Source organism: Toxotes jaculatrix, chromosome 2 (genome assembly GCF_017976425.1).
Source record: "Toxotes jaculatrix isolate fToxJac2 chromosome 2, fToxJac2.pri, whole genome shotgun sequence".
NCBI lineage: Eukaryota > Metazoa > Chordata > Actinopteri > Toxotidae > Toxotes > Toxotes jaculatrix.
In genome coordinates this window covers 14499896-14616431 of record NC_054395.1, presented here as the reverse complement: position 1 = coordinate 14616431, position 116536 = coordinate 14499896, and the positions used below count along the sequence as shown (strand labels likewise).

The 116536-nt window shown below is 39.8% G+C and overlaps 2 protein-coding genes across 2 annotated transcripts; one reads left to right on the top strand and one right to left on the bottom strand.

The window, feature by feature from the left end:
• The first annotated feature begins 2418 nt into the window (after window positions 1–2418).
• On the top strand, window positions 2419–78605 carry cntn3a.1 (contactin 3a, tandem duplicate 1). The gene is made up of 23 exons (XM_041053254.1): window positions 2419–2452; window positions 10378–10521; window positions 18344–18476; window positions 22410–22585; window positions 30766–30861; window positions 39710–39913; window positions 40768–40870; window positions 41221–41405; window positions 45362–45501; window positions 50454–50586; window positions 55145–55295; window positions 63884–64011; window positions 66644–66819; window positions 69516–69633; window positions 71414–71572; window positions 71780–71929; window positions 72698–72768; window positions 73306–73540; window positions 74795–74910; window positions 75148–75334; window positions 76364–76476; window positions 77449–77617; window positions 78514–78605. Exons 2-23 carry the CDS (start codon window positions 10467–10469, stop codon window positions 78603–78605), a joined length of 3090 nt encoding a protein of 1029 aa, XP_040909188.1. The 5' UTR covers window positions 2419–2452; window positions 10378–10466.
• A 6161-nt stretch (window positions 78606–84766) lies between these two features.
• Window positions 84767–109038, bottom strand: si:dkey-178k16.1 (band 4.1-like protein 1). The gene is made up of 22 exons (XM_041052386.1): window positions 108967–109038; window positions 108486–108635; window positions 101480–101584; window positions 100685–100727; window positions 100495–100570; window positions 98051–98269; window positions 97840–97927; window positions 97605–97757; window positions 96363–96460; window positions 95446–95621; window positions 94796–95052; window positions 94172–94210; window positions 92196–92225; window positions 91371–91526; window positions 89969–91102; window positions 88711–88761; window positions 87791–88195; window positions 86475–86696; window positions 86227–86340; window positions 85907–85996; window positions 85376–85456; window positions 84767–84901 (listed from the first exon to the last, which is right to left on the bottom strand). The coding sequence occupies exons 1-22, from the start codon at window positions 109036–109038 to the stop codon at window positions 84767–84769; spliced, it is 3894 nt and encodes a 1297-aa protein (XP_040908320.1).
• Between the last annotated feature and the right edge of the window lie 7498 nt (window positions 109039–116536).

Genomic DNA, 116536 nt, shown 5'->3' with positions numbered 1-116536 from the left:
CACTCTCCCATTGGCTCAAACAGAAGTAGATTCTCTTAAATCCCACTCAACATTATGAGTGGATTATGAGCCAGAGGCATAGTGCATATAACAAGTTCTGACTGTTTAAACGTCATCAGCTGGCAATCTCTCCTGTTTTGTGTAGATGATGAGAAACAAGTCCATGATCTTACATTCATAACTCATATCAACTGACAAGGATGTGTTACTCTGGACAGAGCTCTGATTGTTTTGTTTCTCGATTTAATTTGGTGGTAATTTGCAATGCCACATGCAGGGGTTGGGTAGGGAGGGGGGGCAAGTAATGTTAAAACCTCATTAAAAATCGCTGCCACTATGAATAATTTTATCACAGTTACAAGTGCTGCTACAGCGTTAGGTTATTGAAGGTGGAATACCTTAATCATCATTTTTTTGTGTTTTTTTTTTTTTTTTTTTTTTTTTTTTTTTTTTTAACTTTTAACTTTTTAAAGCAAACGGAGACAAAGAGCTCCAAAGAGGCAACATCATCTTTACCAAACTCCAGTTGTGTTTGGGAATAATTTAAATACACAAAAACAGTAAAATATCTTGCACAGTCTGGCTGCAACATGGCCACACGTTAAACCCCACTAACTGGGATACAATGAACCAGTTGTGGAAGAAGCACTCACATCCTTTACTTAAGAGGTAGTAGTACCATAATTTAGAATATACATTTCTAAGTAATAGTTCTGTGTTTGAAAATGTTCTTAAGGAAAAGTACAGATGCATTAAAAGCAAAATATACTAAAATTCATCATGTCATTAAATAATTATGCAAAATTATACCTTACATTTCTGGTGTTTATATTGTGATATTTTACATTATTACAATATTAATACTTAAAAATTATTAAATTGAACATTAAATTGAAATTCTATAATAATAAGTAAGGTACAAGTACCTCATACAGTTCTTGAGTAAATGTACTTAGTTACTTTCCATCACTGTAATGAACATACAGGACCCAGCACACAGGTTTGACATGACTGTACTGTACACAGGCTACTGCTGATTCTGTAACAATGATATAGTTACTTCAAAGTGTTCATCCTGCATTATTTTTCCCCACTCTGTGTACGTTGACAGCAGCCCCACCCTAACAGGTACAACAAAACAACAAAATCAACAGAAGGGTGAGGGAGATGTCAGTCAGGCACAGTTTTTTCATTCCAGCACTCTACAGAGAAGAGCTCTCCTTAGGCAACATAAGAGAAAACACCTGTGTTTGTGGAGTGGGTGTGGAGGGGGCTTTACGAATTTAAGTGTGTACTATGTGATCATTTATGAAATATGATGCATCATTATTGATTAAACCATCAAACATTACAATAAGTAGTTAGAATTTGCTCTGCCATAACCCCCCATTAAAATGCTGCACTTTAATGCATCAGTAGTAATAAATCAATAATACACAAGGCCCAGTGCATAATGAATACTTTTGATACTGCCAATAGATCTTCCTGATAATAGTCTTAATAGCCTACTTCACTTTTTTCTTTCTTTCTTTTCTTTTTTCTTCGTTCTTTTCTGAAGTTGATTCTGTGGTATTACCACTTTGACATAAATTAAAGCATCCAAATACCTACAATTCTTCCAAAGAAGGTGAAACGTGTTTAATTTTTGGTTTTATTCCTTAGTACCCGGAAGCAACTAAATATATGAATAAACAAACAAATAAAAAAATAAATAAATAAACAGCATCTTCAGATAAGCAAGATCATTTACAGGCTCGTGAGTCCTCGTGTCATTTTGAGGACAGGACGACGACGAGGAGGCGGTGTGAACCTGGAGCGTGTAAATAAATAAATAAATAAATAAATAAATAAAACTACTGTATATCCACCTCTGATGTCCCATGTGCCACTGCCGCCGCGCGCGCAGGCTACAGTGCTCATCCTGTGGACGTGCCGGACGCTCACACTGAACACGGACGTCCACCAGAGCGTGAACACTTTCTGCTCCCAGAATGAATTTCACACAGTGAAAAAAAAAAAAAGAAAAAAAAGAACACCGCTCAACTCCGGGTTAGAAGCCGCCGTCGCGGGTTCGGTTCGTATCAGCCCGGCAGCGGTGCTAGCCGGACGGCCAGGGTACCCTGAATGAAGACCGGAGTGTGTGGGGAGCGGAGCACCGGGCTGCTAGCGACTACCCCGACTCTGAAAACAGCGAACGGACTGAGGGTGGAAAAAGTGAACGCTAGCCGGTCAGGGTAGCCAGCGCTAAGAGGGGGTTTAGAGGCGAGAGGAGAGTTTGGGTCCATTTCTACGGGAACGTATATCCGCAGTTGGGGAGGGGGGGCCGAACTTAACTGTCGCCGTCGACTCGATGCTGGGAGCTACTGGGCTGAAGGAGTGAGGAGATGCGCGGTGTAACATGGATATCCGAGAAGGGATAAACACCAACAAACACCGCAGGGGACCTACTCAGGTAACTAATTACAACTATTTTCTTTATCTTTATTCGGTGTAAGTCAAACATATTATTATTCCTAGCCTATTATTGCTTATGTTTGGTCAGAGCGACCACCGGGCTGTCAGTCAACACAAACTTAAAAAAAAAAACCCCCACTAAAATCCAATATTTTAAACGTTCGCTGAAAAATACAAGCACGTAGGCTGTCATGTTCTGGGTTTTTAGACTATGCTTATGTTTTTTTTCTCTCATAGGCAACTGTAGACAGCACACAGATATTAAATGCCCAGCGTGTTATTGCACATGTCAAGGCACACATTTGTGTTCATGCCTTTCTGGCGATACATCAATTAGAAAAATTGAAATCACACTTGCCCAGTTCCCACTTGAGTTGTTCAGTCTCTACATTCGAGATAATAACATTCTCTATGTCCTCTAATTACCATGGCCATCACTTGTCCCATGCATTCTTTCTGTAAGAGAACCCAAATCCACATATCAATTCTTTGCTCATTTAAAACCTCTGGCGGAACTCATTTGTCCTCAGTGATCAACAGGGGATTGGACGCAGTCCAGTCACATCATCACTCACTGTCTTTGATTGCACCGAGCTCCCCGCCTGATTGCCGTTCAGATTGTCCAAAGTCCTTTAGCGTGCGACTCCATTGGAAGCAGTTATTCTCATGAAATCAAGTGTCCATATGTGTGAGAGGGAGCTGCCCTGCACACACTGATTCTGCCATTAAGTAAATTAGATGTGGCTCAGGAATTAGATGTGGTTCTTTTGACAGTTAATTCTTCCCTGTGGAAAAGTGTTTACATTTTGCCTCATTTGCCCCCCTTCTATTTGCAGGGAAATCTCAGTGTTGTAAGCACTTGTCTTTAGTTTCATGTTGACAGTGTGCCAGCTGGATGTTCTTTGGGCATAACTGTTACTAACCAAAGCTAAGGTTTAATTCCCTCCACTAAACACTGCTCTGGAGTGCAGTTACTCCTCTTACCTTTTGCGTTCAAGTGGCTGGAATAGTAGAGCTACTACACATCTCCTTTGGGAAGTGTGTTTATGGCTGGACACGTTTCTGGTGATGTCACTGGCACAGAAAGAGGAGGAGGGTGGAACATGAAGTTCATAGTACCCCACTGAGTGGAGCCTGGTCTGCATGAGAACTGGGAAAACAGCACATACACTGAAGAAGGGTAGATGCAGGCAGAATTATGTGCGTAAAGATGAGTACAAGACCTTGCGTTTGAGCGTTTTAACACATCAGATGAGTGTTGGGTAGTAGGCTGATCCACGTGATTTCTTTAGGAATCTGTTCCAGTTTTATGTCTCTGCGTGTTCGTCTTTCTCTTTATGTTCAAAAACAGGGATGTAGCTGACCGCCAACATTTTACCTACAAGATTAAGCTATTTAATGTTTATCTTTTATTCAAATTGACGTACAGCTGGACATAGTTTGAAGGAGCCTACTATATTCTACAATATGTCTATGTGACTTTTCCCAGTAATTCTACACAGTATGTTAGCCGAACAGCAGCAATGCAAAACCATGTGGATCATATGTTTACCTGTTGCTCTAAAGTGTTTAAAGTTGACATCCCTGATTTGTACTAATCAGAATGCAGATAATTTCCTCTGCCTCAAAAAAATTACAGTATTTTGCTTCTTGAGCTGTTTTTGCATTTTGTCATGCACACCGACAGCGCTCAGTGGGGAACTCTAAAGTTCATGTTCCAACCTCCTCCTCTTTTTGAGTCAGTGGCGTCCTCAGAGACGTGTCCATCCATAAACACAATTTTCTGTTGGCAACAGAGAAATATCATGTAAAATGACTCCCTCTCCTCACAAAATGTCTGTGATATATATTTGTAATACGCTACTGTGCACATTATTTTACATATTTTATGTTTCTTGTGAAATGTTGAAATTTTAAATGACAAAGTACCACGGAATCGTTACTGTCTACATCTCTGTTTTGACTTGCACATTATGTACTGATTCTCAGTGTGTATTGAGTATTCAGTGCATATACATTGGGGAAAAAAATGACAAAATGAGGTTTGTTATACAAAAAAATGCAGTTTTGGAATGTGGTGTTGGTGGACATCACAGCTGCATGTCTCTGGGGACAGCTCAGAAAACGCAGAAGTAAAAGTAATAAACATATTTCATTATACTTGCTATTCCAAAAGCTGAATTTTGATTATCACTGCAGATCAGGACAATACGTTAACTTCTTGTGTAATAACTGCCAAAACAATGTAGTATAATGTTGCACCATAAACTGTATATATTATACACTTTTGAACTGGGCCAGAATTAATCTGTTTTTACCATACAGTACAGTCCTTCAGATTTTTTATCACCTTGCTTTCAGTTTATGTAGATGCCTTAAGCCTTGGTGCTCACAGTCACTTAGGCTTTTTTTTTCTTGTCTGTAAGAGGATCTTTCATTCCTTACAGTAATAACAGTTTGCATAAAATTACCTCCCATGTTAACGACTGAGTTCAACCAGTTCTCCACAAAACCCCTAAATCTATGTATTTAAGGAAGTATTAACTGGCAGGCTCTTAAATCCTAATGGAATCCTTAATTACTACCTCAGTAAAGGCAGGTGCACTGGCATCGTCAACCATTTTTGCCTGAAAAAATAAAAAATAAAAAGGGAATTAGTCAGAGCTAGCATCGGTTCTAAGACAAATACACAGTGTGCTTGCTGCAGGTGCCCAATTAGAGTGATTAAAATCTAGGCCACTCCAATCACATTTAGGTTATTTCTAATAATAATAAAAAATAAATAAATAAAAAAAACCTTCACAACCATTTATCAGTTCACCTTTAGCTCTCAGTTATTTTAGGGTACGTACAATGAGTGCATTGCTTGAGGTTTAACCATTCAGTCATTAATGGATAAATAATGAATGTACAGAAACTTTCTAGCTGAATTTTGATGCATGGATCTATAATGGTGCGTAAATTATTGCCATATACCATATACCATGCTCGTTATATTAAAACTTGGAGCATGCGCGTAAGCAGGAAGAACCTTTCAGCACTCTCAGTTGGTCTTGTCACAGGGGAGAATGGGATGAGTGTTTCGATGAGTGCCCCTGGTGCGGTCTGGAGAAATGAAGAAGCTGGCATGTGTTATGTCATGCCTGCGGCTTGTGTGCTTAGATCAAAACACCATTAGTCTCTTTGTCTTGTGCCACTATTTGAAGTAGAATCTTGGCTGGGGAATACGTTGGCACTTCCGTAACTCCCGCGGTGTGCCATTTGTGAGGAAAGGAAAAAAAAAATGGGTTGGCACGTATAAAAGCACTAGCTCAAAAGTTTTGAGCTTATTGGTTATAGCCGCATAGATTCTTGAAGAGCAAGGTTGGCTGGGGAAGTTAAGTTTTTTTTTTTTTTTTTGACTTTTTCATCTCTGTGGAACTTGAAAAGTACCCTTGACTTCAATGTTTACAGTCGTTACAAGCAAAAGTAAGCACCTTCAAAATACCTTTGAAAGTACAGTCAACCTTTTCATCTTAAAATTGTGCAGGAGGCTACAAATATGTTTTATGGATCCAACAGATATGACACCTACTCAACTCATAGGAACAACCATGTCACTTCTGTGATGAAAAGGAAGAATATTTGCAAAATTTGTAAACCTTCAAAGACAGTATAGTCTTGGCTACAGTATAACTATTCACCACCATCCAGAAAACAACATAAGAAAATTTTATTGCTGTCTTACAACTGTGTAGAGTATATATGGTTTAATAGTTGAATATTAAAAAAAAAACCTATAGCTATAAAATAAAATCATCTGATAAGAACCTGATCATTATCAGTGCCACTCTTCTGCTTGGTAAAACTTTGATTCATGTGTGCGGGGAATCAAAGTATGTGGGATAAGGAAGAAATTTCACGTTCCCTACTACTACTAGTCTCAACTCGAGCACCACCAGAAAATGAATTTTAGATGACTGGAGGCACTCAGAGCCGTGAGATGAGCCTCACATGCAGGAAAACACTGATCGAGCTGGTGTCTGCAGATCAAGTGAAGTCACAGCTCAGGTGATTAAAGATGCAGCATTGTATGCCATTTTTCCTGGTCTCGCCTCGTTCCTGCGGAGTGTGGGAGTCTGGTCTCATTCATGATTCAGAGCTCGGGTTGGGGGTGGGGGGGGGGGTGGGGGTGTGTGTGTGTGAGTGTGTGTGGGCTGCTCATGCATTTTAGTGTGAATTTTATCTTCATCTGGACTCTTCAACCAGAGGGACCAGGAGTACCCTTCTATTAATACATTTTTGAGCCCTGAAAAATTGATGGCAGCGGAGAGATCGGGTGTAGCGGAGAGGGTTGAATCAACTGCCATCACTGTCAGCTTTTGTGGCTGACTGAACTAAAATCCGCGGTGTATCAACTCCAGCTGGCGCTGTCAGAGAAGAAGAGGAACAGAAGTGTCACTTTGACGACGCTGAAATTTGGAGGAGCGCTTTGTCACCATAAATCTGAAGCCTCCCTCAAAGCAGCTGCATTTCCTCAAAAGTCAAATAAAATGAAGTGCTCAGTTTCACGTCCAAGCGTTCTGCTGTTGCAATACATGGCACTGATTCCATGTGATTAGACGACGTTCTAGGACTACTACACTAGGGAATGAACTAGAGCTGCAACGATCTGTCGATTAATCAATTAGTTCAACTCAGCAACTATTTTGATTAATCGTTTAAGTTTTTTTTTTTTTTCCCAAACACAAATGCCAAACATTTGTTGTTTTCAGCTTGTTACACGTGTTGATTTTCCGCTACATGACAGTAAATTGAATATGTTTGGCTTTTATATTGTTGGTCAGCGATATAGATATTTGATGGCATCACCTTTTTGCTGTTTTCTGATGTTTTATAGACCAAGTGATTACATGAAAAAATAACTGCAGCTGTAGATTACTGTACATCTCTGACATACAGTGCCCACCATAAGGAAAAAAGGATAAAATGTTAGAAAATCATGAAAAATTCACATCACGATTTCCTGAGGCGCAAGTAACCTTGCTTGTTTTGTCTGACCAGCAGTCGAAGACATAAAGATATTCAGTTTAGAATTAAATAAAACAGAGAAAAGTAGCAAAGCCTGAGTCAGCAGATGCTTGGTATTTTGGCTGCTGTTTATATCATTTTAATTTATAATCAAAATATTTGTTGATTAAGCCTCAAAGGAATAAAAGTGCTGTAATATTGATGTCTTTACTTAAGACTAGACATCTGAGATGTTGGTTATTATGATAATGTGACATTTTGAGCATTTTACACATTATTCTTTCAAACTGGAAATATTTATGGAAAATTCTACCCACAGATCATGAAGTCAGAAACACCATCTCTGAGCTGCACCTGACATTTTGCAGAGCTCCTCTCCTCATCATGACTTGCTTCTAATTAAAATATTTTGATCTCCCAACATCAATCACCCAGCTTGTAGAAGTACTTGAGCTGAAATGCCAGTTTCGTAGTTAGGAATATGAGCCACTTGACAGGGATAATGCTGTATGCAACATGGCCATCACAAGGTCAGCAGTGGTTAAATCATTACCCAGACAGAGGGAAAGACAGGGAAAGTTTGTAAATCTGTGCAACTTAGTGCACTAAATCATCTGTATTTGTGAAATGAGAGGCTGAATTCATCAGTGAGGTGTTACATTTAAATGCAGAGGGGTTTACACAAATTGGGTCAGGATATTCAGTTTAGTTTAGACCGGGACTGTCGCTCCAGCCTCGGTCATATTCCATTTTTCAACCGCTGGCTTTTTCCAGAGACATGAAAGAGGGTAGAAACTTGAAAGGGAAAGTTTTTGAAAGCCTTCCCTATCATTAACTTTCACCTCATACAGCAAACAAATGAGGGAATCAATTTGGGATGAAAGTCCGTCTTTGGCCTTGTCACTACCACTTAAGGTCACAGGGGTAATGAATTTGTACTGAAGAGGAAGTCAAATACTGCATGGGCACTCCCCTAGCCATCATCTTAGTGCTGAGCTTCTTTGGATCAAAAGGCTGTCTTTTATCCCTCACCCACTAACCCCGCTGTCTGATGTCTCGTGTCTCAGGGCTTGTGAGTAATAGAGATCAATAGATTGCTGTTAGAGGCCAACAGATACCTGCTTTTATGAATGAGATCTCTCGGTAGTTCACACGTTCTGGTTATGTGGGCATGTGGTGCTGTAAAGACAGGATAACTTAATTTTAGATGACATGAGTGTCAAACATTTACATGGCTGACAAAACAATTACTTGAACGGGTTTTGAAAACAGTAATCATTTGTCACAAGTGTAAGGGTGCTAAATTGCAACGACAGTTCAATCTGCAGCGTGAGGTGACACGTATTTACGTTGATGGCCAAAATAAAACTTGGTAGTTTGTCTATTTAATTCAGCATATACATGTTAGAGGTTGTCCAAACATTTAAATAACATGGCATAGGTGTGGATTATAAGTTGGAGTATAAAGTTTTGCTGAATTCCTAGGCTCTTCTTTTGTCTTTTAAAGGCATTGTGTGAAGTAATTTATTCAGCGCATCTCTCACAATTATTCCCTCAAAGGAGGAGCACTCCAAAAATATCCAGGAGCACAAGAAGGGATTTGAAGTCTCTCTGTTTTATTATTAAAAGCCAACATTTACTCATGACATTTGCATCCTAATAACTGCAAGATAAGTTGGAACTAAGATGACACTCTAAACCCAATCTCCATAATGAGATTTATAGGGAAAAAGTGTTGCCTTTAATGGTTTAGTACACGCAGAAGGAAGAGTAGTGTAGGCGAATGTGTCAGGGACGCAGCTGATGTATTCACATAAGCATCAGTATGCTCTGTCATGCCTTTCAGTAGTGCAAAGATAAGAGGCATACAGATAACTGGGAAAGTGTGAAACTGTAATCATTCAGTTGTCTCCGCTTTTTTGGCACTTGCCTCTTGATAGACTATACTGTATGTTCTTATTAATTTTTCCTCTCATTTATTTCAGCATGCTGGTGGTGTATAGTCAGAGGAAACTGTGCCATCAGTCAGTTAAAAGTACCAGTTAGAGGCAGTTTGAGCAAAGACAATGGTTAATTTCCTCCCCTCACCCTTTTTCACTCCATAACCAGCCAATCGTACTCCAACATTTATCTGCTGCTTTATCAGAAAATGTCTTTAGCTATCAACATGTTGGCGGCGTTTGAGTATTTAGACAAATAAATACATCACCGTTTATCAGTGACACGAATACGTCTCATTATGATGTCACAACTTTTTTTGAGACCTCATTTGAGTCTAAGCGGGGATAAATTACGGTTTAGTCCTTGAGAAAATCAATTGTGTGAGTCTCCTGGGGGACTGAAAATGGTTTTGTGCTGCGTACAGTCAGCTCTTTATGTCAGAAATACATAATCCCCCCAGCTCAGACGAATTCGAGGAGCCAGGACAGTGCTTTATTACATGCGAGGGATGTGTCTGACAACCAGCTTGCTTTTTGTTTTGTCTCAGCAGGTTTGAGTACAAGCAAGCAATCCTTTTATGTATCTCTTGCAGACATGATCCCTATTATATAATGTTAAGAACACCGAATCACACTGTACAGCATGAGTGTTTTGTAAGTGCTTTGGTTGGGCAAATCAAGACGGAGCAGTTCCTTGATTATTCTCACAGATACATTAGACCCATGCTATAACAGTATCTGCAATTCAAAATAGACCTGCTATTAAATGTCACTCAGACCTGTAAACTGTTTACAGAGACTAAATGTTATTAACTAAGGTTTTGGTTTTTTTTTTTGGTTTTCAGGATATGATTGATATTTGTTTTACCATGCTCTTGTGTTATATCCTAAAAGTCACTGCCCAGCAAACATGGACAGTTACTGTGTGTGGATGTTTAATGGCTTCCCCCCTCATTTTCTTTCCATTTGACAGATGAACATTGAAAGTGCTGGAAAGGACAAAGCCAGGATTCCACACACCTGTGATTGGATGTGAGCTTGTATTGACCTGAGACCATTAAAATGGAGTTGCTATGGAAACTTGTACTGCTGCTGTCATTGGTGGAGTGTCTGACAGGTAAGCCTCCAAAACATGCACTTTTTTATGTGGTTAGCATAGGGGCTATGAATTGTTATTTATAGATTTTCTGTTATGGCGCCTTGGCGTACAGAACAGATGGCGCTTAAAAGTCAAATGGAAAAGTAAAAGGTTTTTATGGCAAAGAGCACCCACCAGTTTTACAAATGGTAGGAAAGATTCATGTTGTTGTCTTTTCATTGGCAGCTCAAGGCAGCAAATCAAAATTCTTTCAGCTGAGCATTGTAGCTATCTCTTTATTTCCAGGCAGTGAATTCTGTTGGAAAAGAATAAGCCAGGTTTCTATCTCTGAAAGACAGGCCCTATCTAGCAATTGAATGTGTAGTCATTCATTTTAAAGAGCACCTCAATTGTTACCCTAATTGAGATTGCACTGGTAGTAGTACAGACATCTTGTCATTGATCTTGCCTTTAATGAGAGACCTAATTGTCCTCTCTTATAAAATGTTCGGGGTCAAATGCTAGTTCTCTTCAGAATGTCAGAGTCTGGAGCTGAGAACAAGATGAATAAGGGCTTTGTTGCATGAGCGCAGTATCTTGAGGAATGAGTAATCTTTCATGTTGCCTTGCTCCAAATCAGCAGCCCCTCCTCGCAGCTGGGACCTGAAATAATTAGTGTGCGTGCGTGTTTGTGACTGTGTGTACTCTTTTGTGCATGCGCGTCTCTTTTCAAAAGCACAACAGCATGCCGGCACCTATATTTGCCTACATGGCAATTAGCACCACTTATCACTAAATCCAATACACATCGGTGGATGTCTAATGAGGCTTTCCTCAGGGAACTGTGACTCACTATGGGATTAGGATCTACACCCCGAGTCTGGATCACTTATTATGTCCTACTTAGGCATTCTGTTAAATATACAGACAAGTGAGCGTCTTCGACATTGGTAGAAATTCTGCCATGAACCTGACAGGGTTTTGATCTCAGAAAAACTGTTTCAGGGAGTCAGTTCAAGTCTGCGGTCTGTGCCACGCACTAGATCCCAGCCACAAAATTTACTCTTGCAATCATGAGGTGCAGAAACCACATTCAGAGTTTTTTATTCAAAGCAAATTAGTGCTTAACAAAGGAGCAGAGGGCAAATCGTTTCTGAAAAGCATTGTGTTGCACAGCCCTTGCCTCACTCTTGAGGCTCACACTCACAGTTGGTAACACAGAGTAACTGAGCATTAATATTCAGTAAGGGCTTACATTACATATGCTCTGCTTGCAAGACAAGTATGGCGCAATATAACGATAGACCTCCAAAGCCTCTGTGTTCTGAGAAAGACATGATAAGCATGTTAGTATGCAGACGTACAATACTGAGTAGAAGAAGCACAGTGTGAGGGTGTTTCATAGGTGCTGCTTGGTAGGTTATTTATCCAGACTTGGAAGTATTTTTCTTAAGACAGTAGGCATCGGCTTTGTGGGAGAGCAATGGGGCCAAGGGGAAGTCATTCCCATAGCGAGTTCATCTGGAGTTAAACAGCAACCCCCCCCCCCCCGCCCATTCTTCCCCAAGGGTCTGACTGGCCTGAGGCAGGTCCATATACTGTACAGTTATTTGTGTGCATGAGTGAGAGAGTGCAAGGGAGCAAAAGGGAGATGCTGAAGTAGGGTTAGATGTGGTTTGCCCAACACAGATACAGCTAACCTTCACACTGCAAGCCCCTTACAGCTCAGGATCAACAGTTTTCATCAGGCACAGGGGGTTTTATCATTGGTAGAGCATGTTCATAAAGATGTGTTTTAACATTTTTTTTCTTCTGAAGTCACTCATTATCTGTAATGACTGGATAGAGGAGGTGAAATTTCTATCCATATTCTATTCAACACACTATAATATTAAAAAACACTGAAATATATCAAAGAGATTATGTACAGCGTTCCGATTCTTAGGAAAAAATAAGCATGGGGAACGAAAATAAAGACCCAGCTGTGAAACCTGCTGGTGCATATTCCCTCTTACTACACAGCCACTTGCCACAAACATAAATTATTTGATGCAAAATATTAATTTTCCAACATTTCACTACAAGCGCAAAAATAGTTGGCAGTAGTGCAATCATAGAAACATCTGTAGCTGGCATTGAAGGGCTACAATTTAGCAGCACTGGAAACAGAAATGTAAACACATCCAGTAAGATTGCTGTTGAGGCTCTAACCAGCAATCAAATGTTTTTTGCTTAGAGAATCATTCATAATAGACATCAGAATAATCTCCCTTAGTGAGTGGGTGTCTACAGTTTTAAAGCAGTAATGCAATTTTGGCACAAGGTGTTGATGTTTAATTTGATGAAAAATTAAAAAAAAAAATATCCGGGACTTGTTTAAAGTGAAGTGATATGATTAAATTTCTAGTGTTGAGAAATCACTCACCTCAGACTGTGTTTACTGGCCAATCAGAACTAAGTATTCAACAAAGCTGAAATGAGTTTTCATTTAGCCACTGGAGTGGCTTGGCACAGCAGTCATACAAGAACTGTGCCAATGTGTGACAGTTACGATAAATAACAATACAGGATTTGGTTAAAGCCAACAAAGTCTATCTTAATGAGATCCTGACATGTTCATATACAGATTACCAGCATTTCAGTGTAAGTGATTGAAAATTGTCATTCTGAGGAAAAATGCATTTTGAGTTTTGATGCTAGGTTACGGCTTCAGTAGTATGAATTGATCAGATCAAGTCTGAGTCTTCCCAAGCTTTGGAAGTTTTAGGGCAAAGTTCCCTTTTTTTGTTACTGAAAAGACTAACAAGGAAGATACTGGTTGTTATACAGAAAGAGTGCTGTGCATGTGCCCACATAAATATGGAAACAGTATTTGGAGGTATTCTCTTCACAGCCAGTTTGAATATGATGAATGATTATAGTAACCAAAAAAAAAAAAAAAGCATACACACACGCATACACACACACACACACACAAATGTAGAAGTATTGGTTTAGGACACACTTAATATAGACAATGTGAGCCTATCCTTTAATATGACACAGCCAGCGGTCAACCCAAATAAAACCTTACAAGACAAAATGTACAATTTTATGCCCACCCCTGTTCATGCAAAGCAGGTTCATAGTGATCATAGTGAGTGAAAATGAAGGGCTGCTTCTGGCCAGCATTATAATCTCCTAGAACTACTTTTACTTTGCTTTGTATCCCCATGTGTGCTTCCCAGGGATGACTGGAGTTTCAAATATTGACTTACTTCATTGATTCATCAGAACATGGCAAAGCCTTTTAGGAATCCTTAAGCAAGGATTTTATTGCATCTTTGAAGTTCTGTATATGTGAAGATGTGGAATATTCCCCAGTGATTCTTCCTCCCTTGGCTGGCTCTATTTTCACTTCATCTAGGAATGAAAAATCATCCAATTTAAATGTGTTTGCAGTGTAGGGTTAATTATAGACTCATAATAATTAATCTGCACTGTGTATTATTTCTTGTAAATGCATCACTATCAATTCAACAGCAATATATATTTTGACAGGATACATCCAGTGGCCTGGAGCACTGCACTGTGCCTGCTGCTTTCACTGGAATATTTCACTATCACTGTCTTCTGATGAGTCTGATAACATTACTTTACATTAACCTGAAGATTTTACCTGTATTATCTTACGTAGTAGCATAAATGCGACAGTAATTATATCCTTAACAGTCACCATCAGATTTTTATTTCTAAGAAAAGACTGAAACAACAAGTGTGCATCATGGTAAACAAAATAAACATGACATTTTAGATTTAAAAAAAAGTCTTATTAACAGTATTTATGTGGTTTATGTTACATTTACATTTACATTATTTGCACTGTACAAGAAGCCACTCTTGTTCGCTGCTTTGTCAGAAAATGAAAACCACTAATGGTCAAATTAGGCATTCTGCAAGTTACTATGGTTGGAAACATTATGGTACAGTTTTATACCATGATGAATGCTTCCATTAGTGTGTACCACAGCAGCTGGTAAGTGACAAATAACCTTCTAACCAATCTTGAGGAGGAAAAGAAAGGGATATTACTACAATTAGATGACAAATGGCATTCTCAGAAGCAGTATGTTCCTGGGTTTATGTAGACATTCAATAGAGAGAGCAGCAACAAAAAATAGCTTTAATTTGCCTTTCCCACATATGGAGTTGGACCTAATCAATTTCTGTGTTTCCCCAGTGAACATGGCATTGGATACCCTCAATACAAGGAGTATTATTGAATTTCAGTTGTGCTGGCTTTGATTAGCAAGAAAATGGTGTGACATAGCTAGATATTGTTTGGAAATGTGTTGGCCGCATTCCTCCCCTGACAGACTGTGTCACTGAAATTGTAATTAACTTAATTAACAAGAGTCTTCTGTACAGTACAATACACACAAGCTTATCGCCACAGTATTGTATAAGATTGACGCTATTTTTTTATGGGTTTCTAATATGTCTTCTTTCTACATCTATAGTATTCGTATCACGAGAATGTGGCCACCCCCATTCACAATTCTTGCTTTTTCATGAGTTTAAAGGTGAAATCTTAAATTATTAATAGTTGTATTATTTACAGTTCCATGTTTTTCAAAGACCTTGAGAAAGAAGTCCCACAGATATTTTAAACATTTAGACGAGATGTGATCCAATCTATATGTTGCTCGAAACAACCCAAAGCTTCCTCATGCTCTGGAGTAACATTTGCTGCCCCTGAATGAGAGACCTTAAAGGTGTACCTTATCGGCCTGAACAGAGGGGAAAGATGCTTTAAAAAGCAAGATTGGCTTTTTTTATTTGATGCATAAAACCCTGAGCTGAAACGAATGGATTTGGGACCTCACAAACGACCGATACCTCCCCCACAGCTGACTCCCCATGTGCCTGTTTATTCATGCTGAGGTAAGCTGGAGGAATTCATTTGCTGTCAGCTAGTATTGAATTTGAGATTAGTTTTTATTTCAGCCTCCAAAACAGCTCCCTCTGCCTTCCACTTGTGCTTCGATGCTGAGTCTTGTGTTGTCTGAGGAGCCTTCGAAAATGGCTGCACATATCGCCATCTGGCAGCAGGTGACAGATATGAGTGGAAGCGGCCTTTTTTTTTTAAAAATATCCTTCCATAATGACCTCCATCTCTGTCCTGCGGCATTGTGCAGTCAACTTCCTGTTAGGATTCTGGATCAGTGCACTTCTCTGATAGAGCACTTTTTCATCATTTTACTTTCTGTGCTTTGGGGTGCTCGAGGTCGGACCTGCAATCTGATTTTGACATCCTGGTTTCAACATGATTTCTTGACTCCTTTTTAGATCTTAAAAGGGGTAACAATCTGTCAACTGTTATTGTCAGTGTTGATTTTAAATTGTAAACTTTCATCACTTGGCCAGACGTATTTCTAGTGTGCATTCATGGTCTGGTCAGGCCAATAAGTATAGAACCAAAATTAGATTTTTCTGGGAAAAAATAATAAATCCTTCAGTGTATCCAAGAAGAGTTGAATCCAGTTGCCCTCAGTTCAACTCTTCTTGGATTACCATGACATGGATGACTGAGAATCTTAACAGACAAATCCCTCAATGTCTTTGGCTTGTGCCTCTCGGTCTGAGCTGCACTGCTGTTGTGTTTAGCACCTCAATGTTTGATTACCAGAAAGCAAGCCGGAAAATTATTCAGCTTTCCCTACCGCATCTTACATTCATTCCCGTTAGGGCAACGAAAGAGTTTCAGAGAGTTTGCATCAGTTTGAACTGAGCCCCCAGGCGCAGCCCCTGGAGCTCAATCCCTTCTCATTATTCTGACACTTATTCACCATTATAATAACAGTTGCCATGGTGCTGCCAAAGATCAGGTCAGTTCAGCACTGCCATAGCTGAGAGTACGGGCTGCAACCAAATATCTATGTTGATGTATTTCCCGTTAATTAAATATTGAGTTAGGTTTGTGTGATGCAGTCCACTTAGGGATTGATTAAGAGTGCAATACACCACACCAAGGCTATTCAAAAATGTACTGACAGACATGGTTCAGTTCGTTTAGGGTGTTTGCCTGTGGTGGCAGTTGTCGAGAAAATGCAAGTTGTTCTGTTGCTGTAGTTTGTGCTTTAAGCGTAGCAACAACACGATAAGTGAGAGGACAAATTACACAAGTAAATCACTCATATATCTATATCAGGCATAATTATGCATAATTAATGAATTATACACAATTTTACACTTTTTCTGTATTATGTTCACAGTAATACACAAACACTGATGCAAGCTTACCAGTAGCATAAGGTTTTTTACTAGTTTTATAATGTTATGTTTGTGGAAAATTACAACAGGTTAACTGGACTGGATAAGGTTTTGGGTTGCCTTTTGAATAGCCCCAGTTTATGCCTTTTTCAAAAAATATGCTGAATATAAATGTTTGTGACTTGATAACTGAAATCATTTATCAATTTAAGAAGGAAATGTGATTGCTCTCATGTTCACTGCAGGCTTCATCATCCTGGAAAGTTGTCTATACAACAAGTGTGAGGATTTGTGTTTGAATATGTTTGTATAAGAAGTGTCTTCTGGTAATCAATCATCTCTCAACGCTGCTTTGAAGGACACGCTTCATCTAACAAAGATTATAATTAGGTGCCCTTTTATTCTGTGTAACTTTCTGAGAGCTTTATCCTTGTGGAGAGGAACAATCAGTGTACAAGGTCCCTTGTCAAACATTCCCACCCTCTCAGAGAGTTATTTTTGAGTCTTGAGGATAAACCTGTACTCCCTGGGCTTCAGGGACTTGAAAAGACTACCTGCCTGTCATACAAATTAGTTACCCTACCTAGAATCTTCCCACTTCTGTACCATTACAGAAATGCAAATGTGTTCTGTCAAATCCAAATGAATTCCCCTTCCATTACAGAAAGAAATGTTTAATTCCAGTGAAATGTTTACTACCCCATGGGTCACTGTGGGCTTTGACTGCACAACACGCTGCTGTCTATATCTTTCTTCTTACAAAGACAATGAATCAACAATGTTACATCGTGCAGGGAGTTTAGAATTATTATACGCTGTATGTGCTGTGCTGTATATATTGTATATTTACACATTTTTTCTTTGCAGAACACCACTTGATGAATAATTATGATAATAGTCAGTGACCACACTGCATATATGCACAGTGAATTGCACTGTAAAAGGGTAATTCAAAGCAATTTGCAAGCAGCACTGGTGATTTGTTGTATCATTGCAAGATTGCATTATAAATAATAATGGGTAGTTTGGGTGAAATTTGAAATAAAAGCAATTTGTGTTCCACTTCCTCGGAACAAAAACCAAACTATGCTGAAAGAGCACAAGACACAAAAACACAAAACAACCCCACTCTCAAGTATTTTGAAAATTACTTTGAAAATGATAGTCTTTTTTCTTTGTCTGATTCGCAAAGGGCACCATTTTGTAGGTTCAAATGAGGGGCCGATTTAAAATGAGCCCATACTGCTCCAGTGTTTGTTGTTTCAGATTTTGTATGGGATGACATCCCTTGGGAAGGTGGCGATAACTTTGAAGGGTTTTGAAGGGTTTGCCACTGTGCTGAAGCACAGTGGCAAACCACTGTACATTCAGATGTTTGCATTAAAATTTTATGAAGGTTACCAGCTGATGATGCAGTACCTCAGGGATCTCACAAGTTTTTTTTTTTTTCTTTTTACAACTAATATGAAAAATGTGGATCCATGCCAAACAAAGATATGGTGATTCAGCCTTTTCTTGTGCAGCACTGTTTCCCACTTGCCCGTTAAAAGTGGTTTTCAGGCTCACCAGGGCATCAAAGCTAATATAGTTTTGTTGGTTCCCCACACAGGAAGCGGAGTCCTGCTGCGACCCGTGTTCACCAAACAACCCGGCAGCGTGGTGTTTCCCCTTCAACCTGGCGAGAATCGCAGAGAGGTGGTGTTTAGCTGTGAAGCCCAGGGACATCCACCGCCCTTCTACAGGTAACACTTGCAGGCATAGCTTTACACACACAATTTTTGTTTGGTTTTTGTTGTGCAGAACCTTCAGGTTATACCACAGAGAGAGTTCAAGTGCAACATTTGTACTCAAAACCAAGTGAGACTGGATCTGTTGCCCTTGGAAAACTGGGGATTTGTGAAACCCACGGCTCACTGCTGCTCACTGCCTGCAGTGCTTAGCTCAGCTGCCAGTCATGGTTAATTTGAGAATGATGAATTAATTTGGTTTAGTTGCTGGTCTCTCATATATTTGCACTGTTAGATGGGCATTGATCTGCTGTAGAATTCACTTTGAGAGCTTCCTGTCATCATCAGTATCAGTGACTATTGAAAAGATCAAGTTACTCAAGAGGATCATGCACCGATACTGGGCTGTTGTCCTGACAGAGATTGAGAGAGCATCTTGTGACAGGATCAAACCAGCCACGACACCCATCAACATGACGCCCTGACCCATGAGTACTAAGTAGTCAATACTACATTATTATATAAGTACTCTGTGCTCATGGGTTGGACCGTACCCACCTTTAAACATGGCCCTCATTCTGATCTTTGTAGTGTTTCAGTGTTGCAGTTTTATGATTGACTCTTGCACAGTTTGCACAGTGTGACAAAATCTGTCCACAGACAGACAGACAGTCATATAAACACCTGCCAAAGTACTCAAATTAATATACTCTACATACATAAAAGTGGCAAAAATATACATAATCAGAAATAACAACAGCAGAGAATAATAATATAACATAAAAACTATATAATATAACAAAAATATAATTGTATTACTTTAGAATAATAAAGAAAATAAAAGAATAATATACCAATAAAATATAGAATAAATATTCTGAATAGCACAAATCCATCACACAAATGAAAACACACTAAAGGAAATCTAAGTACAACACTATTAAAAAAAAAACTAACAAACAAAAACTAAAACCTGACCTTTCTGGCCTTCCTTGATGGAAAATCATCAATAATGTCATCATATGAAACCTGCTCCCATATTGAGTGATTGATACTGATGACAGCGAGGCCAGTGAGCCATTCCTGACACATGGTTGACCTCAGGTACGACTTGATCAACTGTAGCTTTGAAAAGCTCCTCTCTGCTTGAGCCACAGTGTCTGCCAGAGTAAGTGTGATCCTGGGACCAGGATTATCAGAAAAACAAAACCGTGCAGGAATTATAGGCCTGTATTTATAATATGAATGACATATGCGTTATTTGGAAGAAAGTTGAGGTGACTTTAGCCCACTAATTCCATGAGAGTACGTGTTTACATAACCTTGGTAAAAATCTTTTGAAAGTGTTGGCATCATGGCATATAAATGTAGACACTTTGTCATACGTTTTCTGGCCCAGTTGGCGCTTGGCCTGGTCTTGCTTTATACAGACAGCTCATGAGCGAATTACCCACAATGCCCGCCGCCCGTCCCTTCTGTCGCGGTCTTGCTTTATACAGAAGCTGTTCGTTGTCCTTGTTCAGTACACTGACCCTGTGTGGTTGAGGGGCCCCTCGGGCATTGTCTTAGAATCAAATTGATGCCCAGCTCCTCAGCTGCTAAAATGATGACAAATGAAAACAAATGACAAACGATGATTTGCTTTAAAGTGCATCAAGCACATATGCTATTAATTCATAATCTATCAAATGGGGCCACATAGCTGTTGTACTCCTGTCAGTGTAATTAAATGCAAATTGCAAAGCCAAGCATTTAATGTGTAATAGGTTGAAACGATCTCTCATAACATCAGCATATTCAGCTGTTAATGTAGCTTGAAGATCCTTGGTGTTATGCCTAATGGGCACAAATTGAAATGAATGTACAAGATCTTATCACTTGGATCGGCTGGAATACTTAACCAATCAGTTGCTATTCCACTGTCTGGATAGTCCTATTTTTTAAAATGAAAAACAATTCACGAGTTCAAAACTATACGTTTTTTTGCCCTTCTCAGTTCATGTTCCGAGAGTGTGCCCAGCTCCATGTCAAATCAAATTTGGCTTTAATTAACTCTTTAATTACAGCAAGTGTCACCAAGTGTGGCAGTTTATATATCACATTAAGAAGTGATTTTCAGATTGATCACAAGCTGTTATGATATGATTTTTTTTTTATCCCCTTAAACGATGGGACTGATATTCAGATGAACATATTGCTGTGTTGTTGGTTCAGTCAGCACCCATCATAGTGTTGTCATTGTCTTGACAATTTTCTTTTTCAACAAAGGTCACTTGTGCCAGCTTTAGAAATGAGTTTTGAAAGGGTTTTTTGAGGTTCAGCAGCAGGACACCATATGTTGAGTGGCTCTTCACTGCTGTGAATGTAGGCAGGTCTATTTCAGGGGCGCCAAGGACAAATTAATTTGTCTAAGACTACCCAACGACCGCTGCCATGCAGAGCTCCCACTCCAAGTTGTCACCATGGCCCCTTGATTTGTCTCATCTGGAGCTCTTGGACCAGTTCCAGCTGCAACACCAAATCACTAAATCAATCTAATCAGCCAATCTGCCGTTGAGAACCACTCGGCCGCATATGTCTCCTCATTCCCTTCCATCTTCAACCCTGCCTCCCACTCTCTTTGTCTAAATCTTTCCTATGGAAAAAGGAAGAAAGGTGAAATAGAAAATCTCAAGCTCCCTTTTTCTCAGAGAGCTGTGAAAATCTAATGAAGACCAAGGAGCTAACATTCAAACTAATTGTCCCTTATTCCTTCTATGAAAAGCTATTTCTCCTGAGCCTCCTTTTGCTAGTGTCACTTTTCTTGTTAGTCTGTGTTTATGCTCTTTTTTTTCTCATTTTATTTCACTTTGACTGTGATTTGGTTTGAGAATGAAAGTGCTATTTGCACACTAACTTTGCCTGAGTGTAATGCAGACAATTTCAAGAACCTACTGAACTGATTAAATGTATCTGAATAGATTTAGAAAGTTTTCTTCTGAACAAATGAAAATGAAAATGAAAATGAAAATCCTTTTCGTGTGTTGTTGTAAACACTTTACTCTTCACAGTTAATAGAAACTGAACCTTTTAGTCTACGCAATTATTTAGGGGGTTACGGGTCACATGCTGAATTTGGTTGAACTGACATCATCAACTCAGCAGGTTTTCTTGGAACACAAGCCTTAATTATGCAAAGTGAACAACAACAAGCCTCCCAAATCAAGCCACAAAGACATCCTCTACAGTTAAAAGTTGATTGCTGGCAATTGCATCTTGCTGGTCTCTCTCTCTCTCACACACACACACACACACACACACACACACACACACACACACACACACACACACACACACACACAAACACACACACACACACTTGTCGTACTGCTGTATTGCTCAAAACAAGACGTTTAATCAGAAAGCAGCATTATCCTGTGCTTTGCATGTATCCATTTTGTTTGAGCAGTCCTAGTTTTTGGTCCTCCCATGTGATAATCACTGTGATTGGGGGGGAGGGTTTGATTCATGGTGAAAGGGCCGCCCTCGCGGGGTTGTGGCTGACGGACAAACAGACTGAAAAGAAAAAAAAAGGAAATGTCAGAGGAATGCACAGAATTTGATTTGTGAGTAAGACTTGTGTTTGAAGTGAATAAAAGCCTGAATAGAAATGAATAGTGTTTTGAAATGACTGTTGCTGACTGCCTTTCATTCATTGTCGTTTTTGCTGCAGCACACATCAGACTGTGTCATCTCTTTTAGTGCATGCTTTTGCCAGAGTAAGGTCTGGTACATCATAGTTTAGGCTACTGGGCATTTTACATTATTTGAAGTCCATGTCATGCAGTTGATTCTTTTTGCACCCGTATCCATCTGTCTAATACAGTTGATCTGAGCTCATTGTGTGAGGGCAGCCAAACTTTCTGTAATAAAGGTTTTTTGTTGTGTGTCATGTGCTTGCATTCACAGGTGGAAGCTAAATGACTCTTTCATCCTGCCCAGACCAGGGTCACGTTACTCTCTCATGGGAGGAAACTTACACATCAGCAATCTGAATAAAGAGGAAGATGTTGGCATCTATCAGTGCCTGGCATCCAACTCTTTTGGCACCATCGTCAGCAGAGAGGCCAGTCTGCACATTGCATGTAAGTTCCTGTGTTGTTTCTTTTCTCGAAGTCTGTTTACAGATTACCTCAACTAATGTCACTCGAGTCAGCGTTAGCAGGGACTGAAGGCTGCAAGTTTGAAAATAAAAAAAACCTGATGGTGTAGAGTTAGAAGTGAGTGTATCAGACCTGTGTACCCAACTCCTTATCTCTGCTTGAAGCTAGACGCTTTAGGCTACATTGGCTGCTACATGCATAACACACCAGAACCTCCAACCCAGCATTCAGCAGTTAAGTTGCACTTACATTTGGCATTGATTAGTGTTATTGTCTTTAACAATTTTTCTTTTCAGTTTTATTATTTCACCTCAGTGAAGTGTAATTCACCTCAATCCAAGTTCAGTCTTATTGAGTTCAGTTCAGTTTTTGTTTGTCTTAGAAAGTAAAAGTTTCATTAAGCATCAGATGTTGTGGTTCACTGAGAGTATAATGACCCAGTCAGACTTGATCCTCTCTAACAAAAAAAAAAACAACTAGTGTCACTCTTGTAGGCTGATACAGTTAAAGTTATTAATGAGAAAACACAAATTAACCTGCAATATTAATATCATGGTATCCTTTTATCCTTTAACCCTGATTAAAGATCTACTGCTGGTGTTTACCCTGCCTGGTGGCTCTAAATTTCTCACACCCCTGTGATGAAGACTGCGTGATTGTGTGGTAGGCCTTGACAGACCCCCGTGTAGTTGATGCTTTACAGCCTTCATCCATCACATTTTATAAGACCAGAGTCTAAGGCATCTCTGATGGCAAGGTGAACTTGAGGCCTCCACTCTTGATGGGCAGACCATATCAAATGACAGGTCTTATATCTGTGAACAGATGGTGCAGCTAGATTGAATTCTGATGTCTGTTTCTCTGCCATAGAAGACGCAGAGGTGATCCTTGGCAGGAAGAGCACCAGAGGTATCCATCTCGCTACTGTTTGGTGCTTTATTGTCACAAAACGGCAACAAATCTTCCATATATAGGGCAAATCGGTGTCCTGAGTTGCTAGCAGGCTGTTGATCATATTCACATTTCCTATCAGTTTTCGGGTCCTGACCGGAACTGTATGTCACAGTGATCGGTGTCATCTGTCGTCTGGGCCTGACCTGGAACCTGCTGCTTTTGTCAACGGCTGAGGAGAAGCATCAGTGCTGATGTGTCATACATCTTATTTATTGCTCTTGGTTTAACTTAATTAAGAGTGCTCTGTGATTGAGCGGGTCCCAGGTCAAGGGAATAATTCATTGGAGGAGCAGCCTGTTATGAGTCAGTATTGTGTCATTTGTAACAGACTCTGACTCAGAGTAGCTTAATATGCTCTTTCAGACACCAAGGGGCTCTCACCTCTCTCCATCTTGTAATAACTCCGTGAGACAAAAACCAAGGTAAAGGCCAATAATGAAGAGAAAAGAAGGGTCTGCAATGATGTCCAGCTCGTAATCGTCTGGAAGCCTACAACCAAAGCTTTTAGGCACCGCTGCAGAAAACAAATGTAGAACAGTGCTTACAGCATTCTCATTACTGAAAACACTATGGTAAGCTCTTTAACAATGTAATCTATATTTGGCAGTTTATTCATGAAAGTCCATGCTGATGAAGGACTGAAGATCGATGTCTCAGATTTGTGCCAACTGATGATGTCCCGTAACATCAAATTTGAATCGCATGAATGTGTAGTGCATACATAACAGTTAAGAAAGCCTACATTTGTTAATCCTCTGAAAGACGAGTGATATAACAGTTTTTGTTACCATCTGGTGGGGCTTAAACCTCTAAAAGTATAAAGGTTCTTGATCCTGTCGACAATACACACTTAAATGTTTAAAAGGTTCTGCTCGCCTGCTGGGAGTGCTGGAAGCAATAATCTAGTTGGTTATCAAGCCAGATTGAGTTTCTTAATCTCCTCGGGATATTTTTGGTGTAAGTGAAAGGATTTTCACTGAGGCAAGATGCAACATTATACAACAGATTGCAAGGCCTGCAACAGTGTATTGGGTGCCTGTCCTAGAGAAGAAACATGCTACAGCGTAGATGCTGCGCTGCTTATAGAGCCACTAGGGTGACACAGTGTTTAATGAAGGGTGAAATCACTGTATTTATGAAAGAAATGCAAGATGCGACTCCCTTGTATCTTGTTGCTCGTGATTTCTCCTATCAAATTCAGTCCTGTAATTGCAAGCCATTTGCATTTTTTTCTTACTGGCTCCAGTCTAACCTATCTGCCTTATCTGGATAATTACTTTGCAAGATTTCTATCTCATGTCTTTTTTTTTCCTTTTCGTATTTCCATTAGCTCTATATTTTTTATTTATTGCTGTTGCCTCAGGTGAAAATTAAGTCCATTCTGAGCTAGAGAGCATCTGAGGAAGGGACAATAACATTTCTCATCTGCACCATGAGGCCAAGTGCTCAATCTCGGTTTCAAATCATCTTTGAGGGAGGGGGGTAGCGGGCATTTTCTGAATGCTGCACTTTGCAACGGTGTTGTAATTGTCAGCAGACACCAGCAGTAGCGCTCTGTAAGAAATGGGTCCCTTTGATGTTTATCACTCCTCAAATGTCATGTGTCACTCACTGTTAGGGGTTCACTGCATGATGCTTCTCTGAGAACAGAGGAGAGGAGAGGGGGAGGGAAGATGAGAAGCAGACAAAAATTGAGAGGAGATGATGGTTTCTCATCATCTTGCAGTAATGTTCATTGCAGTTATTAGTTTATATTTTTACCTTCATGGTAACAACATATGGCAACTTGTTGTTTGTAACTTTTTGGTGACTTGCACTTTACTTGTACCTTTTTGAATACTTAGTATTTATCTGGTAGTTACTTTTACATGGCTTTACTTAGCAATGCGTTGTCCTTCTGTCTACATTCGCAGTCAGTTTCTCCAAGTAAAGAAGAGATACTGCGTGGTAAGAATATTGACACAAGTATTGCATGAAAAAATGGCTAGCTGTAAATTCCAGCTGTGAAAGCAGATTAATACTTTCAGAAATAGCCATACATCATAAATTCTCACAGCATACAGGCTGCAGGCTACACTTGAGAAATGTCTGCTCTGTTACTAATCAGTTCCACAAACTATCATGTCGCTTCTGAGACTTCAATGCGACATCCTATAGATACCGTGTACTTTATAGGAATTAGGAGAGTTATTTTAGTTAGTTTTTCTCACACTTTTGCAGGTTTACCCCTACCCCATGTTTGTGTAGGTTTCCTCTAGATGTTTCACGGTTCCTCCCATGCAAAGCACATACATGTAAGGTATTACTGATAATAATAATAATAATAATAATAATAATAATAATAATAATAATAATACAATTTCTAAAATCAGCTGCATTATAAGATACTGTATAAGATAAATATGGTGGTGACACAAAAAAACTGTATTATGCAAATTAATGAGCCTAGTGGTAAGACAAGAAGGCAAGAAGTGGTCTTGAGCACAAGTATAAGTCATTTCAGAGAAGTGTTAAGAAAATACAATAAAACATTAAAACTACATAACACTGAATTTTAGATGGATTAAAATACACTTTTTAAGTAATTCAGAAACAGTAAATAATTAGGTGAAAAGGCTTCACAGAAAGATGGTATTAAGTGGGTGAAAATACACAGGACTACAGGTCAAAACCAACTATAAGTGTGAAATTGAGAACACAGTTGATAACTGTTGTGGAACCACTGTAAACAACAGCTTTCAGAGGAAAGTAGTGCAAATCTGCTTGAAGTGAAGTCACTAAAGGTTTCTAGATGATGTAATGTGCTAATTAGCATATTAAAATACATTGCGTTTTATTTTATATTCTGCCTAATGTCAGCCAGTTTCAGCCCTTTATCTATTTCCTCCTTTCCTGCTGTCTGTCCTCACATATACAGTAATGTAATACAGATGAATTCCCAACAAAGCTGTTCTCATTTACATGTTTTATGTTTATGTTGCCAGACAATAGAATAAGTATAAAATAGTGACTGAAATACAGCCCATTAAGACTACATGTTAACCAGCAGTCACGTTCAAGCCATTTTTAGGCTATTGCTCTGCTAAAATCCTAATTTTATAACCGTGATGTCCTCTGACAAAGATCACCATACACATAAGTTAAAGACATTGACTGTGGTTTCACCTATATTTGGAAGCGCATAGAGAGTTGTACCTGCAGAGGTAAAGCCCGACCTTGCTTTCGTGGAGAAATACTGTTGAGTCTCTTCCACGAAAAATACCTCAGGTTTGTCCAAAAAGTCACTAGATTTGGCACTGGGGCATTTTTGAATAAAAGTTGCTTAAGGGGTCTGAGATGTCTGTAAGTCTAGAGACAAAGGCCCTGAATTGACAGCACTGCCTGTAAATGCCCCTATGCCATGTTAGAAACTGCTCAAGCCGTTCGGTTTGAAAGCACAATGGTCAGTGGGGAAACTCCAACACACAGCCGGGTAACCAAGAATGTAATTTCATCACTCAGTCAATTAGTGACAGACATTCATGCTGCTGCAATCCTGCCAAAAATCAGTGAATATCATCCCATTAAAACTGATTCCAAGGCTCTTCCCATTTGCTGTTTGACTGGGAGGTGGGAGGTGACTAACTCAACAACAACTCATTAACAGCCTTGGCTGTTTCAACTTTGCAGCTCTAAAAAAATACAAGATGTTGGTAAAGAAAAGAGTATGGAGAAAGATTTTTTTGAAACCTCCACTAACACATTTATGACCTTTCAGTCTATTTTTTGTTTAGTTTCTTTTTATTCATTACTCGAGGGATGGTGTTGTTAGTCGGCCAGTCAGTTCAACACTTTCTTCCAGAGTAAAATAGCTCTACAACTCCTGAATGGGTTGGCTAAACATTTAGTGCAGACGTTCATGACCCCAAGAGGTTGAATCCTAATGAGTTCGGAGTGATTTTATAATACCCAGGCATTTCAGCTGGTTAAAATTTATACCTCTCAAACACTTAATTTTATCACAAATTGCATTAAAAACTAATGACTAAATTCCTGCCAGCCTCAGCTGAGTTTATACTAAGTTTACAGACCATTGGACATTTATCAGATGTTAATTACAATTTATACCAATGTAATGTTTTCTATCAGAACTAATATTATTTTTTTATCATTATTTTTTTATTATTAGTATTTATTTTTGGCAATAAATGCTTAAAGTGTCTTTTTTTTTTATTTCAAAGAATATATTCTATCCAAACCTGCTGTGACTGGTCATCTTACATCAGAAATAGAGAATAACCCTTTTTTCATGAAAAGACAGAAGCTTAACAGAGGCAAATGAACCATGGCTAGAGAAATTCAAATAAAGAAAGTTTTTGAAAGTCTTTAATCCTTTTGTCCAGTGGCTGGGTGACAGATGTAACCACATCACAAATTGTCCTCGAGCTCACACTCCAACAGAATGGCTTCAATTTTTCCTTTTCTGCAATTGCTTCTCATTCATTACAATGGGTCACATTGGAGTAGCAAGCCCAAAAATGCAAATTCACATCCAATTTCATGGATCTGAAAACACTCAAAATAGCCTGAACCCGGCTATTGAGAAGCGCATGGAGGTGCAGAGCCATGATAGGCTTGATAAGATGATCCACAGGGTGCAGCACAGCTTGGGTTGTCAGGCATTGTTGGCTTTTAGTGTGTCTAGCTCATTTACGCCCCTCCATACTCCAAAGGAATATTGATCAGGAAAGCTTCACTTTCAGTGTGAGCTGAGCAACTCTGATATTTTCTAATGTGCCTGGTTTGGTAGAAAAGAGTTAATTCTGAATGTATGTATGTCAAATATGAAATATATACGTAGGAAAGTTCCCACCTGGCTGTCCTAATGCAATGAAGTAGACAACAAGCTTTCCAAATATAATTATATAATTATCAGGAAAAACAGTGCCCTGTTTAAATCTGGAAAAAGCTCTATTGAAAAGGCCAGTCCTTTTAAAGAGAGTTATTCAATTGTTGTAAAACTATAAAAAAAGCGGACTCCTAAGGTCATACTAATGACACGCTCTGAAATTATTAATCTTACAGGAATGTACTCAGACATATAGAGACCTATTTTCTGTCATTTATTCATACTGTATACACAAAATGGTTGGTCGTCTAACAGTGAACCAATATGTATTCTGCAGCAAGCCTGAAATTATGGACAGCCTACTGTAGATAGCATATTGTTTCAAGCCAGCATTCGGATGACAATAGTGTGCAGAATATTAACTGAAACCAAACTATTCACAACATCAAACCATTCAAAATCCTTGCTACTGCAGCTACTGGGATGTAATGTCTGACTCAGCAGGTAGCTGCCCTGCCAGAGCAGCTATAGTTTGATATGTTATCCTGCTCACTAAGCCAGTGCTATATGTTGAGGTAGGTAGAAAAATGAAGCAACTCAAAAAGGACTCCTTCATTTTTAGCTGTGCTAGTGGCAGAGCTTAAGGGAGGGAAATGTCGCTCAGCCTGTCAGTCCATCACTTTGGTTCAGACTGAAATATCTAAAAAAACTATTGGATGGATTGCCATGAAATTTGGTACAGATATGTATAGTCTGCAGATGATGTATCCTAATGACTTTGGTGATTAACCAACTTTTCTTTTATAGCATCACCAGCAGGTGGTTATTTGTGCTTTGGATCATGAAAAGCTATAGGCCTTTTTTGATATGGCAATAGGAAATGCACGGGAGCAAATAATAAAAATAATGGTGGCTGAATTCCATTTAGCTGGTTCAGGGTCAAAGTCCTGGCATTGTTTTCTTCTGGTTCACAGTCACACACTCATAGCTTACTCAGACATTTCTCTCGTTTTAATCTGTTGGTAAGTCTCAATATATTTAAATAAAGCAGATAAGATAAGATGAAACTTGTAAGTTTGGATCAGGCAGGAGAAAGATAATTTTATCTCTGCCTCTGTGGGTTTCTAATACTGGTTTATTAATATCTGTGAGCTATGGCTTTTACCAAGTATTGGATAATGCAACAGTGCCAAAGCTGCATTTTGAATTCAGTTTGAAATTTGGCTTGGAAAACAAGTGCATTCAAACAAATGCACAGCGATTCACGGCATGAAGCTGTGACGTTATGTGAATATAGGCTGATAATGATTGCTTCCACAAACATTTCCACCACAAACAGCATAAAAAGGAGATAACGGTAAATGAATAGATTTCTCACATTTATTTAGGGCCTTCATCAGATGTGGAGGGATCTATAGATGGTCCAGAGGGACCCTAACTGTCATTGCACAGAGAGGCTGTATGTTATTTTGCATTACACATGGATCAGCCATAGATTAAGAATTGGCCATTGAAGCTTCCGCTCAATCTGTCTGCACCAAACATGAAAAGAACTTAATGATCTGCTAATTAATTTGTGAAGTCATACAGGGGGCTTTACACTTAATCATTTGTGAACCAAAGGAAAAAAAAATGCTTTCAGTTGTGATAATGTGATACTGTTCTGCTTGATGCAATTTTTCCATTACTCACAAGGTCTGCAAAGATCATGTACTTTATTTATTATGCAGAGGGGTCATCCCGCTGTGCTTGTACACAGGATGTGTCAGTTTTGCATTCTTTCTCTCTGTTTTTGAATTCAGTCTTGATTATGCCATTAAGCCTGTACGGCAGCTGGATATTTGGCTGCACTGGCTGCGATATCTCCAAGAGAGCCATGGCAGGCAAGAAAAGGCAAAGTGTTCTAGGATTGCTGTCTCTATTTGCTTTCTGTCAGTAGGTTGTCAACAAGTAATCGGTCTCCATACAAATGATGTTTCAGTCTTAGTCATTTAATTGTTGCTGGTCTGTGTGCGGTGGATGAAACACAGAAAGTGATAACAATACACAGTTCCAATTAAATTCACTCATGTGTGACTTATACTTGAGGAATTGCTCTCTGCTCCAGTCAGAAGTGCTCAGGACTTTACAGCACCATGTCTGAATTTATGCAAACATAACATGAAAATGTGCTAAATTTCTGCATCACGTCTCACTGTTAAACTCTGGTCAGTAGCTGTGTTCTAACCAGACATGAAATTATTGAGGAACCACAGATATGACTTGTAGTGTATTTTTATCTCTGTAAACAGCTAGGCATGGTCTGTTCGCCTCCTGTGTGCTTATGGCTTTAGAATGAATTGATTATTTTGCTTTATTGCTTTTGTGTTGTGGTAAACAGACTTGGAGAACTTCAAGACGCAGAGAAGAAGTCCAGTGAGAGTTCGTGAAGGTCAAGGAGTGGTCCTACTGTGTGGCCCACCACCCCACTCCGGAGGTAAGTTTTTTTTTTTGTCATTTGAAGATACGTATTTTAATCTCTAGCAGTCACTTGTTTGTGCCACTGATCAACAAACACTCAGTGTCAGTGAAGAGTCACTATCGGTTCTACACAGAAATGTGGACATAGTATGGTATGACTTCTCTGATTCCTCATCTACTCCGTGTTTATCTGGACAAAGTGGAAGTTATGTTTGTGCTCTCCCCCTCAGATCTCCTGGCTGTTTGTTTGTGTTGCTGAGATCAGTGGAGTGAGTCATTTTTACTTTGGGACACTCTGGCCTGTGAGCCTGATTTTCAATGGGGGCGAGGAAAAACTTTGGCATGCAGACTGGAAAGGCTGTCTGTGGCTGGGGCCCTGCCAGGCTGAGTAATAGAGCTTCTCTCTAAGGGTGCTTTGTTTGCTTCGCATCCCTTTGCTTCCATGACATTATCAATGGAAGTTAGCATCCAGTGCTATTAACTTCTACACAGGGGTCTAAAGATTGGCTTTTTGCTCTAACTGCCAGCAAGGCTGAATGTAATTCTCCAGTGTAACATACTGCCATTGTATTTAAAGATCAGTTTTAAAGATTATAGTGATAGTGACTTTCACTGTAAGTATTCACTTCAACTGAATGTAGAGCCAAGGAATAATATGAGGGTTAGGGTGTCAAAAAGCTGTGGTTATTATTATCATTATTATTATTAGTAGTAGTAGTAGTAGTAGTAATAGTAGTAGTAGTAGTAGTAATAGTAGTAGTAGTAGTAGTATTTCTGCTGGTTAAGGCTGGGCAGATATTATCATTCATTGTTATTGTGTAGCACGAAATTGGTGGAAACATTTCATAACAATTTGATCACATTGTGATCATATTGTGCATATATTATATCTCATGTCATGTAGACTTGTAAGACTTGAACACAAATTGTGTAAAAACAAAAGAAACATGTTTATTGTTAAATATTTATACGGTGTGTCACGGATGATCTGCTAATAATCTGACAACTTGTGTAGTTAGCTAAAGCTTTGGCTACGCGATGTAATGTGCACATTGTAATGTACACATTGTACACACTGAACCCAAACTGCTGTTTGGTGTCATTTCAGGTAAACTTCTGTCAACTAATTCGTGTGCTGCTACTGTGTGAAACCATGCTGTTCAGCTGCTGCAATGAGAATAGTTTGACGTGTTTTTATCACATAGTCTCTTGCAAACCTAACAGTAGGCCTACATTTGTACTGCTTTGTTCTGTATATGTTATAATGAGACATCTCACCTTGTGTTGACGAGAAAAGCTGGAACAATGAGCCATATGCTTACATTTGGCAGTCCCGTAACGTAATGGCTTTTTTTTTTTTTTTTTTTAAGACGCATCCCCTGGTACAAGGTGTCCAAATGCCAAAACACATTCTAGGCAGCTAAAAACAAAACAGCAGCATTGTCAGGAGTGTTGGGCTGTAGTAGCAGTGTCATGACAGCGTCCAAAAATATTTTGAAAAATCTGGGCACGGCAATTTAAATTCAGTAGTTTATTCATTATTCACAAGAAAACGGCACCAGTTTAGTCAGGATGATGTCCCATATGCAGAAATTCTGTCTAGTTTCTTTCTGTCTAGAAGCATGGTTCATTGTCTGCTGTGAAGGCAATCATGCTCGCACCAGGCTAATGTTTACAATTTTGAAAAAAAAAAAAAAGATTGCTCCCTTGACAAGACGTGTAAGCGCTCCCTGGGCAACCTTTTGGATTAGCCATCTTTGTAGCAGTGGGCACAGAAATGAGTTGATATTGACTCAGTTCTCCTTGGATAGATTACATGTGCCAAATTCTTGTGGGTTATTTGCACACAGCACACAACCAAGCTACAAGTATTTGTAAGCCAGTTAGAAAAGAGGGGGGAGAGACATACAGTAAACAACCATTATTTATTTGCTTGGAAATGTATTGATGTAGTTTAATCAGTCACCTTTAAATCACATTTGAGTCAAAAACAATATTTAATGAATGCTGACGTCAGTGTAGGTCACACTATTCCACGCACTGTGTATTGCAAGCAGTTTTAAATGCTGTATCTTTTTGTTACAGTATTATTTACTTAGTCAGTCAGTCAGTTAGTTAGTTATACATAGATGAGGTCCAGGTGTAAAGAGCATGAATTACAATATCTACATGTGCTAACTGTTTCTACTGAAAGTAAGAGATTCATCTGTTAATTTCACATCCTAATTGTGTGAGAACAATCCTTTCCCTGTTTTGGTGGCCAGAATGTATTAATTAAAATGTGATTTAAACTTAATTAAAATGCAATTTTACCAAGATGTGACAAACAGACAGCTTTAGTCACAATTAACTTATTTGACAGATGTTCATGTTTTTCCTCATGGCAGTCACGTGTGCTATGTTTGTACTAGAAGTATGCAAAGTCACATAAAGTGTGGCACAAGTACAACAGGCTGTTACATGACAGGCATGAAAGAAAATCTAAAAGCATCAAATTCTTAGATTTGAGAGATTTTGTATTACATAGAAATAACAAGGCCAAGAGGGGTTTGACTTTAGGCACCTACTTCTTCTCACACTTTCAAACCTTGAGAATTATTCAGGAGCGCTGCTGCTTGCCTCTGGAAAGGACTGGAAGTGTTCAATGACCTTGTCCAGAGGTCATAAGACTTATAATGTGTGACACATGTCTGATGATAAATCACACTTTATTTACATTAGCAGCAGGTGGGAGCTTCAGCACCGTGAGAAACTTCACAATGTGTGTCATTTAAAAACCTTTGGAACTCACCTCCTAATCATGTGAATCCGCTCTGTTATTTCATTCTCCCACATGGGGTGTGTTATTCTTTCAGTAGCACAGCTTTTTATTTTTTCTTTCTATGGGTGATGAAATGTGTTGTTTTACCTTTTAACTAACAGATGGTTAAACCAGCAGGGTTACTAAACTCTTTGTTCTCTGTTCTTGCCGCTATTGTGCAATAAGGGGAATTGAGGACACCATTTCATTTAAACTAGGACAAAAAATATGTAACCTCTCTCTTTATGAAATCATTTTCATAATATTCAGGAGATTCCCCCGGTTTCTGATGTTAGACGGTATTCAAGAACTTGGCTGCTTTGTTGTTACTGCTTTGTTGTTATTTGACAAAATCACGATTCACAAATGTTTACCAAGATGTATGCCACACTGTGTTTGGTTAAAATTTGACTAAATCATTGGAGATATGATATCTGGGTCTTGATGTTCTTGTCTTCAGGGAAATGTTAATGGAATTATTCAGTGATTCTGTTCAATAATTCATGTTCATCTTGTCTATCATTTGTTACCAAAACTTTGTTCTTTTTATTTACACTACAAACCCTCTTTGGACTGTCCTGATCATTTGGGACTCGAGTTCTCGAGGGGTTGTTGTCAGTAACCCACACTGTTACATTGCACGTGGCCCATATCTGTCGCAGCCAGTATGATATAAAACCTTTACCTGCTCTGAAAGAAGAATCTGAACTACATCCACACTAACATAAAATCTGCTTGCCCATCATTATTTCATTATCTAAGATGCTGTGAAAGCACAAGCCGTCACATAAACTCACATTATCGTTGGAGTTCCTTTAATTAGATGAAAAGATTGTGTTATGATTTTAGCATTGACAACAGTTGTGCATATTTATGTCATATATACGATGGGTGGCAAATGTGTTCCCTTGCTTTACTCTATTGGCTACAGTTCCCTGACTTTTCTGTGTTAAAGTGTATAAATGTTGGCCCATTCATTCGTCTGGCCACAGGGTCTAGGAGGGTAGTAGAAGGCAGGCTGCAGAAACTCATTCTATGAATAAAGAAAATTTTATTTACACAGTGCGATGATCAAAATACATGGATACTATAGCAAGTGTAAAAAACAAAACAAAACAAACAATTTAATAACAAACTTGGCTTAAGTGTCATAACTGTGGAAAACTCATCAACATCACATGCACACAGCTTGTACTTAACTAGACATTGTAACTAGACATTAAGTTGTTCTCATAATAATCCTCAGCAGTGGAAATAAAATGATATGTAGATTGTTTGCATGATTAAGTTATTGATATTACATGTCACATAGCCAAAGTTTATTTTTTACATTAGTCATAATAAGTGGCAGTTTTATGAGCGTGTCAAAAGCGTGCAGTTGTTATTTTCCATGAACAATCTGTGACAGGGAGCCATCAACTGACAGCTCCATTGGTCACAAAGAGGAAGTTTTTTTTGTTTTTTTGTTTTTTCCTAAATTTTCCATGGGAAGCTATTTTAACATGCTGTTCAACATACTGTTGAAATGATTTTTAAAAAAATTGTTGCTCTTACAATTTCTAGAACTGATCATGAATGAAACATACACAGTAAAATGCAATGCAAGACATCTGATATGATAACACGTAACACAAGGATGTTTTAAAATCCAATATGCATTATCAGGCCTCTCTTAACTGTCAACAATAATTGTATTTGGATGAATGGTGCGTAATTGCTGATCTTGTTCAAATTCATTCAAACTGGGTCAGTTTGCTTCCCTGCTGTTTTCCTCATATCAAAAACGCACAGCCAGAGCCTGCTTTTGTCTGGCCGACCGGTAATGTACAGACTGCTTTTATTTACACCAACAGCCCCTTCATTCCTTCTTGCTGTGATGGATCAGAGCTGTTCTCTGACCTAGCACAGTGTTTGGAATGATCCATTTTCTGACAATATTTTCAGCAGCTGTCATCGTAGATTATGCCTATTGATGGAGATGTTGAGGATGTTGATATGTGCTTTAGGATGAATCATATCCAATTTTCTAACATCTTTGCTGAAAGGCTAGCCTAACCATATCTGCTATGGTAATGATGTATCCATTTAGATGTAGCTATACATTCTCACACATTTATATATACACAAACATCCACGCACTTTACATTCACATTCTCTTGTCCTCATTCAGCCCCTCATTTTGACTAAAAATATAAGTGGATATACTGTACTGAAACCCTGGATTCCTTTTAAGAGAAAACTGGGAAGAAAAGTAAATAATTTCCACATATCTATACTAGTTCAATGCAAATGGAGAAAACAATGTCTGAACCAGTGTCATACGTTGAAGTTCAAGTATTAATACCCAGATGAATTTGTTTTATTTATTATTTATTTTTAGAGTAACAACCAAACAAAGTTTAGTCTTACTATTAAAGAGGACATTTTGAAATCTAGCTGCGGATGTTATATGTATTATATAAATGTATTTTGATTTTAAGGTGGATTAGATTTAGCAGAGAAATATTTTTCACACATGGACAAAGAGACGATGCAGACTGAAAAATAAGAATAAAAAAGGTTGCACACATCTTGGCAAATGTGAGAAACATTCGTGGCAATTATATGAATACATTAGGAAGGTGTGACAAATACTTTAACATGCTAAGACAAATAATGGTGTGCTGCACCATATTTACCGCACAACGGCTGTATTGTTGCATATTTGAAACAAAGATAAGCCTGACTGGCATTTAAATAGATTCTCACCGTGTTGGAAAAGTGAGAAACACACTCCCATAAAGGGTGACAGGGTGCAATTTATGATCAGGACAATACAGCCTTAGACAAGGATCTGCCTCATCTCCCCTTTAAAGGATTTCAATATCCCATGCATGATTCAGGAAGCCATTATTTCATTTTAACGATGCCTCAAAACCATCAAGACAGCTGCAGGAAGTAGTTTGGTGCAGCCAGGATGCTCTAAAACTGTAAGGCAGTTTGAAGTTGCACTTAAAGAATGACCAAAATGTTGTCTAGCATCCAAGAAGCGTTCTAGCAGCGTTCTTTCACTGTGCTGTACTGTATTTGCATTAGACGTTGGTATGTGTCGTCTTTTTCTTTGAGAGGGTCTGAATGACTGTGGTTTGTCCTGGACCTAATGCATCTGACCTCCTTTCACTAATGGAAACGGGCCTTTTAGATTTACTCAAGGCTGAAATCACTTGTTCTCTCTATCCAGTGCATCTACCCCAAAACAGGGGCTGCTCGCTGGCTAGTAACAACACACATAGCTTGCAGGGATTTTTCCTATGTGCGTGACCTAAGCCATTTCAAAGAGGGAACTTGTTGTGTGTTATGAATACAGATAGGTAGCCCTGGTTAATGGCTGTTACTGTCCAGGGAACAGACTTGCGAGTACAAACTTTGACACAAGCTGTGCATATACTTTGATAAAATACACACTTGTGCAAAAACCCACTCTGGATTCAGTATGTCCTTGGCCTGTCATGTTCCATTTCTCTTTCCTCCTCTCAGATCATTAAGGGGGAATTGATGCTGCCTGTTCATTATACAAGGGCTAAATGGAACCACAATGAAAATCTGCCACTCACTGTCACTCATGATTGCATTATTCCATTACCGCCCATCCGCAGAAGGCTCTCAAGTCAAATCATCAAGTATAACCAATGGTGCTTTCCACTTCCTATTTCCTGCTTCCTGTTTCTTACCATGAATCTTTAACTAACCAATTAGTAACCTCTTATTTGTTGTTGTTCCAGTTTGTTGTGCCTTGCACCTTTGGAAGGTATTGTTTCAAAAACAGACATTAAATATAAATAACCTTGTCAGGATGTGAACTGGGATATATTATTTAGGGGAGAGGAGGATATTACAGCAGTTCCCTGTGTAGGTCGGATGGATCAAGCCAAGAAGTTATGCTTGACACAAGTTACAGAGACTAGGAAGGAGTTCATAGCAGAAGAAACAACAAGAGATACACGCTCAAACTGAAGCGCAAGACTCAAGCAAGCTATGTCTCATTGTTTCCAGTCTTTGTGCTAAGCTAAGCTAAGAGCCTCCTGGCTGTAGCTTCATGTTTGTCTTAAGATTGTATTTACTGTACAGAGAAAAAAGTGGTATTGATCTTCTAATCTAACTCTTGGCAAGAAGTTGAATAAGCGTATTTTTCAAAATGTCAAACCATTCCTTTCATGCCAAGCCCATCTATCAATAGCCACCACTTGTTAGAAGACATATGAAACGAGTTCACACAAGATTTCAAATATTGTAAAGCTTCTATACTGTATTATATTTAAAATGTGACACAGCCAAATTTTAAATTGCCAGTGATGCTCATGTTTCCTGGAGAGCGTGAAAAATGGGTATCATTGGCATAAAACAGAGAGACAGATGTGATTACTCTGTGTGGTCCAAGTTTCAATCTCATGTTGTGTTCTAGGGATGATCACAAGGTCAGTTTGCCCTCTACAGGTCCAGCCCACATAAATACACCCACGCTGTATACTTGGTAAAAAGGAGCATCCTCACATGCACATCACACAATCTCAAGATTCTATATCTCGTCATGATTTGCAAGGTTTGCAGTAATATGTCAAAACCCACAGATCCTCTTGCCCCCTTAAGAGCAGAAGTGAAGACTACTGAGTCAGTAGATGAGTGTCCAACTCACGTCTCAATTATTCCCTGTTCTGTAGTGCAGAGTCATCGCTTAGACAAGTTTTTACCAACGGCCAAGATTGCTTTTGGGACAGGGATGCAATATGGTCCAGAGCAATCTATCCTTGTGTCAATATGTCAAAACACCATCATTCGTTTTTATAATGTTGCTGATTGTTAGTGCAAAGCTTCTATGACTGCACTCCATTTGGCTGATAGTACTGGGGGTCTTTCAAAGAACTTATCATGGATGATGAATAGTGGACTAGGTGGTACCATACTGAATAACATGATGTGTAGTACATTGGTTTTATTGGGCATTATACAGTTTGTTATGCAGGAGCAGCAGCTTCAGGGTTTGATTTAAGGACCTCTGCTGCTACATGACAGCCACAAAGGGAGATGCCTTTTTCTTGTTCTGTATTTTTTTATGTACAACTACTCTACTGTCTCTGTATTTTTTAAATAAATTCTTATTAAGTAATAAATCCCAAGAAGAGGTATGAAGAAACAAGGTGGATAAAATAAAGAATACAAGATGAAATAAAACAGGGCATAATTTAATAATACAATGGTGATACAATTACACACTTATTTTATTTTAATGCAGAGGACTCTGGCAAGAAAAACTAAGGGTGTTTTTCAGCAAAAAAAGTTGAACCTGGCTCAACTTTTACCAAAATCCAATGGTGCAAGGTGTTGTGGTGGACAATTAGATACATGCATGCACACATTCCTGGTAGATAACATTGCAATGTGAACTCTGATGATCACTGTGAGTCTTACACAGTGTCTCATAGGATTATAAACCACTGTGCTTGTGCAGTGTTTTGGTGTCTGATAAACCCACAGATTCACAGATCCATAACTCAAACTGGACCCCATATATAGTATTGCTTGTCTCAGCAGTACCTGAAGCGACATGTCCCCACTAATGAAAACTTCTCCTCTGTCTTAACACAGGGTCTTAACGCCTGCTTAGTCACTCACCCACCATCTCACTCCTCATTTTTCCATCCAACCTTTAAGTCATGCATGCCACAGCAGTAAAGAGCTGCTGTGGATGTAAATATCTGCTTCCTCGAAAAGACAGCCATTCATACTCCCAGCATGATCACACAACATCGTGAACCTGTGAAACTTTTACCATATTAAGGGCATTTATCCAACAGCGAGTAAGAGTAATTGTTCTTCAATTATGAATTGTGTTTCTAATGATGGAAGGCAACCAGTCAGATCCACTAATTGTTTTATCCCTCAAGGCATCCACTTGAACTGACATGATGAGACTGCCGATGAAGCACACATTAACTGTACATGGGTATAGATGATGCATAAATGCAGTATGTGTTTTTGACTTGTACCTTGTATGTCTCACAACCATTGTCCCTGGCTTTGTTCACAGAGCTTACCTTCACATGGATCTTCAATGAATACCCGTCGTTCGTCATTCAGGACACGCGGCGATTCGTGTCCCAGAAGACAGGCAACCTCTACATCGCCAAAGTGGAACGCTCTGATGTGGGCAACTACACTTGTGTAGTCACCAACACAGTCACCAAAAGCAGTGTGCAAGGACCACCAACTCCTCTAGTTCTGCGGGTTGATGGTATGAACCCTTACTCAACTACACAGAAAGTACAAAGCAGAGGCAGAATGGTGATTTATTTATTTATTTATTTATTTAGTTAGTTAGTTAGTTTGTATCACAATTAAAAATTCAGACCATGCAACTTTCGAATTGCAAGTGTAATTACTTTAATTAGCTAAAGCCTTAGCAAGATAACAAGGTTTAAATGTTTTAGCTGGCAAACATTGATTTTGCCAGCTGCCGGTTAACTGTGGCCAGCAAATTGAATCATCTGTTGCTAATTTGTTTTTGATTTGGCTTACAAAATGGAACTGTTTACTGTCTGGTTAACGTGTTTATTGTACTGTTACACTGAAAAAAAATGTTGAATTTACTCAATTTTAATATTGAAAGTGGTTACACACAATACACTCATCTAAATCTAGACATATTTTTTAAGTTGACTGTACTTAATATTTTTCAAGTAAATTATATAAGCAGTTTTAGCACAGAAATTCTGAGTATTTGTTACTCTGATTTCCTTAGTAATTCTAACTAAACCCATGTTTAATTTACTTAAATTCATTATGTAATTCGTATATTGTGGTTAACTAATTTGTTATTGTGCTTGAAGTTTAGTTTTTATAGATTGTATTTTAAATCAGAAACCCAAGAGTGGTCAGCAAAGTCACAAGTAGACCATTCCCCCTAAGTGCTTGGTCACAGTACAAAGAAAACGAAGCATTAGAAGAAAAACAGTTATATTTTCTCTTTGGTAATGGCCTAAACTTTGTTTTGATTTTGTTTCTTTGTGACCTTTTCAAGCCTTAAAGTGAAAGAATTCCCTTCAGACTCGTGTGGCATCAATTCTGTGTCTCTCTTTGTAACTCCAGGTGTGATGGGTGAATATGAGCCAAAGATCGAAGTTCAGTTCCCTGAAGTTGTCCCCGTTGCTAAGAGCTCAACTGTCAAACTGGAATGTTTTGCACTAGGAAAGTACGTCCGACTGAGTATTATTACACACATCATAACTGTGCCATTAATTGTTTAGTGTACCAGCCTAAGCTGCATGGCAATGCGTTGACAGCCCTGTGAAGTGATTTTGAGAGCACCAGATTTCACATTATAAGGATTCCTTCTTGTTCTGTACACCCAGAATATACAGAGAAGAAACACTCACCAGTTTCAGATTAACTTAACACTGACATGCTTTATCAGTGTTTTCGAGTATTTACTGGTATCGCATACTCAGTGTGTGTTCAACTAAGCTAAATCCCTAGATAAAATGATCTTGAGGAGTATTTTTCATTTGATGGCCTTGCTGTGTGTTATTTTTGTGCCTTTAGCCCAGTGCCAACTATCAGCTGGAGAAGAGTGGATGGAGCCTCTTTTGGCAGGAAGGTGGACATAAATAAAGCCAGTGGAGTTTTAGAGATTCCTTACTTCCAGCAGGAGGACGCGGGGATATATGAATGTGTGGCTGAAAACAGCAGAGGAAGAAACTTGGTTAAAGGAAAGCTGTCTTTCTACGGTGAGTAGGAGGATAGTTCCGCTGACTTTTATCTAAAACTTATCCTACTTCACACTTCTTATCTAGGGAATAAGAAAATATCTTGTGCCTTCAACCTGTCAGTCGTCTTTCTAACTTATCATGTACTTTTATAGACTTTTACCAAGTCTTCTACCCATTGATTCATAGCCTCAGAGCTTCACTGCTACTGTGCCAGATTGAAAATCTTGCAGAATCAAAGGGTTTTTGAGTCTAAAAAAAATTTTATTTGTTGTCATGCAATCTGTAGCTTTTATTAGAACTCATATATAACTGCATCATATAGTGGAATGTGGTAGTAAATTAACCTATTACCAGTAGTTCATTTCTGACAAGCTCTTTATTGTGCCAGGGGCTAACATGGGCCGTAGCGCACAGATTTATACCACCTTTCAGAGAGAGGTGATTTTTCCTTCACCAACTCTGGACTTATGGCCCATATTCTGAAAACGCTTTTAATGGCCATTGATGATGAATTTTTATGGTTTCTCTCTCCATTATTTTGCAGTTTATGCATTGATGATGCCTGCCCACAAGACCCTGTAGGGATGTGCTTGACTGAAATCATCAAATCTAGATTTTTCTTTCCTGTGAAAGAGGATGCCTTTGATATGATAATATAGGGTTTTTTTCAGCACCTGTGGGTAAGATGAAATGCTCTCAGAATCTGTAGGCAGGCTGGGGATTAAATGTGCTTTACTTTAAAGAGAGGGGCCTGTTCATAGAGCAGTTCAGAGACCAGATCTTGATGGATTAGAGGATGTATGTTCATGTTATAGTCATTTTGTAAACAAGGTCATGATGTTTGAACAACTTGTAGCTTTCACTGTCCAGGTACCATGTTGTATGGCCTGTATACCTTTTCTCTACTGTGGCTGTGTGTGGAAGTCATGTTTCCCCTTGTAAGATCTAAGTCTTGTCTTATCTCAAAGCCTGGCAGACTGGCTGGCCGCCAGGTGATAAAAATCTGTAATCTCATTTTAAACTCCCATAGACAGGCGCTTGTGGGACATCCATCAACTCTATAGAAGAATAGGAGAATCAATATTGGGATGCGGTGTTTGCGACATCCAACCAATGAGGGCACAGGAACAATAAGGGGTGACTTCGCTTTCGATTTCCCACTTAATTGTCCTTCTGTAGTTCCAGGGGATTTATGAAATTAGATCATGGTTTAGCAGTTGACTACATTTGAATGGGCTCACACATGATCAGATTGACTTTGGATAGAAACGGCTTGCATCATGTCTATGCTTCCATTAAGTTAGCTCTGACGGTTTCATTTGTAATATTGTTAACTGGTTGTCATGTGCTATTTGTTTCGGTATAGTGATGCATTTTCCATTCAGCACTGCCTGCTTGGTTCCAGATATATTTACTGTGCAATTTATTTTTGTGAAAAGAACATAAAGAGAGCATATTTTTAAATTACAAAATATTATCTCAATTCGTGTATAGGGCTTCTGACTTTTTTCTCTCTAAGCTTTTGAAACATCATTTAAATGAAAATTTCTTCTTACCAAGTAAAATACACTTCAGGCAATGTGTGCAGCACTGTTACAAAAGATACAGGAAGGAAATACAAAGAGAAGTAATGAGCAAGAAACACCTTCTTTTATGTAGAAACATACTGTTGTCGTCTTATTATTACCAGGCATTTTTTTGTCATCTAATAGTTTCAGTTTCTAACCATTTCGACATACCAATTGTTCTGGGGCTTCATTTATAACCATTGCATACACACAGGATGAGGCCTGAAAGAGGCATGCACCGCTTCCCACAAAAAAGTTGAGATCTATAAAATCAAACTTGACAGGACAATGTGCGCACCTGTACACAAACTCTGAATGAACATTTTGGAGACAGAGAAAATTAGTGACACAAACGATGAGGAGGCGAATTGAAGCCAGATTATAGAAATTGTATGGGAGAGGCATCAATATTTAATTTCAGTTAATATGATTTGTTACTTATAGATCCACTTTATCGTAAACATTCATACCAGCAGTGTTATTTGTGCTTGTGCTTGTGCTTGTAAGCAGTAACTACTCCATGAACAGCTTTCAGTTGTAAAAGATATAAGCCAACTCAAATCTCAAATCAAATTCCGCTCAATATTTCATCAGCGCTGTCTTAACATCGCATTCCCCACCCCTGGAGCTCAGAGGAGAGGGTCTGACTGTATGCTACTGACGCCTGTGGTCAGTTGTGAAGTCTACCGCCGGCTGTTGAAATGCTAGGATGATGGCAGGGTGCATCTGGTTTGCCTTTCCCCAGTATTAAGCGCGAATATACCAAGTATACTGAGAGTGCAGTGGAGACACCGCAGACTCTGCCTTCTATAGCCACCTCACCCGACACCACCTGCATTCATAATCAGAGGAGACAATGAGAGAAAGACCTATATGCTGGACTTTGGAGCTAAATACGGTGTTTATTGTGTTTTTTTTTAGATATTTATTTCTTCTGCTATGAGTGTGTCTATCACCTAGTGATGATTACCAAATACAAAGAGATGAGGTTCGGTGTCTCTGTGCTTCTGCTGGTTAGTCCATACTCCGATGGTGTGCAACTAATTGTTCAAGGCACCCACCTTAATGTCTGATCACTTTGTTTAATCTTGGAAATTGTCCTGTTTGTTGCATTAACAGCTGCTGCAACTGCCTCCATTCTCCACAGGAAGAATATGTATATTAATATTCATGAGGGATTTGCACCAACCTGCACTTATGGTTAATTGTGGGAGTGTTTTGGGTGGAGCATGAGGCTTGCCTAAGTGCGCAAATTTCCAAGTTCAAGATTGGGATTCATAAAAGGGAAATTGCGTTTGATTAGGGTTTTGTGTGTGTATGCCGTTTTCAGCTTTTGTGCACACGTACACTTTTAGTATGGATCCTACGCACTGTTTTATAAATGAGGCCCCTGGACAGGATATGACAGTCCTTCTGGGGTCCAGAGAGCGCATTATGACGGATTTAAACAGATAACCACTCATAACCACATTATGGCCTAGTAATAGGAGAGACTGTATTTTGTATGGTTGAAGTCCCTGTGTGTGGGTGAGTATTTCCCCTGCTAAAAAGTCCTCGACACTGATTGTACTGCAGATATTATTCTAGCTGTAACTGTACTCTAATGTTTCTGGAGAGAGATAAGATAAAAGGCTATTTCAGTCAAGAAAAATTAATTGGATTATTATTAAGATTATGACATTATCAAAGCAACTCAGCTAGGCAAGCAGACAGACTGACTTAACTACCTCGTTCCCCTTGACCCTGGTGGGGCGTCCTGTATTTATGTGGGTGTTTCACAAGGCCCATAAATCTTCTTACGCTGTTGCCAGAGATAAGGTGCTAGTCATTTATATGACAGCACGAGCACTATCATAAATATAGAGGCATTTTTTCTATGGATTTCTGATGTTTCAAAAGACTTAAAGGGAATGTAATCTGCGTAATTAATTGCATTGCGAAAAAAAGAATTGCAACCCATTCAGTGTAGGCACCAAGTAAAATATAATACGGTCAATAAACTTGATTCTTGTAAAAGATCTCCATCAATGTAGCTACATCGAACTGGCTGTAGAAAATCTAATAGCTTATCTTTTACCTTTTAACCTTACAGTGAATAGTTTCAACCATTTACTTTTGATCTGTCTTCATTTTTAGCTCATACAGTTGTTTTATATATATATATATATATATATATATATATATATTTTTTTTTTTTTTTTTTTTTTTTTTTTTTTAAATAGAGGTCAGCTTCGGGTTAATTGGAAGTGGATTTATGATTTGTGCCCTTGGATGCTTCTCTAATGATATAATTGCTTGCTTGGCTGGTTCATTGATTTATTGTGAAAGTGCTGCATACTGGTAATGCTCAAGCATTTGTGCAGCATTAAAGTGTTAATTTACAGTATGTGCTTTGTGACCTCTCAGCTGCACCTCACCTGACCGAGAAGCCTCAAGATGTTCAAAAGACCATTGATGACACACTGGTGTGGGAATGTAAAGCCAGTGCGAAGCCCAAACCTTCGTACCGTTGGTTGAAGAACGGAGAACCTCTGGACCCCATGGAGGTAAAGGATTTTTCTTGAACAGTTTTCACTCGAAGCTTTAATAAAAAAGAAAAATGCAACCAAAAAAACTAAACTAACGTAAAATAAAAAATAATGCAAAGTGTGGCACAGTCAAATTGGAACAGGGAACGTCAGATGATCCGTGTTAATTTGTGCTCTCCAGCTTTTATCAGATCAGCACTCAGTTTTACGGAGGTGTGTAACACTTTTTTGACCACAGACATATTATGACAGCTGAAAGCTGCAAGGCTCAATTTAACAGGCTTGCATTTAAATGGTATTGTGTCAATATTTTTCTCGTTACGAGCAGTTTGGTTTGTGAAGATGAGCATAATTTAATGTGTAAGATGAAAGCTGATAAGATTACAGTATTCAGAACCATCTTACTTAAAGGATGCACTATGTGTTACCGCGCTGTTTTTCTGGATTCATTTTGCTCAGAAGCACATAATGGATCCAACTCATTGTACTTGGCAAGAACATGTCACTTTGAAATGGCTGTATTTGCTTGGGAATAAATTTGGCATCAAAAGTGTGTGTGTGTGTGTATGTGTGTGTGTGTGTGTGTGTGTGTGTGTGTGATGGGGGAGGGTGTTTGTATGTGTTTTTGCGAAAAAACCAAAGTGATGCCATTTTCTGCCCGTCATCAACCAGAGACTCGACAATTTAGCGCTCAATCTCTCCTATCTGCTACTCTCAATTTTGTCATTAAGTCTCTTCTCTCTGGGGAGGGTGAAAAATGCCTTATCATCCAAAATACATTTCACATTTAGGCAATTTGCCTTATTTTGTGTTATTGTGCTGCAGGAGTGAGTGTGCCTTCTGCCTAAAACGAACAGCTCCATTGAATCACAGTCACTGATAGCGTCAGTGTTTGGAATGGGTAATGAGCCCAAGGATGGCCTGTTGTTGTTTTGTCGGACATGTCTGTTAAGGGGTCAGGTGGGTTTGGCTCTCTGCAACTTGGACTGAGAGCTGGGTACTTAGATCGGAGAACTTAATGTCGCTGCACTCACACTGAAGAAGATTACAGAGTTTTACACTCAAAACGGGTTGTCATCGTGAAACAGAAGTAGTTATGAGCAAATGCTGTATGTTGAGCAAATAAAAGTTTAATCTGTGTAAATAGGCATCATCTGTCATTCGTGACTCTCTTTTATTTTGTTAATTTTGAAAGACTGACAAAGGTCACTTCCTCTCTTTAACCACAGGAAACCCTCATCACTCCACCTGTGCATCTCCAGAATTGATTTGTAAATGACACTGGAAAAAAAAAATTCCTTTGGTGGGTGGCCAAGGTAACTTATTCTCTGTACATGTGGCCATATTAATGAGGTGGGGTGTTACCATTTTCAAAATGCCACCGTCAACAGCGGCAACAGTAAATCAATTTCCAAACCCAAAGGTCAGCGATGTAGAGAGAGAGGTAGAAGGAGAGGAAGGCCAAAGGGGCCATTTGTTATTCCTCATTAGAATGGATCAGTCCTCCTCTCCCCCCCCCCCCCCCCCCCCCCCCCCCCCTCTCTCTCTCTCTCTCTCTCCCCCTCTCTCTCTTTATTTCAGCATCTCTGGTGCTCTCTTGCTCTTTCTTACACTCTCTTTTAAGCTTTTTTCCTCCCACTTTTTCCTGTCTCTCTCTCCACCTCAATTTGGGCCCCCTCTAAGGGAATTAAATGGCACAGAGGAGGGCTGTCACTTCAAAATGTCACCCCGGTGAAACAAAGACCTACTCACGCTTGTATTTTTCCACTTCAACACCAGCTCCCCCTTTGGTTACATTCGTGCGGGTGTGTTTTTGAGATTTTTATACCTTTGACCTGCAAAGCCAGGGACCTGCCTTCAGAGGAGTTACTGTGTCCATGATTTGCCTTTTCACCGCTCAACTTGAAACAGTGCTGGTATCAGAGAAGAGTCAAGCATAATTAATGATGGCCATAAAGCAGACGATTTGCTGCCATTTGTCTCCAGTGCTAAAGACATTGTGATAGAGCCACCACTGAGTCTCTGAGGGTTTTTTAACAGGGCAATGGGTACAGCATAGTGTGGCACCAACCCATGCACACAGATCTCTTTCATCTCTTTCATCCCCCTGGGCCTTTGCACTGTGTAACCTAAAAAGGAACATCTATTATCTATTCAAAGTTGCAGTGGCTCTCTCTCTTTCTCTCTCTCCCTCTCTCTTTCTGTTCCCCACTTTCTTTCTCTCTCTCTCTCTCTCTCTCTCTCTCTCTCTCTCTCTCTCTCTCTCCCTGTCATCTTTTTTCCCTTGAACACACATATAAGCATCCAGTCCCGGCCAAAAGCCCAGGCACTTGTGTTCCACTTGGAAATTGCTGTATCCATCCTCACCCAGGACCCCCTCTGGCGGTGACTTTAGAGCCAGGTCAGCCGTGTGTCCATCGTGTGACTGGGCCTCAGAAAGATCCCTGTTTGAAGATCCTCAGCAGTGTCACTGACTAATGTTAAGGGACAGTCCTTGTCTTTTCAAGTGACAGTGCTGTAATGATCCCAGACGACAGACAGACAGACTGGCGGCAGGACCCTCTGGACTACTTTGTCAGTGACATTAAAAGGTCCAGCTACATTCAATGGGAAAGATCAAGGGCAAGAACAATGAGTGCTGCCACACTTAAAGTGACGCAACTATAAAAAGGGAGCAGAAAGCAGTGCCAAACCTTGTAAAGGTCAAAAGGAGCAGTGGGAGAAGAACTTTATTCAGGTGCTGTTATTACTTTCTATGCTCTGTGTAGGCACTTTTAAAATGACATGTATTTATTTTTAAACAAACAGCATCACCTGCTGAGCGTTTATTTCTCTGACACCTTGTACTTCATAATACTTGGTGGAATACGCCCATGTGCTGCAGCTCATTCCTGACTAATTCCTCAGAGGTTTGATTTCAGCCACTGTTTGATGATGTCTCAGTGCTATGTTAAGCAGAGAGGGGTTACATCTAGTCACCGCAGGCCTATTAAGACCACAGAAAATTAGCAGTGTTTCAATTATCAAACGCCCCCCCCCCCCCCCCCCCCCCCCCCCAAGGAGAGAAAAAGTGTGGCTAAAGCTTGAATTAGATCAGGCCATTCTTCAGAATGAACACAGTTGGTGTCGTAGTACTTAAAATGTCCATATATAACCCTAATTACCGACCTCAAAGCCATTTTAGTCCAGTATTCCCATATTAACACCTAGTATTTGATACTATTATGGCACTAATTGGCATGTTTATAAGCCCAAAAGGTCAGCAGAAAATATAAAAAATACCATCCACAGTGTGACAGTGTTAAACACAGAGTTTGCAGTCAATGAAAAATCATCTTGTTGCTATGTTTAATGGTTGTTGACTTTTGATTACTATATTAGCCATGGATGGTAGGTTAATCTAAATTAAGATAAATACTCCAGATGCAGCTCCAAATAAGACAGATAAGAAGCATCACTGAGATAAAGAGCTCCCGTAATATGTGAGAAGTAACAGAATTTACAATGACCTTTTATTACTTTACCTAACCAATTATTAACCCACAGAAAACAACAGAACAGTAATGCTAGAAACTATTAAAATACAGTAAACCACACACAACTGGTTTAAAGACATTTTACTGGGCAAAGTAAAGAAACACTGACCTAAAATAAAAAATGGTAATAGTATTAATATTGCTGATTTGCTGAGCACTTTTTTTTTTTTTTTTTTTTTTACAATGGCCCAGTATAAAACAAATCCATATGTGTTTCACCACTGTAATTACTGTGCTTGTGACTTTCATCATCCTAAAAGTATAAAAATGAGTTCTTACAACAGCTTAAAGCCTAGATGGTTTGATCATTATACTGACATGGAAGTAAAGCTGTCAGACTTTAAATAGACATAAGATTTCAAGGAACTATACAGATAACTGGCTTGTGGGATTGCCCTTGCTTTTGTCACCAGCAAAATAGACTGCTGTAATGTATTGTTATGCCCTTTTCACTGGTCCTTTCGTAAAAGCCTTCCAACAGCTTCAGCTCATGCAAAATGCATCTGCCTGTATTCTGACAAGGACCAAAAAAATGTAACCATTGATACCCCAATTCTCTGGTTGTGTTCATTACAGGATTGACTTTAAGGTTTTGCTCCTGGTCTGCAAAGCACTGAATGTTATGGGTCCAAATTATATATGTCTCACATGGCACAACTTTATTTAACCCGACAGATCTCTCAGGTCACTGGACAGCCATTTAAATCTGGCGTTTTCAATTTTTTATGCCCCTGAAGTATGAAACTTTCTACCTGCTGAACTGAGGTTTGCATGCTGTCTGTCTTTATCTGTGTTATGTTAGGTAATGTTATAACCTATTCTCTATAATTGTATCTCTCTGTAGAGCACTTTGAATTGCTTTTGGAAGCTCTGAGGATTTTATCTTCCTTTCACAGCAGAGACTGATCAGATTTAGCTCTCTTCACTCTACTAATCAATATTTTTATGTATTATCTATGGATCAAATGACTGCATGTGTAATGTGAAAGGGGTTACTGTAGACAGTGACAAAACCACGAAGAATTGTCGCCAACCGTACACTGTATCTCCCCAGCAACAGCTGACAGACACGGTCAGTGACAAGATGGAGATCCAGATGTAGGTGTCCAGAAACATGGACAACAGGACAAAGCGGAGGCACAGCATGATTTTGATAAAAGTGCTTTTATTACATATTAACCAAAGGCCTAAGAAAGAAGGCGTACATAACATTACCAACACAGAGGAGGTCATGATTGCATGGAAACCCTCGGTTGGTGCTTATTTTTGCACCAGAGGCAACCACTGAAGCGCCTTCTGCTGACTGTTCACCTTGTCTAAACCTGTTTATTGTCTATTACCTGTTTGTTGTCAGGTTAGCACAGTAGCTTTCATTTCGACTCATGTGGTGTTAAATGCACGCATGTGTGTGTTTGTCTGTGCATGTGTCTTTAGCAGGACAGAGTTCAGGCGAATAACGGAGTGCTGACGATCAGTAGCTTGAATCTGGCTGACATCGGCATGTACCAGTGTGTGGCAGAGAACAAGCACGGCCGAATTTTCACCAACGCTGAGCTGCGAGTCATAGGTAAGACCAAACACGCAAGACTTAGCTGGTTTCTCAAAATACATGTAGTGGAGTTGTGCTTAAGCCATCTCCCTAATCACTTTTACATGGTTGGAACATGATAGACACATTTTTGGCAAGATGAATTCTGTGCAAATGCTGCCAAAATAGATACGATACCAGTCAGCTTGGTGGGAGCACTGTAATTAAAGGTGTATATTTGAGGCCATATCTCCTACACTCACACTGCTTTTTTTATCAGTGCTTTTTCTTTTTTTTTTTTTGTATGGACCACATTTTCCAAAAGGGCCAGTTGATACAGTTGATCTGAAGGGCAAACTCATCCTCCTCCGTCCATTTAAATTAAAGCTAAGCACATAAAATAATTTCTGTTTCTGTTCTTGCCTCTATGTTAAGCAGACCGAGGAAAGAACAAATTCACGTCCACAATTCTTTTTGCCAGTAGTTTGTCCAAAAGTGTACACTTGTCTCTCTCTCATAATCCAGTGACCACATGGGATGCTGTTTCTGCTCTCAGGTGGAAAAGTTGAAGTGACTGGTTTCATGGTTACAGTGGTTACATGTTATATTATTAGAGTAAAAAAATAATCTTGTCCTTCCCACGGTACTGTTCAGCATTAACATGTAATCCTACTTTTTCTTTTCTAATTTTAAAAGATATTGTTATTACATATTTGAATATCTTGACTGCGGACATACATTCACAAAGCACTTTGTTAGGAACACCTGTGTACCTGCTTTTTCATTCAATTATCCATTCAGCCAGTCTTGTTTAATACATAGAGTCACACTGATACAGGTCAAGAGCTTCATTTAATGTTCACACACTCAGCACTCTCTAGAGTTTAGTCAGAATGGTGTGAAAAACAAAATACGGCAGTGAGCAGCAGTTCTGTGGATGGAAACACCTTGTTGATTAGAGAGGTCAGAGGAGAATGGCCATACTGGCTGGAGCTGACAGAAAGGCTACGGTAACTGAGCAGAAGAGCATCTCTGAATGCACAAGATGTACAACCTTAAGGCGGATGTGTGACAATAGCAGAAGACCACGGGTTCCACCCCTGTCAGCCAAGGACAAGAAGGCACAGGATCACCAAATTGAACAGATGAAGACCGGAAAACATAGCCTGGTCTGATGAATCTAGATTTCTGCTGAGGCAGCAGATGGTGGGGTCACAATTTGGCGTAGCATAACTCCATGGACCCAACCTGCTTTGTGTCATCAAGCCAGGCTGCTGGCGGTGGTGTAATGGTGTGGGGAATGTTTTCTTGGCACATTTTGGGCCCCTTAACACCAATAAATCATGGTTTCGATGCCACAGCCTATCTGAATGTTGTTGCTGACTATGTGCATCACTTTATGGTCACAGTTTACCATCCTCTAAGGGCTACTTCCCTTATGATAATGCACCATGTCATAAAGCAAAAAACTGGTTCCATGAACATGACAGTGAATTCAGTGTAGGTCAGTGGCCTCCCCAGTCACCAAATCTGAATCAGCAGAACACCTTTGGAATGTGACAGAATGAGAGATTTGCAGCATGAATGTGCAGCTGACAAATCTGCCGAAATTATGTGATGCAATCATGTCAACATGGACCAGAATCTCAAAGGAGTTTTCAGTTTTCAGTTTCCAACATCTTGTGAAATCAATGCCACAAAGAATTAAGGTTGTATGGAGAGCAAAGTTAGGAACCACCCAGCATGGTGTTCCTGCTGAGGAACACCATACTAATGCTAACTTATTTCAGAGGTTTTAATTCTAAAATAAACTGTAGAAACTAATATGGAAGATGAACTTCATGACACAGTTTCTATAACTGAAATAAGCAGCTGAAACCAAATCAAACATCAACACACAGCATATGAGCATACAGTGAAAGATAGTTAAATAAATTCAAGGTCATTCAGGTTTAAAAAGCAGACTGGTAGTTGGCAACAGTTAGACACATGTACCTCAATAATTTTAGCCCTTAGCGTCAACATATCTGGATTACTGTTTTAGAAATTAAGTGCACTCATAGCAATGAGCTGGGAGTGCTTATACAAGCTGTAGCTTCTATAAGCAGTAGCTGTTTGACATTAATAAAACAAAGTATTAGGAGTCTGTCAAAGCCACTTTACTTCCTGACACTGCGGCTTTAGATTCTTGTGTTCAGAAATATACATAACTCTGATTAGCGGCTCAGGCAGTTTGAAGCTGCAGAACTCACAGAGCGCATGACCAGGTTTAAATGAATGTACTTTAAATGTATGAGTCTAAAACAAATCAGTATGTGTGGCAGTGAAAAGCCTGCATATTGCAAAGTATTGTTGGACCACACCGGCCACTACTGCAAATTTCTTATGATTAATTAATGTGCACCCCCTTATGTTATGATGATGTCCTGTTTTATAATAGAAATCATGGGACTAATCTCCCTGCTCTTGATTGAGACCAAAAAAAAAGAAAAACGAATCTACATTCTGCACCTCTTTATTAAAGAATACTTCTTGGTTGCCAGATCCCGGCTTTGTCACCTCCCTGGAAGAGCAAATAAAGTATTTCTACTTTGAAACAAATACAGTAGAAGCTTTTAAGGCTTGAACAAATACTGCTTGATTGGGGGAAACACCTGGAAAGGTGCTTGCATGGTGCATCACGTAGTTACAGAATGAAAGGCTTATTACTTCATTACAGTATAACCAAGATGAGGCCATTGTGGACCCAACTGAAACAAATGAAACTTTCATTGAAGCAATAATACCAAAGATAATTAGAAAAGTTCAGAATGGTTTTATTTGTCACAGACAAGGCTTCCATCGTGTCAGAAGGCTTTTGAATGTTACTGAAAGGGGCGCCAGTCCCCCTCAGTGTAATTATGGACTGTTAGGGGAGGGGCGTATCCTCCAAGATATATGACCTTATGGTAGGCGAGTCCTCAGAGTCATCCATAAAGAGGCATGGAGATAGGACACCATCAAAGACTGGGGAGGGCATGTACGAAAGCACACACCTTAAACCGCTGCAGTATAATTGACTAATGCAAATGTAAAGAAAATCTCAATAAATGCAATAATGCGATAGTGTGAAAAGGAAAAGGATATATTTTTCCACTGTCCCTGGCTCAGAGTACTCAAATAAAAAAGCTCCGGGAAGCAGTGAGAAGATGTATCCAGGACATAGTATCCATACAAATTAGACCCAAAGCTTTTCATACTAAGTTTGTACCCAGCTAATCATAAAATTAGAAAGGGACAACAGATTTTTTAGACAAAGGTGTGTCATTGGCCGAGAGTTATTGCTCTATCATGGAAAAAGGGTCGGTGCGGCTAAATGGATTTCTGAATTATCTACGACTCTGCCCTTAGAAAAAATGACATATGCTATTAGGGGCAATCAATCACTCCTTCCCAGTATCTTGTGTCTCTTCATAGGTTATCTAGAGAGCACAGATTTAACCCATATAATGGCTGCACCTCGGGATATATATAAGTAACCCTCTGCAATGTCCAAATCGGTCAATAGTTTTTTATTTTCAGCATTTCTATGTCGATGTGCTCGAACTGAAGAATGGTACCTTTCATTTCATCCCTCTATGTGCCACCACTCTTTGTTTATCTGTTTATAAAACATCTAAGTCAAGGACAAAAAATGATAAAAAAAAAAAAATTGTTTTTTACTTAATATGGTCTCCCTACAGACTACAGGATCTATTCAAATTTTGTAGTACCTTGCTGCATTTATTTAATATATAATATATAATGAGGATAAACAGAACTGTAACTCCTCCAACACCTGTTTTAAAATAAGAATTCATATAAATTCCATGTATGTGTTATGAGAAGACAAGTATGACAAATATCTGTTCTGTTGTTCGAGGAAACAGTGGCATTTCACACTGAGTGTCAAAAAATAATTGTGAGGTGAAATGTGTGCATAAATACATATGTATTACTGTGTATTGCTGTGTATACACGCACACCGGCATGCGTTGGCAGGTGCTCAGCCATGTCACTGGCGCCAGGCTGTGTGTTCACTTTGAAGAGCTTTCTGCTGAGTCGGTACGCATACAAAACAGCTCCAGACGACGGCGCCTTAGTAATTAAGGCCTAAAGGAGCAGCAACAAAGCCTGCCTCTCGTTTTACATTCTCTCGTTTTTGCTTCTGAGCCCCACGGCTTAATTCTTAATGCATAATGTCCTTCTAAGGAAAATTCATGGAATTGGAAAACCCACTTTCTTTCAAATAAAATCTCGTCTTAAAAAGGATGCGTTGTGTCTTTTCTCCTGCGTTTATGTGTGCATGTGAGCCTCTCTGCGTGTGTGCTGACACGTGTATATGTGTGAGGAGAGGAAAGGATGTGAGAGCTGACCCACCTAATGGATGGAGTGACCTGCATGTTTTTAGGACGCTCCTCCACTGTCCTTTCCTGAATAGCTCTTAGCCCCTTTTCTCCTCTCTCTCTCTCTCTCTCTCTCTCTCTCTCTCTCTCTTTTTCTGATACTACCTCCTTGTCCTTTTTCTTCTTTTGCTGCCACAACACTTACATTCCTCTCTTTTCACTCTCCCCATCAGCCATTGCTCCAGACTTCTCCCAGAACTTGCTGAAGGCCCAAACTCTGGCCCGACAGGGTGGCGACATTCTGATCGAATGCAAGCCCAGGATGTCTCCTCGGGGCGTGATTTCTTGGAGGAAAGGGAAGGAAGCCCTAAGAGAAAGCCACAGGTACCAGCTTGCTTTGTGTAGAGCAGTAAGCGCATTGTGTATGGGACCACAGTTGTTTAGTTTTTCAGCTTTACCTGCAGAATGCTATTTCATTGACTTATTTTATTTTTCCCTACTTGATATTCATGGAGACAAACTGCAAAGAAAAGAACCACACTGTGACAAAATACAATCTGAACTACATAACACATTCTGCACTCCACCACTTTCCCCTTGCTATCTACATTTCTCTACTGAACTCCATCGTACTTTCTTCTCCTGGCTGTGCTCAGAGCTGGTCTCCGCACTGTTTACTTAAGGTAATTGGCCGTTCTTAGACTGCAGCACTTGGATCGATGCGCTGATCCATCAGCTCATTAGCAGCATGTAAGACCTGGAGGGTCATTTGAGCGCAAGGCAGAAGATGATCCAGACTAGTACTGAAACACAGAAGAGGCAGATGAAATCCTCAAAAGGACAGATCAATAGCTAGCCGCTGAAGCACATGCATTCTTCTGTGATAGCGGAGGTGACACCAGGGGAACTAGCTGGACACCCTGTTTTATTAGAAATCAGGTTAAGTACAGATCAATGCAATACCTCTGTGTGCTGGAGAGGAGAAGGAAAAAGAAAACAAATGTTAATGAGACAAGAAAAAAAACACTTCTCCACCTGAAGATATAATGCTGGTCAAGGTTGCAGCAAGATGTATGGTTAGTCAGAGAATGATCAGGATTCATACTGTTTCTCCTTTTGCACATCTCACGATTTTGAAACATTTATTTTTTTTCTTTGGAAATAGTTAACTTTCAGCTTTGCTTTCGTAATCTCACTATATAAAACTTAGTGCGATCTACACAAATTAATCACTGACACATTTCCACTTTTTGTTTGATGACAGCTTTATTTTTTGCAGGAATGTACCGACAGTAGGAAAAGCTCACCTGCTGGCACATGCAGTGACATGTACTACATTCCCACAGTGGGAGTGCAGCTGTCAGACAGTATGCTGGGGAAACTAAAAGGCGCGATCTGATTGTTAATACCGATGATAATACCGGGCTGAGACATCTCAGTTACAGGAGAGAGATGTTTTATTTGAGAAGGGGAGCAGCAGAATCAGCACCAAGATTATGTGTTGCAAAGGCCTGCTAAATGTTGGACCCAGCTTGCAGATTTATCATCCTCTTAAGCATTGAAAGGAAAATGCATCCATACCGCAGTGTGCAATATCAGTCGTCCCCCATAAAGGCAAGATTTCCCATTTGAGATTTAACGTTACAGCCTTACCCTGAAGTGGGTGAGCTGCATACAAGATGTTAGGCTTTGACATTATTGCAGCATCTCTCACAAACCTATTCCCCTGGTCCTGGCTCGTTAGCATTTACTTTCCTCCATATCAAAATGGGGCTGCTACCAATGCTATTACAGCAGTGGCACAACACTAATCCATCCCACTGGCTCAACAAAAATACCCATAATTCCTTCTAATCTTCCAGGGATAATATTTTCAAGGATCTGGAGCAGGGGAGTACAAATCAACTAAGAACAAGGCAGGATCTGATTAGTTAATGAAATCATGCAGTGGTGATACCTACATCAGCTCATATCCGAGGCATGTGTAACAAGATAGCCTTATAACAGGGTTGCAGTGCACTTACGAAGGGAGCTATGAGGTTAATGATAAAGGGCTTACCTTAATTTAATTTCACCGCTGACCAGTGCCAGCAACTGTAAAGTGGATATAGGAAATAGCTCTCAGGAAAATTACCTTTAGATTGAACCACTCTGTTTAAGATTGTTATGCTAAACACTATATATTGCTTTATCAAGTAATGTGAATAATCCTGCTACCAAAACAGCAAGATCTTTCCGGTTGTGTTGCCATGTTGCTGTGCATCACATTGAATTCATGAATTAATTAAGCACTACTTGAGAAGACAGCAAGTTCCTTTTAATATACTGAGTTAATTATGCAGTCCTTCTTAAGTGGTTAAAATAATGTTTTTCATTTACAGTCTTTTAGTTTTTGTTACACCATAGAGAGACACAGCAGGCTTTTAGATTAACACCAGTACCTCACTTTAACACCAACCAATAAGGTTGAGGTAAAGTGCCTGTTTAATATATCACACTGCTCAAGATTTTATGTATCCCACAAATTTCCCCCAATGCCTTAATTGCTCCAGGGCAGCATTTGAGAGAAAAGGGAACAAAGTGAAAGCATTTCAGACTGATAATACTCCTTACATCTTTATTCTGAACCGTTCCTTTGTAGCTTTGTTGCGGAGGAAGCCTGACATAGGCTACTGCACAGTTTAATGGCAAGTCTTATCCCTGTGACATCTCATATCCATAACTCTTTGTTATAGTCCATTACAAAGGAAGCCCTCAGTTCAGTTAGGAGAATATACCCCCGGCTCCTCAGGGAATGGACTCTGTTGAAGAGGCTAATGTATTTTAATTCTTCCAGCCTTTAAGGCGATACAGGTCATTTTTGATCATTTTGGGAGGTCCAGGCTGCCTTCAAGCGATCTTTTAGGAAGGAGTGTTGAAGTTCTTCTTTCAAACCACTTATGTTTGAAACACCGACAAAACCCCATTATGCCGTCATGTGCAGTTCAGAAGATAAGATGGGAGCTTCTAGTGAGGATTTGCAGGGGCATGGCATTTATCAATGGGGTTATTAATTTCAAATGTGGTCAGGAAATTGTTCTACAACCGTGGTTGAAAGGCAGTATCAAACAACTGTGGAATATAATTTGATCAAATTGGCATGACCTTTCTGACTGGAGAAATTAACTATAGATAGATTTTCCACTGTAGCACGACTTTGTAAAAGAGGTGAAGCTGTAGCATTTTCTGCTTTGCATCCATCAAAAATGTCAATAACTCATTTCTCCTACAAGCATTACATGTTTACCCAGTGTTGTAGTTTCTTTCTTTGATAAATTACTCCACAAGAAAGAAATCCCAACACAGGGGAATTATCATATATCCTCCTTTTGTCAGTTAAGCCTTGACATCGAGAATCTAAGTCTAACAACTGTTTCACATCTTGAAATATTAATCTCTCTCGTGAGGCTTAATGGTCTGTAATAACTTTGATAACACCAGGCCAAATTAATTATTAGTTCAACAAGCAGTGGCTGTGTTGTTAGCTCCAGGAAATTTATTTTTAACAGTGTGATATTTTATCGATCCCTGTAGGGATTTTTTCTTTGTGTGTGTCCCCCTCTGGGGGACATCAGAGCAGGTAGAGACTCAGTGTTGCTGAAGGACATCTCAGCAATGTAGATTCTTGACACCAGGGAAAACTGAAGGATGGACTCTGTGAAGAATAACCTGTCTTCCTTCTATTATTATTTTTATTCTCTAGAGATACACAACAAACATTCAGTGATGATCAGTAAGGATGGTACTGACTGATTGAAATGACAGATTTCAGTTTGTGATTTTTAATAAACTTGGAAAAATGTCTAAAAATAATATTTCCATTTCACCATATTGAAGTTAGACAGGTGAGAAAACATGGCAATTTTATCTATTTAAAATAAAAGCTGCAACACAATAAAGTGTGTGAAAAGAGAAGGGCTCTGAATACCACCAACAATGCTGTGCCTCAAATGAAAACACTTAGAAGATCTGCTTTGCCTTATCTGAGGCCCCTGGTTTTTTCACATTTGGATCATCACAGACTGATTAGACTGCATTAAATTGTGACACTCTGCAGGAGGTCCAGTTGACGCCACAAGAAGTGACATGAAATTGGAGGGGGTCTGTAATTTAGTTTTGCCTGATTTCTCCATTTTGCTTCCAGAATAAATGGTTTTTAACAAATAGATGACAAGACTGTAGAGGACAACTTATTCAGGCTGACAGATGAGCCAAATTAAGACACCTACCTGAGCTATAATTAAAAAAATTAACACAGAAACTAGAAACCATCTTCTGATGGGATCACTCATGTCAGCATGTTGATGTCCGGACCCATGAGTATGCAGTAGTCATTACCACATTATTAAACAGATACTCAGTACTCATGTATCAGACCACCCCCATCTTTGAATGCAGCCTTCATTTTGATCTCTGCTACACACCTGTTAGTGGTTTCATGGCTGCATCTTGCACAGTTTGACGCTATTGTGATGACAAAATCTGTCCACAGACAGACAGATAGATGGACATATAAACACCTGCCACAGTACTCAAAACCACCTCTGTTGTAGTTCCCGTCACAGTAGGTGTCTCCAGGACCACATTTTGTCATGATAACACACACACACACGCACACACATTAAGTGAAAACAATACCAGCCATGCTGTTGCAGCTGGTGAATACAACTAAACTATACAAAAACAAACACATTTAAACTGTATTTATTTCAAACTTTCCACTTTGAGACACCAGATGAAGGGAAGACAGTAAATACCAGACCCTCAGAGCATGATAGAAGTGCTGGGAAATATTCAGTGACGTGAAAAAGAAGGAGAATACAGGAAGTAAGTAAAAACCACAGTCACACTGTCTTTGAAGGGATGTGATAAATCACCTCCAGTAATTACAGAGATCAAAGAAGAGAAAAGAAGAAAAAGATTTTTTCTGAATCAGCTGGAATGCCTTGATAACAGGAAAGACAAAAGGATCAGACGTGAACAGTAGGTATTGAAAATGAATAATTATACCGAGTTAGTGTTAGTGACATCTGATAATGTTTTGATGAAATGATGGTTTGAAATGAAAGGTTTGGTTGCATTATCTCCACGCTGAATCCATGAATAAGTCCTTCTAACTTTTAATCAGAGTATTCCCCGCAACATTTGGCAAGCTTTTCACCAAAGCAAAGGAATGCTTTTTTAGCATCATGGTAAACATAATTAATCCAACCATTAATTTTTCTTTAGTGTATGCTTTCATCATTTGTGGCCCTGTCATTCATTTCAATTTTATAAAGTACTTGGGTGTCCCAGGCATGTGTGGATCTCATCAAACAAGAATCCCACTTAAATGTTTTCCTTCTTTTATCCTATGTCCTTGACTCTGCTCAAAATGAGGCATAATGAATGCTGTTATGCGTATTTCCTTTCAAGCTCTTTCTGCAAACACTGTATTCAAGGCCCTGTTGACACACTCATAATCATCTGCCACAAATCTTTTTTTTTCTTTTTTTTAAATTTTAACTGGTGACACAGTGTGACAGAAAAAAAGGAGAGACATAATGGACAAACATACAGACAATAACAGTAGTTGCAATGATGTATGTGATGAAATGAGTCTGAGATTCAGATTAGATAAGATTAAGTAGGGCATGTGTGGATTATGTGGGCATGTGTATGCTTGAATGTTTGTATGAGAGGCAGTGATATGTATCCGTGCTTAGTGGTCCTGGACAGGTTAGTGTGTGCGGTAAGGAATACCTCATGTGTGGAAGAGCGATAGTGTGTAATAATTAATATTACACGTAAACAGTAGTGAGGGGTGAAGGCAGACCGGGCCACCAGATAGGTGTTGCTGAGCAGCGACATTCTGATGTGTGTATGTCTGTTGGCGGTGTCTGTGTAAGGGAAGAAGAGTGAAGTGGATAGTGGGATGTGGCAGGCTAAAAAGAAAGAGGTTGTCAGTGATGTCCCACCACAACTGTGGGATTGTGCAGTCCCATGTGGTATGCAAATAGCTATCTGTGGTATTTTATGTGCAGTACGGACAAATTTCAGGGTCCATAAATCCCATTTTAAACGTCCTTTTCCCTGTTTTGTGTACCCTATGTGTTGGTAGATTTGGAGACGATTCTTTTGCAGATTTGGGTCCAGACATGAGCATCTGGGTTGATCTCTAGTTTTGTTATAATTTTTTGAAGGGATGAAGGGATGTTAAGTTGAATGTGGAAATTATCTTGTAGATTTTGGATAGTAGTTTGATGCTGGGCATGTCTGATGTAACTGGGGAAGATCTTAGTTAGATGATTTGATGTTGATTTTGGTTTGAAAAGATGATTTGCTCTAGAGATATTGGCCCTGAAGCCGTACTTCTGGACCAAATGGGGAGTGAGATCAGAGTGTTGTTATGGAAGATATCTTTGAGGCGCATGATGTGAAGTTTAGTGGATTTCTGTTCATTAAGAAGTCAGGATTGGTCCAGATGGGAGTGTGTTTGGTAGGTAAGAGGGTTGTATCTATGGTAGGGATTTTGAAACGAGGATGGTATGTGATGGAGCAGCTTATGAATGATAAGTCTGAAATATGGATTTTTTTTACAGAATGTTTGTATATGTACAGTGTATGTATGGGAGTTGTCAGATTGATTGGGACTGGTCTATTTGTGAATGTATTGAACTTGGTGTGCAATGATGTAATGAAGAAAGTTTGGTGCTTTAAGACCTGTTGGTGAGTTTGTGTGAGATGTGCAGTGGATTAAGTTAAAAAGTCTGTGTAGGTTGTTAATCTTTTAAATACTTCTGCAGGGGGCATCAGCATATCTAAGGTTTAGTTTTTCAGCTTGGAAATTTTTGCCCTCATGTTACTCTGCCAGCACTCAAGATAGCAGAGAAACAACTTCGTCTTCTAGGAATTACATTTATATATAACTAAACTGCAACAGCAAAAATGTTGTTTAGGAAACGTAATCCCATGCTGGATTACGTCAAGTCAGAGTCAATTTTTTTTTTTTTATTATTTATTTTTAATGAATGAATTAAGCACTGTTAACAACATGTTTGGGACTTGCCAAGTGCATAAATTAGCAAAATATCGTAATTATGCTAATAAAAAACGTAATTTGGTGTCATATCCAGGAAATCTTGTTATGTTTTTGTCTTGTGTCTATGTTGTCCCGTGGCTTCCGGTTTTATTTTGAAATCTACTCATCTCTCGTTTCTGGTAACTTTCCTCTTCCCCTTGTGTTTCCCCTTGGTTTGACTGTTTTCCCCGCCCTGATTGTTTCCACCTGTTTCCCATTACCTTGTGTGTATATATTGTCTGCGTGTCCCTTTGTCCTGTGCTACTTTGTCTTGTTGTATTTGTCAGTGATCTAGCTTGGTTTGTGTAAGATTTCCATGTTTATCTCCTTGTCAACTCAGGTTTTATATTGCTTCGATGCTTTGTTTCATCCTTGTGATTTTTTCATCTGAATTATTTAGTTACTTTGTCTAGTCCGTTATTTAGTTTATTTAGTAGTCTTTTCCTCATAAGAGTGATTTTTTGTTTCTAAATGATTGTAGTTCTCCTTTATTTTCATAGCGAGCATTTTTCCTCTAAGAGTGATTTTCTTTTGTACTTTGGTTTGCTTCCTGAGTCGTGCATTTGGGTTCGAGTCTTGTTTGGTTGTGACATTTGGTCACCCTTGTGTTTCCTACAAAGTTTATTTGCCATTGTAAACATAATTTTGAGGATGCAGGGTTGCGGACAACATAGTTCATGAGTTATAGTTATGGTTTATAGTCAAAAGCACAAATAATAGAATGCTTTGGTTAAATATGGGCAAGTGCGTAAAATGAGAAAAACTAAGTGGTTTATGGATTAATTTAGTTGTTGCTGTGAAATGAAACAGTGCTTGTTAAATGAAATCAAAATAAACATCCTGTTTCTCTGCTTTTATATCACGAACATCCTGAACTACGGGTACCTAAATGGCACAAAAGCTTGGCATTAACTTTATTCGGGCAGTGTCGTATTGCTGACCTAGCTTTCACATTTGGTTTCATGTCATTCCAGCACATTGTAGACGGGTGAAGTTGCGGCAGTACACTCTCTCTGTCAGAGAAAATCTGTCAGCTTTGACTGATTATGACAGCAGATGAAATGAGAATCTTTATAATTTGGAATCTATTGTAGAGGTTCACCAGCAGGAACATTGTTTCTCTGCTGGTGAAGTGTTATTGAAATACACAGTACAAGACTCCACTGGATTAAATTCAAGAGCTGGTTCAGTTGCATTCATTTCATTATGTATGAACTAAATGATCTCAGTGCTGCTTTAATTTTAGGGTTTATTTTGCTTATTTTGTGCTGCAGTTCTGTTAAATGCCGTTTTAGGCACAGTGTTTCTTGGCATCACGCTGCATTTCCCTCTTCTTATTGGTGTATTTAGATAAGGTGTCTTGACCATCATGTAGCTCTGTATGCTAAATTAAGTGTATTCAAATAAATAGCACATATGGGACAACCAGATTTTCTTAGGCAACACGTATGTCTGACACTTATGATTTGCTTATACAGTATGAGAAAATCTATAATACTCAGTTATTTGGACCCTCCCCCAATTATCCTTGTGAACTCAAAATGAGACTTTTCTCCCATTTAGTTATCTTGCAGGTTTTAGTCAGTGCTGAGAAACCTAGCTGTAACTCTTCACACTGAGCTTCCCCCACTGTCACGCCAAAGCACAGGAAGCCAATTAAAATTCACTGAGATAAACTCCAGGCTAAAGTTAAAATACTGTGGGACGCTGGACTTGCTAATTTAGAATAGATTTTTATGCCCTATATAAAATGACCACCACACGGGCTTCCACGAGTGGGGCTCTGCTGTGCTTTATTAACCCACTAATGATGCACTGTCAACTTGCCTAATATGGTTTTATACTGTATATATTCTTTTTTAATCCCCCACAGAGTTACTGTGTTGGATAATGGGAGCCTTCGGATTTCCAATGTTACTAAAATGGATGCTGGACTCTACACATGTGTAGCAAGAAACCAGTTTGGAGTAGCAAGCAGTGCCGGCAGTCTTTTGGTTAAAGGTAAGATACTATTTTCTTGACTTAGCTTCAAACATCAGCCCTTCTTGGTGTATTGTAAATGGCAGCTGGATATTGCTTGTTTATTATTTATTTCATCCCCATTAGCTGTTACCTTGGCAACACAGTCCATACCGTATACAAGACAACAATAAACCTCATTTATTAAGATAAAATCACCATTATACCAAACAATACAACTGCATCAACACCAACCATATAATATGCAAAACATTAACGGCGTGTTTGCTGTTTATGTATTTTAGGAATAGGATTGGTACAGTAATTATTTGTTAAAATCCTTTCATGTAATCCATTTGAGCATCAAGCTCCCTGCAGGTTTTGTTATCCAGCTCTTGTAATAAACTAACACATCATTTATGGTTGTCTGGCAGTCTGCACAAGAGGTCTGAGACACAGCCGACCAGTGCCACTTTTAAAATCAACCAACGCTGACCCTCAATGCACACTTGATGAACAAACAGTGAAGCGTTGCTATTAAGACTATATTAAGACTAGCCTCCTCTGACAGATATACAGTCCAATTGGTTGAGTGGCAGTGGTTGGAGGAAGCGAGACATGAGGCTCATTGCATTCACGCTCCTCAATGTTTAATTCATACTTTTTTTTGCACAGTGGCTCATAGCCATGCTCGGTTTGTTTAAGATTTCAATCCATTTAAATCACACACTTCTGCAGTGCAATGAATTTTCTAGGTCTTTCTAAAGAGCAGAGTCAACAGCAGTGCTCTATTAAGATGCCTTTTGGTGATTCCTCTTCACAAGTTTTTTGAATTGCAAATTGGCTTGCATAGAAGCCCAATTTGCTTTCTTTTTTTTTCTCTGCCACAGTCTCTTTGCATGTACGAATGTGTGGCTGTTATTAAGTATACTGTATATGTATGTGTGTGTTTAGACAACTGGTCAGAGGTGGATTTATTTGAGTATGAATTCAACTCCAAAAGCACAATACTTTGCAGAATAAGATTTTATGTACATATAGTAAATTAAACAAATATTTTTGGTTTTAATGAGAGCTCCAGCTAATTAATGCTTCTATCATCTTATTATCTTGTTATTGTTATCTGCCAGGCTTTTTTTCAACACCTGATTAATTGTTGAGTCTATAAAATGTCAAACATTACAAAGAAATGTTTCTCAGACACAAAAGTGACAGTTCCGTACTTTTTTTGGACCAAATAAAACTCAAAATTTTCACATTTGATGAGTGGGAAACAGCAAATGCTTGACACTGAATTGGAAAATGGACAGACAGTTAGCAACTAGCGGGAGAACATAGGTGAATGATAAGTGAATGATAATGGTGCATAATTACTAGATGTGTAAATAAGCTACTTTTTGCTAAGTTCACCATATAAACTTAAAAGATAATGATATGTAAATGCTATGTTCACAACTTGTTTCTGCTGCCCCCAAGTGGCTGAAAAATTATTTCTTGCAGGTTTAAATCAGCTTTCTGAAACAGGCCGCAGGCGTGTGCTGGTCCTCAGGATTCTGAAGTTCGCAGTTCACAGTTTGCTTTTCATCCTCCTGTCTAGTTAACTACATTACACTTGCCTTGATTCCTTAGATTTCACCAGGAGTTGATGTCAGCTACCACTTCATCCCAGACATATTATTTCAACTCTTCGATTGTGGTATTCACACATAGCAACCCACCCTAGCTATTCCTATGCTAATTCAAATGGAAACATAAAAATCCAGTCTATTCAGTCCCTGATCTAAACAATAAAAACTGCTTGTTATGGTTGTCTGAAATATACTGTCATTCCATAGGTTTACAGCATGAGAATTGCCATGCACAGTGTAAACTGTAGAGAATGAGGGAGCCAATTTGTGATTTTCCTCCCAGTCCATAACAGGAAATCAGCATCAAGCGTGACAGCTTTGCAATCGGGAGCAGAAAGTTCTGCTCTTCTCATTTTGCAACTGGTGCCAAACTTTCCTAAGACTCACCTGAAATGCACTGCCATGACCAGTCGGTTCTCCTTAGGGGGTGCGAGATAAACAAGCTGGCTTGTTTTGACAGAGCTGAATATAGACCTTTACTCCCTCTGACATGCTGCATTGGCTTGCCTGTCCATTAGATGCTTATGACATGCATGCATAATTCACAGTGGACTTGTGTATGGGCCTTTCAGCTTGTGCTATATTCTCTCCACTGCACTGCCGTTGAATGAGACACCCAGCTGAGACGGCCCAAGATTATGTTGATGCACACCACGCTGAGGATGAAATAGGATGACTTTTTGTCTTGGCACAAACAGAGCCAAATTATAGACTTGGTTCTGACCTGTTGTAATGGGCTGTAATGGAGTTTTTCTGTTTGTTTATTTTACTTTCTCACTGTTGTTGTTCAGTTATATGTAAGGCCGTGCTCTGATTTATGAAACTCAAAGAAAGAGACGCAATGTGAGCTCAAAGGTAATTTATCTTGTTGGTTAATATCAGGGGCTGGATCTGATGAAGGACAGCATTTGTTTTTGAGTGTGTCATACTTTTGCAATTATTTCTCATAACATAAAGAACAAAGAAATAAAAACAAGCTAGATCTACTTTGACAGAGGAAAGCCACTGTGCCCACAACTTTCTGACTCGGTGCTCCCTATTTCCAGAGCCAACTGCGATTACCAGTCCAGCAGGTCATCTGGATGTGACTGTCGGGGAGAGCATCGTGCTGCCCTGCCAAGTATCTCATGACCCCACGCTGGACCTCAAGTTCACCTGGTTCTTCAACGAGCAGCTCATCCACTTTGGAATCCATGGGGCTTATTTTGAAAAAGTTGGTGGGGTAAGTTCATTCATGTATTTAGATCCTCTGTTTCCATATCTTCAGGGTAAGACATGAAAGTATATGTTGTGGCCTAGAAGATGGCCATGTAATATTTCTTGGGATAAAAAAGAAGAAGAACTTCTGTATCCTCTTGACAACTCCTATGTTCCCTCTTGAACATGGTGACTGTGTGCTTATGACTTTACAACTTCAAACAGCTCACAGCTTCTGAAGACAGGCTTAAAGAAAAGCCATATGTGAATAGTTTCACTCCGTGTAATACTCTTTCTCTACATTCTCACTTTTTGTTATAGATTAAATTTTACACATATGCAATAGTTTAAAGTGACTCATAAGGAAGTGGATTATTTGAATTCCATTAAAACGATCATTAACACATTTACATCTCATTTCTCTAAAGCTTAATTTCAGCTTCATCTTTTGAGGAACAAAGTATTGAACGCATGCTCATGATGGATCATACAGATGAGTTTTTTTTTTTTTTTTGACTGAACAAGAGGGCTCTATGTTTGCCAGTTCTGCTTGTTAATAACACCTCCTTCATTGATAAAAGCAGCAACTAAGAAATCCATTATGCAATGTTCAGCCATGCATTACATTTGATCATCTAACACCAAACATATTTCTCTTTTAATTAGGAAAAGCAATTATGAGCTCTTGGCTTCTTTATCACCTCTTGTTTTGTTTTTTTTTTTCATTCAACATGATCATGAACAACAAGAGCTTTCTAATTGCACGTAGCCCTGCAGTTCCTTTAAACACCTGAGTCCATCTCACCACACACCTCCCCCCATGTTGTAGTAGAGAAAACTAGTGACATATTAATGATGATCAATGATCACATTACTTAAGCTTTCCTGATCTATATGAAAAGAGTGTTTTCTGAGCAAAACAGCCCCAAAACAGATTTTTTTGTCTGCAGTGAACTCAAGGAAATTGAAGCTTGTAAAATACAATAGCACTGAGTCACTGGTTTATATATAAGGTGTTGGCATCACCAATGTCGGTACTCCTTTAGATGTATGAATTCCAGTGTTTGATTTCTGTTTTTTACACACATTCCCTAAACATTCAAGTGGAGATGAAGCAAGTCTTCTCAATTCAGTACACAGTGTAAACTGAAGAATATCAATTTTAAGTTGCTGAGTGAGTAATGTGAAAATCATAAGGGTAGGAGCAGCTTAAGGTTGTAATATTACACCTTGAGTAAACACAAAGCAACAAGCTCCTTGAGCACTGGATTACAGATCAGATATGGGAAGAAATAACACATTGATTGGGTAAATTGAGAGCTGTGGTGATTTTCATATTTAGTATCACAGCGACAACATGGGGTAGTAATAGTTCAAACCCTGCAGCAGCATCATGTAATTCAGCTGATGGAGAACAAACTGTTTCCTGTAAATGTTGAACAGTATAAAAAATTGTGTGCCTCTAGCAGTGTTTCCACCGACCTCACTGTTGGCTACAACCCCCTTTCCCTTGTACAGCTCTAAATAGAGACATGCTCCTTGCATTTTATAGGGCTAATTGTTGCTGCTAGAGCTGGAGCCACACTACTTTAAGGGCTGTGAAGATAAAATTATGGGACGTGTGGTGTCTATCTGAAAAAAAAAAAAAAACAACAGTATAGAACAAACTTGAAATGCTGAATATCTTTGGCGTAATATACAGTCTATGGGTTTAATATACAGCGCGCTTAATATAAGCGTGCTGTATTACTTAAGATGAAAGAGAGATGAATAGGCTGACTGAAGGATGCATTGCCAAACTCCAGTAAACCACAGTCAGCATTTTCAGTACTGATTTGAAAAATACCAAATACCAAAATGTGGCTGTACATCTTTATATATATCGGATATTGTAGTTTGTAATTTTTGCACAGTTTTTTCATATAACTCATCACCGAAAAAATCATGACAAGTCAGCCTTAACATAAAGCTTTGCAGATACAGATGTGATGTTTAATGGACACAGAATGTCATCTACCTTTTATTCTATGTCTAAAGAGCACATAACCTATGATGACTGTATTTTGTAGAACTTACAGTCTCACTTGATTTAATAAGCAAGCTGGGAGGTTATTTTATTCCGCTGTAGATAAAATTTGCAAAAGTGACAGATCTGTGACCCATTCCATCCCCAGTTTTATTATTTTAATGATGGCGGGGACTTTCAAAGAGTGAATGACTTGAAGCAACTGAATTTTTATCTCTATAAAATGTCCCTGATTATACATCAAAGTAATTACTGAGTCTCATCCTGTTTCACAGTCCCTTATTTTCATAGATAAGACATCAACTTAGCACTAACTTTAAAGTTAAAAGCTAATAATGCATTTGGCATTGAATGGATGTCTGCAGAATAAATGGAATCGGAGTGAATAAAAGGGATAGAGCTGAAAGAAGCTTTTTAATTCCTCACAAAGAACTGTCCTCATAAATGATCACGAAAACCAGCACTCAGTCATTTGGTGTGTCCCTGGATTTGTGTTGTACCTTTTTCTTCCATAATGCAATAAATTGAATGCCAAAAGAAATCACTGTGACATTGCACTTGTTTCTGCAGTCCTTTTAGTTTATTTTGCAACTTCAAAATTTGACTCTTTTTTTTTTTTTTTTACTTTTTACTGATTTTCTTTACTCCTTCTGCTGTTTTTTTGTTTTTGTTTTTTCTAACTTCTGCACTGACAGCGCTCAGCTGGTGACATCATGATCCGGAACATTCAACTGAGGCATGCTGGGAAATATACGTGTGCCGTTCAGACCAAGGTGGACAGTGTGTCTATTGCCACTGATGTGGTGGTCAGAGGTAAGGATGTCCCTCAACATCTTGAATTTTTGCAGTAGAATTTCTTCCTCACAATCTGATATTGAAGCCTGGTGTGCTGTGCGACTTTTTTTTTAATGATAGATAAAAAAACTAAAATGATTTTCAAATGGACGTCTTCCCACTGTGTATACCACCTGACTTTGTTAAAAAAAAGAATATGCAGTAAAGCCCAAGGAGCTATTATGACCAGCTTTTTTTTTTTTTTTAATAGCTTTCTCATTTTTTTATTAGGCATGTCAAACCAAATTTATTTTCACCTGCGCTTTCTCCCATTATATAAGCAACCTCCAGCTCATAATGAAACTCATGCAATATGCAATGCAATTCTGACATGTATTTTTGAACTAACTTCCCTATATATCTGGTATTGATTTCCACCTGGACTACTAACAGTTACACAGCTGTCTTTTTTTAGACTCAGTGTAGACGTAGGGATTCAAATGCAAATCATGTTTTATTATTTGATTAGTTCAGGTACAGTACATGATTGACATATTATGGTAATTTGTTGACTGTTTCACTTATAGATACATGGTATGTGTGATGAATGAAAATAGCAATAGGAACCAATTTCTTGGATAAAGTAGAAGCAGACAAAATTATTTCTAACAACTTAGTGAATCCACCACAGTCACTTCCAGTATAAAGGCAAATAAAGAAATGAAGACACATATTTTTGTAACATATACAGTAGCTTCATCTTATACCCATAGTTAACACATCACAGCTTAGAGACAAAGTGCACACACATCACCACTGTTGCTACGCCATCGTGACATGCACCTCAAAAATATAACTATATGTCAGGGATAGGGCAGCTATGGAGACACCAGAGAAATGCTCAGTTATCCACCATCTGTCATCTTTTGTAGTAACACATTTAGCAAAGCCGTTTCTAAAACACATTTCCTTCTTGCCATGAATGTGACTCTTTTGCATGTTAATGCAATATTATACAAACACTATAGCTGAATGCATAGCAACCGTCTGATAGTCAATAGCTAGTCAATAAACAAACCTTCCATTCCATACGATAATGTGAATGAAAGCATGTGAACAATGTTATTGTGGGATATGTAATGAAAAAGATATGGCCTGATAACGTACACCGTATCGATGTTGTTTCAGTGTGGGAGGCACATGTTGTAGGACCGACATGCACCATGATGCAGAAACACAATTCCACCTTTGCCTTCCCACGTAAACTGAATGCTACTCATGACCCCTCATCACAGGTTACATACAATACAGTTTGTTCATGAGTTGTGAATAGTTTCACCTTGGGATTGATTTTTCCTAGACTGTTACATTTTTGTCATCTATAGAACAGGTCGAACTATCTGGTCATTCACAAATGAATCTAATTTGGCATAACAAAATGTTTCTTCTTTTCTATTCTGCTGATCATCTCGTAAACCCTGTGATTTACCTTGCAAACGCTGACTCCCACGTTGGGAACCACTGCTGTAGGGCATGCTATGATCTGTTAAAGTGCATCTGTGTAAATACTGCACTTCGGAAATACAGAAAATTAGATAAGAAAGACGACATTTGTTAGATTTTGTTTCTCATTTAGATTTCTTGCTATATTGCCATCAATGTAACAATGGACTGGTTGTAGTTAACCATTGCACTCTAGCTTCAGCAAGTGTTAGCAGCTGTTATCCACCCACTGCGTGCCTCTGTTCCTCTTGTCTTCATTAATCTCTACAGCATATATCATCCTTTGTGAGTGAACTGTGACAAATTATCCTTCCAGGTCCCCCAGGCCCCCCTGTCGACTGTCAGGTGACTGAGATGACAGAAACCACTGCCTCGTTGTCGTGGGGACCCGGCTTGGATAACCACAGCCCCATTCTCAGCTACACCATCCAGGCTAGAACGTCCTTCTCTCTCGGGTGGCAAGCCGTTACCCCTGGTAGGCATCTGTCGGTCTGGTGTAGGTTACGTAAATGTGAAGTTTACTGAGTAAATTTAAAAAGAGCGGAGTGGGGGCACGTGACTGGTATCCTTTTCAAACACCACACATGAAATGACAGTAAATAACACATCACCAGCTTGGCTTATTTTCAGTGCCAGATCTTGCAGGGCTGTGATGAAAGGTTATTTCTGTGATGTCTCTCAGTTCCTGAGCTGCTCGGGGGGAAGCAGCTGTCAGCCACTGTCACTGACTTGAGTCCCTGGGTGGAGTATGAGTTCAGAGTGCTGGCATCCAACAGCATAGGAACAGGAGAGCCCAGCAAACCCTCCAAAAAGGCCCGCACCAAAGAAATGCGTATGTATCAGGAGCTCCTTACATTTCCTCTGTTGACAACAGTGACACAAATTGTTTGCAAATTATGCACATAATATGTGGAGAAATTCTACTTCAGGATGGCAATTAGTTCCCTTCAGAGAACGTTATTGAGCCAGTGTATTTCAGGGAATTTTCTGTTTCCTCAGGACACATAATGTATAAATGAACCAAATTCACAACAAATATTGATGCCAGGTGGCTTCAATCAGACAGTGTCACCTGTATGTGTGTGTATGTATGGACAGGGAAAAACAAAACCTCTTTAGGGGAGTGTATTAAAACACATAAAGTAAAGACAGTAAGTTTAGGTAAAAGCCAATCAAAGCATCAATGGATTAAAAAGAGATTTAAATATAAATCTCCCATTTCAAATGTGTACATAAGCAGCTGTTGGTAAAGATTTTTTATATATATAACATACTCATGCAACCATGTGCACATACATTTACCTACAGATACACAGATGAATACACATGTACATATACACACAAATATTTATATAAATATACTCTCTAACCTAGTACACGGCAGTACTTTCTAATTTCATTAAGTGCTTGGATTTATCATAGTATCCAATAAGCGGCACATTAAAGTATGAATTTAAGAAAGGTTGAATACCACTTCCTCTACCAACTTCTCCCATGTAGTAATGAGCAACAGAATAGTCCATATTTTCATTTCAGATACTTGAGTATACAAACCTCTACCGGTACATACTTTACACTTACACTGTGGCTCATCTTACAGTTCCCAGGGTGACTCCAGCCAGAGTGAATGGTGGTGGAGGTGGGCGTTCAGAGCTGGTCATCACATGGGAGGTAAACATGCAATTACATACATTAAATTTTTTTTTTCGTTTATGTGTGCATGTGTGTATGTTTAGCATATTTGGGTTAGTACATGTGAATGTGTTTTTATTTCTGTGCTTTATTTACATACCTACAGTGAGTGAAATTGTTAATTGGAAATTGAAAATGTATATTAGACGTACAATACAAACCTCTTTATAATGATATTGATCAAATGCAACATTTCTGAAATATTGCCTTCTGTAAATGTTTGTACAACCTTATTTGCATCATGTTTGTCATTCAATTATATTAATATGAAACTGGAATATACAAAGAACACCTCTCCAGCTCTGTTTGGATAGTTCATCTATACTTCTCCTCAGTATAAAACCATTTAAGCAGACAAAATGATAAATTCATGCAAGGCTTGCAAGTACAGTACCACTCTCAGCACTATTCTTCTAAGTGCCCTAATCCATGCATAGCTGAATTTCTTTTAGGTATTAATATCTTTCATATCAGTCATCTTGAGTCATTCCTCTGAGTCATCTCATACCTCCTTAGCCTGTTCCTGAGGAGCTGCAGAGCGGTCCTGGCTTTGGCTACGTCGTGGCTTTCCGCCCACTTGGGGCTCCAGGCTGGATGCAAGCCGCTGTCACATCCCCGGACGCCTCTAGATATGTCTTCAAGAATGAGAGCATCCCTCCCTTCTCCCCTTACCAAGTCAAAGTTGGGGTTTACAACAACAAGGGAGAGGGCCCTTTTAGTCCAGTGACCACCATCTACTCAGCGGAGGAAGGTGGGTACTGTTACAAGTACTGTCTTTAATCCAATTTTAATAATTGTCATTTTAAACACAGACTACCATGTACCCATCGATGGGTATGAAGAAAGTGTTCTGTGTAGCATGAACTGGGTCTAAAATCAGAACACATACCTATAAAGGCCTTGGAAACATATTTTCTCAAACAATTTCTTACTAAGACTGATGCAGTCAAACTTGGTGTCAAAATTAGAACGGTTTGGGTTATTTCACAGTGGAGATTTCTTTATACGTGTGTATTCGTCTGTGCTCATCTCACCAGTTTGTTTGGTCTCAGTTGGGAAAAGGTGATGTCGGACGCGCCATGAACCAATTGGGATTAAGCAATATTTGAATCGAAATATGGTGACAGCTGGTGAGTGGTCTGCTTATGTTGAGAGACCACGGTCAGTTTCATTATATCAGCCATGTCCACACAGTTCCGATGAACCAGGCCAGCTGAGTTTATGACTGTTGAAGTTGTCATAAATGACAACTTTAACTTTGACTGTTCCACATTGCACGGTATTCAGAATTACAGAGGACTTCTTAAGGAGAACACAAGTTTTAAGGAGCTGTAACGTCATGTTCAGTGGACAGACTAATGCCACCGCTAACACTTGCAGGTAGTAGTGGCGTTAGCAGGTTTTGGTTTAACATTAACAACAACAGAGTAAAGACTGTTTATCAGGAAAAGCTGACCAATGAAAAATTAAAGGTATTTTTTTTCTGCCAAAGGTTTATTTATGAAAAAAAAAAAAAATGGCCACAGAACCTGAAAGGCATTTTCCAAACATGCTTATCTAACTCTGAAGTGTCTTGTAAACATTTAGTTGTACAAGAAAGTCTTAATTGTTTCTGGCTAAGTAATTTAAGGAACTTTTGGGCCGTGAGATAATTTAGAAGAGTTTAAAACTCCTTCAGTTATTTAACAGAAACCATATTACCCTACATGTGATCCATGTACACACGTCCACAAGATACCTAAAAAGAAAATAAAGATGCTTAGATGTCTTTTCCATCGTTTCCATCACAGTTTCTGCACCAATAAACATACAGTCTTCTCTATGGATTTGAGTGATATAAATTCCAGTGAAAAACTTTTTCTACAACACATGATGTTGGAGCACTCAGTCATCCTTCCACATTGGCATGACTAAATTTGATAGAGCTACAGTACATTCGATAAGTTAGATTGTGGACGTGGGTGTACTGAATCCATGTCTTCTTACTATCCTGTGTGCCTTTCAGAGCCCAGCAGAGCTCCAGGGAGGCTGAGGGCGAGGAGTATATCAGCGTCCGAGGTAGAGGTCACCTGGAAGCCGCTGGCCTGGAGTAACAACCGCAGACGCATCCTGGGCTATGAGGTCAAACCAACACATGCCCACACACTAGGACACACATAGTGGATACTGCCAGCAGCCTTTTTTTGTATTTGTGTCTATAGGATTGATTATTCATTCATGAAGTACAGTACATGAACCTGATGAAGTCCTGCAGGAGACATGCCCACAATTGTACAGTTGCAGATGGAGGTATTAGGTTACAATTTAGGTCCAAGCTGATAAAGAATAAACTGTGAATTTGTTTTTGTATGTTTTTAGTTGCAGTACTGGGGTGAGAAGGAAAAGCAGGACACAGCCAATGTGATCAGGACAGTGGGGAATAAAACTTCAGTGCTCATCAGGGATCTGGAGGGCAGCAGTACCTATTACATTTCCCTCCGGGCCTATAACAGCGCTGGCTTGGGACCACAGAGCATCACGGTCAATGTCACAACCAAGAAACCACGTAAGGGCTCACAACATATTGTGCGGACTGACTGTGTGTTGTTGTGCAATGCTTTCCTTTTTGTATGTTTTTTTATGTATGACTATAGGTTCATGATACATTTGGTTTATCAGTTCACCCATAATGCCTCACCAGTTAGAATGAAAGAAGGAAATATTCACTATAGAAGAGCATATCAAAGGTGCCATGTGTTTTCATCTGTACTGTTAATTTTTACATTCAGGGTTTCTCCCCCAACATACAGTGTGTGTATAGCTGAGGCTTAAACGTATTTACTCTGTCAAAAATCATTTAGAGAGCCATTTTTAAAAAAAAAAGTTTAGCAGTCTTCTTATCTCCTTTCCTCTCTGTGGGCACATTGCTTTGTTTCTTGGCAGTGCACCAATATGAATAGGGTAACAATGGGTGGTTTGACATACAGGCCAAGCTGGCAAATGATGAGATGTTTCCAGCTGTGGAAGGATTCCCCTAAAAACACCGGCCGACTCTCCTCTGCATCTCATTTCACCTGTTAGTCTTCTTCTTCTTCTTGTTTATGGCTTGCACACACTACATACTTAACCTCCTTCGTATGTGTATCATGCCATCTGCGTGCTCGTGCACATGGTTGTTGAAAACGAGAGGCAAATAGGACAAGGGCCCACTAATCAAAACATGGAGCCACTAGTTGTTGAAAAAAACTTCACATGGTAACTTTAACTCTCAGACAGATGTGTAGCTACTAATGTTTATGTTGGATAATAATTATTAAACTAAATTGTCCACACAGTTCTAATGTTGCTCACTCTTGCATGTCTCATCTTGCGTCTGTAGCCACCCCCCCACAAAGAGTTACACATAAGACTGTTCTCACTCCCACACGCAAAGCATATTCCTAGAGTCACTGTTCATTCCTGACAGTGGGATGATAAACTGATAATGAGAAATCTTCTTCATGCCAGGTTGATTCAGGACTCCATTGTTTATTGACTGGGCAGCTTGTGGTGTTTTCTCCATCTTTTTTTCCTCTTCTTCTCCTTCCTTCTCCAGCGCCCAGTCAAGCCCCGGTCAAAATAATGTGGAACACGTCCAACTCCAAGGTCATCCTGAAGTGGGACCAAGTGCATGCTCTGGAGAACGAGTCAGAAGTCACAGGATATAAGGTAAAAAGCTGACAGTTTTACACTTCTCCAGTAGCGAGGGCTTAAATCGAACTGGCTGCAGCTCTGATGAATGAATGGTTTTATAGATTGTGACATAACAGTGACTGACAGACTGTCACTTGGTCCATTTATTCCATATGAGTACACTTTTTTCTGTGTGTGTGTGTGTGTGCGCCAGTTTTGACTCCACTCATATCTACGGACACACTGATTTTGCTGATAAGTAAAGAAGCATCTAAACTTCTCATAATATTGTTGATTGCAGTTAATTTGGAAGAACATGAAGCCCTGTTTCATACTGAAGTTGCTCTGGTGTTATATGCAGTTGCATGTTAATTTAATTTTTGAAGAGTGTTTGTACATAACAACAGTCGATTGTCATCTTCCCATATTGTGACATTTGAGTTGTCATAGCAGCTTAATTTGCATAGCATATGTTTTAATAATTACTTCAGGGATTGTATTTCAGGTTGCCGTGAATCCTTTTGCAGTGCCATTTTTCTTATCAGTCAAAAAAAAGAAAAAAATTAATTTGCTGCCTCCTTCATTTAGAATGTGAAACTGTGGATCGGGGGTTTTACTCACCTGCGGTCGCTGCACACATTCGCTTCTCATTACACTGAAGGGGTCACCTGAAAGTGGGTCTTACTCCATCCTCAGCCCATCCACAGTCCAGAGTCAAGCTGCTGCTGAAACATCAGGACTGACGCCTCTCTACTTTAACCTTAACTCTCCTGTACTCTCTCCTCTGGTGATCAGAAACCTACTGAAATTCATCCTTGTTAGTTTCAGAGGCAGCACATTACATCTCCCGGAGCAGTCTGAAAGAGGCACCAGCTAGAACTCAGATTTTCTTGTCAGTGCACCATCAACAAGAACACCCTGAAACCACTCATATGATATATAGTGTTAGGAGTTTCATTTGTGCCTTGCCTCGCATTGTCATCATCCTTCCCTCTCTGCTTCCTCTAGGTGATGTACAGCCAGGACAAACACAGCCGTCCCAGTGTGGTGGAGACCAACACCACCTCCTTGGAGTTGTCGCTGCCGGTCAACCAGGACTACGTCATCCAGATTAAACCCTTCAGCGAGGGAGGGGAAGGCAGCAGCAGCCGCCAGATAACCATCCCCAAGATAGCAGGTGGGACAGTCCTGACACATGAAACATGAAAACGATGTCTGTCTCCATTCGTGAGATGTCACTGCAAAAACATACGATATATATAATTCAGTTGAGATAGTGCTGAGTCTTGAAAAACTCTACCTGCAGATACCAATACACTGATGTTTAGAGCATATGAGGAATTATTTTGTGTCGTTCTGATTTGATTTCTTCTATCTTAAGAGGATCTCTGGGAAATCCCAGAGAAAGACTGCAACGTTGTTGGTATTCGTCAAAGATCAGTTTGCAAGTTTAAAAATACTCTCTAGCATTCCAAACATATTCTTCAGTTGCCTTGTATTATGGTCTTTTGAGGCTTCTGTTTGTAGATAAATTGGTATCTCTGATATTTATGAGGTATTTTTTTCCCATTAAGTGTTAGTGCAAAATAGTGAGTCTTCAAATAAGCCATTTCTCTCTTTTATCTTTAGCAGTAAAATACAATCTCTTATCCACAGACTGAGAAGTATATATCATAAAACAACAAAATGGGCTCAGACATGCATAGAATATTGCCGGTAGCTGGTTGTTTAAAAGTGGAATTTTTTTTCTTCTCCCTTTTAGTCAAACTGTGGCTGTTGCTGTGCCCACCTCAGCAGTCTAGCTCTTTGAAAGTCAGGTTGTCTCACAACTGAGCGTAGCACACTAGTGCCATCTATCGCTGCAGTTATGTACTCACACCACAGAGTTCTTTGTACTGTGGATGCATTTTGTTATATTTGGTTTGCTGTGTTTTGTGCTGTGATGATTTATGTGAAATCTTCATGTCAAGAGTTCATCCTTTGAAGGGCTATTTCTTTTTATTCATTTTCATTCCACACCAGACATTAAGAATACAAGACCATTTGGATTTTTGATTTGTTTGTGCATTTCAGGCTCCATAGCCATGGGAGCAGCCCCAGAGGTCTCTGCATTTCCCTTGGTTAACCTTGCAGCCCTAATCCTCACAGCCAGGACAGTGCTATGACAAACATCTGCAGGAACCAGGCACTACAGCTGCTTATTAAGAGGAGAAACAGCAGGTCAAAGACAACAAAAGGCTGACAGCAGCATTTCCACCTGCTCCCTACCCTACCCTACTGTGTCTTTCCTCTTCTCTCTACAAAGATCTCTTTGTGAGGAAGATTCTTTTCCTCTACCTTTGTAAAGGAGTTACTGAAAGGAACTGGCTCTTTCAGAAGTTGCATTTATGGAACTGAAAGGACACCGTGACTCGACTGCAGTCTCTTTGAAGATGTGTTTTTTTTTCTCTTTGCTCCCTTCTAACCAGTGGATATTCTCATATGGTTTTCACATTGGAGGCCCAGTGTTGTGTGATGCACAATAGGATGTGTATATGTTTCCTCTGTGGGACTGTGCAGGTTTTGTTAAACAGATATATATGTACCACTGGTCTTTTTCTTGGATGAATGGATTGTATCTTACCTGGGGACGGAGGACACCTAAAGCACTTACATAGCTCATTCTGAAATGAGTGAAGTTATATTTAAGCTTGATTTAAGACAAAAAAAAAGGATTAAATCATTTTCCTCCTCTCTCTGGAAACTTCCTGAACTGTGTCAGAAGGAAAAGTAACTTTTACTAATCCCTGCCAAGAAAAAAAAAGAAAAAAGAAAAAAAAACAGGGAGCTAAGCCTCATTGCTTTATGACAAACCAGATTTGGGGACCTTTGTAACTTTGCCTGGATTTCATTCATGCTTTTACGTTATACCACGTTATGTCGAAACCTCAGAGTTGCCATGGAACTGACTGGAACCAAAGGTATTGAGCCAGCGAGGCTCAGTTCCACCTGTTGTATCATTGTGAGAAAACGCAGCGTGTACGCACCCAATATGGCTTCCATCGTAAACAGCAGACTTGTGTTGATTAATCTGTGTCTTACCTTCCTCCCTCATCCATGATAAGTGTGTAACAAAGGCACGCTGAGCCGTGTGAGCCTCATTGTTGTACACTGTATGTATGAAATCCTCAGGTCCCAAATGAGCCTTAAGTCTTATGATTATTATCCACGTTGTTATTATTCCAGACATGTTTTATTTATTTTCCTCTTCTGTTTGTTCCACATTGTGTTTTGGCTCACTCATGCTTTAATTTATGAATAGCTGACCTTACTTTACGCTGTGTTGAGATTTTTCACTTTTGTTACTTTGTAGATCATACTTTTGGGCGTTTTGGGCTCAGAAACAACATGCCTTTCTCCCATGTCTTTCATGATGAGCACTGTAATACAGTACGAGTGGCAGTGATAACTGACTTTTCTAACATAGCTTATTACAAAGTCAGGATGGTATTTTACTGTCAGCTGCTGTTGGGCATGAGATTGGTCAGTGTACGTACCTACGTTGCTTAGGATGTCTGAATGGATCAACCTGCTTTTAATAAACATAATGCCATTTTCCTCATTTCCTTTTTTGATGTCAGAAGCGGCCAAAAGGTTGCGGATTTCAAATGTAAGTGCTGCTTCCTTGTCGGGCCAATGCAATTTGAAGTGAGGCACTTATCGTCCACCACAGCAGATGGAGTTTGCTCTGGAAAAAAAAACTAGCAAGTGGACCTAGAGGTAAGAATTCTTTTTGTTTGTTTGTCAAACTAAACTGTTTCCTGCATAATGAACAAACTTTTACATTTTCATTAACTTGACATCAAGGTCACGGTTAAAAAATAAGTGGCTAGGGTTCAGCTGAAAAGAGCATGAACTCTCAGTTTGTATTCATGTACATAAACCAGAACCGCTACTGTTAATCTGAGTCATACTTGTGAGTCAAGGTTTGTCAAATTATTTTATACCACTTATTTTATTTAAGTATATTGTGAACAGTCAGAAAACACATCTTCATGCCTTTGTGGAGGACACTGTTTCAGAATTCACAGTTTTGGCTGGAAAAAGTACGTGAGCTGTTGGCAGCTCTGCACCAGAAATTAGTTTAACCAAACGAATCGTGTAGCTGTGTGTCAATAGCCTTCCAGCACATTTCTCTTTACAAAAACACTTTAAATTCTTTCTCATGTTTGGAATTTCTTGCACGAAGCAAATTGCATCCAATTAAAGATCAGGCTTTGACTTAGCAATTTCAAAATGTAAATTGCCGAGTTAATTTGGTAAATGTTAATCTCTTCAAGCCCCTCTGTTTTATATTTATTTCTGTGCTTAGGGCCATTGTTCGACTGTGTGACCCATCTCATATTTTCAAATCACATGAGCGAGTTAGAGAAAGAGCAGTGTTTTTCTCTCTGTTATCCTTCCTTGGATGCTCCTGATCGATATTCTGAAAACAGATACTCATAAGGGCAATCGATTTCTGCAGATCCATACCTATAAACAGTGAGTTTGTCACCTTCTTGAGATTTGTTTGGTGCTTTTGCAGTGATCTTTACACTCACTGCCCTCACAGGGTAGAGAGCATCAATTTCTTCCATACTATAAGCTGTATCTGCTTGACCGTGAGCTATAACAATTAGCAGTCGTGCCTCAAAAGGTACTGGGTCGTGTTGAACTGAATATCACCACAAGAAATAGATTCTATAATGTCCCTTTCACAGAGATCATTTTCCTAGAGGTTCAGATACCAAGGAACAACGTTGTTTGTGTTAGTTTTAATGCAGATTGTGTTTACACATATGTTTAACTCTTCATCTTAGCTGTGTATAGGCAATAATTAGTACTTAAACAGACACTGGTAATGAAACATATTTCATTCTCGCCCATTTTTCCAACACTACAAGAAACATTTCTTTTTTTATTTGTTCATTTACTTAATTTGCAGTCACCTTAAATTAATTGATAAATTCTTTTCCCTTAACAAAACCTAAAACTAGATGCATGTGATTCAGAAAAACACACACACATTCTCACACATGCATACATTGATATGTAAGTAAACCAAAACCTCATTTTATACCTCATCGTTGTTTTTTCATGATCCAAAAATACTGTAGCTCTGCTTCATTATTGGTCCTGGAGGACAAATATGCACATAGCAGCCGTAATAAGACAGAAAAACGTGGTAGAGATCAAACAGAGAGATTCCCCTCTCATCATGATTTTTTTTTCTCTCTTTCCTCTTTATTCATTTCGAAGGAAAGCAAGTACAATGTACAGCAAAGACACAGCACCAAGCAATGGAGAGCAGCAGGAGCAGAGGAGATGAAGCTGCTGTGGTGGAGGAGCAGGGCTCTGTACAGAGAGGAGTGGGCAAGGTTTAAGGGTCAGCCAGAGGTCGTCCAATCAGACTTCGGCATCAAGTGTCTCAGCTACAGCCTGAGTGTCTGCCATTAATCACAGTCTGGTTATTACATGTCAGATGTCCACGAGCAGGGCTTTTCTGGACAGAGGGAAGTAAGTTTGACCTTCCAGGTTGATCCAAGAATGATTCAGATGATTTTGCCTCTAGTGAACAACGGTGAGAAGAATGGTTTACAGCTGGGTTATGCTTGATGTTGCTGCAAAGCTCTCTTCGTATAGGTAACTGGTGCCCCCTAGTGTACATGAAACCTGTGGCCATTAACTACTTGACATCTTCACAATCCACCAAACGCCAGCAAATATACAGTACAAGTTATGCATGGCTGCATTATTATTATTAATTTTTTTTTTTTTTTTTAAAGAACCTTCCAGTTTGACATCCATAGCCATGAGATAACCATCACTTTAAAGGATTTGGAACCAAAATATAAAACACAACAGGAGTTACACTACACATGTGAAACGTTAACTGTAAAGTTCAGTGTCTGAAAGCCAAAGCTACACCTCAGGAATACTTTCATAAACCTGACATGACAGTTTTTAACATAGATTTTTTTTTTTCCTCAATTGAATGCTTTTTTTCTTCTGCATATATTGATTTAAATGCATGACTTTGTGCATAAAAAATGACTTTTGCAAGGAGACTTTGGGAGGAGGAGATTTTGCAGGTAATATTAAAGACTCCATAATTAAAGGACAATGTTGCCATGTCAAGTTTATGCGTTTGACTTTCTGGCACTTGTGTAATTAAAAGTAGCTTGTTCATATAAAGTTATTTCATACAAAATCAGAGTTTGTACAACTTGACTGCTACCTTAATTGGCACACTACTTGTCTATGGCATCCCTCTAACATTCATGTACCATATCACACACAACTAAAAGTTCAAAGATTCTGCCCCTACTGTATATTTTATTTGTTTATAACACTGTACTTTGTTTGACAGAGTATTGGAAGGACTGATGCATGATGCCATTTCAGCGGGGAAGTTTAAATGATGCAGAAAAGAAACAGCTATGAAAAACAGCAGTTACCACAACTGAATGTGAGTATTACAGGTCTACTTTGCTGTGCTGCTTTATGGGGAAATGTAATTAAAAGCAAACTGATATGTGAAGATATATTAAACAGCACCAGTGGCTGGAAATAAGATGAAACAGTTAAAAAGGTTGTAACTGGATGTGGGGATTAACAAACAACCCAATGCATTGTGTTCTAGATATTTTCTTCAGATGAATACCCTTCATTTCCCGTCCGGAAACTTAATTTCCTTTTTGAATATGTCAGAGCTTCAGATTTGACTTCAGATTGTGAATAATTCGTCCTTTACATCTTTGATTGATGATTTTTCATGGTGTTCCCTCTATGATCCCGAATATCGCAATCCATCCTCCTTATGAGTTAATATCCATATTACTCAATTACAATCCAATAATGCAAGAAATTATCATGCAAATTATTATCTCAAATACTAGTTTTACTGATGCAGCAGCCCGTTCTGGGACTTGAACAAGGGTGTGAGCCTAGTCTATGTACTTACTACACAAAATGGCCAAAGTGCTGTTATATCCAGCTGAATTCTGAAAGCACGTCTAAAAGGCTGGGAAAAGGAGAGAAACAGGGCTCAGTCTGAAACATCAGCATGCTCAGAAACTACATCGCCACCATTTGAATAAATGCAACAGGTACACTGTGTGTATCAACAGTGTTGACAGAGACATCTGCAGAAATTCTCAAAAAGTCCAATCAAAGTCCGTCATGATGCTGCAGCACCTTGAATCTTGCATACTTGCCACCCACACATTACGGTGAAACACTTTCTACAGAAAATCTTAAAAGTGAGACAGATAGAGGGAAGTTTGGGGTTCAGACTACCTCCGACTTTAGTCCTTACCAAGCCTTTGAACAAATACCACCAGAGGGCCCTGTGGGCACAGCATGATCCTTCCTAATCAGTGTATCCTCATCAGTGAGTGTGATGTGGGTGGGGCAGCACCCTTTGATTCGACTGGCTCTGCAGGAGTGAAAAATAAACATTGGATTTCTTCTGCTCTCGCTAAACCCTGCTTCAATGAATGTTTTAACAGTACTGGAGCTACATGTAATGGATTTTTCGACTTACTAGCAAAGTGTAAGCACAATGAATAGGTTTTTTCTTTTTTTTTCAGCACACAGCAGGAGTTTGATGATTTCTTGTTACTGAGTACAACAGGACGGACATGTAAAAGACATGAGTGCGGGACCATTTAGTTTCACATATTTCTTATTTTCCAAAAGATTCTTTCTGCATGGGATGTGTCGCAACATGACAAGTCACCTTGGATTAGTCCACAGTGTGAACGAGTGCACAGATTATCTAAACAAACCCCTTCTACATTAATTCCCTTTGACCTTTGAGGAGTACTGAAGCAAGTGGTTTGAATATAGAGGCCCTGAGAGCTTTGCAGGGAATTTAGTTGGATTATCTCTTTAATTGTTCCAGATGTTTTGGAATTCTGGTGGCGTACGGTCGACCGATCAAAGACCATTAGTGATGTTTACTGTTTACTGCAGCATCACCGGCAAAACCACTCCATCAAACGTGAATGATTTCAACAGTGAAATGCGTCAATTAAAAATAAAACAGAAGAATCTGAAAAGAGTCCCAGTTCAGCTTTGTGTATGTACAAGAAGATCCGTTTGAGCACCACTGGCAGTAGTCTTATCAGTAGGGATGGTGGGTGGCAATTTCAGGTCGGGCAATGACACTTCTGGTCCAAAGGGGGGCACTCTCATCTCAGCAAATCAGGACTGCAGGTTAAAAAAAAAAAAAAAAAAAAAAAAAAGAAGAAGAAGAGATAGTCAACTTGAAGGCTAAATCTTGACCAGATATTATCGTTTGGAGTCAAGATGACACCTGTACCTCTGATGCACCGTGTCGGTCCTCAGTGGACGATTCTGTTTCCCTGACAACAACTGCCTTGGTCACCTGCATGTCTGGATGCTGCTGCTTGGCTTCCTGTATTGCAATAGCCAGAGCCTGCAAGCAAAGAGTGAAGAGTGTGTTTAAACGTTTGAGCACTTCATACAACTTTTCTAAAGATTTCTGTTAGTTTTTTTTTTTTATTTCTGTGTTTTTGAGTCCCAGTTCAAATTTGAGACTTTTTTATGCTAGTAAAGCATTAAAGGATCAATAAACATTTGAAAATTTAAATACTTTTCCAAGAAAAAAATATATAATATATACAAGATATACTGAGTGCAAGAATCCAAGGCTTAAACCCTGATTCTTGTTATATCAGTGTCTAAATTTAAAGATGTTAAAGGTTCAGATAAAACAGATTCTAAATCCTTCCATAACCAAAATAATACACCATCATTTGTAGAAACATATTTCTTATCTACAAAGATTCAGCCACTAAAAAAGCAAAACCAATAACCGCTGACTTCCTGTACACAGGGTTCTTTTGATTTCACTGTTTCATCCACATTTTATTTGTCCACTTCAGCTCACTTGTTCTTGGTCTACATCATCGTCTCCTGTGATTATGATCCTCTTCTCGATCCTGGTCTCTGAATATCCTCCTTTCACCGTCTGCAACACAGAAGAGTTTTTCTTTTCTTTTCTCTGAATGAGGATAAAAGATACTGAAGCAAAGTAAATAGATTCACTAACATGACAGAAATCTAAGTATTTTTGCCTTGACTGTGTTTTTTAGCAATAAAAAGGACCATGTGCTTGTGAAAATATCATTTGTATGGAAAACTCTTTGGAGCCATAAGCACAGGTCTGAACCAATTCTGGGTCAACAGCTGTTCCTGAAATGTTCAGTAAGGACAGAATCAGCAGAATTTGAGCTTTTAAACAGTATATAATTGGTCAAGTTGTTGGAAGACTGAATCCAGCACAGACCAAAACACAAGTCCCACAGGTGAGAATTCAGACAGAGGAGATGAGCTGCACCTCATCATGCTGCAAAAAATCACTTTATCATCGTTATACATCAAATTCTATGGTTTGTAAGTTTTATTTAAACTCCTCTACCTTGGTGACATGAGTGGTTGCCGAGGTAACATTTTCAGTGACCAGGATGGGCGACCCCGACGCCTCTCGTCCAAGGCTACCCATGTGCACCTGAGAAAGAAACAGCCAGCAGCATCAGGCAAATACTGTAAACACAAACACACACGTGTGTATACAGTGCTTAACATATATATATATATATGTGTGTGTGTGTGTGTGTGTGTGTGCACTCATCTTTACAGATAAGACAAACTGATTCTTTTTGTGATATTTTAAAAGATCCAGTCAGTCACATATTCATTTGGTCTTTGTAAGTAGGCTTAAACTCTGGAGAGCAGGACTGAGTCTGCTGCAGGTTGAGTTAAAATTGGAGAGGTCCTTCTCTTTGTACTCACAGGGGATACACTCTGCCTCGTAGAGTATGAAACCTCACTTAGGCCAGAGATACCGTGATCCTGAAACAGACAAATTCATTATGTGACTCATTTTAATTCAGAACAACTGACACGCAGCTTCATCGCAGCGTAGTGACTGTTTTCAGTTCCAGTGTCCTACAAATGTTCTCCTTCTAATTAAATATGCAATTAACCTGATCTGTGAACTCCACGATGGTTGTGGTGACCTCTGACCCGTTGGGCTGAGTCTCCGTCCTGACGTCTGTCTTCCTTACCGCCGGCGTGGGCATGACATCGCTGGCCTCCCTGCTCAGAGGTGTGACGGCAGGAGCGCGACTGGCCTCTCTGTGCGACTGCTCTCTGTCCACTGACGATGACACTGGCACTGACCTCTTTGGTTTTTTGGGAACTACAGGCTTGAGAGAAGAAACAAAAAAAGTTTTAGTTTGAACACATGCCCTGCCTTTTAGTTCAGAAAAGGTTCAAAAAGGTAAAGCTGGAAAAACCTAAGGATACAGATTGGCATTATGTTTCAGGCTCTGTGCTTAAGAGAGATGCTTTTATCTCAGATGTAAGACAAAGAGGAAATAAAAACAGGAAAGAGGAAAGGTGGAAAGTTCTTTCTTCTGTATCCTTCAGTTTTGCTTAATAAAGAGCATTAAAATCTAAACATGTTCCCCATCTGCATGTTTGATTAAAGCCACTGACTGTGTCTTTTGTCTTTTGTTCATTTCAGTGTAGCAGAAGCATCAATATTCTGTATATACAGTGACAATTCAGATGTGAATACACCGCATTCTTTTAAATTATTTATTTATTTTTATTTGAACCAGAGTGGAAATATTGTCACTGCTCTGTTTTTGTATGTTTCATTCATGTTCACATTGACCAACAACAGCACGTGAAAACTAGAGCTTGTAAATAAAACTCGTCAACAGCTCGCTTTGGGGGCCTGTCGTCACGCTTTGCAGGAATCTTGGGTAGCAACTAAGAGGGTGTGATGGTGGCGTTAAAAGGTGGGGGGTGTTGGGGGGAAGATGGGAATTTAGTCCCACTTTGTTTTTGTTTTTGCTTTTATTTTTCATGTGCTTACTGTTAAAGAAAATTCATGATTTCCAGCCATTCTGTGGTACATTCATATTCACCTACACTGAGGTTTGATTGAAAGAGAACCAAGATTTATATTTTCAGTTGCCTATAAATAGCACAGTTCTTCTCACCTGCCTGAACAACTCAAACAAAAGGAGCAGAAGCCTCTAAGTCAGGGGTGTCCAAACTGTTCCACAAAGGGCCGGTGTGGCTGCAGGTTTTTGTTCCAACCAATGAAGAGCACACAGTTTGACCAATCAGCTGTCTGAAGACTGAAATCAGTTGATTAAATGAGTCAAGTCTGGTGTGCTGCTGCTTGGTGTAGAACAAAAACCTGCAGCCACACGGCCCTTTGTGGAACAGTTTGGACACCTCTGCTCTAAGTGCTGCAAACACACTTGAGATGAAAACATTGTTCTACCTGGACATCATGCCGTTTGACCTCTGGTCGGACTTCTTCAGCTTGGACTTGCTTGGCCGGAGGGCTGCTGCTGGCTCCCCTGGACAGAGGAGGAGCCGATACTAACGGAGGAGGTGGTTCCGAGGGGCCCTGCTGCTGAAGTAAGTCGATGCCTAAGCACAGACCCCCGTCAGGCGACAGATCCCTTTCTCCCAGCTCTGACATGCCCCTGGAGAACTCTTCCATGCCCGTGTGCAGGTCTGTGAGGACGGTGAAGTCCACTTCGGCCTCCAAGCTGGACGTGGAGCTGACTGTGATGCTGGAACATTTGCGTTCGATGCCCAGGTGGGTTTCCCTCAGGTACAGGATCTCGTGGTCCTGGTCATCCTCTGATACAGAGCCCAGGCGTCTTTCCCATGGTTCCCTCTGCAGAAAGGACAGCTAATGCATTAATAAAATGCAATTTAACACCCAATCAGAATTTCATACAGGGACATTTGCTTATGAGTATGAGCATGAGCTTATGAGTATAATAACAGAACATAAGCAAACAGCATTTTTATGTTTCTTTACTAATCAAAATTTAAAAATCTAGGCCTGTTTTCCAATAATTACTGATATAAACAAAATATTTAACTGCATCAGAAATCATCATAAATCAGATATAGTCCTTGTCTATTGCACTTTAAACTCCTGTATTGTGAGTTTTGGTAGTGGGGCTTCCCCTTTAGCGCTAAATTTACAGACTATGTTTTTAGGGAAACCAGACTAGAGAGATCATTTACACATTTTTGCATATAAAAACAAACATACAAATGAAAACATCTTGAAGAAGAACGTGTTAAACAACTAAGTGCAGTTTGTTTACTCATTTCCAAAAATAGTGGCTAAAAAGCCCAAAAAAACAAACAGAAGTCTGGTGGAGCTGAGGGATGACTCACTGAGGCTTCGCTGAGAGGCTCCTCATGAATAGCAGGTGTGGGCGGTGTCTCCTATGGAAGAGAAACAAACAACAAGAAAAGGTTAATGTAAAACTAATAAAGCATGTATCGATTCAAAGAAATGACAGGCACAAACCATCAGACCCATCTATACTATTGCTAATGTGCGTAATTGCATCATAAAAAAAAAGAGCAGAAGCAGAGGTAAGAGGTTTTCCTTATCACTGCACTGACATGTTGTTTTGTTTCCAGCAGCGACCACACGGCTGATTAAAGCTTTAATTGTTATATTTATAGAAACCATATTTGCCATGTTCTCTTCTCCCAGTTTAGTTTCAACTAATGGCTTTAATTGCATTATTTATTATTATTTAGAAAATATAAACACTTAATTCCTCCATCAACTGTAGGGGTTATATTAAACTTGCACCATAAACACACATAGGAGAATTCCCATAGACTATAAGGCTCCTAAGGCTACTGTTAGAAGCATGCACATAGGGTATATTTTACCGGTTGACATCATTAAAAATGACTGCAAGTGCAATGGTAATGCCATGCACTGAAAGGTTAGATTTTTCAAAATCCCTTTCAGGAAAAAGGTATTCATATTCGTAAATGTGGCATATGAATGCCTAAGCCCTGAAGAGGTTTGGCAGCTCTGCAGCCTGTGATTACATCTAATCGCCTTTTTCATTTTTATGCTATTGCTACAGAGGTGCCAAGGCAGAACATTTGGTTCAAATGCCCTTCTCAGACATATATAAAAAAAAGGATTTAAATTAAAAAGAAAAAATGGTGGAAAGGTCTTGTGCTCCTTGCAACAGCAGCCACCTTCATTCTGTGAGGATGTTGGAAGGAGAGACCAGGTGTTAACGTGACAAGTTAAGGTGGGATATAAGGGACACCTGAAGCTTAAGCAATGGGAACTTTGCTTAAAGGCCCGCAGGGTTCTGAAATGGCCAAGCAAGATGTCAAGCTTTGCGGAAGGGAACAAGGGAAAGCAAAGAGCTCCCTGGGCCATGGACGTGAACTGAGTCGGTCAATGATGCGATGCGGAGGAACGTGGACTTTTGCGTTCTCATACACAGCCACATGAGTTCTGACGTATATGTGTGATTTTTTTTTTTTTTTTTTTGGTTTTGTTTTTAGATGGTAAAAACAAGATTTGCACGACATCGCCTGAAGCTCATGCAATGTTTTACTTTCCGATGATTGACAAACAGGGGGAGGCAGATCGTTTTTGGGTTTTTTTTACCGCTTGCTTCCTCTTGGCTGTTTCTTGGCTGGATGTCCTGTAGTGGATGTGGCTGCTGTCCATGTTGCTCTGTCTGTCTCGGGACCACTGTGTTTTCAGAGGGAGAGTTCGAGGGGGAGCTGTTGGAAATTTGGAGCTAGAAAATAGATTTTCTTTAAACTCAGAGTTGTTTTGAAAATGATCTTCCTGTTGCATGCCCCCTCCCCTTGTCCACTGACTTTGCCCTGTTGTGTCCCTGTGGTCTCTGAGCTCCTGTTGTCCAAACAACTCGCTCTTTATCTGCTGATGTAGTTGAGTTTGCTGCTGATATGACATTGCGGCTTCGCTGTGGTATCTGGTGGCTGTTGTGTTTTCCTTGACAACATCTGTTGCAGATTTCAGTGCCGTATTGTCATCTGGTCGCCTTCTTGCCTCGCAGGATCCATCTTTTGATTTTGTCATCTGTACATCTCCAGCCGCAAAGACACCTCTATCAGACTGGCTTTGAGCTTGAGGGTTTACAACACCTTTGTTCTCTTTATTCAAAGACTTCTTTGATCGCTGTGGCTTGAGAGGAACTATTTTGGTGACTTCTGAGTGTGAGTTCCCAGTTTTCTTGCAATCTTTCGCTCCCATGGGGCTCGGGTCTTTTATTTTCCAGGTCTCAGAAGGCCTCGTGTCACTCTCAATTCTGGCCCCCTTGCCCTCTGGATAAGAATCCACTGCAACCGGAGTTTCAAAGTTCTTTGGTCTCTCTCGATGAATGTTGTGCTCATACTGCCAATACCTCACATCTGTGTTGTTCATTGCACTCCTCTGTTTGTCCGGTGGAGATTCATATCCATTTTCTTGAATGGTATTCCTTGCTAATACAGAGTCATAATGCCTGCCAGTTGCTAAGGTGTTGTCCATGGGGTTTACATCTGTCAGTCCTGTTGCTGTAAAGTTTGTTTCCTGTTTGGGAGATATTCCGGGTCCAGTTCTCAAAGAGTCCCAGGGTGTTTGACCATTGTTCATATTTGCTTCAGTCCAAGATGTCACCGCAAACGTGTTTCTACCCATAGAAGAGGTCTTACTCTTTTCCACTTTAGAGTAAGTATCCAGCGCTCCTTCATAAGAATCCTGCTTGTCAATCAATTTGCCATCACCGGTCGCCTATGTTGACATAGAGTAGACAGTTGCATTAGCCTAGCTAGATACACTGCTCTTCCATTTGTGAAATGACAGCTACCCCACATTAATACTGTAAATCAGGGCTTTATCCCAACTTTCTGTGTTTTGGCTCAGTGGGATCAAAATCTTTGACAGAGAATGTTAAAAGTAGACATGAAGGGGAAAAGAGTGACAAATACAACATTTAAAAAAAATACTGACTAACTGATGGAAGTTCAGTAAGTTTGTGGGAACAGGATTTTGTGCTTACTGATTTCCGCTCAGGGGTTCCACCAGGAGGAGTAGCCGAGGAGAGGCGTTTCTCCCTCTGGGCCATCTTGCTGTTTGGTTGCTTCAAAGCCATCTTCAGCTCATTGATGCTGGCCTGGTGCTTTTGTAGAACATCTTCTGGTTTGTCCAAGAACTGCTGTTCATAACGTGAGGGAAAAATCAGACACACAAATTAACATCAGTTAAAATCCTAGTTCTAAATCTATCAGATGGTTACAGTCTTTTCTACAATGGAAAAAAAATTATTAAGTTTTCTAAATCTGCTCTGATGTGGGTGTGGTCCATGATTGTCTGTTTTCTGCTTTATAAGTGTGCTGTAGGATTATTTATGTTGCAAATTAATAATGCTGCACCATCATGCAGTTGAACAAAAGAAGTCTTAATGACAACCAGAAACAGATATAGACCTCGTTATAGTTCACTCAGATCATAAGTGTTATCAACATTTTTCTGCTAGTTTGCAGCATTTTAATCAAGAAGAGATCCAGGAAAGTTAAATTAAAGACAAACTATTAAACCCCCCAAAAATCTTTGATTATCATAAGTAACCATTTGCACTTTGTTTTTAACTGGTAACAGTGCTCAGAAAATATGAAACTGACATGCACAAATATGACACTATAGAAATACAAAGAAAGTGGTGCTGTAGGAAAAAAATAGCTGAATGTTTTAACATGAATTCCACTGCTGTTGCTCTATACTGTGCTTTTACAGTAATTGACAGGCACAGATATGAATAAGAAAGCACAGCACACCTGGTAGGGGTCACACACAGCACATGCCAAAAAGAGAAGGCAAGCAGTACCTCCTGTTTGGGCCGAGGGGTGGCCAGATTCTTGTCCGACAGATGAGGGAGCCCGAGGTGGGGCAAGTGAGATGAAGTGAAGGGTTTTGAGCAAAGCAGGAGGTCGAAGGATTTAGGAATTTGGGTGGGGGTGGGGTGGAGAACAGACGCGTGCAGAGACAAAGAGGTAAAGTGTTGCAGGTGAGTCTAAAAGGCAGGCGGCCAGATGGACAGATAAACACAAACAGTTCACGCCACTGGGGCTTTGGACTAAGGTTCTTAAGCCATTTAATGTTCTGCCAAGAAGGCAGGGGCAGTCCATTTCAGTGTCAGCCAGCTGATAATTAATGCAGTCATGTATTGACTGAACTTAAAGCAACACTGTGCAACTATTTTGCCTTAAAACAACAGCTTCCAAGTCATTTTGATGGTACACTGACTTGTATTAGGGAGAATGGCTTTTCTTGCTCTTTGTAACTTGAGTGGGTATAATCTCTAGCTTGTTGGCACTATGTCTCACACTGCCAACTATGGATCCTCAGCTAGCTGTAAAAGGAAGCTAACTTGGTATTCTAAGTACAGACATCATGGTAGAGGTGGAGAGACTTAACTCCTAGCATCTACATTTTTTGCACACAATATAATTTTGGATTCAGATGATTTCATTTCAGTCAGATTAGCCAGAGCTGCCAAATCCCACGCGCTGAGCATGAGACTCATGTAACTGACACAGATCTCATGCCACACGTCTTTTCTCAAACTAGCTTTTCGTCTTGGCTTCCTCCAATGTAAAAATTTGTGATTTTTGATCGAAGGAACATACAACAGCAAATCATTGCAATGCACATTTGGGTGGAGCAGCCAATCACAATGATTTTGTGGTTGAGCAGCTAACCAGCTGAGCATGAGAGGAGCAAGGTTGGAGAGAGCCAGACCCATTATGTAGAATGATTGTATCGTGTATGTGGCAGTGATGCGCCTAATTTTATGAATTTGTCAGATGTTACTCAGAGCAAGGTTAGCAAGGTTTACTGAATCATTGCAGCGCTTGTTTGGTGTCCTGTAGTTACCACTTCTGTTTAGCGTCCTGTAATTATGACTTGTGGCTGCAGAGGTCACCGTTGCTGCTGTTTAGCAAAAGCTACATAGTGTTGCTTTAAGTGCTTGGAGAGGGGGGATTATTCCCGTACTTCTTCATCCAAAGACTTGGTGACAAGACATTCCAAAACCACAAATGAACAGATCCTTTAGTGACTAATGCAATGCCAACATTTCCTACAGTGCTTAATAATACTACCACACACACCTGCACAGGAATAATATGGACAAGATACACAGGAAAAATCTTTACCATATCAGTAAAGAATAAAATGAATTTGTGTATCTTCACAGCAAATATAACAAAACAATGACTAATAATTATTAATTAACTCAGTTAATTATCAAGTAATGAGATTTTTCTGCATCTTAGAATGCAGGAGCACTAGGAGAATTTTTAACAACACTGATTCACTGAATCATTCACGGTGCTTAAGGGCCATCTGTTTATGATTAACGATCAATCCCTCTAATTTCACACAGGGACACTGTTCAAGAAGAAAGCATTCAGGAAAAAAAAAAAGGAACTTTCTCCACTGGAGCTGAACTGTTTAAGTAACTGTGGATAAGATCTAAATGTCTACAAAGAAAATCTAATATGAATTCCCACAGAAACTATTTCCCAGTGGGCAGTGGGCAGGAAAAGGAAAAGCCTGAATAAATGCATATTAAATATTTTGTGTCTATTCATCTGAGGATCAATTCATGCTTTCCACGGACTATACTCAGTGGAATCCTGGAGATTATGGCTTGAAAAGACATAACATCCACTCCAGAGACAAACAATCAAAAAAAAAAAAAAAAAGGACAAGTCATGCTTAACAAACACAGAGTACGGGTGCATGACCTACAATCACTGAAACCACACAGACAGACACTAAGGTCCAAGGCCAAAATACCTCTGCCTTTGAGTCTAAAGGCGAGCCTGCCTCTTCACTCTGCAGGAGATGACGAGGTGGAGGACAGAGATGTCAGAGAGAGAAGGCAGAGGTTAGCAAAGAGAGTTAACGTTACAGCAGCGGGAAGAAGCGAGAAGAACTGTTAGAGGCAGGATGATAGGGTTAAAAAAAATAACACCTGCAGCAAAGAGGTCAAATTAGACTTTGGGAGGTGATTTAAGAAATAGTGAGTAGAGGACTCATACTGAGATGACTTATAGGACTTGGAGAGATTAGGCCAAGGAGAGAAAAAAAACGGAGATGTTGATTACTGTCTTAAATGAAAAGGAATGTGAGAGATAAGGATGAGGAGTTTTCGTCAAAAGTTCATGGGGGATACTTCTGACTCGGGGCCCAGCAAGTGCTATGTACTTTTTCAAATGAGCCAAAAGAACTGCTTTTACATGTTCCTCTGTACTGTCCTCAGAAAACTGTGACTTAGTTTTCACACTTGTAATATTTTATGTGGTGATTTCATTTACACTCCTGACTGACAGGGCTCAGTGAAAGCTCCCCTCTTCTAAATAGTGACATGTAATTGATTGTGAGTACTAAAATGCACAAGTTTCAGCTCTTCTCTTGTACCTTGAGCTCTAAAGTCTTGGTGGGTGTTGAGATGTTGGCGCCCCTTGTCAGCTTCTGATCTTGGCTTTCATGCTGCTCCAGCTCTTGATCTGTGTACTGGTCCTGGTCTTGGTCCTGATATTGATATTGATATTGATACTGATCGTGGTCCAGGTCCAGGCTGCCTTCTTGGTCCAGGTCTTCTCTGGACATGAACTGTGTGCGTTCGCTGGAGCTTCGCTGGGACAGCTGGTCCATGCTGTCGCCGAGAGCTGAGGCTGGTAAAGTGATAAGGGGAGGGTAACTATCAATCATATGGACTTTTACACAACATAATCTACTGTAAAACAGAGCCACATATCTCAATAAGCTTTGCATGGTAAAATCATCTAATCAGGTCTTATTGGGTGACAGCAAGTTAAAAACTGCCCTAATTTCTGTTCTCAGAGATTTCATTGGCATTCTTCACTTTGAGGGCCATAACACAAAATTCAAAAAAGCCCAGTTGCTGAAATATTTACACTGTGTGAGAGGGGAGGTTAAACCTATATTGCTACCAATCCATCAACCCATTTTCTAAACCTGAGGGGCTGGAGCCTGGTTATTGCTTCCCACAGCATAATCCAGGAAACATGAGTGAACTTCAGGGTAGACATATCCAGGGTACTCACCTCCATCAATGCTTCGAGGCAGCATGTACCTCTTGCTAACGGACCGATCGAACTGTGGGGCAGGCCTGTCAATCAGAGCACTGGCCTGTCTGGTCTGAGCTTGGGTTCGCCCACTGTAACGGAACTTGGAGCCAATCACTAGGAATCCCTTGGGAGGTGGCTCTGGAGAAACCAACCTGCAGGAAGGTTCAGTTTGTGTTACTGAAAACGGGGTAAACAGCTAGCCAGGCTCTGTCCACAGGTGACAAACAACCCCCCCCCCCCCCCCCCCCCCCCCCCACCCAGCACCATGTTCTCATCACTGTGGGGTTCCCTGGTAGCCAGTGGAGACCACAGGAAGATGATGTGCCTAGCCAAGAAATAGTGTGGCTACATAAAACAACAACATGTCATTTTGACACTTAATTTTTTGTACAGACAGATGAGATGTATGGTTGCAGGCAGATGTTGTTGATTTAAACCCAAGGAAACAATCATTTATTACTGGAAGCTTCATACTAGATGGGTGTTGAATTGCATGTTTGCCTGTAGACAAATTTCACATTTGTGCATGTTCATGTAGCCAACTGTGTACTGACTAAAGGCTTCTCTAATGAACTCAAATTAATTAATTATTTAGAAATGTACCAACTGATTACTGTTGCTGTTTTCCTTACAATTACTAGCAAATTACCTTCAGTGACCTTGTTGTAAATTTACGGTTACATTTCAGTTCATTTCAAGTAAATTAAACAGAACTATGGGACCCATAAAAAAAGTGTTACCATGAAAAGTTAAGGGATCAACACATTTGTTAAATGAGTTTCACTTGATGGATAGCTCTACTGCACCAACAGTTCATGCAGGGTTATACATCTACAATGCAGAAAGGGTGTGTCTGTCTGTCTGTCTGTGTATTTGTGAGTATCAGGTCCTACCTGAAGAAGGTGTGGTGCTCAATGCAGACCTTCCACAATCGCTTTGAGGCCCGATGGTTGGGCAGCTTGAAGCCTATGGTGCTCTCAAACTGTTCATACTGAGCGGTGAAGGAAAGGAGTGGAGGTGGTGGAGGAGGAGGAAGTTAGGTGAAGTAGAAAAGGAGAGTGAAGGGAGTGAGTGTGGGGAAACATGGAGGAGTGGTGGAAGGGTGAATTGTGTTTACTCTGCAACAATGGAAAGATCAATGTTGTTTTTCTGTTTACTTGTAGAAATATATTCTCGCGTCTGCCATGTCAGGTGGATTTTCCACCTCTAACCAACCTACAAATTAGCCATTCATGCACTCACTCCATCAGATGTTCAGTGGTGTGAACAGAAGAAAACACTTTCAAATCAATAGGTTATTAGCAATATAACAGGTCTTTAAACATGAGGAGTTGTCCGTTCACAAGAGAAAGCCAACTTTTGTTCCACACAAAAAAAATTCTGTGGGGACAGTTTAGAATAAAAGGGCTTTAAAACAAAATGACGTCCCTCCAGGCAAATTTGAAGTGACAGCTGACTTAAGAGGATAGATCTGCAGAACAAAGTCTATACGCAGAATGGTCGTGGTATTCACTATGAAGATGTCAGTGCCAGTTTAACAGTGGATATAAAACACATTCCACATACCCTGAAGGCCAAAGAATGGAGAAAAAAAAAACAGCAAATCATAATAATTTTTGAGAGTTGAAAACCAGAGCGAGCATAACGTGGCTCTAACACTTGCAAGTAAAATCCTTGATGAAAGTGCAAATCCTCATGACTGGTTAATCAGGCTTAAAAGTCACCATAGAGGCTGAGAGAAGAAGGAGAAGAATAAAAACATGACCTATCAGCCTAATATTTAAGAACAGTAACTCTGAGGGCTATAAATAATGTCTGAAAAAATACTCCTCCTCAGTTGTCACATGGGGTGCAGCAGATAAATCTTTGAAATAACTCTTTTATCAAACCATGAAATGAACTATTTATGCTGCTTGGGACAAGTCAAGAGAGACAATGATGTAATTTTAACAACTGTGAAACCATGAAATAGAAATGTGGAGCTGGCTGTTTACCAAATGATCCTACCCTCTACTTGCCTCGGCTTTGCCAGAGTGACTGTCATGAGCTGTTCTGGTGGGGTTGTGCATGCAATGATTGCGCAGTGAACTACTAAGTCATGCAAGATGAAAAAGACAAGATAGTTATAGATTTACCTCTCCGGGGCGGATCTTGATGTAGAAGTTGCTTCTTTTGTAGGAGATCTTGAGGATTTTTGGCCAGGCGAACCGGTTGATCCTGAGGCGGTCTCGGTAGATGAGCAGACCGTTGGCGCTCACTCCAAGCATAATGTCAATTCCTTCGGAATCCTGGTGAACACAGGCATAGAGCATCAGAAACCTCATATAAAAGTGTGTCAGCAGATAAAGTAGATAAGTATTATCTCCATACCTTAGCATGATGTAGGTCTACTCCATACATCGACAGCTTCTTGGCATTTTCTAGAAAGTTCACCTCTGCCTCTGCTGGACTCATTCCCCTACGACACAAATGCCACGATTCATCACTTATTTCATATTCATCCCACAAATCAAAAAGAAAAGCTCTCATTAATTATCCTCATGGCATTCAATTTAATTAACAAAGCCATATTTTCTCTGACCTGTAGTTGCGGTGAAGCTCCATCACTCTCTCCTCTAGTTCTCGTGTCTGGTTGGGGGCGAAACGGAAATCGCTCACATAGTCGGGGCCATGTTCCTCAGGCTCATAGTCACCCAGTTCAGCCTGGACAGTGTAGGAGCCCAGAAGAGCGTGGGTAACAAACGAGCAGGGTAAACGACCAGACAGGATGTCGTCTCTCAGCTGCAGGCACAGGTAGTACCTGAAGAAACACACAAATGCTGCTAACACTTGTCATCAAGAGTTATGTGTCTCTATTATAAGGAAACAGCTGTAATGTTTCAATTGATCTCAATCTCAATCCTTATTTGATGAAGTCATTCGCTATGCTAGCAGCATTGATCTGTCCATGTGTCTGTGAGCCGGTCCACCAATCAGCCTCAACTGTGGGTAGTGCTAATCAGCAAAAGTTAGCATACTGACATGTTAAACCATGATGGAGAACATGGTAAACACTTAACCAACTAAACATCAGCACTTTGGCATTGTCACTGTGAGTGTGTTAGCAGGCTGACACTAGCGTTTAGCTCAGCACATGGCTGTGTCTATGTGCAGGCTCACAAAGCTGCAAGCATGACCAGTCATAGGCTCTTAGTCATGTTTATTTCTGTGTAAAAATTGTTAAGATGTATTTCTTCATACTTGGCCCTGGTCTGTTTATTTTCTCCCCAGCACAAAAAAAAAGTCACAGTACAGCTGGGTATAGTCATTATCCTCAAGTTTTTATGTATTGATTGAGTCAGTTTCCTGTCTGTTAGTCAACTAAACAATGAATGTAGGACACAGCTTTTGACCAGAGCCTAAAAATATAACATGTCCTTTTATATCTGTGTGAAGTACACAAAGTACATACAGTGGATATAAAAAGTCTACACACCCCTGTTAAAATGGTTTTTCTGATGTAAAAAAAAAGATAAATGATGTAAAAAAAACCCAAGATAAATCATTTTACAATGTTTTCCACCTTTAATGTGACCTATAACCTGTACTGTATATCTCAACTGAAAAACAAACTGAAATTTTTTTTTTTTTTTTTAATAAAATAAATAAAAAACTAAAATAATGTGCTTGCTTAAGTGTGCACACCCTCTTTTAACTGGGCATGTGGCTGTGTTCAGAATTAACCAATCACATTCAAACTCATGTTAAACAGGAGTCAGTACACACCTGCCATCAATTAAAGTGCCTCTGATTAGCCCCAAATAAAGTTCAGCTGTTCTAGTAGGCTTCTCCTGACATTTATTTAGTCGCATCTTACAGCAAAAGCCATGGTCCGCAGAGAGTTTCCAAAGCATCAGAGGGATGTCATTATTAAAAAGCTATCAGTCAGGAGAAGGGTACAAAAGAATTTCCAAGGCATTAGATATATCATGGAACTCAAGTGGAGAAAATATGGGGCAACAGTGACATTACCAAGAACTGAACATCCCTCCAAAGTTTATGAAAAGATGAGAAGATAACTGGTCAGGGAGGCTGTCAAGAGGCCTACAGCAACATTAAAGGAGCTGCAGGAATTTTTTGACAAGTACTGTGTTGTACATGTGACAACAATCTCCCATATTCTTCATATGTCTGGGTTATGGGGTGGGTTGCAAGATGAAAGCCTTTTCTTACGTAGAAAAACATCCAAGCCAGGCTAAATTCTGCAAAAACACATTTGAAGTCTCCTGAAAGCATGTGGTAAAATGTGTTTTGGTCTGATGAAACCAAGGTTGAACTTTTTGGCCATAATTCCAAAAGGTATGTTTGGCACAAAAACAACTCTGCACATCACCAAGAAAGCACCATACCCACAGTGAAGCATGGTGATGGCAACATCATGCTTAGGGGCTGTTTTTCTTCAGCTGGAACAGGGGCTTTAGTCAAGGTGGAGGGAATTATGAACAGTGCTAAATACCAGTCAGTGTTGGCACAAAACCTTCAGGCTTCTGCTAGAAAGCTGAAGATGAAGAGGAACTTCATCTTTTCAGCATGACAACAACCCAAAGCATACATGCAGATCAACAAAAGAATGGCTTCACCAGAAGAAGATTAAAGTTTTGGAATGGCCCAGCCAGAGCCCAGACCTGAATCCGATTGAGAATCTGTGGGGTAATCTGACAAGGGCTGTGCGTTTTTGTAGAGAAGAGTGGGCAAATATTGTCAAGATGTGCCATGCTGATAGACTCCTACCCAAAAAGACTGAGTGCTGTAATTAAATCAAAAGGTGCTTCAACAAAGTATTACATTTATGCAACCACATTATTTTAGATTTTTGTCCCCCCCCCCCCCCCCCACTGGTCTTGGTTTTTATGTTCTTTCTATAAATTCTGCCAAAATGAAAATATATCCCCTGGACAAATATGTATATTAGTTTAAGACAACCACAACAAATTAAGATTCTTTAAATGTGAGTTAGGAAATCCATGTTGTTGTATTCATGCCTACCTGGTGATGTCTTCGATGAGCACAGATGGGTCTGGAGGGTAGAACTTGACAGAAAATCCAAAAATCCAGGAACCAACTGTGGACAAACCACCAGCAAGGTTGTTTTATGAAGGACTGCCTGTTCATTAAAATACTGTGTGTGTGTGAGAGAGTGTGTGTATGTGTGTGGGTGTGTGTCTGCTGCACTTGCCCCGAATTTGCTTCTTAATCTCTTTGGAGGGATCCAACCAATTCTGATAAAGAAAGAAAGAGACAATCCCTTTTGAGAAATTCAACCTCAGCAAAATCATCCATATTCACATTTTAAGAGCCCTTTTAAGCACTCTACCTCGCTGGCTGCTCTTCCCCTTTTTGAAACCTATTCCCAAATTGAGAGCCAAATATATTCATGCCACAAGAATATGGATGAAAGCTTCTATAAACACTGAAAGCATCAATATTGGGGCTATAAATGCCAGTTGAATCCAACTCCCTCCGTTTAATGTCACTAGAGCTTTCATGGTGCACCGTAGACCCCGTGCACCATTTTTAAAAGGCCATACTGTCTAATCACATTTTAAAAGGTCAAAGGCTATGTATGCCACTCTCAAGCTGTAAGTGGTTAAGCACAGTTTAAAGGGCAGCCAGAGGCTCACTGCGTCACAACACCTGGAAAAACAAGTTGGTTAAATGGGCTGGTTGGCTGCTGGTTGACATTTGCTCTGAAATCAGTGGCATACTCCAACCAAAACAGTAAATAATCTATGTGTGTATTCATTGTCAACACATATATGGCCTTTAGCTTGTTTTATGGGTAATAACTTCTAGACTTCATTCCTGCTGATTCAGGCTAGTTTTTAACTGGGGGCAAAATTGGTGTCTTATGTTGGATTTAATTGCAGCAGCATTTTGGCAGCTACAGATAAGTCTGTTACAGATCTAAGAATGAATAAAAGTAAATGTAATGTCCCAAAGTAATGTGTGTGATAGTGCTTTTGTGTTTGACCTTGGTGTTGTCTGTGTCCTGGAAAGTCAGGCCAAAGTAGTCCCTCTCCAGCAGGTTCAGATGGCCACACACCATGTCCAGCAGGGTCTGGCCCTTGGCAAATTTCTGTTACACACACACACACACACACACACACACACACACACACACACACACACACACACACACACACACACACACACGCATGCATGCAAACATACAGCATAAGAAAACACAGCAAGTGGGGCAGGTGACACGGTGAAGGTTCAGGTTGTAAAACACAATGTAAAGGAAGAGAACAAATGCAAGTACAGTAATGCACTTTAATAAAGATGTGTGAGACTGTGCTGGTAGCATCTGCTGGTAAAATGCTTAAGACCCATACCATAAAACAACAATGTCGCTGGTTTGATTCCTGCCAGGAACCTTTGTTGAATGTCATCCCCTCCTTTCTTACCATATTTCCATTTTACCTGTTTCCTCTGGGATCTCAGTGATTCTTAAAAGAACCACTGTATTATTATAATATAATTCAGTGGTTGGTTCTCTTGTAAAATAATAACTGGATATTATTTCACTAGACAATAACGTCTTTTTCATATTAAGATTTTACAGCACAAAGGACTCAAAAATATCAGTGACAAAAATCCACCCCAACTGTGGTCTGAGAGATGCTTCCAGCCTGTCCTCTGTCCTCCCCCCTGCTGAGTAGGAGGAGCTACGCTCTGTATGCCTATATAAGGGGAAGAATTGCATTTCGCATCACTGGCGTTTCAGCAGACCACACCTATTTTCTATCCAGCCCTTCAGGGCTGAATACACGGCCTCTGTGGGTTGCACAGACAGCCTTGGCAAAATGCTGTTTCCACACACATGCACAGACACACAGGCACGCACACGCCAGCTTCATCTCCAAGGGAAACCTTGCTCCTATGGCGACAAAGCAACCAAGCAACTGTTACCATGGAAACAGAAGTAATAGGTCCCTTCTGTGTGTGCGCGTGGCATCTCACTTTCTCTATCTCTGGTTACTACAAGGCCCTCACACAGCTTTGTTCAGCCCTTGAAAGAAAAGCTGGCGGTACAGTCAGCCTACCTTTTAAACATTTAAGAGAGGCTAATTAATTAACCATTGTGAAGTCATGTCTCTCAATCAAATAAATATCAGTTCATATCCTGGTGCACTGAGGCTGCCGTGGGCAAAGTAGTGAGAGAGTATTGCTGATTAACAGGCTGCAGTCAGAGAATCTTTTGGGGGGAGTGACGCAAATATTCGATTTTCCAACAAAATGAAATTGCAACACACATCTCTGGTGGTCCCCCAAGCATGCCAACCAATTCAGAAGCTGCTGATGAGATTTTGTTGTCGCTCCAATTGGCTCCAATCACATTTCTGTAACTAGTTCTGTGGGCTGATTGTGTTAGCAGCCATTTGGTGTAATCCTAGAAATCCATTTTGTTGGTAGCCTCACCCATCCAAACAAGATGAAGTGTCTCTCCCCATGTGTGTGAAAGGGTTAATGGCTGGTTGAGGAGTGAAAGTGAACCTACTGAACTTAGTCACTTGAACTAACGGAAGTGGTAAGATAGCACTGTGGAATTATATAGTTACACAAAAACTGTAAAGATGTTTTAAAATTAGCCTGAGTTGGTGAAACTTCTATTATGTAATATAATAGCACGACTTTGTTCATAGCCACACTCCTCAGTCTTTACAGTTATGTTTTTAGCCTGTTTATACAAAACCTTGCTATAGCCTTGTGACGTTAAGAATAAATAAATTGTACCATTTCATTTACCTGAAAAAATTAATATCATAATTGTGTTCTCTTTCAACAAATTTGGACAAACAGTCCCTCCAGAGGACCGTTTTAGAAGTTAAAGGAGTACTAAGGAAGCAATTTAGTGTTGTAGTTCCATAAAGTCTGTTGTATTTCCATTAAGATTTTTATGGAAGACTTTTAGTCCCTATTACTGGTAAAACTCAAAAAATTTTGAAACCTACATCTACCGAAATGCTTAATACAGGTTTCAGTGATAAATGCCCCTGACATCAGCAGGGTTAATTTGTAGAAAGATTTTAGAGAGCTCCGTGCCACAGAAAACTTAATGCTGTTTTCACAGGCTGAGTGGTAGTACTCAGGGTGAGTAATGTAAATGATGCTTTCTATCTAAAATAGGCGGAATGCCCCTTTAACAAAACAGCAGCCTAAAGTGAAAAGTTGATGCTGGATCAAGACATATTTTTCTTGATTTCACAGTCATGGCACTTTTGTAAGCAGAGCTCAGCTGAAGTAAACATATAAAAGTGTTGTACTTCACACAAGCAGCATCACATTCAGAGCTTCCATGTGGTTGAAAGACATATGAATGTAATAATAATTTAAATAGTAATACTTTAATGTAGATAGACCAAATGTCCTCTGGTTCTAGAGTCATTTTATTAATAGCTTTAGTTGACCAAGTGTGACTCATCACCAAAGGGGAACTAAATGGCTGTATTAACATAGTGTATTAATATAATGGCTTTATCCAAATCACTTAACAATTTGCCTCTCATTCACCCATTTACACACTTACACACCGGGCTCACCACCCGTGGGAGGTGCCACAGGACTTCGGTGCGTTGTGGACTGGGCTGCAGTCGCCACCGCGGCCTGGGCCTGGACCCAGATAAGCGGCAGATGATGACATGACATGACTTACACACCGTGCTGGTTCGACAGGTTGAGCGGGTCGCTCTGCCTCCTGAGCCACAGCTGCCCCTAAAGATTCCAAAATATCTCAGATTTGATTTAGTAGTGGTAAAATGATTTGGTATTTGCAGAGAAGAACCACAGATTTCCACTGACAAGTATTCGCTCTGAGGTTCTCTTGAGCAAAATGCTGAACCTTCAGAGGCTCTGGTCTGCAGCTGACTGTGGACTCCAACCTGCTCCAAGAGGGCAGGAAGCAGAGAGGGGCTGCATTTTAAAATGGTGTGGTTATAAGGGAGGGAATGATACAGAATATAGATAACCTGATTTCATCACCCTTTAAGCTTCTTCAAAGGAGGCTGAGCTTGGTCACAGTCATGAATTTTTCATTTGGTTTTACCTTCTTAACCACATGATCACATGAACCTCACATTTATGGAGCTGATCATTTCCTTTGAGGAGGCACTTCATAGTTAAGAATGTGGAGCACTGTAGACTGTAGGTTTAATCCTGTGTATACATAGATGTCTCTGTTGTCCCACTTTTTACTGTGTGCTTACTGCTTCTGCTGCCTCCCGCTACCACAGAGAAACAAGTTACAGAGATGATTTGGTTTGGGTCAGAGATATTGAAGTTTTGCATAAAAGATTCAAGCTACTAATGTTAAAAAGAAACACATTTCAAAAGTGCCAGAACAGGATGGATTGAGGATAAATGCATGAAAGCTTTTTCTTTTCTATTATTTCTGTGACTTGTTTCTGAACAAGGCAACTCTTCAATAGCATGGCTGGCCAGCATCATCACTGTATTTAGGAAAGCAGAACCCCAAACAGCTCTGTCTGTCTAATAAAGTCAAAACCTGTACAGTCCTGCGGCTAACCTGCAAAAATGCATAAACCGTGAAAATTAACATTGGCAGAGGCCTGCAGAGAAAATCTCTGTAATCCAAAGTTAAAGTAGTTGAAATACAGGTATAATGTTCTCCTCTGGATCTTTGCTTAAAAAAAGCCAGATGTTTCATTCAAAATGGTTTTTAAATAAGTAATAACCAGAGTTTTGTGTGTGAGCTTGAAGGCAGTAAAGTACGATCAGCAGGTGGTGGAATACGTGGTTTAATAGTGTGGCTTTAGGTAAAGGACTGGACAAACTAAATGCACTAAGCTCAATCAATATCTATAATGTAGTGAGCCAAACATCAATATGAGGCTCCGGCTGCTTCCCTGTGTTTTTATCATCAGGGCCTAGTTGTTCGGTGGACATCATGACTGTAATTAAAGTAATGATTTCAATGCATTCATCACAGTGTCCGCACTTGCCTTTTTCATTTGCAGACACATTGATATACACTCTCGTACGGTACACAAACAAACACTCCCGGTATCCACCTCCTCTCCGTCTTACTCGCCACCTCCCTCCCCCCTGCTCTTTTCATCTTGTCCTCCTCCTCTTCCCTTCTCTCATTCTATTTTCTCTCCGGTCAAACATAAGAGCACTCATCTGTCAACTGCATGGATTTCCTGTCAAAGCCCAATACCTCGAGTGTCGCTGCCCAGCTGACATGAAGAAATGTGTATGTGCGCGTGTATGCATGCACATAACCAAGACAGAAGGACAGATCGGGGGTTGAGTTGAAGGAGAATGTGTGTGTGAAATGCCTCAGTTAAGACTCCTGACATATTTCTCCACTCGTTGGCTCTTGTAAGTAAAATATGTGAGGTCACGTGAGAGGCAGTAAGCCATAAAACGAATATAGTTGACATGAATGAGGTGGAGCAGCCAACAAGATCATTCCCATCACACTCCATCATCAGCAGCGGCCAATGGGGTTCCAGCGCTGGCTTTAATGTGCTTCATGGCAGCTCTGTATATCGTGCACAGGATCTCCCTCTGGTGTGGAACACCCCTTGCTCTTCCTCAGAAGTCATTTCGTGTCCAGGAGCAAATTAATTTGCTGCAGTACTCAATCAGGATGAGCGTGCAGGCTACTGTGAAATTCAGATAAACCAAGAGCGGTGGGAATTCACCGAGTTACACCCGTCTGTTTACAAACAAAAAAGGCTACAGAGTCACGATTCATAGAAGATGGGGATTGCTCATCTGAGATTTCCATCCCCCACAATGCAGAGCTTGTCTCACCTCTCTCTACCGATCACTCCCCCTCTCTGCGAGGACAGCAAACGAGCTGCATTTCCTGACTCAGTAGCATGTATTACCAAGGGAGAATAAATCCCACTGAGCTGTACTGTGGTGGACTGTGCTGAGTCAAGGGCTACATTCAAATGGGCGAGATGTACGCCAGCTTCTTAAAATGCTGTATTTTCTGTCACCTGCACAGCTAGATATGAATTTTAAGTATGTGGGCATTTTATTGTGGAGAAACAGCCACACAAAACAATCTTTTCAAGTCATTTTTTTTTCTAATTATGTTTCTGCATGTTTGCAGAATTGAAACAATTACCCAAGGATAAGTCTTTGGAAAAGAAGCTGTGTGCTTAGCTGTGAAGCTGGAAGCAGCTTTAAGCAGAAGGAAAGGTCTGACTGGGCGGCACGGTGGTGCAGCGGTTAGCACTGTCCCTTACCAGCAAGAATGTTCTAAGTTCAAACCCTGGTCTGGGTTCTTCTGTGCGGAGTTTGCATGTTCTCCCTGTGCCTGTGTGGTACTCCGGTTTCTTCCCACAATCCCAAAAACATGCATATTAGGTTAACTGGCTACTCTACATTGCTCCTAGGTTTGAGTGTGTGCATGTGTAGTTGTCTGTCTTTATGTGTTGGCCCTGCGATTGACTGGTGACCAGTCCAGGGTGTATCCCGCCTCCCACCTGTAGTCAGCTGGGATAGGCTCCAGCTACATATCTAAACCATGTTATTTGGATGTAAAGCTTGAAGCACTCAAGTTTACATCCAAAAATCAAGACTGTCTGTGTGAAATGTGTTTTCACCTACTGGAAATACTCTGCTTGGTTTAGGCAAGAGGTGAAAAGAAAAGTTCAGGGTTGCTTTACTTGTGTGCAAGCAGCTTAAGTCTGCACTTTGTTTTAATCGATACACCAACCTTTCCACCTAAGCTAAGCATAAATATTCTTTTCGAAATCCCAACATCTCCTCTCAGGCTTTCGAATGAGTGCGAAAACTGTACTTGTGCATAATAAAATTACTTCAACAGCCTTTTCTTCCTAAGCATTAGGAGGTATAAGCATTAAGTCAACAAACAAATTACACTGTGATTTATCATCTCACATTGAAGTTGTCTTACTAATCACCTCAGTCAACATGTGTGTCATCTTTTTCTTTTTGCTAATCAAGGTGTTGGATTCTCTGTGCAAGATCTGCAGTGAGTTTGAGAACTGAGACAGCACACTGTTATATAAGTAGTGTAGCTCCTTTGGGATAGCTCAATGTGTAGGTTGTGTGCGTAGTGAGGGGGTGAGAAAGAGAGAGAAAGTGTGTGAGTCAAGCGTCTGGAGCAGAGAGAAGTTTGCAGTATAGCTGTGAAGGCAGCATTGCAATGTATGTGCAGTTTAGGCTATTTGTCAGTAAATAAATGCTACAACTTCTCAACACCCAAGCCAAGTTCCAACACCTCCTGCCACCTCCTGATTGGGGTGCATTGTCACTGGAACGTGTCGTTGTATGTTAATGTGATTTTTTTTAAGTCACCACACGCCACCGCTACGTGCCTTTGATTACTTAAACCTGTTGAGGTGGGATTTATTTATGTAGCTGAAGAATGTGAAGATGCCATGTTAAGTGTAAGCGGACGTTCTGTGTTTCCATACTGAGAAGGCCTGTGCATGCATTTAGTGCAGTGTTTCTCAAACTGAGGGATTGACCCCCTGGGGGAGCACAGAGCCACTGCAGGGGGGGTGTGGATGACTGTGGACAACCAAAAGAAAAATCTGAAATAAAACTTGACTGAATAGTTTGCTGATGTTATTGTGCTGCGTAGGGGGAGGGCTGCTTTTTTCAGCTTTTGAAGGGGGGCATGTCAGAAAGAAATTTGAGCACCGCTGATTTAGTGAATGTTAGCATGTGAACAGATCAAGGATTCTTTTTCTCAATTGGTTGTATTGGTGGCAGAGAGCCAATCACACTTAATTTCTTTGTTTTCCTGAATGGTCTTGTCTCATAATACTACTTTGTACCTCAAGAGGCAAAAGTGAGTCACTGAAGCGTCCAGTCTGCCCTAAGTCCAACATGAGAGAATAACGTTCAAGTAACTGTGAGTAGGGACCAAGAGCGCATTTCCTTGTTGCTTATGATAGGGGTGGTTTCTTACTATAGACTGCTAGGCTTTTTCCCCCATGCTTGCTGACAAAAAATGAGCAGTGTACCTCAACTGCAGCCTCATAGTCTGAGCCATCAAGTAGAGTGACTTTGACAGGGACAGTCTTGGGCCGCTTGGTGCTTTTCTGGGGGGATTTGGAGGCTTTGCTGGGGGTCTTCTCTGAACTATCATCCAATTCCCCGTGGTCCTCAGGAACCTGGAAGAGAGAAAATCCTTCATCTAAGTAAGTGAGCTTCAAATCACTTTACTTTGTCCTTTATTTAAAGATTTGAATTCTGGGTCTCGAGGCATTATGTACTTGTCTTGCAAAGTGATTTAAATCCAAAATCTTTGATCATGCAAAGCAATCATCAAATGCACGATGTAGTGTGAGCTGCTGCTCTAAGATGTTAAGATGTTAAGTTGCTGGCAGAGGCAGAGGCGGCTAGTTGCCTTGCATATCAAACAGAAAGCCGGAAGACCCCTGAGTGATTGAGAGGCCTGAGTAAAATGATCTACAGCTGCTGTGAGTTCCACAGTGCTCCCACCTGATTGGTCCTCCGGGCGTCACCCTCCAATGCGCTCTTCATTTCCCCAGCAAAAGCCTTCTCTGTTGTCATAGAAATGGATTGCAGTCCTGCAACCACACATAAACATATTCAGTCAACACCAAATCTTTTCCACCAGTGTGAATTGTTTACTGCTGCTGAAAGTCTGGTCCGCCCATGTACTCCTAATGGATTCGACTGATCACTTAAACTGACATTATGGTGTAATGACTGCCAAAGAATTGCTGAAGAACAGCCGAGAGCTACTGTGGCATTTTTAATTATCCCCTACCACTGTGCAGACTGAGTGTCTTTTTCACATGTATGACCATTGTGCATAGGAGGATGGTGAAAGGTAGAAAGAGAGTGGCTCAGTCGGCGCTGGCTCACAGCCTCCCACAGGAGCACTCTGCATGAAGAGTGTTGGCTTCAGGACGCTCTCTTCTCACACTAGCAAAGGAGATAGCATAAATTACATCAGCCAGAGAGCCCTGCAGCACCGCACAAGACAGCAGACACACCGAGATAGAGAATGAGAGTGAGAGAGAGAGAGAGATAGAGAGAGAGAGAGGGAGGGAGGCGACAAGGAAGGAGAGGGCACTGAGAAGGTGACAACAATCTGAGGATGAGACAGGAGGAAGGAAAGAGTAGCACAGAATAAAAGGCAGAGGTTACGAGGAGAGAGACACCAGGGCGAGGAAAAGAGAGTGAGACATACAGCTATGCTGATACAATATTAAGGTGAGCTGGAGACAGATGAGGCTTGTCATTTGAAGGTGACCACTGCTATAACCGAGCTGGACTTGTGCACAGTGACATACAGTGAAATAGCTGATATTCAGATTAGGTGTTACAGCTATGAGAAACGAATTGTCCGAGATAAAGCCCAGGGTCAGTCTGTAGCTTTATTAAGAAAAGTGAGCACGGGGTCACGGGTTTAACATTCCTTATATATATATTCCAAGATACCAAGGGAAAATTTCCTCTGAATTAATGGCTGTTTTTGATTGGATTGTGATGGGTCAGTATCAGTGTTTTAAGGAGGTGTTTCTAAATATGTGTTTCAAAAATACAAGGTACGAGGTAATTGCTAAATTATTAGGTTTCTTCTTTCCTTGAATATATTGTTTACTTTAAAAATTCCCATTTTTCAGTCTCAAGAGAAAATTTGTGAGCTAGAAAAGCATACTCTACTGCATAATGTATCATTTTCTTCTCAAGAAACTCCAGGAAGTGTGATAGCCTACGGCTTGGGTAATATTGTTTAAGAACTGGAGAGGACTCCATTAATGACTACCTATAAAGTGTAACGCGTCCAAGCTATAAAAGCCATAAAGAGAATGCGCTTTTTGCTTCAAAGCAAAGTGTCATTAAGCAGTATACTAGACTTTAAAGTTATTGATTTGAACGTGAGAAAATGAATAATCAACTCCTCTAAATATGCACTTTATCACATGTTTGCAAAGACGTTTGTAAAGTAAACCTTAAATAAAGCATGAGATTAATGAGAGGAAGGCATTAGTAATGAGGGGACATGGGAAGCTCCGATAAAAAGTACAAAGCTTCCGGAGAAAACTGTCATTAGGGAGGAGCAAAAACAGAAGCTTAAATTGGTCTATTACCGACCAGCAGAATGTTTGTAAACCAGGAAAAGATATGGTAGTATTTTCTCCCAAAGAAGCGAGGACCTTAATTAACATTTTTTTTCTCAACCAGTTGTCTGAGGACATATCTGTGTTTATAATTTGGGAGGCTGGAAAGCAGCACCTCTCAGCTTTCATGATAGGTTGGCCTCCCTCTGCATAATGAAGCCAGATCAAAGAGGAGTGCAGTCTGGCCCAGGGAAGGCTGCAGATGTGACACACTCACACCGTGCAGTGTTGCTCCACAACTCTGAAGAGGCTGTGATTTCTTTAATTAATCTAATTCATGAATCAAAATAAATTGATTACAAAAGATATTCTCTGATTATAACTGTATATTACACACAGTAATGACATTTTGTTGTGTTTGGGGTTAAAGTGGTAAATACACAGTGAGATTAATATATTTTCCAAAAGATTTCCATGTGTAAATTTGCCTGATACCACTCATGTTTATGCAATGAGACGATGTCAAAGTCAGACAGGGGAAGCAGCCAATTTGCATGAATGCATATACGTATACAGTACTCTGTGAAGAAGCAGAATGGCTGTCAAACAAAACTTTAACGCCGCATGGAGCTTACTGATTAGTGAACTGGTTTTGTCAATTCAAGTGTCTAGTCAAAAACGTCCGCCAGCTCATCCAAAATATCTCAAAGTCATAGTGAAGATTCCCAAGTTCAATACTGACAACAATAAAAATCTTATTTATGAAGCACATTTCATCAGGGTTAGTAAATTATTCAATATTACCATATACTCACTCTTGGCTAAATCGTCTCCTAATGAAATGATTATATAGTATAGTAAGTTTTTTTTTCTACATGTCTGAAGAGTTTTGATGTAAAGGATAACAGTCACACAGTTCACACTGAACCGATAAATCAGGACATAAAAGCATATGTTCGCAGAAAAATAGCAAGAAATTATAGTACAAAATTGCCAAAGATATGTCTGAGATAGTTAAGAATCAAGAATTTGTCCACCAGAGAGTTCTGACATGTCACAATGAAGATGATTCAAACTCCAAGTCCACTCTTTTACTTACAGTGGAGTCCAGACTTCACTCTATCCGATCTCATTCCTCTGATAAATCAGGTGAACCAGTCAGATCTGTAATACCTCCACTAAGTGTGAATGTCAACCCCATGAAGCAGCTGTCAGAACAATGTGTCAGCAAATCACAAGCAAACTCGGGAAGAATCCTAATAGATCAGTGTCAGACACTATAGGCCGCTCATTTCACACACATCATGATCGCAAGGCCAATCAATTTTTTCATTTAGGTCACTTTGTGATTCAATCACTCCAGCTCCACATCAGTTATGGTCTCCGCACACCTAATCACCTGTGTGAGGGAGATGATGGAAACTGAGATGTGTGAGGTTCTACGGCTGCTTAGACTCACAATTCCTATAAAAGTCATTGTCTTCAAACAGACTCCCATTAAAGCTCTTTCTTTGATTCTTGAACTTCAAAGAACAAGCATCAAGGAAAGTCTTTGAGAAGTAGGACTCCATCAGAGTATGTGAAGCTCCGAAAAACAATGTGCAGGACTGAAGGCCTCCAAAAATAGTTAGGTGAGTTGGCATTTCTTTTACATCAATAAGACAGAAATACCTTTTTATTTATATTTTGGAAGTTTATGGATCAAATTAAAACAGTGTCAGACCAGATTTAGGAATGTGCTTATTTTAGTTTAGTTACCTAACTAGATTCCATTCAGAAAGCACCGTGATACTACACAACAGCTTTTAACATTTGCTTGAGTCATAGATGACCAAAATAATCCCAGACAGCTTCCACTCTACTTTCACTCTGGTCTATTAATCTCAAACTGTGTGGGCACCATGATGTATATGTGCATGTGGACATAGGTAGGTGCGTTTTAAGTGTTTCTGCCGTGATGAAAACCGATCTAAAGGTCACAGCAGTAAGGAACTATCACTAATAGAAAATTGTATCAAGTAATAGAAGTTGATGTGACGTAAAGTATGTGGGGAAGCTTTGCAGGTCACTCTCAACGTGTATCCACACATTTATGTTTATGAATACTGACAGGGATTTATGATAAAGGGCCTGAAGGCCTTATTTTAAATATTTTTCCATCTTTGTATTTTTTGTCTGCACTCTTCTCAATGCTTAGAAGTGGATATTAGTTTTATTAGTGTTACCATCACTAGAGTGTGAGAAATCAAAAAGTGTGAGTTCCCAGAAAGCTTTGAACGTGTGTGAGTCTGCTTGTGGCACAAAACAAGCACCAATGTAGCAAATACCGGTGCAGATCCTGTAATTCATTCAGGATTGGAGGGAGCCGTAATTCATTTACACCTCCTAGGCTGACTGTCACAACAACACAGAGAAGAGAGTACAGATGGTCCAACACTGTGTTAAAATATGAGACATCTGTAAACTTGTTTTCCGCAGAGAAACGCTTGCCTCCACAGTTCAAACATTTTTAATACAATGTATTTTGTTTCATATCTTTGCTGTCTTTTTGGATGAAAAGATGATAAATCTAACATCTATGATGTGCAGTAGCTCTGTCAAAAAGAACCGATTGCATCTTCAAATCAAATGATTGTGATTTGTTGCCACGAGAAGCATTGCCCGTTCTAGTGCGTTACAAAACACTGCTGGCATTAATAAGATAAGCTGTGTTTACAGTCATTGAAAATCCTTTAAGGCAAGACACAGATAAGCTAAATTCAGTGACACACAAATACACACTTTCCTCATAAGCACACATACACATGTACACAGACTTCCTTATTACTGAGTCCTCTCATTCAGGACTCTATCAGTCTTGTCATGTGAGTCTATCTCTGGAGATGACCTCTTCTGCGCTCTACATTTTAGAGTCAGTCCAGATACACAGTAATCATTACTGAGCATTGCGGAGGCCCAAATGTAAGCTGAAAGACTTTAAAACCACTCTCACTACAGTGGAAAGAAGTCTCAAACGGTAGAACGTCAACTCTCCTCCTACAAGGAAGCAGAATGCGGACAACTTGAAGTCCCCAAACACTCATCGTCTGCAGCAGGACAGCTCAGATAAATTGCCAGATAGCAACGGACGTAATGGCTGATTATCTAGGGCAGAATGATGTCCATGATGCTCCGTTCACCACGGCCTGCCCGCGCCCATTTGTCTTCATGCCATCTCTCAAACAAAGACTCTGTCAATTTAGAGGCCCCAAAAATTGATGCGTCTTCAGGCAGGCGTCAGTTGTCCACAGGCCCATCCTTCATCAGCAGGTGGGCCGGAGAAATCTGTCAGATACAGCATCTCAAAAATGTCACAGTAGAGCAGGAGAAACACAGGGACGACAGCTTGTGGGTCCCTCTAGCTCCTCAAACACAGTATGCTGTCAGGAAATCGTGCATGTGCTAACAGCGTCACAGTGTTATCAACACCTCCTCTGGTCAGAATATCAAAGCTTTGTATGAAGAGTGTGTGGAGTTTTGAAAACATTTCCCAAGAAGAAGAGAATCAGGAAAGTTTCAGCCTTTAGATTTCTAAAAAACAATCCAGACCATTCTACCATCTGAGAAGATGAGACTATCCTCCTGTAAAAAACAAAACCATAGGTTGCCTGTGCAAGGAACTTATTATGACTCACAGTTACGTTTTATTGTAAGGTGACCTTTAGCAGCAGGAGGGCGTCAGATGAAGTAGTATATAGTATATAGTGACCAGTCCACATTAAGAGGTTGGGCTGGATGGACTTTTGACATACAGGACTTTCACGCAGGAGACTTTCTCATGTGAAAATGATAATCAGCATTGCATTCTTCTTTATATCCACTACTGTTCCACAACTGTAACTGAATGTTTATCATTGTGACCATGACGACAAAGGTCCTTCCACCTTAAAGAAGCGCATTTTTTAACGCAAACCATGATTTTTTTTTTCCTTTTCCTAAACCTAAAGAAGCTATTATTGTGCCTAAAAACCCAACCAAACCTTGACCATTCCATAAGCTTAACCACATATTCATTATTGTAACCATAGTGACAAAGGTCCACTAAGCCTGCTGCGATATTTCAAGAGATGGTCCTATGGGTGATTTCAGAAGGTAGCAACTTATATAGCTGCTTATGCTGGAAGACTTGAAGGAAGAAACAATGCTGTGCTGAGCTCTTGCAGTTTTAAATAAAACAATAAATCACAATAAATCCTCATTCTAACCCTGCCTGAATTTAGATAGAAAACCTGCATCATTTATAAAATATATATATATATATATTGTTTTAGGTTTTAGAACACTCATCAGCACAGCAGATTTACCTCCCCCTCACTTTGGGTACCTCTGATTGCTCTTTTTCACAGCTTTTAGATCAAAGTGCAGCATTTAACACTGTAGATCAGACCTCAAGCTTGAATGAGTAAAGAGGCATATTTGTGCTGTTCATTTCTCACAAATCCTGTGCTGCTGTTGTTGGAATAAAAGCATCATCCCCTCAAGCATTTCTCACAACATTCCCCCAAGGGTTTTATCCCCCATACTGCATTTCATTATCACTTTTTTTCCCACTTGGTCACCTCATTTGCAAATGCAATGTATGTTTCCATACAAACCAGTAATTCCAGTGGGGTTATCAAAAAGTAAGCAGACGCATAAAGGGTCAGTTCACCTAAATTAAAAAAGAAAAAAAGTTCCCTCACTCAAAGGTCAGTGGAACAATATCTGCCAACACAGAATCTTGATGTGAACAGAAAATTTCTTTTGTGGTGCTCAAGACCATTTAAAGACCTCACTTGAAACAATGGCGGTCATCAAAATAAAATTGTATCTGCGTGGCTAGATAACAAGAGGGCTGACTGAAAAAGATGCAGGGCATGGTTTTTGTAATGTTTTGTTTGTTTTTTTTTGTAATTAATGAACTGACCTTTTAATAAAGACACTGGTTTTGTTCAGCTCGTTAGATTTTAACTTATTATCCTCCAGCAATGACTCTCTGACCATTTTCACGGTCTGACAAAAGAAGCTGGCCATCAAAACGTAAGGGTGCAACAATCTCATTTACAGTGTTAGGTTTTGGGATATAATAAGGTGGAATACTTTTAATGAGTATTCTTGCAGACAGGCTTTTACACAACTGATTTAACAGTCTTTACTCTTTCCCATGCAAGCCTAACATTTTTTGCTTGCCGTCTTGATATATATTTTAGTTTTAATATTGTTGAATAATTAATCTTGTTACATTAATAAAGCAGTAGTAATAGTAGAAGTAGCCATAGCAGTGGTGGTAGTGGCAGTAGTTATGTGTAATGTGCTGCAGAGAGGAGCACTGTGTGTAGATAACATGCTTACTCTGATCTCCAGGCAGTGTTCTTCCTTTGCCAGAACGCCTTTTGTGACTACATCAGTTACAAAAATGAACAAAGCATGCCCCAAACTGTACTTATGTTAATTAGGCTATTCATTCATTTGGAGATATAAAGGGATATTACTTTAACTCTGAAAGAAAGACAGTTTGCTCCAACCCAGCCATCTGTCTATTTCAGGACGTTTTCAGAGATAATTCTAATTGACTATAAATATGGATCTAGGTCTCTTCTTTTTGTACAAAGAGTTAAATTATCCTTGTTGTTTTCCAGGGAGTAAACTGGACAGGTTGGCTGCTCTAATGGATTTTTGGCACTTTTTAGAGGTTAATCCCTCTCCATGGTTCCTTTGACAAGCACAAACAGCAATCTCAGTGTTTATCATTTGATGTCACCAGTGCAGAGGGACTGATGATCTGCCGCACAACACTCCAGTATCTAATAACAAGACGATTCTTGGAAAATAAATGCTATAGCCCACAGTTTAATTTGAAGGTGTTATTGAAACAAATAGTCTGTCAGAAACTCTTATTTAAATGATGTCCCTGACAGTGGCCTAGCCAACACTGTATTCACAAGCACAGAGAAAATGTC

What these genes read in the sequence shown, in the direction of transcription:
- cntn3a.1 (XM_041053254.1), top strand. Translation starts at nt 10,467, where the DNA reads ATGGAGTTGCTATGGAAACTTGTACTGCTGCTGTCATTGGTGGAGTGT. An exon ending in GCCCTAAGAGAAAGCCACAG is followed by an intron (nt 55,296 to 63,883) that starts GTACCAGCTTGC and finishes AATCCCCCACAG; the next exon opens with AGTTACTGTGTTGGATAATG. An exon ending in CACTGATGTGGTGGTCAGAG is followed by an intron (nt 69,634 to 71,413) that starts GTAAGGATGTCC and finishes TTATCCTTCCAG; the next exon opens with GTCCCCCAGGCCCCCCTGTC.
- si:dkey-178k16.1 (XM_041052386.1), bottom strand. Translation starts at nt 109,038, where the DNA reads ATGACAACAGAGAAGGCTTTTGCTGGGGAAATGAAGAGCGCATTGGAG. An exon ending in TCAAGATCCGCCCCGGAGAG is followed by an intron (nt 96,461 to 97,604) that starts GTAAATCTATAA and finishes TTCACCGCTCAG; the next exon opens with TATGAACAGTTTGAGAGCAC. An exon ending in CCCCTCGGCCCAAACAGGAG is followed by an intron (nt 91,527 to 92,195) that starts GTACTGCTTGCC and finishes CGTTATGAACAG; the next exon opens with CAGTTCTTGGACAAACCAGA.